Source organism: Mastacembelus armatus, chromosome 5, assembly GCF_900324485.2.
Source record: "Mastacembelus armatus chromosome 5, fMasArm1.2, whole genome shotgun sequence".
In the NCBI taxonomy this organism is placed as follows: domain Eukaryota; kingdom Metazoa; phylum Chordata; class Actinopteri; order Synbranchiformes; family Mastacembelidae; genus Mastacembelus; species Mastacembelus armatus.
The window spans coordinates 2,476,036-2,617,647 of NC_046637.1; the positions used below are offsets into that span (position 1 = coordinate 2,476,036).

The 141,612-nt window shown below is 39.5% G+C and overlaps 2 protein-coding genes across 2 annotated transcripts; one reads left to right on the plus strand and one right to left on the minus strand.

The window, feature by feature from the left end:
• The first annotated feature begins 7,761 nt into the window (after positions 1-7,761).
• raly (RALY heterogeneous nuclear ribonucleoprotein) lies at positions 7,762-102,515 on the plus strand. Its single transcript, XM_026307328.2, has 9 exons — positions 7,762-7,809; positions 68,963-69,288; positions 73,805-73,877; positions 75,394-75,441; positions 83,417-83,580; positions 86,701-86,820; positions 91,721-91,896; positions 94,241-94,288; positions 101,919-102,515. The coding sequence occupies exons 2-8, from the start codon at positions 69,033-69,035 to the stop codon at positions 94,283-94,285; spliced, it is 882 nt and encodes a 293-aa protein (XP_026163113.1). The 5' UTR covers positions 7,762-7,809; positions 68,963-69,032; the 3' UTR covers positions 94,286-94,288; positions 101,919-102,515.
• A 16,973-nt stretch (positions 102,516-119,488) lies between these two features.
• asip1 (agouti signaling protein 1) lies at positions 119,489-129,837 on the minus strand. Its single transcript, XM_026307553.1, has 4 exons — positions 129,645-129,837; positions 120,233-120,401; positions 120,076-120,125; positions 119,489-119,812 (listed from the first exon to the last, which is right to left on the minus strand). The coding sequence occupies exons 2-4, from the start codon at positions 120,396-120,398 to the stop codon at positions 119,648-119,650; spliced, it is 381 nt and encodes a 126-aa protein (XP_026163338.1). The 5' UTR covers positions 120,399-120,401; positions 129,645-129,837; the 3' UTR covers positions 119,489-119,647.
• Between the last annotated feature and the right edge of the window lie 11,775 nt (positions 129,838-141,612).

Sequence of the window (141,612 nt, forward strand, 5' to 3'; positions counted from 1 at the left end):
GCAGGAAAGTCACAGGATTTGACTTGTGTGACAACTGGGAATGTCAGAAAATTTTGTCAGGACTCTTCACATGAAAACAACTGTAAAACACAAGACACAAGAGCATTTCAGATCATGCAGATATTTGAAAGTATTTAGAGAAGAACAAGTTGAGACTCTGTGCAGTGAAAATGTGAATTATAGTGAATCCATCAAGGCAACACGAGCTGAGTTTCCCCTGACGGCAAAGCGGAGTATGCAGAGTAAAAAGGACCAGATCAGAAAACAGAAAGATAGTTTGATAAAATATGAAATAAGTTTTAAATTGGTTTAGTCTGCAGCTGAAGTAAATGAAGGCGACTATCTGAGAGCATGTGATGAATGTCTACTGGTATGTTCCCACCAATATGTTAATACATGGCTGCTTTCCTGCTGACTGGGTGCCTCCCACACCTGTTACTGGCTGTGGGGTATTGAAGTGGACTTAAGCAATAAAGCGAGAAACTATTCCCACACCAAACAAAACCCACTTGCTTACACAACACTTCTTCAGCTCATTAAGCACCGAAGTTGCCATCACAGACATATTTTTAAGAATGGCAACTTGTTAGGAAGCTTTTAGGGGAGAAAGTAAGATGCAGGATTTCCTGCCTGATCCTCACAGTTTGTGTAAAATGTGGTAATTGGGGCTAACTTAGGAAAAAAGGTAATTATTTCTCTACCCAGATCTATTGTGGTTTGACTGTGAGCTCTGCTGTGTAGCTAGTGCAGGAGTCAGATAAGGTTATGGAAAGAATATAGGAAAGTTTTTAACAAAGTTTTTTTAGAGTACTTCACAAGTCTGGCGTTTCAAAATGATTATCCAATCAAAATATTTCAGAAGCCTCATATAACAGCCCTGTCTGACAGTAATAACATTCAGATATATTTTCTATGGAAGAGCTCATATGTTTTGAACTTTTCCCATTGATGTAATGAGGAAACTGCAGCAGGTGAAAGCTTAAACCTGTTGTATAAAATGTTTTGGAAACCTCTATTCGCTGATGTTTCCTGAACATGGACACAGTTCTGTCTTTGGTCGTGTGGTCTCAACGTGAAGTGCAGTTCTGCCTTGTAATGTTTTATTATTATTATTCATTTGAATCTGGTTGTTTTGGTTTTCCTCATATTGTCAAACTGATTCATGTTTCTCTATTTGCTTGTTTTATTCTTAGCGGCGACTTTTAACATTTTATTTGATTGTGGCATATGCTGTTTGCACTTACAGCATGTTTGTGTATTTGGCTGTGTTGTTTCTGAATGTGGTTGCATGGCTGGATTGTGCTATGCTGCACCCACCCAGCAGCAAACAGTTGGCCGCAGCACAGCACAAACCGCAGCTCATGAAATTTACCAGGTTTTCATGTACATTCGCACAAACCACAAACTTTACTGACACCCACAGCTGTTATGCTGGACAGTAAAATGTACAGTAGTCTCCCAGGACTACAGTACACCTGCCCAACCTGCTGCTTCATGCAGCACGGCACCGTTTAAAACAGCTTGAGGTTTGTTTCAGCAAAACTTTGAATTGCATTTATTTTCTCGAGTGCTACCGGAAGGTTGGAACTGAGCATCAGTGATAGATGCAGCTGGACAGGCAGGAGTTAGCAGCTGCTGGCAAAAAACAAACCCACATGTTTTTACTTGAGATTGATGGAACCCACATTTGTGTTTTCCTCCAGTAAACATCATTTTAAAGAGCTGTATTGGCAGCTACTGGCAGAACCTGATTTAACATCTAGAGGATTCAGATCATCTGTAAACCTACAAATCGTGTAAAGTTAAACATATAGCATTTTGGAACACCTTTGGAAAACGTGTTTTAGTTTAGGCGTATTTTTAAAACATATTTATTTGTTACATTTTTCCGTTGTGGAGTGTACCTCAGCATGTTTTACACTAGTTTTCTCAGGTAAAGTCTGGAGTTGTAACCCAGAACAAGCGGTGAAACAAGGATGTTTAAAAAACTGACAGGCACAAAACCTAATGGCATGGCTAATAAGCAGCTGCACTGTAGTAAAACGCTATGAGCTGGAAAACCTGACAGAATGAGTGTGGCTCAGCAAAGGTTGACTGGAATTATTTATAACTAAGTGTTAATTTGAGAGAGAAAAGATACGGAACCTCGAAAAATAAACAGTTGAGACACTTATTTTTAATTATGTGTTCTCTGATGGGCAGCATGGTGGCTGAGTGGTTAGCACTGTTGCCTCACAGCAAGAAGGTCCTGGGTTCGCAACCTGGCCTTTCTGTGTGGAGTTTGCATGTTCTCCCAGTGCTTGCTGTCACAGCTTTATCCTGCATCACACACACATAGACACATACACACTGATGTAGCCTCCTGGGAAATGTACTGTATTACTGTAATGTATTACTTTGTGAGTGTGTTGAGAAGTGTTGTTGGTGCGATAGCAATTAACCCTTCAACCCAGGACACACACACTTTCTTCATGCACACACTTTATTAATGCAAGGTTGTCTTTATATAATTGTGAGGACACTCAGTCCACCCCGTGGACTTGTGTGGGTTTTCTCCAGGTACTCCGGTTTCCTCCCACAGTCCAAAAACATGTATGTCAGGTTGATTGGTGACTCTAAATTGCCCATAGGAGTGAGTGTGAGTGTGTGAGGTTGTTTGTCTCTATGTGGCCCTGTGATAGACTGGGGACCTGTCCAGGGTGGACCCCTGCCTTTCACCCAAAGAGAGCTGGGATAGGCTCCAGCTGATCCCTGGGACCCTGGTTAAGCAATAAGTGGGTATAGATGATGGATGGATGGATGGATGGCTGGATAGATGGATGGATGGATGGATGGATGGATGGATGGCTGGATAGATGGATGGATGGATGGATGGATGGATGGATGGATGGATGGATGGCTGGATAGATGGATGGATGGATGGATGGATGGATGGATATTCTCTGATCAAACCTGTTCATCTTCATGCACAACATTGAGACAGCTCTCTTTGGGTTTTTGTATCTACAGTTTTTATTTAGGGAAACGTACAGATATGGGAAGATGCATGAAATAATGTTTCTACAAGTACAGACACACATAGATGTGTGAAATAATGTTTCTGAAGGAAAACGAGTCATAAATAAATGATTTATTCTATTTACTCCACATGTATGTGAGTTGAAATTATACTGAAATGGTCACTCTCATCTATTGGACTTCAGATCTGTGGATAATATGGACGGCTATAAACACAGCTGAAGGTCCATAGTTTTAGGCTTAAATTTGAGTAGTGTTCCAAATATCACTAAATACCTGTGTAATTAATAAAAATGCAGTGTAGCAGGTGAAGTTGTCCCTTTGTGAGGAGAAAACATACTGAGATTTGTATGAATGTATTGAAAATGAGAGAGTGAAACACCTGTCAGTTAATATTCCTCAGCTTCATGATAGAACAATTACTTTTATAATCAACAAGATTTACACTGAAGTGTTTGGAACAATAATTTGTTTTGGAAACATAATGTATTGATTTTATGTCTACGTTGGGATTTTCCAGCAGGTTTTAGTGGACCCAGAAATTGGCCCTCAAAGAAACTGCCTTTTTACAATAGCTCCAATGTTTGTCTTGTGCTCCAAGTGACCTAACACATTTGAAACAGGTTTAACAGTCAGAAGTCAAACATCAGTCTGCTGGTGAACAGGTCACAATCCATGACAAACACAACAGGTGACAAGTGCTTGTAAACAGGCGCTCAGAGGTCGAGCTGCTTCTCTACTTACAACAACATGACAAACCTGCAGCGTGTCCTGTTAAATCTTTGTCTTCATTGCAGCACCAAAGCTCAGCTGTACTATTGTCACATCTGTAGATTTTACTGTGGAACTTTTCATTCCCAGGTTACAGAAGTAAAGGACTCTTTTTGTGAAGATTATTTTCAGTCAGGGGTCAGAGTTTAAATCCAGAGATGTTTTATTTAAGAGCACCGCTGTTCAGACGACTTCAGTTTCAATCAGTTTTTTAAAGTAAGCTCCTTTTGTTACAACTCTGTGCGTCACTCCTCCAGCCTTCTTTCTTGCCCCAGAACTGTTTGAGACAAGCAGCGCTCTTTCTTTTTCTTTTGTGCTTTAACATCAGACTCCTCACTGAGTAAAATCAAATAACACAAGTCGGCTCAGCATGTCTCTTCCATGATCGCTCTCTTTGTTTCACTGCAGCACCAGGGGAAGGAAAACAATTTAATATGAGCATGAAGGAAGAGAATGTGGTTCCAAATTCTGGGAGACATCACAAGTCGAAACTTCCCTCTGTCTTTGGTGCCTGTGACATCTTTTTGTCTGGAACGAGAAACTGACAGGAGAACAAAAGCAACTTACAATTCACCAAATACATACATGCCTTTTATTTTATTAGCCAGAATACCATAATACCAGCAGCTTTAAAAAACACCTAGAACAGGCTCTTTACTCAACAATAATAAACTGGAGCATCATTAGCATTAGAGGTTATGTTTATATACAAATCATTTGCAACAAGAAACCTTCACTGTAATGTGTTTCTGAAGTAAAGGGCAAATGTAAAATGATGTATTTGGGAGTTTGTGGCCAGGTACGGTGACCCATACTCAGAATTTGTGCTCTGCATTTAACCCACCCAAAGTGCACACCCAGAGCAGTGGGCAGCCAGTGCTGCAGCATGTGGGGAACAGTTGGGGGTTCGGTGCCTTGCTCAAGGGTCTCACCTCAGTCGTGGTATGGAAGGTGGACAGAGCGCTGGCTATTCACCAACCCCACCAACAATTCCTGCCCGTGCTGAGACTCAAACCCACAACTTCTGGGTTACAAGTCTGACTCCCTATCCATTAGGCCACAACACTTAAAATACAAGGACAGTTAACGTGAACCAAATTGTTTTTCTTGCCTAAACATAGCAACAGAAGGAACACCCTCACCATGCACATTCACCAGGCACACCAGTCTCTGCTGTTAATTTAAAAAAAAAAAAAAAAACTTACATTACCCCCAAGATGCACCTGGGAAACATTTGCAGTTGGTTTGTTGGTCACATGATGAGTATAAGTAAATTCCATATGAACTTGTTCTTCAGCTCGATTTTGATCAACATTAACTCCTTAAAAATGATCTGCTAAACTTTCCACGATGTTCACCAGCTAATTACTGTACCTGTCGGGCAGGTGGTTTACACTGGGTGTGTGAAATCATTATTGGCTAAACACATGTCTGCTGTGATGAGAGAGAAACCAAACAGTACAGACGCACCTCAGTGAGCTGAGGGGAACTGCAGTTTCAAGCTGGGTCTCTCTGTGGGTCCATGCTAAGGAGCGGCTACTTTCACATACGAGACATAAGGTCTTTTCACCCTGTTAATGTAAAAACACTCATTAGTGCAGTTTGCATGATAGAGGACGACCTCCTCCGACAGTAAATGCATGAATAGGATAAATCATCCAACTCACGAGGGACGATGTGACTGATGTTCACCACTAAAACGTCTGACAAACATTTCTCTGCTTTTATTGAACATTTTGTAGCATCTTTACTTTGACTCCATCAATCCAATTACAACTGTGTGGTTTTATGCTCTACATGAACCTGGCTGTGTAAACCACTATGGATCTTCATTTTTCCTAAGCATCTGCATCTTTCAGTCCGTCACCCTCTCTCCATTTGTTTGTTCCTCTCTCGCTCTCCTTTTCTCGGCTCCTTCTCTCTGCCCTTGAGGGAGAAAACAAAGAAACAGGCAGCACAACAAAATAAACAACCTTGCTCTTCCTCTCTTCACATGCCTCCAATCTTCTAGCTCTTCTGAACTATTTCATAGATAACTGTGTGTTCTAGTGTGTGTGTGTGTGTGTACAAGATTGCCCTTTTAAAAGAATGTCAACAGTTTAAAACTTCACAGATGTCAAGAAAACAACCATCTCGATGCTTCAGGTTTACTAAGACCTTCCTCTTCTTTATGGCTGCTGTGCAAGTGAAAGTAGGAGCAATGAGGCCACTTCATGTACACGCTCAGAGCTCAGATTTCTGATGGGAGGAAGCAGCAGCATCTTTTTTTGCAGGATTTTCATACTCTAAAAATGTAGAAGCAAATGTAATACCACCAAACTTATTTCATTAGAAGATTCATAATCTGTGTAATGTGCAGCGTTCACTGTGCCATGCTGAAAACCCTGTATGGGGTGAATTATCGCAGCGTGTCATCACTCAGTTCTTCCCCCACAACAGAGAACCAGCAATGTAAAAGAATAAATAAAAATGTATGTAATGTAACAGACGTCACGGTCTTTGTGTGTAACTGCATCGAATGTAAACAACTTAAAATGAGTTTTAGTGTGTTAAAACATGACAGTCAGTCGTTGCTGGTCTGTTGGTTTCATTGGACTGACTGAATAGGCCTGTGTGATTTACATATGCACATGTATATTATACCACACCAGAGCAGCCAAGCAGCCATTCTCACATCTGACCGATCAACAGTTTCTTTTAGAGAAAGTAGTACCTTCCTATTTTCTATACTCCTCTACTTTCCCTGTATCTACTTTCTCTTTTCCTCACAAATACTAAAACACCCTGAGATCCTCTTGGTGTTTTGAAGCATCGTCCCTGTCCAGGACTTTCTGTTCTAGCAGCCACAGAAATCTCAGATGGCATATTGCAATTCTGAGCAAGCACCATAAGTTCTCCTGGAATAACATGAATCCACTGAGGATTCCCCTAAAAAAACTGGAGCCCCTCTCATCAGGCTTTTTGATTGCAAATCAGATTTAATCACATTCCCTCATATATGTGCAACTTATTTCCCCCAAACTAAGTCACGTTTAAATACAAGAAAACTATTGTTTTTCAATTATGTTTTAGTGCTGTAACTTTACTGATCATGTAGTGAAGGAGGACATGAGGATAGTTGGTGTGGGTGAGGAGGATACAGAGGATAGTGTTGAATGGAGGCAGATGATTGGCTGTGGCGACCCCTGAAGGGAGCAGCCCAGAGGAGAAGAAGAAGAAGAAGAAGCTCTAACTTTACTGATCAGTGTACAGTGAAACATAATGGCGAAATAGGAAATGGCAGAAACAGGCTAAATCTATATAAATAAACTAAATTTATATAAATAAACTAAATTTATATTAAAACACGAGGACTCAGGATCGCTCGACTATGACGTCATCTGCATGCGCGCAGCATTTAACAGCTGATTGGACAGGGCCCGTGCTTGAGTGGTGGATCCCGCCAACAGGTGAGTTAAAATGGTGTCTATGGGAAGAGCTAAATGTCCGTGTTTGGCCTCCACTAGGCCCTTTAAGGGCGGGCGGTGACAGTGAGGTTAAGACCTGGGCAAACTAGTTTAGGGCTGGTCTTGGTAACAGGGATGAGACAGGTTTGAACACACAGTAACAGACCAGGTAACCGACTGGAATGAGTTGAGACCGAAGATACGCAGCTAGTTTTCCTGCGCAGAGGTTCACCTATCAGCTTGACTGTGTAGGCAATGTTGAAAACTGCAACGGAATGTCTGTTTGATTTAGTAAATTAGACTTTTTGCGAGGATGTACTCTAAACAGTCTCTATTCTCGGTTAGTGCGCTTTTTAGCCATGTGCCAAATTACGCACGGAGCTGACCGGACATCCCCCTCCCTGGCAGCGCTCAGTGGTTCGCTCCAGTCGGCGCTTTGCTGCTGTACATCTCCGCCCCAGTGGCCGGCGGCGCGCAGTCGGAGCTTCAGCCCGGTTACCGAGCGCACACTGAGCATCGCCTCCTGCACGGTGCCTCGCTTCAGCCTCTTTGAGCGTTTGTACCTCCTGCGTTGGTAGGTCAGTTCTCTCTTCCTCTTTTCTTCTCCTCCTTATTTCTTCTTTGCTGGTTTGGTTTCTCACTTCTTATTTTTACTCTTCGGCTGTTGGATCTCTCTGTCTCTAGTCCTGCGAGTCTTTACCGGAGCTTTTACCCGCCGCTTTACCTGCTCCAGTATTTATGTTCAAAACCCACGAGCTCGTTTTTCTTGGGTTCATTTCTTTTATTGATTTTTGTGATGTTTTGTCGCTTCTTTACGAAAATGTATTTTTATGTGTGATCTTACAAGATTTGTTTTGATTTTCGTGCGTTTTATTCTTCTGTTCACCCTCTTATCTCAATCGTGCAGTGTGATTATTTTTCCCCATCTTTTTATAAAAGCCCAGGGGGATTTAAATGTCTTAAACTTGAATGTTGCGCAAGCAGCAGGCAGACCGCCGCGATCAGGATGCTGCTGCTGGTGATAATGGGCAGGTGTTGCACGGACAGCTGATCTTCATCCACGGAGCTGCTCATGTTTCTTTTGGGACTGTTTTTTTTTTTTTTGTTTTGTTTTGTTTTTTTGTTATTTACTGAACATTTGTGAATCTCGGTCAGTGTCCGTGTGTGAATGTGTGTTTGCAGACACACTAACACTTCAGCAGCCTGTTTCACTGTTGTCCTTGATGAAGCAGACCCAGAGGAGCTGACAGGTCGGGTTTGTTCCTGTCATATTCCACTCTGCACCTCTGATGGTTAATATCAGCAGACTCGTTATTTCTCCGTGTTGTCTGACGTCTGAACCGCCTACACTCTGGACGTATTTTCATAACATCCTCTTATAAACCTTCAGTCTGAACTTGTTGTTTTCCAGAATTGTTTTGGCACCTGCATGTACTGACGATCAGATTGAATTCCTGTGCATTTAAGCTGTTGCTCATTTATTGGTCAAGGTAAACAAAACAAGAGGAATATCCAGGAATAACATTTAAAGGCGTATGTTATTTCTTTTCATGGTTATAGATGGTTAACAATTATGCTACAATGGTGCATTTAATGGTAACCATATGGTATGGGAAATTTACTTCCCTGGATTAGTTCTGGATACAGTGCTGTTTGCAGCTGACTGAAATGTGTGATGTGTTGATTCCCAGCTAAAAGTGCTTCGCCATTAAAAAGATGGAAATGTGTGAAAATTGTGAAAACACATTGAAAAGTGAAGAGAAAACATAAGAAGTAAGTGAATGTATCTACAGTGCTGGGAGGAGAAAGACACCAGCTGGGCTTCATGAGTCAATAAATTACATTTTCACATGGAAATAGTGTTGTCACACATTAGAAAAAAAAAAGTTTGTGAATATTTCTAAAGGTAAAATCAAATCAAAAAAGTTTAAAAAAAAAAAAAAAAAAAAAAAAAAAAAAGCAGAATGCAATGGTCCTTATCCCTGCCCAACACAGCAACATGAAAACATGTTTGTGTGTGTTTGGTGTGCACAGTCGGAGATGCACTGTGGTGTGTGGAGCTGCTGTTGTGCAGAAAGCTGCAGCCAGGCAGGACTGCGAGGCTCAGGGGAAAAGAGTCTGCAGGATAAAGATCAGTGAGGCTGCAGGCTCCTGCTGCTGCTGCTGGATTGTGTGTTAGTCATTTTTATTATTCTCAAACAGCATATATAAGTAGACTTATGATCCTGGTCTGTTAAAGGATGGTCTGTATGGAAAATAATAAGTGTGCACTATATTTAGAAGTAGATGTGATTTTTACTCAATTTGTAGTGCAATGCTTAATTACAAATTGTGCTATTCTTGTTTCCAAAGCCAGTTATTTGGCAAACACATAATTTAGTCTTTCAGTTGTCGACCACCAGCTGTTAAAGCTCCATTAATTCATATTTTTCAATAACTGGCTGATTAGACCTCTGCTCAGGTTGAAGATGGGCGGGGCTTTGCTGAGCATTATGCTGTGACCAAACTGGGGGATTTTACTCCCCATTCATCTCTATTTGGATTGAGCCAGAACGCATTAGCTCTGGTTGTGAAAGTACCAGTGATGCACAAAGCCAAACTATAACTCGTATTATTGATTGTTAGTATTGATAGTTTATAGAATTTTACAGTGAAATAATACAAACAGCAGAGAGGGAGGATGCTGTTTGGGCACCACACTGATGACAGGACTTAGACTTTTTTTTTTCCCCCTCCAAAAACCCATAGCATGAACAAAGATCTCCCTGGTAATTATATAACCACATCTTTTTGTACCAAAACCATGACTTGTTTATTATTATAGCCATGACAATGAAGGTCCAGTACACCTGCTGCTCTCTTTCAAGACACCTTTCTGTGGTTGTATTATTGTACTGGGACAACTCAACCCAATCTTGTATTGAACTAGTGTAGTTTATTTTTCCACCTGTACCTGTTCTATTTCCTTCCCAACTGCTTTTAGCTCCATATTAGTAAATTTCACCTGGTTTAGAGCTGCGCTGACAGCTGCATGGTGCAGTCGTTCCAGTGAAATGAATGAGTGGGCTGCAGTTTTTTCTCTCAGCACCTATAGTCTCTGTACAGCCTTAGCGGTTGAAAAATTCCACCATAAAGGTGCCTATAAAGCTTCAAATCACGGGAAAGCAAAAAATAAAATAAAAAAACTTGGAGATGGAAAGTTCCCACCAGCAATAATTTAACACTTGCTGGTAGCACAGTAAAGCAGATACACAGCTGAGTGACAACAAAAACTGTCAGTGATCGCTACAGTGCAGAGGAAATGGTGCACTCGGCTCGTTCGTCATCGATGTGTGTTCATGCTGCTGTGTTATTAGTAAAGAGAAAAATGAAAACAGGGGTAAATAATTAATGATTTAAATCTTGTTAATTATCACCTCTGTGGTGATGATAAATAGATGTTTCTGCACTTTGACTCCATATGTAGAAACTCATTAGTGGGCTTTGCAGTGTTGCGCTTGATTTATTGACTCTGCACACAAAACAATAAGACAGTGTTGTTAAATGTAGATTCTAAGCAGTGGGAAAAAGGTTTTAGAGTTTTTGCTACATATTCTCAGCTTTCAGTGACTATTTCAGTCAAGCTGGTAGGAAGTTCATTGAAGGCTGATTCTGGTATATTCAGTAATATGAAATTCACTTCTGTGTACATTAATAGATAGAGTTAATCATATGCATTTTTGTAGGGAAGTTCTTTTCCCACTTGAGTTTACAGCCCAGAGTGTCTCAAAGTGCCAGGTGTTGTATATTAGCATCTCATGTCCTGCTCCTGCTTTAAATCGGTTTGCTAGTAGTGGAAATTTAATTTGATAGATGCTCGTGTTTAGAACGTTCAGCTCTGTGGTTCATGTCCATTTTGGAGCTCCCTGGAAATGCACATATAACACATCAGCCTTCAGCAGATGCTTTTAGCTGCGTGTTTGTGATTCTTGGTACAGTGTGTGTTTCTCAGCAAGCAGGATTTTTATTTACTACACTTTCACATCGGGTCCATGATTTAGTTAAATTATAGAGCAAATGTTTGTACAGTTTCATCGTACATACGTGCGTCAATAAAGTTGATTTGCTTTGCACTTGACATGCAGTATGTGTCATTTGTATTAACGCCAGATGTGGCACTTCTGTAAAAACAATGACCTGGATGTTCATTCTCTGCATCTCTGATTATCAGCAGAGCTCTAGGGGTCAATTCAGTTTGGACTCAGCAGCCTTCTTCTCTTTCTAGAGCAGGGTCTGCTGCTGTATATATTATATTCCTCTTGAAAAGGGATCCTGTAATACAAACATAGGTTGTAGAACTCAGGCTTTGTGCTCCTTTGTAAGTGCAAGATTAGTTGTTGTTTTTTTTTTTTGTTTTTTTAAAACTTTATTCTTTGTGGTAGTAATTTCCTTGTGGAGCAACAATGCAGAATGGATAATGAAGAAAATACCAAGAATCTGTTGTGCTGCATTGCATGTGTAGATGCACATATTTGGGGGAAAATACATGGTTTATGATTATGGCCATTTTATTTTGCCACAATCTGCAGAAATTGGATCCAGCTGTTACACTAATGGATGCATACGTGTGCCTCCATTGTTTACAACAACCCACCAGAGGTGCTTAAGGCAGTGTGTAGTGGGATCCAGTGGGATTTTCTGGAGCTGCAACAAAGCACAGTGCTCTAGATTTGAACTCATTTAGGAAAAATCACTCACAAATCTGCTCCTGAATTTCACTTCTCATTCACTCCAATGAGAACTTCTTTCAGCCATGAAAGAAGTATTAGTACTCTTTGCATTTCTGTTGCCTGTGGACATTTTATTATGGACTCAGCTCATTTAACCTCCTAGAACACTTTCAAAACCTGCAGCTATTTCACAACTTCTATGCATATATATTCTGTACTCTGTTATAAACAAGATTTTTTGCACCTAATGATGAGGCACTTCAATTTATCACATACAATGCAAAAGAAAAGGACATCAATTCCAATACAAACAGTGTTACGGCATTTTCCGTAAATCCTCTATATTACTATTTCCTCTTGATTCATTAAACTGTGCCTCTGACAGCTAGAAAATTGCCCCCATAGTTTGAAAAATGTAAAAACAACGGAAGCTGATTATCTGGCCTTGCTGAAAAAATAACTTGTGCAGTAATGGCGCGATTTCCCATATATCATGAGCTAAACATACAAATAGGAGCTATTTTAAACCATTAACATTTTCTGAATTGGTCCCAGAAAGATGATCAGTATGTCAGAAATGGAAATATACAGAAACCTCTGCAGGAAATGCAGAATATCAAGTAGAAATGATTAAAGACTGCGAGAATTATTAGATGTGTTGGTTTGGAGTCAGTTTGAGGTCATCATTTCAAAGATATTACAGCTGCAAATAATTTATAAGTTGTTACAAATACATGACTGACATGCATCTGTTTGCTTTTCCTACAAGCATTTCAGCCACTCACAGCCATTTGAGCAGGGGAGGATACAAAGACTGAACTCAGTTTTTTTCTGATTTGTAAAGGCAGTTAGTGGTTTCATTAAGGCCCAAACAATTTGTATGCAGAAAAGTTGGTGTCCAAAAGGAGAGCTGCAATTGGAACAAAAAGTGTTTCCAGGAAATGCCTAATATCAGAAAGAACTGAAGTGCTGTTAAGAGCAGCAGCCAAATGCCTTCAAATGGCAGGAGATATGTTTTGATAATGTAAACACAGAAAATTGTTTAACATGGCACACGTATAGCAAAAGGGAAAAATAATCTTAACATTGTGTGCAAGGAAGTGTAAACATCTGAAATTGATTTTTATATTAAAGCTGTCGCATCCACAGTGATCATTTTTAAAAACACACCTGTCATAGTAGGCACATTTTCTGTCACACCTGTCACTCATCTTGGCAGACTGTCACCTGGCATTATGGCCAAATCAGTCTGTGAAGGCTTTAGTCTGCAATGCCATGGCAGCAGAAGCATTAAAATGTGTCCTGTGCTGGACTGAAAACGTTGGAGAGTTTAGGGGCATTAAACATCATGGGTCAACAAAATAAGATACAAGCTTTCTTTGGCCAGTTACACATTACACTGAATTTTCCTCCTGTGATTCATCACTTCCTTTGAAGCCACAACCATCAGGTTTCCCAAGTCCAGGTCTGAGATCCAGAGCCAACTTTCTTATGCCATTACTGAAGAGAACAGGACATATTGGAAGAGAGAGGTGGCAAATTCTATGCAGCAAAGGTTCCCTGCTGGATGTAAACCAGGAGCTGTATTACTGCAGATCTGCCTTAACTGTTTGGTGACCGTGGTAAACGTTAGCACCTGATTTAGGAAAAAAGCCATTCCAGGTAAACAGTTTCAGGTCAAAGTTCTCCTCCTAACATGAGGTGTGTAAGCAGGGAAAGTGTATTATACAGGAATCCTCACTTCCCAAAATTGAAACTCTCCAGACTTCAGGATAATTGTTCTTGACTTTGACTTCTCCAGCACATCATGTTAGCTTGTTTAGCCCATATGGTCGCTCTCTGCTTGTAAGCAAACAGCATAATGTCAGCAGGTAGAACTTATTCAATGAGAGGATTAGTATTATGGCAGAGTCTAATGATGTATGCCATTTGAAGATAACATGCTTGTTAGTAGATCCAGGCTGCCCTGGGCCATTTTCCTGCAGTTAGCCCAGCAGCCCAGCATCAGAGAGGCCCACCCGGGGCCACAGGGGTATCCTGGTTGTGGTGCAGCTATAAATGTGCTCTGCTTGTTTTGCTAAAGGATAGAGTGACGTGGCCACCAACAGCAAAAATATCAAAACCTGCTGTGTCCCGCAATTTAAGAAGTGCCAACATTATTTAGTAACATGGCTGCTTGTTACTGATACAGTTTTTGTTCTATTTTTGTGTTTCAGTGAGAATAGCGAATGCGCTATGAATCCGCTTGGCGAGAGAAGACAAGAACATTAGCAGCTGTTGCTAGGTAACAGACATAAATGTTGATTTAGGATCTGCGATAAGTTTGATGACGTAAAATAGGATGTGATTCCTAGTTAGTTTAGGATTTGCTGCTTTAATACCAAACAGGGCATTAGTTTTATTATCTTAGCTCAAGCCTGAGGAAGTTTTTGTCATATGATCCCAGACACCAGGATGTGGCGTCCAGTGCAAAACCAAAACTGCTTCAGGAGGATCACATGATCTTGACTGGAATTATATTGTTTACGTGACAAAATGCAGACAGTGACTTTAGTTTATCTGCCCCCCCCATTCAGGTTCTTCACTTCATTACTTAAAACAACTATTTGTTGCTTCCTGTGTCCGTCTAGAGAACGACACACACTGCAGTAAGTAAAGTCCCACGCCCAGAGCACTAACTACATCCTCACTGCTCTGAGGAATTCAAGCGTGACACACTAACACACACACACATGCGTGAGTGTGTGCAGCAGCCAGCTCAGCATCATTTCAGAGCAGATGGGGGTTAACGGTGGAGGATGTTCCTGCACATGTGCTTTTCCAGGGAGACTCGCACCGAAGTGTAGACATGAAACACATGCACAGCTCATGTTTTTTCATATTTCCCAACCTTGGTTACTGGCTGGTTTGATGACTGGCTAAGCAGATGCCTTTCTGTCTAAATGACCTTTTTAATGCAGCTGGGTTTCATGTGTTTTTGAAGCATTACCAAAAGAATTCTGTTTTGGGTATTTAAGAACTTGCTTTATGTACAAACTCCATTTTTGCTTTTGTTATTTTAACAAAAAGCCAAAGTTCTTAATTGCTTATTGTAACTGAAACATGTATATGCCTGATCTTTCTCTGAATCAAATACAGTTACAAGACATAATAAAACAGGAATACACACATGAATGTCACCACATTTTGGTCAGCACCAAAAAAGTAAAGGGTCAGTAAACATCCCTCACAGTTGAAGAGTGGTAAATGGATCCACTGCTTTTGTATATGTTAATCTCCGAAACTAAAATCTGGAGACAGGCTGCTTCAACATCGACTGCAGGTTGATATTCGCTGGTTTCTGATTTATTGTGTATGTGTATTGTGAAAATCAGCTTGAAAGCTGCATGAGATGTGGATATGTTGTGATGCACATGGTTATGTCATTGTTACCTGATGGTACAGCATGGTACAGCATTTAAAGGTGCTCTGACACTGGATGTTTCACCGTCAGCTGCCTGACAACAAAGCGTAATGACGCCAGAAACAACCATGTTTCTTTTTAACAATGCTGTTTTCTCTCTTGTTCGCTTGAGCTCATGAATATGCTTTTGTGCAGCTGCTTGACTGAACGGTGATGTACTTGGCTGTTTACTGAGTAATCGACTGACTGTCTGTTTTTTGTCTGTTTTCTTTCTTTCATTCGTTGTCTTTGTCAGCATCTCTCCCACTCTCCGATATTCTCAGTTCCTCTCTGGCTTTGCCAAAATCTTAATGTAAACTCTTATTAATGCAAATTGCCTGGGCTGTCTTTCATTTCTCAATTCACAGCCGTGTGTGTGTGTGTGTGTGCTCATAAGGAGTCCTGACATTTAGGGTCAGCCATCTCCCTGATTCAGCAGAAAGAAATGGATGCCTCTCCTTTCTTTTCCCCTTTGTACCTCTCCCCATCTGCACCATCTCATTTGTTGTTTATTTCACTTAATGTTGCTGAGCGTCCACTGATGGCTTTGTTAGGGTGTCAAACATTCAGCTGCAAAACATCTTATTGCCTTTTCAAACCTACAGACAGAGAGTAGCTGCTTTTTTCTCTTTGTTTGGTTTCTTTTCACACAAAGGAAGATTCAAACGACCCAAAATGCATCATGAAAGGACACAGGAAGAAGCTTCTGTTCTGGGAGCACTTTTCTGTTTTGTTGCCTCCTTTTTCCAACTAAAGCACAAACCGTAGCTCGTACTGCTCAAGTCCACTCTTCTTCAGCTGCTGGCTGAGCATTTTGGACATCTCACTCCTTATGTGTGGTTTTCAGTAGAGCTGAAAAAAACAATGAAAAAAAAATGAAATAAATGATGAAATAAAAACACCAATAAATCGTGTCTTCATTATCATCGCGATATGAAAACGCACAGGCCCATCAGAAAACACTGCCCGAAACACGATGAATAAGAAAAATCATCATCAGTCATTCTTGCTGCAGCGACTCTGCAGGAATAGCTGACCTGATCACCTGAACTTTGTGGTTAATAATTTACTGGTCTAAGCAGCTACAGTCTGTTGGTGATACTATATTGCTGAGTGTTCTCAACAGTATCTGTTAAAGCAGAAACACTTATGATTTAACTGATCGCAAGTTAAATCATCATTGCAGTACTGAACACTGTTAATGTAAATTGCCTCATGTTGTGCAGGCCTGGTTTTCATTTGGCCACTATTTCTACTCCATGTCAAACTTCAGTTTATTCTCTGGCTGCCTGGTAGCAACTGTTTGTTTTCCTAACAGACATATGAAACAAGTTAAAAAGGTCCGAATACTTTCAGATGGTACTGCAGAGCACAATATGATGATGTTGACCAGGAAGTGCTTGGATTCCTATTATAGTCAGTTTTTAGTCTCACCTCTGGATCTGTGAAACACCAAGCCAGTGGCCAACATCTGGTTAATGGTGGTCCATCGCCCTGATTTGTCCTGTGCTGTCAGCACTAGTCTGAGTGCCGTCTGCTGCTTTTTGACTGATTCAATGTGTTAAACCCTCTCGCTGACAGAGACAGCTCTGATTGGCTGTTCACCTTAGTGGATCAGTGTGGTATCTATGATTTCACTCATTTAGCAACCAAAAGCCCAAGTGCTGACAACACCAGCGCCAACTTCAGCTTCTTATCAGACATATTGTCTGCAGCTTTAAACCGTCTGTGGTGTGAAAATGGTTGGCAAGTGTAGCTCTGTTTATGGTTTATATATCTGCAGTATAGGTCTTCCACTTAACCTCTTTAAATGACAAATACAGACTACCGCCACCTGCTGGGATGGAGAATTATTCCCTGCAGAACGTACATGCTGGTTGTCCATCAGCTGGGTGAAGGCGGTGTTCAGCAACACAGCAGTCAACCTTTGTCCTTTACTGGTTTGTTGTTGTTGTTGGCTTAAACGATAAGGAAGCAACAAGCTTGAGAATAGAAGCTTTATTGAGGGAAGCAGATAGAAGAAGAGAGAGAACTGGAAAGGAGATTAAAGGAGTGAAGAGAGGAAGAGAATTAAGATGAGAAAGAAGAGGGAGAGGAAACGTTGGAAAGAAGGAGAAAAGGAAGGAAATGCATTGACACTAAAAGGGGGAAAGAAAAGCAAGGAGGAGAGATCAAAGTAAGAAGTAAAAACACTGGAGAATAGTGAGAAGAAATAAGGGCTGACATTGTAGAGCTTGTAGAGATTTGTGTGTGTCTAATGACTTACAAAGTTAGGCCGGTGTTGAATTATCGATGCAGCTGAGGTGAAGTTTTCATGAAAATGTTACTAAGCCATTCAAGGATTAAACATCTCAGGCTTGAAATATGGGGGGTTGGAAGAAGGAAAGAGAAGAGGAAGGAGAGGTAGCATGAGGGAAAAGTATTAGAGGACAGAAGAGTGGGGAGGGATGAGGGCAGGTAGAGATGGGGAGGAGAAATAGAAGGAGAAGCCAGAAAGACTGGACTGAAGGATGGAGGAAGAGGTGATAGGTAATGACATGCAGTAAAGAGGAAACAGGCTGAATGAGGTGAAAAGCAGGGATTGAGGCAGAATTGAGGGTGCAGAAGAATAGAAAGTTGGAGGTGAAAGGGCATCTTCAATCAAGTTTTTCCTGACAGTGGTGCTGTGGTGGCATGGTGGGGCAGTGGTTACCTGGTTATCTGTTTCCCCCCCATGTCTGCGGGGGTTTTCTCCTCCACACTCACATGCAGGTTTATTGCCTGTACTGTAGGTGGAAATGGGAGTGTTGGTCTCTGTGTGTCAGCCCCGTGATAGATCTGTCCAGGGTGTATACTGCCTCTCACCCAATATCAACTGGTTTTGGCTCCAGCCGATGATGAAGATGATGCTTGATAGGAATACAGGGTATAGACACGGATGGATGGTGCTAGAATAAAAGCGAAGTTTGATGCTGTCAACGTGTTAAAGAACATTTGTCAGGAAACAGCCTAAATGTTTTGAACTCATTTCTCATTTCTCTGCAGCAAAGCAGGGGACACACATGTTCAGCTTCATTACCTTCTGCTGTTAAACCGATAGCCAGGTAATTAATGTGACCTCTCCTACACACACACACACACACACACACACACACGCGCACAAATCAAAATTGGCCACTAGTGCAGTGAAATTACACTCCCCAGGCATTAGAAGGTTCTTTGCATTAATAACGCCATCATTGGCTTATTTCCAGCAGTTTACATGCATCATCTGTTTATCGCTGTTGTTGACTGTTGCTGTGTTTTTGTTCTTTCTTTCCAGATAACCACCTAATTACATCTGCTGTTCCACATGATTTAACTCACCAAAAATCATAAGGGAATGGAAAGACAAATGTGTACATTGTAAATTATTAGGGTAAAAATGGCCAATAAATAAAGGAAAGAAACATTCTGGCCTAGTTCTTAATTTAAAAAGATATTGATACATTTGTTTTGAATTAGTTCAAAAAGTTTGCAAAGGAAACAAAACATAAAAAAAATTAATAAGTAAGCCTTAAGCTTTCTCATGTCGTAAACTCCTCTTTTCCATGTCGGGGGTTTAAATGACATTCAGCCAATAGAATACGACTTCATACAAAAGATTATATAAAACACATTTATAGCTTCAGGCTATAAACACACAGCAAGTCTCACATTTATTTACATCTTGTGTTTGCTGTTTATTAAGTGTAATATTAGACTACTTCCCTAAACTTAGTCAAATGCTTTTTGTTAGCTGGATGTTTTTTAGTTTAAGTGGTTTAAGTGATGGTAGGGTAGGGTACAGAAAATGACTGTATCACTGTAAGATTGTTCAGTTTTCCTCGAGTGACACAAACCACCAACATGCCTTCTACCCACACAGTGTGACTGACAGCTGATCTCTGGGAAATGCAGTTCAGATACAACCCTTTGAAAACTGGATTTTTTTTTAGAAATTTCTCTGACCTTTAGCTCACGCTAATTACAACTGAGTCATCAAGGTATGGGCAAGTTGTAGTTATGAATGATGATAAGTATTAACCTACCTCATCATTTGCAGTTATTTCTTATTACTGGCCGCCTCTGTGCTCCATGCACACAGCTGCATCGTATCTTGTAAAACATTGCTTTGTCAGAGCCGCCACCTCAACTTCTGCCAAATGCTTTGGCTCCCTTTCCCTCCATCTATCATCTATTTATTCATCCTAAAACCTATTTCTCTGTGCATCCACCACACAACAATCCCTGGAGCCCCTCCAACCCTGCACCTTTCAATCTGTCAGGTTGGTCACACTGTCAGGACGGTCTTTGTATTATCTATCCACTGGTCTGTGTAAAACATTTAATCCATCTCCAGGAACTAACTATAAGTGATGTGTTTGCTTGCGCTGTATCACATGACTACATCTAGACTATCTGCAAACTCCTTTTACATTTGCAGCCTCATCGATCAATCTCGGGAACGTTGTCAGTGATCGGTGAGTGAAGAGAGTATTCCAAGAAGACACTGCCTACACAAGAAAAACCATATCATTGGTTCAGACACTTACAATGACCTCTGCTCTTTTTTGTTTCATATATACAGTGGTGTGAAAAAGTATTGCCCCCTTCTTGATTTCTTATTTTTTTGCATGTTTGTAACACTTTGTTTCAGATCATCAAACAAATTTAAATATTAGTCAAAGTTAACACAAGTAAACACATCATGCAATTTTTAAAAGAAGGTTTTTATTATTAAGGGAAAACAAAATCCAAAACTACATGGCCCTGTGTGAAAAAGTGTTGGCCCCCCCGTTAAAACATAACTTAACTGTGGTTTATCACACCTGAGTTCAATTCCTCTAGCCACACCCAGGCCTGATTACTGCCACACCTGTTCGCAATCAAGAAATCACTTAAATAGGACCTGGCTGACTAAGTGAAGTAGACCAAAAGATCCTCAAAAGCTAGACGTCATGCCGAGATCCAAAGAAATCCAAAAACAAATGAGGAAGAAAGTAATTGAGATCTGTCCATCTGGAAAAGGTGAAAACATGGAACAGCGGAGAACCTTCCCAGGAGTGGCCGGCCGACCAAAATTAACCCAAGAGCACAGCGACGACTCATCCAAGAGGTCACAAAAGACCCCACAACAACATCCAAAGAACTGCAGACCTCACTTGCCTCAGTTAAGGTCACTGTTCATGACTCCACCATGAGAAAGAGGCTGGGCAAAAATGGTCTGCATGGCAGAGTTCCAAGACGAAATCTGCCGCTGAGCAAAAAGAACATAAAGGCTCGTCTCAGTTTTGCCAGAAAACATCTTGATGGTCCCCAAGACTTTTGGGAAATTACTCTGTGGACTGTCGAGACAAAAGTTGAACTTTTTGGAAGGTGTGTGTCCCATTACGTCTGGTGTAAAAGTAACACTGCATTTCAGAAAAAGAACATCATACCAACAGTAAAATATGGTGGTGGTAGTGTGATGGTCTGGGGCTGTTTTGCTGCTTCAGGACCTGGAAGACTTGCTGTGATAAATGGAACCATGAATTCTGCTGTTTACCAAAAAATCCTAAAGGAGAATGTCTGGCCATCTGTTCGTGACCTCAAGCTGAAGCGAACTTGGGTTCTGCAGCAGGACAATGATCCAAAACACACCAGCAAGTCCACCTCTGAATGGCTGAAGAAAAACAAAATGACTCTGGAGTGGCCTAGTCAAAGTCCTGACCTGAATCTGATTGAGATGCTGTGGCATGACCTTAAAAAGGTGGTTCATGCTCAAAAACCCTCCAGTGTGGCTGAATTACACCAATTCTGCAAAGATGAGTGGCCAAAATTCCTCCACAGCGCTGGAACAGACTCATTGCAAGTTATTGCAAACGCTTGATAGCAGTTGTTGCTGCTAAGGGTGGTCCAGCCAGTTATTAGGTTTAGAGGGCCAACACTTTTTCACACAGGGCCATGTAGTTTTGGATTTTGTTTTCCCTGAATAATAAAAACCTTCATTCAAAAACTGCATGATGTGTTTACTTGTGTTATCTTTGACTAATATTTAATGTTTCAGATCAAACAAATTCAAAGTGTGACAAACAAGAAAAAAAAAGAAATCAGGAAGGGGGCCAACACTTTTTCACACCACTGTATGTACATGTGAATGAATTGTTTTCTCTGAGATGGTCCCATGTTTTCCAAAAGCATAAGGAAAAGTTTAGGTCCTGGTGTGTGATATGAATGATAATTAATAAACTGTGCTAACAAGATAGTTGATGGGCGCATCACTGGATGACTAGAGTCACTGAATTAGCTGATGTTTACTGTCATTTCATGACATTTTAGGAATAACTGCTCGCCTCATCCCATGTGTGACCAGAATATCCCACAAAAATGTTCTGGTAAAGGCTGTGGGCTTTACAGTAAGTAAGTGCACAGAGTTTATGCCAAGTGACATTATAAAGAATGGTCAAAGTCGCTGCAAGAGGCTGAACTGTCCTGACGTTTTAGTTCCTAGCGTGGGTCAAGTGCTTTAAATCACTGCATCCTATACCTATCACGATGCAACGTGATAGCTTCTCTCTTCATGGTATTAGCAAGTTGATGAACTGTGCCTGGTGTTTAGTACCTGGAGTTCTGCCCAAAGAGTTCAATTTTTGCTTCATCACATAATCTTATTCCTCATGCTTGTAGTCCTTGAAATGCCATTTGGCAAACTACAACCACGCTATCGAATGCCTTCTTATCTACAGTGGCTTCTGTGGTGTTACATCAATGTCAAACCTAGAGGATGAAAAAAAAAAAAATAAGGGCTGCATGTTTTAACAGTCCTTGAGTGCAAATTTCTGACATGCCAACAGAAATGTGAAATTTTCACGCACAGAATGAAGAACTCTGTTTATCATATTATACTGTATGTAGACATTAGCTAATGAGGTGACATTTGATTGGCTAAACCTGATAAGCAGTTGTAGATATGATTGTACCAGACAAAATATATGTACATAATGCTGAAAATATTACAATCCTGTAGTGATTAGTGGAATTTTTTTACCCTGTGTTTTTGAGCCCTCTCGTTTTGACATTGATGTAACACCATGGTTTCTGTCTTCTGAAAATAAATTCGCAAGTTTCTGTCCACGTTTTATTTTGTCACTGTAGGTTAGTTAGTATAGACTGAGTGTGACCATTTAAGATTAAATCTACAGCACAATAATGTGTAAAAAATGAAGAGGTGTGACTACTTGAATTCACTTTACTTTTAATGAACTGTTAAACACGGTGAAAGTGCGTTTTGGTTTGATAAATAGTTCTGATCAGTAGTTTTGCCCCAGGAAAGTTGCAGTTGGAATAAAAAGCTACAACTGGCAACTTCTTTCTCTTAACTCGGACGATTACAAATGTCAGTGCCACAATGACTTGTTGTGTTGTGATTGGGACCTCTGGGAATAAATGATTTATCAAGTTTACAAAATGTCATTACCTGACCTACCTGAGGTAACTTCTAATTTTTATTAGCCTATGAAATATGAGCAACCTTAACACCTCAGATGGGTATTTTTGCTTTGAACAAACATACAGACCAGAGCTAAATAAAAATATTTTATTTCTTGCAAAAAGCAACGCTTTATACTCCAGTCCTCGAGGGCCACTGTCCTGCTTGCTTTCCACCTATCCCTGCCCTACCCACTGCTGATTACATGGATCAGATGTGTTCAGCCAGTCAGAAGCTGCACGAGGCGCAGATAGTTGGAAAACAAGCAGGACTGTGACTCTTGAGGACTGGAGTTTGATACCTGTGTGTTATAGTATTTGAGAAAAGGGTTTAACTGCATTACAGTGTAGATTTTGCTATAGGTCTGTTTGACTTGAGTTTTTCCAGCACTTTTGGTTATTTTCTCCTGTTCTGTTTAAGCAACGACCTTTAGAAAGGTCCATCATCTCATCTCAGAAATGCAATGTAGAAATGGCATCCAAAACCCATTTCCAGTAAGTGCTGTTCAAAAGGACAGAATCATTAGTCATTTTACTTTCTCAGTTTAGCTGACTGAAAGAAGACAGGAAAGACAGAAATGAGACTGGATGAACCTTGTCAGCAGATTGTCAATATCCTCACTTATAGTCAGCAAATAAATGAATGAATGCAGGGGAGATGGAAATGGAAGGAGCATATCGATTTAATCAGGTTATTTTTATTATGAGGGTTACGGTTGTTTGTCATTGTAGAAAAGAAGTGAAGGATTAATTAAGGGACGAAGAATGCAAGTAAAATTAAGGGAAAATTTGAGTCAGAGCAGCAAAGGAGCAGTATAAAACAGGTGAATGAAAAAGTAATAAAAAATATATTTGAGAAAATAATCACCACAGGTCCATATAGCTGTTGCTGTGGGTGCTTTTAAACATGTCCCATGATCCTTGTCGGCAGATTGATTTTTTTTTTTTTTTTTTTTTTCTGCTCAGTTGTCATGGGACTGCATTGAAATTAACACCTTAATTACCTGCATCTCATTCATGTTCAGAATAACAGAATAAAATCTGATGATTTTCCCTTCCTCACCCTGGAAACCGCAGTTCAACAGTCAAACAGATCTTTTAAACGAATACTGATGGTAAGTCCTTAAAAAACACTATTAAAAACAGGTTTGATGATCTGATACAGTTTTCATGGCAGCATCCTGAGGCATTGAGATCCGATAAAATACTTTCAGCCATAAGCAGAAGGGCTGCTGCAGCAGCCCACGTCCGCTGACTCAGACTAAAGGCTAATTTATGGCTGCTTGCTTTAACAGGCAGAACAATTGTCTAATCTTAATATATGGTGCGTGTCATGGCATACCTTGGCGACAAAGTAGAAGTGGTGTGATGAGCCTCTTAGTTCCCCCTAGACTGCACTTTTATTCATGACTGAGTCATATAGTGAGGGGGTCGAAAATGATGAGGTTACATACAGTATGTACATGTGCACTATGTGATGTGCGTGTCAGCCCTAATATCGCTGTGCAGAGTGTGCAGTGTGCTTAGGTTTACTTTATCGTCAGGATGTGTAAACTCATGCATGGATCAGCTGCCAAGGAAAGCAGGATGAGCTCAGGCTGCACTTTAGCTCATGGCTAAAAAAATATATGAAAACAGGTAATTTGCACAGAAGTATTAAGATCATGTTCCACCTTAGGATAGCTGTACTTATGCATGACGGTGGTGAAATGCTGATATACAACGAGGATGCTGCTTGGTTTGACTCTGGCATGAGGCTGATGGAAATGTCAGTGGTTTTGGAGGGATTTGGTCCTAAACAAAGCAGTGACTCTAGATAAATTGTAGACTGATCATCAGAGTCATCTTTTCCTGAGAGGAACGTGGACGTGTACAAAACTTTGAAACTATCCTGTGTCAGAATCACTAATGGGAACATTGTGGTGGTGTTGGATGGAAAGTCAAGGGGTCTTTTTTGGAAAGATTTGGTATGAAACGCGAATCCCCAGTAAACTTGCTTTGGTTGAGGAGTTAGGAGCCACAGCACTTTGTGGTGAAGCTAAGCAGCAGCAGCAGCAGCAGCAGCAGCAGCAGCAGCAGCAGTTTCCATCCTGCTGAAGAAACCAAAACTACACTTGGTGGAATTGAGTAATGCACCTAGAAGAAGGAAAGCCTGTTTTTCCTATTCCTCATCTTAATATATTGCAACCCATACTGTATCTCCCACCAGCCCACGGTCCTATAAATCAGCACATACGATGAAGGGATAAAGGGTAATTGAAAATATGATGCTAAATAGTTAGTCTTCCTTGAGTACAAATCTATTCCTTTGTGTATGTGCGTGTGAATGTATCATGTTATTCTGTGACTGATTACACTATAAGACACCAAGTTATTAATTTGGCTCTTTCCTGTGATGTGTTTTGATTTATACATTATATTAGCATGTATTGAAGGGAGGGAGAGGGGAGAGTACAGTGAATAAAAAAGAAAAGGAAGGACCCATGGAAGGCAAGAAGTGAAGTCCCCAGACTAAATTAGCTCAGCTTAGCTGCAGTTTGTCAAACGCAAGTGGAAAACTGATGCAGCCTGTGTGTGTGTGTGTGTGTGTGTGTGTGTGTGTGTGTGTGTGTGTGTGTGTGTGTGTGTGTGTGTGTGTGTGTGTGTGTGTGTGTGTGTGTGTGTGTGTGTGTGTGTGTGTGTGTGTACACTTGTATTTCTAAAATTGTGAGGATCATTGTGAGCATAATTCATTTGGAGTGAGGACATTTATGCTGGTCTTTACTTCTTCAGGTTTTAGGGGTAGGGGCACAATTAGACTAGGGTTAGGGTTGAAGTAAGGCAATTAGTTGTGAAGGTTATGGCTACAGTAAGGTTCTAAGGGATGCATTATGACAATGAGTGTTCTCATAAAGATAGAGGTGTGTGTGGAGGGGGGGTGGGTTCTTGTAGGTGTTTGGTGCCATGGCCCAAAGCACTGAGTTATAGTTTAATCTGGTTCTGCTGCCTCCAGCATTGGGAACAGCCTCACAAATCACAGACGGCATCCAGGTGCCAGCTCATCTCCACATAGTCAGGGGAGGATGGGTCAGGTAGGAGGGTTAATGTGAAAGCATGTGTGATAATCTGGACCTGTGTGTGTGTGTGTTTAATCAGGCTCAATCAACAGACCATCATTTGACCGTTTCAGCAAAGAACACAGGAGCAGCCACTCACAAATTTCCTGAATGCGTTTCAGATGCATAAAATCACTGTGCATTGTAAGTCTGATGTGATATTTTGTAATCTGGAATTTTCTATTGGAGTAGTTATTTCATTTATGTTTTTAACGCACCTGTAATTGCATGGTTGTAATTTCACCTCTTGTCTGTTTTAGAATTGTGTATTTTTGTGGCCGTGCCCTGTCCAACATTTAGTGTGTCAAAATATGCAGGTTTTTCAGTGATTTTTGGTGCAGATGACTCCAGGCAAAACACAGGGCATTCAGCCAAAGAATTTAAAACATTATGTGGCAAATGCAAATCTGCATTCCTGACATGGACCTATTACTGAATTTGCACTTCATGCATGGTCTTTTATATTCTAGTTACCTATAGGATCATATAATTACAATCACCCTTTGGTGCAAAGGTTCGAGACTGTTTTAAAATCCAGTTGCCTTTTTTTTTTTTTTAAATAAATGCATAAATAAAAATGCTAATCTAATCTGTGAACCAGTTACTTTGTATTTTCAGGCAAACTCTATTTGCTGTAGTAAAAAGGTTGAGCACAAGGCAGAAAGTCAAGTGTCATGGGCTATATCCCAGTTTTCTTAGCTGTCTAACTTCAAACCGTTTTAATAATCATCGCTCTTTATTTTTCATTCATGTACTTAATGATATCTCCATTCTTGATTAGTTGACTGTCTCTACAATCAGAGGAATTAGTGAACAATGAGTATGATATCAAACATCTGAATCACTTAACAAATCTGAGATGGTGGAATTAGCAGAGTATTAAAGGCTGAATGGCAGAGCAAATTAAACATTTGTTTCCAATTTGAGATCTATTAAGCATTAGAGATGGTTGGTTTTAGAATTTTAGTTTTGTTTGCTCAGAGACATTTAAATGTTTCATAAATGACATTTGGTTTGATGGTGTGTAGAGCATCAGTTTGCACGTGTTATGAATATAAATTGAGTTAAAAGCGTGTAAAAACATAGACATAGAAAAGATCATGTATTTCTGTGTATAACCCCAAAGAGATGTTGAAAATGTGCAAAATGGGCTTGGGAATGCATATAATTATGTTTACAAAAGCGTGATATTATATTTTAGGCGTGTATAATTTTGTACATTTGTAACTTTTTCAAATAGAAACCCTGCTTTTATGTTTTTCTCTTCTCCTCTTACTGCAAATGAGCTCGTGTTTCATGCTGAGCTGCGTGTTTGTCTAAAGTAGTTAAATCAGACTCAAATCATGTAAGACCATAAACATCAAAAGCCAAGGAAATATGTGCAAATCTGTATTTTTATTTTAGAGGTGTTGATCTCAAAAACAGTAACAGGTAGTTGCACTGCAGAATTTCTTATGAGATCACAGTTTGTGGTTCCTATCTGGTGATATGTTGCATTTGTACGTGTGTAATTATGTGTAAATACTGACAACTCCATGGTCTAAGGTGACATATCCCGTTTCATCTGCTTCCATTTTCTTGGTCTGTCATCTTTTCCTGCTCTGAGCATTGTTCAATATATTTTGCACGTTATTTTGCATGCATACATTTGGCAGTAGACCTCCGGCTCTGCTGCTGCACTCACTGCAACCTGTCCTTTTAAATATTGTTATGCAGAAAAGTGTCATAGCACAAAAGTCCGGTGTGTCAGAGGTGATTTCGACAGCCATTCCTCACACTTTTGCACTGAAAGTAGAATAATATTTTATTTCCCACCTTGTTGGTTGAGGCAGATATCTGCATTCAGTATTCTGTAACTGAGAAAAAATGTCTTTGGTGTTTATCTCTGCTCCTGACAAAAGCAGATTGAATTTCATTCAAAAGCATTCACTATACCTGCAACCTTTTACCTGATAAAACATAAATTACAAAAACATAAATTCTTGCTGTGACATTTCAATTTGTAATGCATGAAAAAACAGTTCAGGATGTCAACCGTTGTACCACACAGCAACAACATTTAGTCTAAAGAAGGTGCTCTTTGATTAGAATAGGGCTGTTGTCAACATGATCCTGTGGAAATTAGTAAAAATGCATCTAAGGTAACTTTGCTTTAAACTTTGACGTGTTTACTGCATGAACAGCTCCTTCATTATGGAAAACAAGGCCAGAACAGCCTGGAGACTGTAGTGATGGTTTTTATCTTTGAATAAAGTCCCATACAATCTTTTGTGTTATTAGTGTGTATGGAAATCAGAAAGCAGATCGAGAATGATTAAATAATCTGAAAGGCAAGTCTGGCAATATTTCACTTTTTTGCCATCAACATATTGCATATAAAACCAAAACCAACAATACCATCTGACTTTCCTACCCTGCCTGTATCAGTACACGCCAAGCCCATTCTGTCCCATGATGACAATAAGGTAATAACTTTATTAACAAGGCAGATTTATGCCAATAGAGTCATAGTTTTTTCTCTGACACCCTCATTTCCACTTTCAGCCTTGATCCATATTCATGAATGTCTGTGGTCTCTCTTCACAGTTTGCGCACTTCACAACACTCTAGGATCCCTTTGCTAGCCTTCACCCCTGCAGCACTTCATAAAGGGATTAAATGCACAAGTGCTTTGCTCTGTTGAAAGGTCAAACTGAGACACTAATGCTCAGTTTGTTGTTGTTTTTTTTATTTATGACGTCGGTATGAAGGCAGGAGGTTTGCTGTCCCTCTGACAAAACCCACTGACTTCTCCAGGTAAATCAGGACACTGTGTGATTCCTTATTGATTTTTATACTGAAGATTCACAAGTCCAGATGAAGGTACAAGAGACGAGGCAGGTTCAAGAAGCAGAGAAAGAAAATTTTGCCATCGCAGCATCAAAAGTAATCAATACAGAAAAGAAAACCTGCACTAGAATAGGATGCAAGCAAAAAAATATCTGCATGCCAGCGAAGTAGTAACAATGGATATACAATCTGTCAACTGCATCCATGTGATGTCTGTGTGGTGCTGTTTTTTTACACAGATATTTTTAGAATGATTAGTTTTATCCATCCATCCATCATCTGTACCTCCTTACTCCTTAACCAGGGTCCCAGGGATCTGCTGGAGCCTATCCCAGCTCTCTTTGGGTGAAAGGCAGGGGTCCACCCTGGACAGGTCCCCAGTCCATCACAGGGCCACATAGAGACAAACAACCTCACACACTCACACTCACTCCTATGGGCAATTTAGAGTCACCAATCAACCTGACATACATGTTTTTGGACTGTGGGAGGAAACCAGAGTACCTGGAGAAAACCCACACAAGCACAGGGAGAACATGCAGACTCCACACAGAAAGGCCCCTGATGGGTTTCAAACCAGGAACTTTCTTGCTGTGAGGCAACAGTGCAAACCACTAATCCACTGTGCTGCCCATGATCAGTGTTAATATTTGTAAATTGTAAACAAGACAAACGCCTTCACATAAGAACACATTTAAAAAGGGAAAGAGGCGATTGCAGTAGCCTGAGGGACTTCAGATACTGAGTTACAAACTCAAAGCAACAGTTTTAGCATCAGAATTTTAATTATGTTTCAGATATACAAAGAAGATCTGAAGGTGGTGGCAATGCTGACACAATCTCAGTTGTTTTAATATGATCTATGTGCTGTTTCTGACCTCTTCTGGCATCATGCCCTGCGGCTCTCACTAACGAGCTTAGATGAGGATGGACTCTGCTGAAAGGTCAAACCAAGCAGCAGTAGCTTCTATTTTATTCAAGTCAAGTCAAGTTTGGTCTTAATGCGCTTTTAAATCCACTGGGTTTGTCACGCTCAGCAAAGATTGACATGAATATGGATTGAATTAAGATGTTGTGACAGAGACGATGAGTTTGTCTTTAGATGAATGAGCAAGAGCTAATTGTGATTAATGGAGCAGAACACCTTTAGGATTGGGATGTTGCTGCCTGCAGACCTGGGTTTAGTTTTTTTAGTACAAATATCAGAGGGCAGTTCGGGGTTATGGACTCAACCTGTGAAACAACACAATTTAACTGAACTTGGTTTCAATTCCTGAAGCCATTTTGACATAACTCATGATGACCACAATGAGTTAAAGTACCCAGAGAAAAACAATCCATCTATTTAGTCAAATCTTAAATAAATTAAAAAAAAAAAAAATAGCAGACTTGCGTTAAATAATTTATAAGGCCACAGCACTTTGTAAAAGTACTGTTAACACAGAGTTGAATGGAAAGTTCTTGAGCTGCTCTTTGATTATAAAGACAGCTGACTTAACTTGGACTTGGCTGGAACGTTTCACTGATTTTTTTATTTTTTTTTAATGTTCCACAATGATTGAGACATCAGGTTGATGGTGATTGTATGTAGATTCATACAGAGAGGATCCTTGTCTTGCTTCTGTAGGTTGTATCATGTATTTCAGTAATTCCCCTCGTTCCTGTGTCATCAAGGATAATTCCACATTCACTAGAGGTCACCGCGAATCTGATTATGTGAATATGCAGAAATCCAAGATGCTGCCAAGCTGTGAATAATGAATACATAAGAAAACAGGGGTCAAAATAATAATGTGAATGGTATTAATATGGATTGATCAATCATATGTGTGTGGAAACGGGGTTATTGAACTTAATTCACTGAGTAATGTGTTTAGACAGTCAAAGAGTCCTCATTGAAATGTGAAAGCCTTGACCTTTCTGGATGCATCTGATTACTGTCTGCTTCACTTTATCAAATGTGTCTGTGTGTGTGTCTGTGTGCATGTGAGATGAGCAAGGGTGTAGGTTTGGTTTTTAAAGTTGGAGGGACACAGAGTCAGGGATTGCCACAAATAAATACTAAGTAGACAAATAAATAAAACTTATGATGGAAGTGATAATCCTGCCTTATGCAGCCTTATAAATAAAGACGATGTTAAAGTCAATATTATTAATACATAAAACCTGCTGATAATCCCGTTTATTTTCACTGATACAGATTTAATGAAGTCTTGCCACAAAAACATTCAAAATTTCACATACTGTGATTTATCACAACTGTATTGATTTGGACACAATGATTAGAATATCACAATAACATGTGTTCGATTGTAGACTTTTAAACCTTTAACGATTAGTTGTGACTATTTCGAGTGCAAGCTGGAGGTGACACTGACATATTGTCTCCTGAAAATTTAAGATTGAGACCGTGTTCGCTACTTTTTATTGTACACACATTATTGCGATACATTTGCGATACTCCATACACTGATTTTAGCTCTGATTTGTTCTCCACCAGCCCCAAAGAAAAGTATCTGCCTGTTCAGCATCTTGATTCTGTCTGATAATCTGTACAGGGAAATGTTTTTACCATAAACACAATCACCTAAAGCCGGCAACAGGGTCTTTGATGTGACCCAGAAGCCCAAAACACAGGCCTATAATGAACCAAAAAACTCCACGGTGAACTGCAGGTCACGTGACGTGACGTGACCCACATGACACATCACTTGATTTTATTCTACAGTAGTAATAAGTACAGCTTTACGTCTGTAAGAGTGGACATTGAAGAAACTGTGTCTGTGTGAGCTACGGCCCCGTGTGCCTACCGTAAACTGAAGGACTGTTTTGACAGTTCCCGTTCTCACGTTCGTCTTTTCGACCACCTCCACACAGACAGCACATTTACATTTGACATGTAGCTTGTGATGCTGCTGACCCTGTCCTCCACAGAAACTTAAATGATTAGTCTGGTAAAAAAAGCATTATGCATTTTAGATTAGGGAGCAATGGCTTTAAACTGCCATCATTAAAAACAGTAAGCAAATATCTTTTAGTAAAACGGTTTTCATCCTTCCAGTAGATTTGGGTGATTTATACAGGGTGCATTGAAGCTGTTCTGGAGTGCAATAACTTACAGTCTTTACCCACACAATCTTTTATTTTTTTCTTTTCCATTTGTCTTCCATATCTAATCATGCTCATCCCCAGTTTTTAGTTAGCAAGAAATAAAAGTTTTACATCTTGGATTTTGCATTTTTACACATTTTTATGAAGACATTTTTCTCCAATAAAGAATAGTGTCAGAGTTGTGTTGGGGTAGATTAGTTATTCAAGTTATTCAACTTTTAGATCTGTTTCATGTTCTGCGTTCACAGTTCCTGCTCATATAATCTAATGCCCGACTAATCAGCTGAACCTCAGCATGTGTTCTTTGGTTGAAATATGTAGTTTAACATGGATTTCATTTTACTGAAGGCTCTTTTAACGAGGTTCCTTAACGAGCTGTTTCTGCCATGGCATTGTCAGGGTCTGTTGACTTCGCAAGCTGTCGCCCTCCTGCTGCAGCTGACAGCTCGTCTCTGCCTGGGTGCTGCTCAGGTGTCAGTACAGGGGTGCTCAGCTCGGAGCACAGAGATTTTCCTGCTGTCACGTCATATTAAACTGCGAAGAAGTCAGTGTCACCTGAGGCAACATTTAGAAAGGATCTGTTTAGATTTATTGCATTAGTAATGGTACATGCATTAGTTTTACTGTTCATAATCCAATTGTTGGATTTCAAACTCCTTGTCTTTGAAATGATTTGACTGTCAATCCCACATGCAATTTGTGTGGCTTTTCATTGCTTTAATTCTTGACCAGTGTTCCCTGGCTCAGGCTTTAAAAAGCTAATGACAATATTCAGGGTTTAATAAAAGAATATTTAGCTTTTTTGCTTTTGGAAGACCAAAGTCATCTCATCAGATATTCATGTGGTGGCAGGGTGGTACAGTGGTTCGCACAGCTGACTCACAACAAGAGGTTTCTAGTTTGAAGGACAGTTGATTGTAGAGTTGTATGGTGTCTTTGTGTCTGTGTGGGTTTTCTCCCATCGGTGTGAATGTCTGTGTTGGACCTGTGACAGGATCCACTCAGTGATGGAAACAGAGCTTCATGATTTGCTGTTGGAGCAGGGCCACCGTCAGTTCTGAAGAGTCTGGTTTCAGTGTGAAACTACTTTAGTATTTTGTGGCATTCATGATATTTAGTGCTGCAGTTTAGAATCAAAAACTGAATAGAAAGCTGAAGGACAAATTAAAGATCCTGGAAGTTAACTTGCAAAAGAAGGAAGTATCAGAGTGTAATAAGGACAGTGGGAACGAAATAAGATTCATTCATATCACATCTGAGAAGAAAAAAAGCACAGCTGGGCAATGAACAGCTGCGTTTTGTAATTGACTTTGTGGTGACTGTCAAACATGTAAAGCTCGTATCAAACTGAAAAGACTCATTGCTTTCATGAGAGGAAGTTTGTTCCTGCTGAGGAAAGTCTGTCAGGAAGATGCAAAGATCATGGCCCTGATGTTAATGTAAGCTTTCTCTCTCCACATCAGTCAAGGGCAGAGGTTAGTAGTTCAAAACTATTTAGGAACAACAGATTCATGAGTTAAAATAGACCTGTGTGTTTTTGTCATGCCAGCTGTCCTGTCCATCTGAAGTGACTGTGGAAGAAACTGCCTGGCCAGTGTTTATGTGTGCAATGGCAGGAAACACTCCTCTGATATCACTGAATGCCAAGTGATTTACACACTCACACACACTGATACACAGTATAGTCAGTAACTGGAAGATGATTACACAGAAGTGTGTGTGTGTGTGTGTGTCTGTGTGCGTGCACCATTTGATTTATGCCAACAACTATTCAACCACCTGACACATGGTCATTGTTCCTTGCTTGTTCCTCTCCCCTCTGCTGTCCTGACTCCTATTATTCAAAGCTCTGGGCTGCAGGCAGGATTCAATTCAAACTTGCCAACAGAGTCGGGAATGTTTGGTTTGCAAACAGGGTTTGCAGTGGCAGTGCATAACACAAACAAGAAAATTCAAATTAAAAACACTAACACAGCAACGCACAGCAGTGATTAGATGTGACAGGAAGCCACCAGCTGGTTGTAATGAAATAAAATGTTTGCATATCTGCTGCACGTCTTCTAAATGAGCTGTAAAAATTTGCATTATTTCAAACTCAGTGTGGTTTCTTTTATACAAGTTATACATCCTGATGGCCTGATGAATCCTTACTGTTTTGATATTTGGTTTTAATAAATGTTTTTGTTTTTATCTGCTTTTTAGTGTCTCGGGATGTAACTGCACATTTCTTATAAACCCTTTCATTATTTTCACACTGTTCAATCGTAGAGTTTTACACCGTGTAGAATTAAATTGCCACTTGCAGCGGATAGACTTCGTCTCATTTCTGTGTTTATATTCTGCCTTTCTTGTAATTTTATTATTGATCGTTGTTGTTGGAAACAAAGTTGTTCTGATAAAATGAAACCATGCCAGGTTTACAACAGTAATGTTACTGGTGGGTTTTAGTCTGTTTTTATTGTTTGTATGCTGGAGCAATCTGCATAGCGTTGCCTAACGTCTTTCTCTTTAGTGAAATACAAAGGTCCAAAATTAAACACATTTTCTTTTAATGACTATCTGGATAAACAAGGCTTAACTGAAAATGCAGAAGTCTTAATTTGATTTTTCTTTGCGCTGTAACCACAAGTACAATGTGCCCACAGTGATCGTAATAGTCCGAAGACTATTGACTAAGACTAAAAGTTTCAGAAGATCGCTCTCAGCATGACCGTCAGATCCTTTAAAGAATAAGGTTTTTCTATATTATCACTATATTCAACACTAAAACCAAGAATGACTCGTCTCTACTCTCAGTTATTATCTGTCGGTGTCTAACCTGGAGTAGCTTGTCATCTCTGTCATAGTCCTTCATTGCTGTTCTGAAACGATTAAAAGGACATTAGTGACACACACCTCTGCATTTGCAGAAGACTCAAATTATTTAACATGTTTGTATGTTGAATAATTTCAAACAGCGATAACTTTTTACAGCATCCGAACACATTAAAATACCAGCAGACTATCAACAACGATGAGTTAGGACAGTACCAGCCACAAAGTGTTCCACATGATCTCATTCCCACCTACTGCACGCTTTTCTCTGCAGTTTGCATGTCATTATGTTTTTTTTTTGTTTTTTTTTTCACTCTCCCCTCCTACAGTAACCGCCCACCCTTAGAATCTACTCATGTCGCCTATGCCAGCAGCCTGCACTCGTTTAGATATAGTCCAGTGCTAATTTTACAAAATGTTGTTTCCATTCCAGTTGCCAAAATCTCATCACTAGTGTGTTGGCACATGTGATGCTGGATTGCTGTAGGTGGATCTTCATTCTCAGCCCTGGTATGACTGCTGCGTGTGCTGACTGCACTCTTCTGTTGTTTTTTACCGCTCTGCACACATTTTATCAACTTAGACCTGCCACTGCTTTCACACATTCTCTCTTTATTAGTGCCTTGTTCAGCTGTGATGTGTCTCTAAAACACACATCAAGACACTCGCATTTAATTCTGTTAATCATTTCCCCTCCCCCACCTTTTTTGTCTCATTGCAATACAAAGAATCCATTGCTTAGAGGTCAAAAAGGTCCCATGCCGCCCATCCATCGCTCACGTTCACCTCCAGGGAATTCTGATGAGGTAATAAAGGTGTCATTTCAGCACTCAGGAGATCGGAGCCGGACTTTGAGAGCATTAAGTGAAGTTAATAGGCAAGTGTAATTCTCCAGATGCCCATGACTTGGTTGGAGAAATTGGTCTAGAAAATTTTAATTTAATTCAAAATTGCTGCAGATGTTCCCTCATCCTGCACACTATTTAACAGAAAGTAGCATAAAACGATCAAACAGGTTATGATGGAGCACAGTCATCTGGAGAAAGAGGGGCCATAATTAACATGTCATCCTTTAGGGCAAAAAAGGAAAGGAGGAAAATGAGAAGGTAGGGAAAGATGAGCAGAAGAGGGGTAGGATGTTGGTTAAATAGATTTTCAGGAATGATAAAGACGTGAGACTACAAATGAGACCAGCAGAAGAATGGAAATGGAGGCAAAATGTGATAGAAGAATGAAAATATGTGTAAATGAGTATAAATTTCTGGAGTGCAATTACAGGGATAGTTAAAATAAAATGAAACAAACAGGAAAGAGACAACAAAAGAAGTAGCAAGGACGGAGAGTCAGAGGAAGAGGGGCCAAAAATGGAGAAAAGGAGGATCACAGGGAGAAGTGGTAGACAAGAAAGATGACAAAATGATGGAAAATACATTGTTAATTGAAAACATTGACCTTTTCATTTAATTTATCTCCAGAACACACTAAATGTTAGTTGTGTTGCACCCATTTTTGTGTACTGAAAAAAAAAACCCAACCTTTTTCAAGAATACATAGGGGGAATTACTGTCAAAGTTTCTTTTCTCATCAGACTGTGGTTACAGAAGATTAAAACTTTTCTTGGTTAGACCTGAATATTTTACAGTCTTTGGCTGCAGTAGAATAGTGGTAGATCATCAGTGATCATAGTCAGCTGATGGTTAAATGGGTGAAGGTGCCTGGCCTGGCTCCTCTCACTACAAGCAGCTTTTGCATGTGCCACAGTCTCTGTGCAGCTCGGCTGCTTAATAGTTGATGTGGTGTTTTTGTGTCTCTGCTGCCTTGGCTTGTAGACACTTAAATTGGGTCTAGGTTAGGGAGCTAGGAGACAAAAGCATGCTTTATTAAAATTTATGTCACACATTCAACTTTGATAAGGCCCCTGAAGCCTGCGGTCCATGGCTGCTAACTAGCGGCATGTTCTGTCCTTTGGTGACGTAAGTCTGCTTGAAGAGCGAGGTGGATCAGAGCTGAAGTGCTCTGTGGTTCTTCTCAAGGGTCCAGAGGTGACAACAGCCTGATCTGACACCAAAAGCTAATAAAACAAAAGATGCATAACAACCAATACAGGATTAAGTATGATCAGTTGTCCAGTATTAATTTTTACATGCAGAAATACTTTTAATGTATGTAATTCTATTTTAATACAGTCTCTTAAAGGAATTGTGTTTCTGTATTACCTTAAACGTAGTTGAAATGTCTTGTTTCTTGGTCAGTTGAGTGAAGTGTTGTTCTCCCATGTGATTATATTTTAATCTGAGATTAGGAGTTTAGGAGAAAAACACAAAGATAAGAGTACAGTACTTATTATGGGTGTATCTACATACATGCATACAGTGCAGCTACAGTACGACATAAAATAGTCCATTATGTATCAACATCCAGTGGAAATATATCACTAACTCACTGTGAAAACCAGTCTGCACTTAAGCCTGATTTTTAGGCTACATGCTCATTTGTGTGGAAGCATACCACTTCATCAGGCTTCACTGAGCCTTTCCCTGTTTTTGTTATTTTTATGGCAGTTTTTTGTTATGCTGTCCACTGGGAACCACCAACCCTGCCAGGCATCCTTGTCTGATGACTTCCAAGGTCTTTTCCAAGGAGTATTTCCTTGCTCTTTCCACTTGTGGCCAAATTGCTAATAACGTTCGTTCTGTAAAATACAGCTGGATTGTAAGCGATTATGAGTAATTAGTGCAACGTGTTGCTTTTTTTTACCAAACAGAAAATTTGTGCTGTTATTTTCATTTCCATACTGAATTACAGCATTTAATAGTTACCTTTGTCCTGTGTGAGCACCAAAGCTGTCCAGCTTAAGACTGATGCTGTATTCACACTTAGCCTCCGTTAACGTCAGTGCAGGGGGGAGCCCGTGAGCAAGGCACTAAACCCCTGAGCAGCTCCAGTGATGGTGCTTACCCACCACACAAACTGCTTATACTGGAAACTGTCAGCTCCAGGCAGACATGTGAAGCAAGGCGGTGCTGGTTGCAGACACCCTGTGCTTAACTAACTTTCCTTGGATAAATACTAGTTAAATAAATAATAAGCATCATGCTGAAAGTTTAATACTGTAGTAATGTGGCTATTGGCAGTGAAAAGAACCATTAGGTCCTAGTTGTTTGAAACATTATATCTCAGTGGAGTCAGTTTACACCAGGCTGACATAAGATGAATTATTAAATACACCTAGAATATCAGAATTTATTCTGACTGCTGCTATATTGTTCAACCTGTACTGCAGAGAGAAACATCCACTCCAATATGCATGGAAGAAACACTGGCTAAAAATGACAATATACAAGGAATGAAAGCAAAATCTGTAAGTGAAGTAGACATGGAAAAAGTTTAAAACAAGATAAATATTGACAGGAGAAGAATTGGAAAGTTTAGTTGATGGTTAGACGACAGGATGAGCGGGTTCATTCAGGCCTTATTAAAAACGACTGCACATCCAGCTAAGGTGCATTTATTGGTTTGGATTGTCAAATACAAGATCCCTGTAGTGTTGAAATGTGGCTCAGCAAGTTTTCTAGTTTGTTCCTTTGACAATTACTGCTTTGATTCACAGCAGTCACAGTGGATGTCAATGGAGATGTTGTTCCACAACGAAGTCATTCATAGATGCTTCACGTACACCTCACATTTATTTGCACTTCACCACCACAGAATATTCTGGTTTTGGCCGAGACCTGAGGAGGTAACAACCTGACATGTACGTTGTGTTTGTGTCTATGTTGGGGAGAAGCTCTAAAGTGGATCTGTGATGCTGCAGGACTGTTGTTTTAGGACTGGTTTGCCCCGGATTTTGGTTTTTTCACCATGACGTTGGGTCTGCACTGAATCCATTTTATTTGCTGTGAATCTGAGACAACTTTTATAGCCGCTGTTCTTCCCCCATCAAGCAAACCACAAACCTTCAGGTGGCCTCCGGACTGGCTGATATCCCTACTTTGGGTCCATCTGTGCACATTTATTGCACATCATCACTCTCTACCCTCCTTTCTGGTCATCGCTCTTTGACAGTGCCTAAACCCAATAAAACCCTAAAGTCAGAGGTGGGTGGTGGCAGATTGGAAAAAAACGTTGTACTTATTTTTTCTAGTCGTGTGAGTTGCGTCTATGTTGGGGAAAGCGTTTTAGAAGACATCTTTAATTAATTTGTATATTTTAGATCTACAGCATGATGACCTATGTTTGATTGAACTCAGATTGTACTGTAGCTCACTTATTTCAAAACCGGAGCAGTTTTGACAGTGGAAAATGATGTTGCTTAATCCTGTGAACAGTGTGTGTGTTTGTGATGTGACCTAACTCTTCCTCTGCGGCAGAACAGAAACAGTTTGTGTTTGTCCCTTGTGCATCTATGGGAGTGAGGGAGTGAGGGAGTGAGGGAGGGGTCTCACTTCAGCGTGCTCTATGGCGACATGCACACACTCTTCTCTGCCCTGTTTCCAGAGCGTTGCTGTGATTCGCTTGAATAAACCTTCTTGTTTGTGTTTTTGTTGTTTTGTTGAAGTAAATGAGGTTGTTGGGATTAATTGTGACTGCAGTAAGGTGAGTGGAAGTGTTAGCAGGTGGCATGAATGAAAAGAGTTTGTGAAGAGGAGCTCTGAATGTGTCAAACGAGAGAACAATAGCAGGATCAGAAACAATGTGAGGCGAACAGAGGCTTGAATGTAGAGGCTTGTTTTGGCAGACATGAAGGAAAAATCGTGCCTCAGAGCCCCTGACTCTACCCTATCTGCCTGTGATGTTCAGTAATTTCCAGAAGTTACTGTGGCATTATATTATATATTATATATGTTTTCATTTATTCACCTGTGGATGTGGTGAACCTTCCCCTTCTGGATAAAAGTGAATGCCACTAATCCATATTTAATATAGTAACAACTATTGAAAACCATGTAGAGACGACTTGTTGCACTTTGCCATCAGAGAATGAATCTTAATGATTTGTTTAATATTTCAGTTACCTTATCAATCACCTTTTATTTCTCTGAGCAACTTTTAAAAATGGAGCTTGTTGTCTGTGGAGCTTCACAGTCAGTCCCAGGACACAGCTTTATTGTTCTGGTTCACTTTCACCTCCCTCATAGTGTAACTGTTTTTGTGGGGAAAAACTCTAAAATCCCTAAACTCTACACAATCTGGTCAGACTAGCTCCTGCGTTGGTAGCAACCACCAGAATTGGAGCTAAAAGAGGATCAATATTGGATTTACCTTCTCCAGGTGGTCAGACCAGTCCAGATGAATAAATATGCTGCTTTGTAATTTTTGGATGTGTAACTGAGCAACTGTTCAGAAACAAATTCACCATATCACAGCTTGCTTCCACTGCCCCTAAAGGTCCGAAATAATAGTTTATGGCAGCAGAGTAATGAATTATGATTAGCTCTTTGAGCCAACCATGGATTCACAGTCCATGCAATCAGTCATCCATGACTTAAGACGCTTTTACCTCCAGTTTAAGTGTCATCACTCAAGCCCCTAATGTGTTTTTACACTTAGTAAGTAAGACCTTAAATAATCTAGAACAAGCTGGTGATTTTTTTTTTTTTTTTTTTTTTACGAATGAATACTTCAGTTAATAGTGCAGTAACGTCTATAATCAGTAAAGTGAGAATTACTGACTTCTGCCAGCCTCCCCTCAGACCTGTCCATCACTCTAACACAGTTAACAGTACATCATGCCATCTGTCACCATGCCAACAAGTTTACCTTGCGTTTACCCATTCAGCCATAGCTGTGCAGCACAAGGCTGAGTCCATGATCATAAAATAAACACCATCTGTACAACAATCACTGCGTGTGTTGCTTAACATGTCTGATAAAGCATCTCAGCTGAACCATAAATTGGGATTTAAACATAAAAACGTTACTTATCAGGGTTATTTGTGTGTGTGATTTAAATAACTTTGAAAAATCCTTATTGATACTGAGGGAACAATTTGCTTGGGATGCTTTTTGCAGCTTGGTGTTGACATGCATTGCTGACATGAACCTTAGTGAGTGGTGACTTCAGCAGACAGTGAATGATGAACTCCAGTTGATGACATGTTTTACACAGATGGATCCTTAGTGTTTAGGGTCAGAGATTGGTGACATTGCCAGAACACTTGTGTTGGCTGAAAGTGTTGCTGCACTGCACTGTGGGATACAGCAGCTCATATCAGAGAGGCTTATGGGATGGTCAATCATCCTGACATCTCTGGTATTGTTCCTGCTGGTAATGTGTGTGTATATGTGTGTGTATGTCTTTGCGAATTCATGTGTGTTTGATAAACTGAGAAGGAAAAACTGTGTTTTCTGTATATGTGGGTGTGTGCTCGCAACTGTGTCAGAGTGATGGAGAGCAGCAGATATGTGTGGTTGTGAGGCTAGGGAGTGTGTTAGTGCAAATTGGTGTGAAGTGTGTGTAGATATCTAATGTCTATGTGCACAGAAGCCCTTATGTAGAGATATAAGTCAGACCCAAAACACACACACACACACACACACACACTCATATTGTATATTAGGTCTGTTGTCTATTCTGTTTTTACTCTGCTGTCCATGTGTGAAACTTGTGTGTGTGTATATACCAAAAGTGTGTTTGCTTTAATGTTTTTATGTCTATACTTACTGTGGATGTTGCTTTAGTTCAGATGTGTTATTACTCCCAGTTTTATTAAAGCACTTTGGTTTCTGTTGTGTCATTTTATGTTGTCAGAACTGAAAGGGATGCAGTACTACGCACAAAAGCTTTCTTTTCATTTTCTTCAAAACGTTACAGTAATTCCTTTTAATATTTAACAAAAGGATTGTATATAGTTTATTATCCCAATATTTTCCCTCAGCTCAGTGGTTGTGCTTGTTCCTACCAGCTGAGTACATTCATGTAGTCGAAGTCATGAAGGCTTTGTGTGATACTTGCAAGCAGCTAAAAACTATTTATGTCAGTCAAACAAATTCAAATTCAAAACTTTCTTGTAAACAAAATAAAGATCGACTTAAAGTTTATAGTGATACTAGGGACAAGTGAGGCTGTAATATTCATAACACAGTTGAAAAACAAATCAAAATAACTTTTGCAGAAAGACACCACACTGGTGCCATATGCTGCAACACGTCAGTACTTCCTCACCAATTATTTCCTATGTAAATCCACACATCGCTGGTCATCTCTCCTCAGGATCTGCCACAGTTCTATTTCTAGTTCTACTCTACACTTCCCTATACTGACATATCCCAGCTACTTAACTACTCCCTCTGTCTCTACAGTTCATCTTGTGTGTGAGTTTGTTTTTTTTTTACTGAATATAATGGAAATGTTTGAGTGTAACTGTAACTGAACATAAAAATCATGTATGCTCACACAGACACATATTAGTGTCTGGCTTTATGAGACCAGTGAAAGGAACATGGTCACACAAACTCAGGCTATTTATTGCTGACAGGTTTATAGAGATGCTGTTGTAGTGTTGTGTAGAAGCCAGGCAGGATGTTGTAGCTGAATGTCTCGCTGTCAGAATCTCCTCCTGCATACTAGGAAAAAAAAAAAAAAAAAATGGCTTCCACACAGTGAAATAACCCTTCACAGAAACCTGGTGAGACTTTGTTTTCATCTGATTTCATTGCTGCTGGGTGTAATGTTTTCATTTCAGTGCCACATAAGGCCACTCGCAGCCAAACACACCACATTCTCTGAAGCCAGGAAATAATCAACAAAAAACAGCAGGGTTGAAATTGAACTTTGGATTTTATAAATGACAAAAAAAGTAAATCTTAAAAGTCCTAACCTCTAGAAGTGTCATCTATTATAAATTTCATTTTACATGTCCCATATTTCTTACTGCCCTGTGATTGACTGGGGACCTGTCCAGGGTGTGTACCCCTGCCTTCCACCCAAAGAGAGCTGGGATAGGCTCCAGCAGATCCCTGTGACCCTGGTTAGGGAATAATCGGGTATAGATAATGAATGGATGTTTCATACAGCGGTAAAAATATGTGAACCCTGAAATTTCCTGGTTCTCTGCATGAATTGGGCCTAAAGTGTGATTTTAATCATAGTCACATGGAATGACAAGCACATCATGCTTAGCCTAATGAGAATTATGATGTTTTGTCAGTGTGCTGAATGAAAAAAGTGAGCCCTTACATTTAAACACTGGACAAACCTCAGCCAAGGCCAGTAGCTGTAGACCTGTACCATGTTCAGGGGGACTATAGGACTATTTAAGGTGCAAACGTTCGGCACACAGTTAATGTTTATTATTATTAATTTATTCCTGCGTGAGCATTCTGCATTGGGATTTTGGAGTCATGTTAGCTGGGTCCCCATTCCTAGTCAGTCAGTGCATCCACCTGTGGACTCGTGAATTTTAAACTCTTTGAGATTACACTGTGACCCTTTCCTGCTTTATGCAAGTCAGAAATTCATCTGAAGTCTTCTGAGTTCGAGCAATTTAGGAACGTACTAAGAAACCAACTACCACATGGCTCGTTTATTTACAATATGTCTAGAATTCACAATCAAAAATGGAAATCTCTGTAATTCTGGTATTATGTGTGTGTTTTTTACTGGTCTGTTGTCCAGTGAGCACTGCAGACTGAATGAATTTCTTCTTCTTCTTCTTTCCCTAAATATTACTTATAGTCATTTCCAATAAAAGTCCTAGTGCTTACACATCCCTTACTTGGAGACTACTGGTGACTAAGTGTTCTGGCACCACCAGTGTCCAGATTGTGAACACAAACCCTTTTTGAGAACTGATACTTCCTCCAGTATTGTTTAACTGGAGTAATATGTAGGTGAAGGTTACAGTAATATAAATGTGTAGGTCAGTACATCTGTCAAAAACGGACTTTTTGGTGTATATAGATGTAAATGACGTTGTTTGAAAATACTATTTATGTGAACAGTTTCAGCAAAAACAATAAACCCACTCACTTCCAATAAACTGTACTTGGGGGTGGCACCAGCTGAGCCAAAGCACAACAAAAGTGTAATCGGAGTAAAATGCCCTTTTAATGTAGCTGTTATTATCCAGCCATCATCTGCCGCTTATCCGGGTATATCCAGGGTTGAGGGATGCTGGAGTCAGTCCCATCTGACCTTGGATGAGAAGCAGAGTCCACCCTGGACAGATCACCAGTCTATCACAGGGCTGACAAACACTTACTGTGTGTGAGGATTTTCTCCAGGTACAGGATAAGTATTTATAGCTGATGGATGTGAATGTGAGTGTCTGTCTCTGTGTCAGACCTGCGATAGACTGGTGATCTGTGCGGGCTGAGCTCCACCTCCCGCAGAGTGTCAGCTGGGATCAGCTCCAGCCCCTCCGGTCCTCTATGGGACGAGCAGTGCAAATGATGGATGGATTGATTATCTGTTCTTCTTCTTTCTTTTTCCACTTCTCTCCATGGTTATCTGGTTGCCTTTAAGGTGTCCACCAAATGCCTGTCGTGTGTGTCAGGTTAACCAAACTAAATGAATGGTCCCTCCTGCCCCACCATAGTCATCTGGTTTTTTTTTCCATTTCTTCTATTCTTTGCTGTGGTTCTCCTCTGGTTTTTGGTTCTGTCCTTCTTTGTCTCTTTTCTTTTTATTACTCTTTTCTTTTTTTTAATCCACTCTTCTTCTGTTATATTTGGTCCTCATCCTTACCCCTGCCCTCTTTCATCCCCTGCTCATGGTTTTCTCCGAACTCTTTTAAACAACACTTCAGTGTGTACTTCTGTGTCTGTAGCTACTGTATGTATTTACTCAAGTTTATATTTTAGCATATAAACAGGATTTATGTTTGTATAAGAATGCATGCATAAGCAGTTTCTGTGTGTGTGTGCATTTGCACAAAGTGTGTCATGACTCTGCATCCAATTTTCTCATTAAAGTTTTTAGTCAGGCTTTCATTTAAGCACAAGGCTGTGGGACTGTATGAAGCTAATCCTGTTAAAACATATCCTGTGTACGTGTGTTTGTGTGTGCATGCATGCGTGTGTGAGTGTTTGTGTGTGTGTGTGTGTGTGTGTGTGTTAAAAGTCTAAAGTGTCAAACAACATCATGTGTTTGAGGCGAAAAGCGAGCGAGGGAGACACATCAGAAAGGAAAGAGAGAATGTAGGGGAGCAAAAACAGTTTGATCTTTTTGGTTTGGCAACTGAGCCAATCAGAGCTTAAGACTAAACATTACTAATCACTGGTATCATTAGGCCTGGACCCATTTCATAACAATTTATAGCAAGTGCTAGTGTGCCAGGATCCATGCATGGTGTTCCCTAAATATACTGTATATCCTCCCAGTACACAAATAAGAGAAGAGGTGAGCATGTAAATGAGGCTAAACAGAAACTTAGCAGGTTATCATTTATTTCTTGCACATAAAAATCCTTGAGAGGAAAGAAAATCGAAAAAAGTTAAAGTTAACTCTCTGGTGGAAAAGTTGGTGGATCAATAAAAACAGTACAGTGGCAACAGACGTGCTGAGTAAATCATGATGTTCACGAAGCTTGTGACTTAAGCATCACTAATGTCACCACTGAAGAGATCAAAATGTCTTCCTCCACAGGACTTACACTGTTTTTGTGAAGATGAAGCTACTTGACATGAAGGGGAGTAGCACTGCAGCGCAGTCAGCAGGTGGAGAGGAGATGCTGTCTTATCTGTTCCGACTACATTCGTCTGTCGTCTGTTCAGGACTGACAGAAACTAAGTGTCTCTCTAAACGTGAGGGAACAGAAAGGTTTTCACACATCTTTGTCGTGTAGTGACTGCGTGTTGCAGTTTGACAGGTGATTCACAAATACCCAGCGGTTTGTAAGCAGGAAATCCATCTACACCTTAGTTTACATAAATATACCCTGTCCCTGAAGCCGTAAAAAATCTGCAGCCACTTTTGGCTGAGTGATGACTGTTTGAATCAGAAAGAACAGGTCAAACTTTTCTTTTCGTCTGTATTTTACTGTTTGTATTTCCATCCAGTATGAATGTACAGAGCCAGCATAAATTACAGCTGCATGCAATCCTGAACCTATAATGTTCTATTGGAAATAACTGTAGGTGTATTTAGGAACTTTTAATTTGTTTTGTCTTCCTATTGAGGATAATTTGAGTTGAGAGAAAGAGACAGAGATGATAGAAAGAAAAATGAAGGAGACACGGTGAACGAAAATGGAAGGTGTTTTTTGTCTTTTTTTTTTTTGGACAAAAGTTGAAGACGGGGGGGAAGTGGCGGAAAGAGGTAGAGATTAAACTCTGTCTCACCCTTGTTTTTTACTTGACTGAGCATTCAGCATCTTTCACCCTAGGGCTGTGTTTGTGTGTGTGTGTATGTGAGAGAGAGACCAAAAAGAGGCAGTGGATGTAGAGGTCAAATGAAAAACAAAAAAACATCAATAGAAGGAGGAAGGATGAAAAACACCAGATAAATTGAGGGGAAAGAGAAGAGAGGACAAATAAAGAGAACCCACTCGTCTATTGTGCCAAAGCTTAGACAGTGTAAAGGTTCACACATTGTTATTATTATACGGTTAATGCCACTACAACTTGTAATACTTTGTCTGAGGCAGGACACAGACTCAGTCCTAGTTTAAAGATAAATGATACAGTCCCAAACTCCACCCCAATCAAAGTACAGCACCGGTGAGTGAGGGTAAACATAAATCATGTTCTAATATGAAGACTGCTCCTGTGGAGATTGGGTACTGAGAAATAAAAATGCTGAAACTGAGTAACAGACATGATTACATGTTTGCCTCATAGTCTACGTTGATGTTGTTTATTAGCAAACTCTTCTTCATTGCTGTGTAGTTTGGTGAATTACTGCCACCTATGGTCAGTGGAAAATTGTGCGAAGCCTTCAGCATGTCACCTGCTTGCATGTGCTCCATGGTCAGGATGTTTCTCTGAACTTATTCTAGTATTTTAATTTGCTAACACTTAACCAACAGATGAGAAATCACTCATTTAGAAAAACACTTTTTTTCTTCCAGCGGCAAGGCGGATGAGTGGTTAGCACTGTTGCCTCACAGCAAGAAGGTTCCTGGTTTGAAACCCATCAGGGGCCTTTCTGTGTGGAGTCTGCATGTTCTCCCTGTGCTTGTGTGGGTTTTCTCCAGGTACCCTGGTTTCCTCCCACAGTCCAAAAACATGTATGTCAGGTTGATTGGTGACTCTAAATTGCCCATAGGAGTGAGTGTGAGTGTGTGAGGTTGTTTGTCTCTATGTGGCCCTGTGATGGACTGGGGACCTGTCCAGGGTGGACCCCTGCCTTTCACCCAAAGAGAGCTGGGATAGGCTCCAGCAGATCCCTGGGACCCTGGTTAGGACTAAGGGGGTATAGATGATGGATGGATGGATGGACTTTTTTCTTCCTACAGTTGGCCTTTTTTTTTGAGCATAATATTTTATTACTATATTATCTGATTTTAATGCTGAGGTCAGTGGAGGTGGATCCAATAATAAGCTCTTAGTGAACACGAGTGATTTCATCTATTGTGATGTAGTTTTGAAGCTGATCTTGAATTTTTTTTATTTATCACTAATATCACCATCAGATACCAAAAATACTGTAGTGGAGTTGAAGTATAAAGTAGTACAAAATAAAAAATACTGAAATTATAAGTAGCTCAATATTGTGCTGAGGTCCTGGACTGAATATATTAAATGTACTTATTTCCACCACTGGACAAACTGTCACAGTTGCCACAAGAGACTGAAGGTGAAGAGAGGACATTCTCTTTAACTTTCTCCTCACAGGATTTGAACCCGAAACCTTGAGGCATAGGGTGGTGTGATAAATGCGTGTGATAAATTGACAGGTAATTGGGCTCAGCAGAAAGTGCAGAGATTGATGCAAGAATTAATCAGACACACACAGGAAAAAAAATGTCAGCAGATGTACAATTATAGCCTGTGGTAGTGCAGATAAAAATGCACAAACACAGACACATTTCAATGATTCTCATATGCCTGCATAGAAAGTTTCTTGCGCACAGCTGTTGAAAAGTGGTCATTAATTGCACATACATACACACACACACACACACACACACACAGTCCGGAATGCAAGTGTATCTCCAGGCAGTTGTTCCCATTAACATCCGGTATGTGATGCAGTGTTAACCGCCTGCAGTGCCAATCAGCTGAAATGCCAGTGTGCAGCCGGTGGGAGGGGCCCAGTTGTTATGTCCCACTATCTTAGTGTTTTCTTCCTGCCGGGGGTAAGACAGAGAGCGACACACAATCAGAAAGGTAGAGAGCGAAAGATAAAGGACTGAGGCAAAAACAAGCAGCCAACCAGCAGGTAAAGACTGACACAATTTTGGTGGATTGTCCCGTTGGTTAGTATATGTGTATCAAAAACACATTTTTAAAGAAAAGAACATTTTCCTACCGCGGCATGACAACAGACTCACAGGGACAGTTTTTGAAAGAAACAGTTATTGGATTTTTCAAATGATCTGCATTACAAGCTAAACTACTTGCTTCCCTTGTATTTGGGACGGGTGGAAATCCCAGCATCTTTTCAAATAAAACTGAAACTATCTGCATTTATACAGAGAGAAAGTGGAAAATGGTTGTAGGGAAAGCAATGCTTTCATCCTGTACATCACTTGCTTTGGGCAAATTGTTTCCCCAGAAGAATCATTAAAACCAGAGCTTTCTTTAGGTTGAGAGATATAATTTACAAAGCTTTTCAAAAACAAGTACCCTGTAAAGTAGTTGGCTTATTGAGAAGCCTGTGGATTCGTATTTCTGTCAGTGGTCGCCACCATTACCTTGATCTACAGGTGGTGGTAACTTGCCAAGCAGCAGGCCGGCAACAATGGACGGAAACAAGGCATTTCAAAAGTTTAACAACAGCTGGATTTGCAAATGTGGGATCGTCTACGGTCCCCATCTGCAACACCAACACACCGTAGATGACCACAAGTCTGATTTGTGTTTCTGTCTCTGTTCCCACAGGCAGCCAAAGCTGGAGCTTGTGGGTAATGTACAGCGTAGCACCCAGATGCCCATAAATCACTGAATTTTAGGGGGATGACTTACTTTAAGGTTAGGATAAGTCTCCAGGAAATGAATGTAAGTCAATGAAAGGCCTTACTAGGGATGGAAATGTGCGTGTGTGTGTGTGTGGGTATATTGTGTGTAAAAACTCCCTTTATCTTCTGCCTCTGTACATAAAACTCATCCCCATGCTAAGAAGTCTATAAAAGGAATTTCTTAAAATATGATCTGTCATCTGTGAGCTCCAATCAACACCCCTGTCAACTCCGTTTGTTGTTATTTATTTGTTTGGCTCTAATTAGCACAGAATCCAGCCTCAATTTGGTGCTGATGGTGGAGGTGGTGAAAGACTGATGACAAAGAAGCTGCAGTATAAGCAATATGCAAACAATGCTGTTTAATGACTGTGTTGTACAGTGTGTGCTGTGCAGCTGTGTGTTTGTTCAAGGAAACAAAATGAAAAAATGGGTAAATACATTTGCAATTTTAAATGAAGCAATAAATCATGATAATTTAAGTTCAATAAGAGGCATATTATATTTTTTATCAGTTTTCACACCACTTTCATATGAACAGTTTTATTTTAAAATGCCCCTTTTCAAAAGTCATTTTTCGTATTGATATTTTTCAGTTCTTAAATAAAAACGTGCTGTAACTTAATACACGTTGAAGTCCAATAAAGTGAAATGAAATTAAATGATGAAATAACATCACGAGCTCAGGTTTGAGTAATAGGAAGCAGCTTCTTGCTGTCTGTGCCCTGCAGTGTGGTCTGCAGTCTGGTCCCTGGGAGTCACTGAGGAGCTCTATTCATCTGAAGATCTATGGACACAGCGTTAACTGTGAGGTGTCAGGATGGTTGATGGTCACAGTAAATGACAGAAAACACTCCCTCTACTGGGAGGGTGTACTTCTCAATTTTTGACAGCACCCATATTTATTTTAATCAACTGCAGCTTTACAGAACATTTTACAATAGGTGCCCTTAGCTCATAGTTTTAGTTTTACAAGCAGTGCACCAAACGGCAGGGAGGCAGCTGGTCCACACAGTGGAGCAGCTAGAGACAAATGTGTTTTTTTGGTGCTGGCAAACCAGAGGTACAGAAACACAGAGAATAGGGATGAAATACAATTCAGTTAAAAAAAAAAAGATTGATTTTATGTTGCAGATGAGCACAAAAAACAAGGATAAGGTTAGTAAATCAGATGACTTAGACCAGTGGTGTCAAACTCCAGTCCTGGAGGACTACTGTCCTGCTTGTTTTCCAACTAGCCCTGCGCTTGAGAACTGGAGTTTGACCCCCCTCACTTAGACTAATGGCTCCTGCCATTGTGCTGTTTCAGCAGGTAAAGAATGCAAATAAATATAATCCACTAAAAACATGGATCATACTTTTTGCCTCTACAATTTGTATGTACTTTTATTTTTTATTTATTTTTCAATGCTCCCACTCCACCACCCCTACCATACTCAACAACACTGTATCAGCAGTGGAGACCTTTTAAGTTTCTGGGGTCCAGCATAGGATGTTCTTCCTGCATCAACTCTGAAAGTTCAACCTGCCTCAGGAGCTGCTGGTACACTTCTCTTCTCTGCCAGTCCATCACTTTGTGGGTTGGTTCAGCAGCCAAACATGTCACCAACAGACAGTTCAGGCTGCTGAAAGAATCACTGGTGCCAACTTGCCCTCTATCGAGGACTGGAACATCTCACGGGTCAAGAGAAAAGAAGATTTTTGTGGACCCCTCACATCCTGGTCACAGACTGTTTGAATTCCTCCCCTCTGGGTGGTACTACAGAACCCTGTGCCTCAAAACATAAGGACAGTTTCTTTCCCTGTGCCATCGTACTGAACAATTAATCCATGTTTGTCAGTAAATACCCAAATAGTGCAATTTTGGCTTTTCTGTCTTGATTACTTGCATCCAAGACTCCATACAAGAGTTGCATTTGAGTGTAATGACGTACAGAGACTTATTTTCCTAGATGTTCTCTCCTGTTTAACATTATGAACAAGGTCAGTCTTGACTACAATAGTTTGTAATTTATTGGTGAGGCCAGCTTATTATTTTCCCACCATGGTGCATGTGCACATATTTTTGGCAACACCCATGATAGGGAATATGTTTGTGCGCCGCTGTGCTTCTACACCCTGCATGTAAGATTGTCTGCCACCAAAGATGTGTCAGTCACTTTCTGACTCGGTTGCTGGTTGGGCAGAAACTGTGCCCTCAACTGAGCCACATAAAAATATTTCTAAGCCCTACTGCACTTTTTTTTTTGCACAGTCTTCTCTAATATCAGGAATTTCCTTCCACCTTTCAAATCCGGCAAATCCAGATATGAGCAGGAAGTCCTGCAGTAAGCTGATATTTTGGACATAGCACAAGTTTCTCCTCACCAACCCCAGTTTACGACTGAAGCCGTCTTCCCTCTCCCCTCACCAGTCAAGATGAAAAACAAGCTAAAATTAGAAGATAATTAGAGTGAAAATTGTGCTGCACTGCGCTGATGTGAATATGAAGCAGCTAATAAGCAAAGTCTTGCACGTCCGTCTCAGTTGCAATTTGATTGGAGTAGACTGCAAATGAATTGGTTAGGAGGGACGAGAGGGGATCTCCTGCCAATGACAATTCACTTAGACTGACACTGATCCGTGTGTGTCTGAGTGAGCGGGAGAATGCACTGGGTAGGTGTAGACAGTCCATCTCAGGGTGAGGAGGACTGAGGGTTCAACCAAAATTACCTTGGGTCTGGAGCATGTGTTTTAAAGTGTGTCTGTTTGTGAGCAGATTAAACCCACATGCCTGCATGCGTTGGTTCTGTGCATGTGTGTTTACGCTAAGCATGTGTAAATGATTGATTGAAGAGGTGTTCCAATCAGAGCCTCTTCAGTCTCATTAGTACTCAAGTGTTGTTGTATGATCATGTAACAGGTCTATACAATACATCACTGCACAATGCTTGGCATCTAAAGATAATAAATGGAAATTGGTGTTATAACAGAGAAACAACAAGGCAACTGGAAAACAATAATCTACAATATACTGTACATCATTTCACCTACACATTGCATTTGTGGCAAAGATGCAAATTATCTTAATCGCAGTCCATGTTATTCATGGATGGAAGAGTGATTGAGGTTTCTTGCACATGTATATGTGCATAAGTTGGCAGATAAGTGAACTGAGTGCTCTGTTGAAGAGCATATGAGTTAGACAGTGAAGTGAAATATTGAGTGGACTGACACACCACAACAAGCTATGTTATACACGCTGGTCCTACTAGATTCAGTAGTTCTCAGTTTCTAACTTGGTTAGCCTCCCATTTTCAAATACAAATAAGACTCCAAGCAGCTGGCTGATGGGAGATGTGTGATGCAGCTGCAAACCATATAGATTCTTGTCTGATTGAACACAGAGACAAAATCAGAACCTTACAGTCAACTGCAGAAAAACAATTTGTGTCCTCTCTCCACCAGCAAAAACACATTTAAATAAGATGAAAAATCTGCAGAAAACATTACAGTGTGCATTTCACTATTGATGCAAGGTGTGTAGGAGTGCTTGTTATTTTAGCAGGCAAGCCTAGGGTGGACAGATTTTAACAGCTCAGGCCTTAATCTGCCTGGGAGGATAAATTAAACACACCCCCAGACTCAAACTACACCCAATGTGTTATTGTGTGTATGTATTTGTGTTTTAGCCCCTGCCCTTCTCTCACTCCTTACTAGTCTCTGCTCTTTTAAGTGCTGATCCAATAATCCACAGCTGCAGAGAGGAGGCAGTTAAGCAGGCGATTAACGTGGAGGAAAAAACAGTAAAACATCAAACTCCTTATCAATTTCTTCTAAATAACATATAAGGGAAATAATTTAAAATTACTCTAATTTAGTAAAACACACTGAAGAAGTAAGACATTTATTTTTCTCTCAGGGTGTTAGTGGGAGTTTTGGAGATGTGTGTAAACCAGTGACATCAAACAGAGTGAACCATATAAACATCTTCCTTCACAATATGAGATTTTCACTTTCCTTTTTAAAGCCCCGTTTTACACATGAAGTTGAGTTTACTCATGTTGAGTATTATTCAGCCTGTGAAAACACTTAATCTAACATGTAATCCCCTCTGTGGCTCTGAGGAAGTAACCCTGATGATGTAATAGTGATGTCATCCAGGTTATCTAGTGCAGTCTCGAGAATAGAGATTTATATGTGACTGCCTGTTTTGGTGGTGTAGCATGTCAAAGATGTCATTGGTTACTAGGGAGGTGCAGTTAGCTGCATTATGGAAAATATAGAATAAATATAGAATATTTTTTTGTCATGTTTAGCACTGTTGCCTCACATCAAGAAGGTTCCTGGTTTGAAACCCATCAGGGGCCTTTCTGTGTGGAGTTTGCATGTTCTCCCTGTCCTTGTGTGGGTTTTCTCCAGGTACTCTGGTTTCCTCCCACAGTCCAAAAACATGTATGTCAGGTTGATTGGTGACTCTAAATTGCCCATAGGAGTGAGTGTGAGTGTGTGAGGTTGTTTGTCTCTATGTGGCCCTGTGATGGACTGGTGACCTGTCCAGGGTGGACCCCTGCCTTTCACCCAGAGAGAGCTGGGATAGGCTCCAGCAGGTCCCCGTGACCCTAAATAGGAATAATCCAGATAATGGATGGATGGATGTTTAGGCACTCACAGCACGTAATAAAGATTAGGCAAATATGTGCAAGTCCAGGCATCAGGATGAAAACCTTGGGCTCTGGATTCTATATACAAGTTATTCAGCACAGCCACGTTACAGCAGCAAAGTCTGTAAATATAAAACTTCATCCAGTCAAACTACTGGATGTAGTAGTAAAAAACTACAACATACTACTACTACTAATTATTATTATTATTATTATAAATGAACAGTTATGTTTTCTATTAATGGCAGCAGAGCAGACAACCTTTTACTTTCAGTATTAAATGAACTGAACTGCACACCTCAACTGATATGGTTGTGTTGTGTCATAGTTCATCAGGATTTGTCAACACTGAATTTACTTCGTGTGTGACACCTTATTGGTTTAATAATAAAGCCCATTTGGAATAGAGATAGAGAGATGGATGAATGGGTTGGAGGAATGAGGATGCGAGAAGGCCTGGATGGAGAGAAAAGGATGGAGGTGGAGAACGAGAGAGAGAGAGAGATGAAGAGAGGTAAGGCTGTGATCAAGGAGATATTGATTTTCTATTGAGGCTCTTTAATCAGAAGTAATCGTGACACACCCTGAGGGGGTGTGTGTGTGTGTGTGTGTGCGTGCGTGCATGTGCGTGTGTTGGTGGGTGGGGGGGGGTGTTAGTGTGCATGTCCGCACACAAGGCCGAGCCCACTCTAATTACACTTCATCTTTTTCTCTGTGGATACTTTGAGTGTGTCTGTGTGGGTTTCATGCTGTTATGTGTGTCAGCGCATGTGTTTGTGTGTTTCTTTGTTATATGAGTTGCATGTGTGTGTGTGTGGGGGCAGACGGTGGATAGATGAGGCTGCCTGGTAGATGGATGAGTGGAACAACCAGTCGTTCATCATCTGGAGAACAAGGAAAGAAGGAAACATTGTGACGGAGAGGTAGAGGGGAGGGAGGAAGAGCAGGGATGATGATGCCGAGGATGAAAAAGGAAGAAGGGGGCAGGGGAAAAATGAAGAGAGTTGAAGCAGTGATGATAGGAATGAAATGAGGAAAACAAGCAGAAAAAAAGAAAGAGAAAGAAAGAAATGGAGAAGAAAGGTGAAGAAGAAAGGGAAGATGGTAGTTGATCCCTGAGAAGAGTAAGTGGAAGGATGGTAGAATGGCAGAGGGAGGAATTTTAGGGGAGGAGAAAAGAGTTTGAATTAAAATGATGAGTTTGAGTTAGAGGTAGAGAAAGGAACAGGCAGGAAATAGAAGACAACGATGAAATGGAGGAAGGAAAAGACTGAAAAATTGAAAAGTGAATTAAGTGGAGATGATGGGGGAAAGAAAATAGGGACAAGGAGAGAAAGAGGATGTAGAGATGAAGAGTGGGTTAGAGAGTAAACAAAGGAAAGGTGGATGGAGGACAAAGGCTGAATTTGAACTAATTTTCAGAACTTACTGAGGAAAGCCCACCAACCCTTTTTGACTTTGCTGTTTTTTTCCCATTTGTTCTTTTCCCTTTCTTCTGTCATAGCATATCATTTTCTCCTTCAATGTTCTAATATTCCCACGAAGACAGTTTCATCTGAATACATCTAACTGGGGTGGAAATATTCAGGGTCTTTGTAAGTAATTTTAATAATTTTCCCAGAGGCTCCAACAAAGTCACCAAGCTCCATTCTCTTTCAAAGTGTGTACAGATCACAACTGATGTGAAAAGAAGGGAACATGGTGATGTCTTCACAGGCAGACTATGAAAGATAATCTATACTGGATGGCATTAAGTTTGCCATAAAGGGAAGAAGTTGGAAATAATGATTAGATTATGCTTAAACGATAATACTGGTGTGGTTGCACACACACGCACACACACACACACACACACACACGCACATGCACACACACACACATGCACACACACACACACAACCTCAGGGTGTGTTTGGTGTGTTATTTATTTTTCCCCACAGTAACAGGTTTCCCATGTGGGTGTTCATTCATTTCCACAGGTTATTCATTTCTGCCGTGGTGAAAAGTGTTAGCTGTCTCAGTAAACATGAAGGTTGCATTCAGTTTTTACGTTGCAATATTGTGTTACATTCGAACTTCATGGTATTGCGTCCTTATGCTTGTGAAGAGTGGCCCATGTATTGCATCATAATAACTGAAACTGTCTTGTTTACCCAAAGAATAGCTTCTGGAGTCGGACTGACTAATTTGCCTGGAGCTGTTGACAGAACACATTGAAGTTTCTTTAACACAGTGGCATTGAAACAGTTAGTGGTGAAAAGGACTCGTGTAATAAAGGAAGTAAAACATTCAAAAACCTTTTAATGGCCTTTAAATGATGATTTTGTCATTTGTTTTGTAATCACCTCTTTATCTACTAGAGAAAGCAGCACTGACAGGTCCTATTAACCTTGGTGGTCTAAAATGTTTTAGAACATAATTTTTGGTTGGTAGTTAAACACTTTTGCAGTATTCTGCAGATGATCAGCAGAATATGTGTTTACTATAGCTGAAAGAAAATTGAAAAATAACCAGAGAGAGGTGCAGACAGTTTGCACCGCTAAAGGAAAGCTTCAGCCAATTCACCACCTGTCAACTCAAAATGGCGGTGGAAACGTTCTTTCTTGAGGATCTATAAAATCGTTATTCAATTACTCATTGATTAAGTGAATTGCCCCCTTATTAATTGCCTATCTGAGTTGATAGTAAAGTGATGTCAGGTCTGCAGTGACTGCAGAGCAGAAAACAATGCAGTATTGATCCCTCCATCGGCTGTCCTGGTTCCAGGAACAACAGTTCATTAATGCAGTCTAAGAGAAACTATCTGTCTCTATTACTGCCTGTTGGCCAGCATGGCAATGATTTATAAGCTACCTGTAGAGGGAATGGATATGGCTAATGCTACACCAAGAATGCAAGAGTCAGCTGGGCTGAAGCCAGCAGTGAGCAGTGTGCTGTCAGGTGTGCAGGTATCACCAATAAAGGCCCTAATGTTGTCAGAATCCCCAATCATGCACTGTAAAACAAGGTCTGTAAGGGACTTTATCTCAGTTAGACTCACCAGAAGTAATACTTCATCTTTCTCTTTGCCAGGTTATTTCATCCATCGCACAACTATCTTCAACTTGGCACAGCAAAATTCATTAGCACTGTCCTTGCAGACGGAGCTGGATGGCTGGTGAGGTAGTGACTCGGTTGCAGTGCATGTTTATGTGAGATGTGATGGTGAGACGGAGATAATATAGTAGCTTTCTTTATGTTGGACTCAGGGGCACTTTAGTTTCTCAAAGGACTGGACCGTGTCTCAGTTGGTCAGTGACACAAACCGAAGAAAAACATGAGACTTACGTGAAAGCACGACTCAAAGGTATGAATGTACTATGCAAGGTTGGAACGAATCTTATGGTGTGACTGACCTTACACTGCTTTCACACTGGCTGTCGGGGTTTAAACCAGGGTTTGATTGTGGTCCTCCCCTCTGACAGGGCTGCTCTGCTTTCAGACATTTTTACTATTGTTCCAGTCTGCTGGCCACAGCATTGAGAATTTGCATCTTTACACCAGAGCAACCACAGTCAGGTCCGTAGGCCTGTGGCCGTGGGGGGAGGTGTGGGCTAACACACCCAAAGGCACTGCAGTGGTGGGAAGTACAACAGGCTGCTGGGTTTTCACCATCATTGAGATTTATCCTGGTAATCTGTTGATCAAACAGGCAACTTTGATAATGTGTTTGCTTGTCTGATGTGCAGGCGGTACTTCCCATCAGTAATATTGGCAAGTTGTCAGACTGAAAGTAGTTTTGCTATTGTCTGTAGTTTAAATTGTTCTTAAAAAGAGTGTCAGATAAATGAGCAAAACAAAGAAATGCAAAGGTTTTACTTTAAGTCCATTCGTGTCCTGGTGCTGGCAGTGTTTGTGTCATGCTGGATAAGGTTGTAACATTAATCAAAGAACTGCCTGTAATAAGAAAATTATTGTAATAAGATTCTTGTTTTAAAGTAAAGCCTCAAGCTACTTTTTTATTGTTAAATGTGCATCATCAGTCTGTGATGTTCAAAGCATTGCAGGAGTTATTTTGTGATGAAAGGATGTAATACACTTTTTGTGTAGTCCACTTTGCCTCAAGGAAAACAAACCACCAAACAACAAAATGGAGCCAGCAATGAAAGGTACATTTCCATCAGTGTTAAAGTGGATTTTTCCTTTAATGTTGTGAAATCTGTTGTAGAAGTGCAAAAACAAGGCAGAGTCGGAGTGTGGAGAATGGACAGTAGGAGTTGTCTGCTCATTGTTTCTTCAAGGAAGGTAAGAATAATACCAACTAAAAATACAGATTTGTCTCAGTTAGAATGTGCACTAGTGACGAGCTTCAGACCTCTGAGAGATAAACTATTTGGTCCATTGCTTGGAGACGAGCCCTGCAGCTCTGCCCTTGAGGTTCTGCTTTTAAACAGCAAGAGACGTGTGAGGAACTTTGCAAACTTCCTCAGGAGATGAACATGGGACTCGTGGGACTGTTGTTTGATAACTGCGTCTGATAACATGCTCATAAAAAAAAACTTTAAACTCAAACATGCTGCAGTCAATATTTCTACCCTTTTTATAATGAGCATGCACGTTTACCCCCTGCGGGACCTTCTGTGTCAGGTAATTGAGTTTTGAGTTCTTCCCACTGCTGGTGGCCCCCAGGAAGTGCTTTAATCCAATCACTGGCAGTGCCAGTAGTGGAAGGGACTCTTTTGTTTCCTCTAGCACTGGGGTTTTTACAGGGACAGGTTGCTAGCAATACCCAACCCTCCTACTTTTTCAGAACAGGACCAGCAATGGTGGAGTCACAGAAAGGCCCTGGCTCAAATGGGATTCGAACCTGGAGCCTCGCTGTTTTCTTAGGTAATACCTGTTCGTCAGGTAACACCGATTTCTGCTTGACAAGATACCAGCTGTAAAGGACAAGCATTGGATTTTTTGTACAAACGTTTTCCTCATCATGGTATCGAAGTTGGAGTTCCACTGGACTTTTTGCTACTGAGTGATGAAAATTGAATGTTATGCAACACCACAAACTTGAAATATAAGAATCTGGTTGAAAATCAGTAAAGCCTGCCTTATCTTATTAGCTTTGATTTACCTAAACTTAACCTTAATTGTAAGGTGGCCATGATCATTGTGGCTGTGGGAGACTTGCATGTGATTTTTTTAATGATTTTTAAGAGTCTGACTATAATAGTAGTACTAGTAAATAATGAATGCCTTTTGTATTTATACATTAGTAGTTTTCCCACACTCAGGCTGCATCCTGGTTCTGGAGACTCATAGCAACTAAAAACTGTTACTATAGTAACAGATGGATGATCTCTCACTTTCTCTCTGTCTCTTGCTCTGGGCTTTAAAGCCACATTTCTCTGCTCAGTTCACCAAATCTCAGTGATTATACATGAATACAACTCATAGGCTGCAGGGCTTAAAGTGGCAACACTCAGTTGGCTCTGCACTGACTTGACAGTCAGAGGGGAGAGAGACTGAGGTGACTATGAGAAGGGAGCAGATGAAATTAGGGAGAAGACAGAGATCAACGCATGCGGAATAAAGAGGGGGAGAAAGAGAGAAAGCGCACCAGATATAGCACACTAGCTGTGATGCAAGACAAAGTTCTTTTTCTCCCAAAAAACCTGAAATAGTCACATCCAAAATATGTGACAGTCACATAACAGCTTTTATTTAAGAATTTATTGTAATATCCAAAGGTGTGGATGTCTTTGCCCTCTTACAACCCTGTCTCTTAGAGGTTATGTTCATACACAAGTAAACCGCAACAGCAGATATGTTTTGCAGGTGTTATTAATGCATTGATACTGTGGACAGTATGAATGAATCTGTGTACATTATTTCATTTCCTGTATAATGTATAGAGTAAGTTGTTTGTTATGATCTAGTTAAACACGGGAAGATTCACAGTGAGTTCGACTTTTATTTACATTTAACCAAAGCCATGATTGTTTCCTCATGTTAACCAAGTCCTTACTTCAACATACTAATACGGCTGTAGATGCAAACCCCCGTCTCTGGTGTGACAATGTGCATTTATATGCTTACCATCCTCCTGGCAACTCAGCTATGAATTTTAAATGCCTAGTGTTATTTTAAAAAGCTTTTCCTCTGAATATAATCCAGCCAACAATTCAATATTACAAGCCAGATCACATTTCCTACAGAGCACATTTGCTGTTGAAGTTTAGTTGCATAAATGTAATTTCTAGGACACATGGTTTCTTCTTATCTGCAGTTCTTTATGTGTGTTATTTTCATGTGTATCTATGTATGAATTTTCACTGAATTCACAAGTGTGTGTGCTGTGAGAATGCTGCCTTGTGTGTCTGGTGTGTATGTGTGGGTGGGTGTGCCAAGCTAGCCTGCAGCCTTGCTTGGGGGCTTCCAGCTTGACTCTTCAGTTATGCGCAGAGCCAAGAACCCGTGTGTGTGTGTGTGTGTCTTTGTGTGTGTGTGTGTGTGTCTGTCTGTCTGTCTGTGTGCATTTCATGGATCTGAGTTTATCCTTTTGCCACAGCTGTTACCTCAAGCAATAATTCTGTGTGTGTGCGCCTGTGTGTTTTAGACAGTCTTGGGCAGTGTGGATGGATCAGAGTGGAAATGAGGATTTAAAAGAATTTCAAGTAGCAATGAAGAGGCACTGTGTGTCACTGTGTGGATATTTGAATTATTTCACATACAAGCATTTGCAAATGTTTTGTTTTTAATATGATGCTCTTGTCCAGAGTGACCTGGATTCACTGGATCTTCAAATATGTGTTAAAGCTTAGACATCACATTGAGGTGGCCTTCAAGAGGCCGTTTGATGGTCAAAGACCACATCACATTCATGCTACGTCACAATACCTCTGTGGACACCCGAGCATCATACACATACAGTAAAACACATCATCGTGCTTCCCACCAGGGATTGCAGGGATTTGCATTAATGAGGTCCAGTACTGATGTTGGCTGCTGAGGTTTTCAGCTTGTCCCAAAGGTGCTGGGTGGCGCTGGCCTGTGCAGGTGCAGGTTCTTCCTTTCTCAGCTGTGACAAAAATGTTTTCGTGACCTGGCTTTGTGCAGAGCACTGTCATGTTTAAAGCTGCAATGGACAAGCTGCGTATTATTTTCTTAAATTTCTGAATGTTGTGGCATTAAGATTTTCCCTGATTGGAATTAAGGGACATGGACTATGAAGAAAAGCCATGGACAAAAGTATGTGGACAGGTATGACCACATACAGTAGGAGAGGAAATAGTAATTGGCAGTCTACAGTGTACTTGAAGGTCATTCCCCATTACACAAAAACCCTAACAACAGTTGAAAACATATTGCCCATGACACTAAATTAGTTTTTCTCTCCCTCTCTCTCTCTCTCTTTTCTTGGAGAGGAAAATAGCTTCTGCATTATACCTTATTTGTCCAGGTCTGTCTTGTTATCTCTGCCAAACACATTGACTCTCTCTTTCTCTCTCTCACAGTCCTACACTGTTGGCTGAACAGGGTGAAGGCCATGTTCTTGGCGGTTCAGTTCAGTCCTTCTCTGTACAGCTGTTCCGAATGGACAAAATGGTTACATGCCTTTCTTTCTCACAGACACAGATCAGATTGCTGTAGGCAAGAGCTGATCCAGCTCTACATGCTGTTGGTAGGGCTCTTCTGCCTTCAGCGTCACATCATTATATCCACAAACTACACTACGCTCCAGCTCCTAGATTCGGAGAAGGAAACACAACCTAACGCAATATAGTGAAACTTCACCATAAACTACTATGCCAGAAATTAGTATAGAGTTGAATCCACAGCTCTCTGAAACAGTGCCAGAAAAATCTTATTATAATTGTCTCAAATGCAGGATTTATTGCAGGGAAGTTGCTTCGGATTGCAATATATTCAAGTGTTTTTACCATTCTGTAGAAAAATGGATAAAGATTGACTAGTGATTAGCACTTCTATTAATAAAATTCAGAACTAACATGCTGGTGCAGTGGTTTCCCGGGCGGTTTTGGGTTTGGCTTTTCTGTTTCCCCCATTATCTGTGTGGGTTTCCTTCAGATTCTGCAGAGTCCAAACACAGGCAGGCTAGGATGACCTGTTACTCTGCTAATAGGTATTATTGTGTGTTTAACTGTCACCTCTCAGCCAGATTAATTGCTGGTCAGACGGGATTCAGCAGCCCTCAAGAGTAAGTGCATTTACAGTAGCTGATGGATTAATATAATAAAAAACTTACTGCCTCAGATTGCAAGGCTATGGGTCTTTGACTCCAGAGCTTTTGAGAATTTGACCATCCAATTAGAATTTATAAAATGACTAAGGCCTGTTGTTTTACCTGTTATTATGGAAACACTGAGAAATATTTCTACATAATTGCTATTGGCATTACTGTATATGCCATAGATGCCTAAAGGTACCGATATCAGCCAGAGATGGACACAGAGAGCAGACGTACATGCAGCACTCCACTGTGTGCTTACAGATTTGTCAGTATGTGTAACCCACACATAACTTTCATGAGTTAGAATTTTGATCAGTGGGTAGATGATAAAATTTCCGTCACTTCGGCGTACCTTGCCAAACCTCACGGCCACCCATGTGAGGGAACCGTCCTTCTGTATGTTGAGCATCTTCAGTGAAACTAATTTACTGTGAATCGTGAAATGGCCGATGACTAAAACAGGTATTAAGGGTCATAAATCGATAGTTTTGTGTAAAGTATTAGACGGGCACTGTAGGTGTCTCTGTTTCAGATTTATTACATTAAATTTAGCATGAAGAATTTGATTTGATGGGAGTGTTGCACAGGTCAGAGGCAAAGAAAGTGGGCTGGTACTTATTTCCTTATTATTTCAGGTCATATGGATGTAACTTGAAACGTCTGGTGCTTGTTTCTCAGAGTTTCACTCATCAGAGCAGGTCAGGTCTGCATAACAGAGACAGAAACCTGTATCCAACTGTATGTTGTAGCTTTAAAGGTCAGCTCTGTGTATGAAATATATTGCAGCCTTGGTGGTATAACGCCGGTGTTCTTGGCTGTGCGAATGTTGACAGTAGCCCCACAATGAATCACTCTATCATAATTTTACCACTCTGTGTTTTAAGCACAAGTTGTGAAAGCGACTTTAATCCCAATGCTGCTGCTGTCTCGTCTGTTCTATTTATTATTATGAAGTGTTGCGCCCCGCTGACTCCCCAGTGGTGGGATGACCTTTCATAGCTGAGGGTGGAGTCACTCCTCATTTTCCAGCCTGAAAACTCCAGCTTTTATAATGTACTTTCACATTATCATGTCCCTGCTGAGCCAAGGCCCCTGACTGCAATCCAAACCCCTGACAGCTATGATCTTCTCCTTATCCAAAACTCAAACACGATCAGTATCTGCCGAGAATTATTTGGAATAGACTTTTTATTATTATTTTACTATTATTGATCATAAATACATCAGGTTCAATTAATGTGCAGCATCATTTGCTGTTCAAAGGCAAAATGACAGCGTGTCTTTACAGATAGTTTTGCTGTGTAAATTTGATTTATTTGTAATTTCTTTATAATCTCCTTGTCTCACATATTTGCCTGCTCTGGGCATTAAGTGATGTCTGTAAAAGTTTGGTAGTTTATCCTCATCCTGATTACAAATATCCTGAACAATGTGGAGCAGAGCACTGGGCTCAGTGCTTTGATTGGTTTCATTTGTTTAATATAATTTTCCAGCAAACTTATTCGAACTGGAGCAGATTGAAACAGACATTAATCCAAATGGACAAGTCTCAGTAGCTTCAAATGCAATGTGCACTTCAACTACTTCAAACTGCAGACCTTAAAATATTAAACCCAGGCTTCAGTGTGCTGTATGTAGCACGCAGTATGTAAAGACTTAAATATTCTGAGTAAAATAAATTAAACATGGGAATACTAAAGCAATCTGAACATAAACAACCATACAACAGGGAGAAACCAAAAACAGGAAAGTTGCATTAACTCCTAATCTCTCCTCTGGTTAAATATGTAAAATCACACCATGTGTGCACAGTGTATGACTGGATCACTGAGCCCTGGGGGAGGGCTTGTCTTATTAACCTGTCAGAAGCTGAAGTCATTTGGCTTTTCAGATTAGCTATATAAAACACACATATGTGTTAGCTTCTCAATTTATGGTTCAATTCCAGCATAACAGAAAATCAAGCTATTTGCATTTACTCTAACATGTTTCTGCTCAGAGTGTTCTTCCTAATCTTTATAATATCGGCCTGGGTTCCTGTTGACATCAACTGATGAAACTCCACTCAAAAGCACCTCAGCTCATGCTGATCACTTTCATGTGATTCATTTGTTTGAACGTTTTACTTCAGGCCTGGAAACTAAAAGTGAATGGGAGGTTTTGTGTTTGGTTGACATGGACTATAATGTTTAATTGTGGGTCTATGAAACGTTTTCTTAAGTCTTTCTCTTACCTTCGTAGAAATGTGTCAAAAATCTATATTTGTAAAAAGTTTCAAATTAAAAGCCTTAATAAGCAGTTGTCAAACTGTTACTTGTAATATCAAACGTTACAGCAGAAACGACTGTTCATGTTTGATTCTGGCCCTCAAACATTTGAATGAAAATCTGTTTCTAATTCTGACTTCTGTGACCTTTGTGTTAACTCTTGTCATATTTCAGATTTTTCCTACAGCGCCTGAAGACAGTATTTGTATAATCTGTAGAATCACAGCCAGCCCCCTACGGTGTTGGCTTTAATTGCTAATCCTGCACTCATGGGATCACAGTGTAAGGCTGCATGTCGTTCTGCAGGGGTTTATGTGTGCAATTCCAGTGTAATTAAATACCCAGGAAATAAAGCTCATTTGAGAGTTAAGCTGCGCTGGTGAAGCTGCTAGTTCTCTTCTCAAAATCTGACTCAGGTGGTGGAAATGTTAATGGCTGTGAATCACTGAACCTGGAGAGCTTATCTGAATGCTAATCCCGCATGCACACACAGCTGGGAATAAGTAGGTACCCCTGCTATCTGTAGTGTGATTTTGGTCAGCTTCATTGATCGGTGCTGGGATCAGGCCGTCAGGTCAGGTCAGCAGTGTGAACAGGTACAAACTCACAGAGACAAAAAGTTATAAAGGATCCCAAAAACTGTTGGAGCCCAGAGTGATTAAAATGACCGTCACTGAATAAACTGATATGTTCACAAACCCAATTATAAATTACATCTGCATTTAAATTTTACACACAGAACAAAAAAGAATTAAATTCAACACTTCAACAAATGTTCTCTGTTTATTAGTAGATAAAAAAAATAAACATGAAATTGGATTTTTTTAGGTTATACTTTAGTTTCACCCAATTCATTTTTATACATTTATTGTCATATTTACAGTTTCTTATTAGAATAATTGCTTTATTTGATGTGTGTGCTACCTAAGAGTCAAATTAAAAAGTTTTGATTGGCCAGCTATTGACCTCTGACCCCCACATGGCTTTCACTGATTGGCCAATTTAATGAGCTCTGTTTATCATTTCCAAAGTAAGGATTTATAAAGGCATCATTTAAATGGATTTTAATTATTTTGTTCTTTTTTATCCACTTTCCTAGACTTAGAGTACAGTTGTAAATCTACGTGGGAGTGGAACTGAACAGTTCATATTTTGTGGTTTTAGAAGCTCTGGCTGTTGTAATAGATTTTTTTGGGAAGATGGGACTATTCATGGCAAATGAGGATAAAGATATGACTTCAACATGAAGCTGATTTGAGTTTAAAAACTCACATTTACATTAACGTTAGTTTGTGTGTGAGTGTTTAAGTGTGGAAGCAGAATGCTAATACGCCAGACTATTGCTTATCATACAGTATGTGCAGCGTTATACATCTCTGTGGGATGTAGATTATACTGCTGTGTGTGTGTGTGTGTGTGAAAGACGGAGTGAGCATCCTACAGTATAGCAGCTCCAACAACTCTTCTGACTGGTGTGTACAATCATTTAATATTGTGTTAGTCTTCTCCTTCTCTTGGTAACAGCAGAAATTTAAAACATTCACTTAAATCTTTACTCATACTCTCCCTCATTCACCTGCATCCAGACATGCACACACAGGACACTGTTCTGTTAAATGTGCACCTCTGACACAAAGGCACATAAAGGTTCCTCTAGACCAGGGGTGCCCAATATGTGGATCGCAATCTACCGTTCGATCGCAAAGGTAGTGTGGGTAGATCGCGTGGCCTTAAAAAAAAAATAGACGTCAGCCCATCATCCATCCTCACTATTACATGTGTCACTTGATTGACATACAGGGCAGCCAGTCTGACATCTGATCTTTTCTGACACGTCACGCACGTTTCCGCGTCAGCTGCTACGAATCTCTAGCAAGCTACCGAGTTGCCTAGTTAGTCTCCAGTTTATTTATTTATGGGTTCATGCAGTTATGCAAGGTACACCAACATATATTGTACATATAAATAATATAAAAGTGTGGTGCTCTAGACCAAGCTCCAGTTCATTGATTCATTTGACCAATGAGCTTTAAGTTGGTTCTGTCTCACGGGGGAGGTCAGGTAGAATTATCAAAACTGATACACACAAAAAAGGTGCTTTAACTCAAAATTAAAATTTTCTTAAGAGGTTTGAAAGCAAAAGTCCCTTCTTTCCTGTAACGCACACACACACACACACTCACACACACACAGAGCCTGGAGTGCTGAATCATTAACATCTCTTGCTTCCTGGAACTGAGACTCGCTGCTGGATATTTCTAATGAGACAGAACTGCAGCAAGAAAGACAGCTATACACTATATGGCCAAAAGTTTTTAAGACACTTGTCAACACACTAGTCAAGGACGGTGTGAACCCCTTATAATAGATCAAATTATGAGATATAATGCTGCAGCTTTAAATATACATTAGACAATGCTTCCAAAGTTGAAGCAGTAGCAGAGGAAAGCCCTTTCCTGTTTCTTCATGATAACACCCTGCTGCATAAAGCAGCTCCATTAAAAAGTGGTTTTCAGTTTGCTGTAGAAGAACCTGCCCGCACAGTCATAACCTCAACCCCATCCAACACCTTTGAGATGAACTGTAGTCCCAGCTGTGAGACGGGTCTTATCGCCCAACGTCAGTGCCGGACCTCAGTAATGCTGTGGTGGCTGAATAGGAGCAAACTGCTGCAGCAGGGCTCTGGCTGATAGCCTTCCCAGGAGAATAGAGGTTGTTACGGAACAGTCACATGTTCAACACTCACACACGCTGCACTTTAGCTTGAAAACAGTGTATTTTTGTGTGTGGATTGTTCTGATCTGATGACTCTAATTTGCAAAAAAAAAAATCTTTTTGCTATTACCCCAAACCCACTATCTGTTTTGATATACTCAAGTCATGCATACAACATTACTTTCATTTTTATTTGTCCTTTGGTTGTAGTTGCTTAGCCTACTAATGTAAGTTTCTATAAGTTAAATTCTAAAGTCTTAAAGGACATTTCAAAGTCATGCCTGTCATTATATTTCTCAAGTGCCTGAGGAAAAATCCAACTAAAATCAGCACTTCTTCATTGCCATCTCTAAATTCAAATCCTTTTAAAGCTGTAAGACAGAGATCATCAGCCGTGGTCCTTAACATCTACTGCCCTGCTTGTTTTCCAGATATCCCTGCTCCACCCGGTGCTGATTGTGTGAATCAGGTGTGTTCAGCAAATAATAAACTGGAAGGGCAGTAGAGTTTGTAAACTGTCCATTTTACTTGCCTTTATATGTCTATGTATAACTTGTTTGAATAAATAGTTATTTAAAAAGTGAAGCTATTCCTGGTCAACAAGTAAAACCTACAATAAGAGCTGTACCATCGGGGCAAGTCTTTATTCTTTATTCTAAGTCACGTCCGTTTTTTTACTGTGTGCCACAGGACAACCCCCTGTAGCTGCGACATAAGAATGGGAAACTGTCAAATACAAAATTATGAGAAAACATGTTGAAAAATACAAACTAAAATGGTGTGTATTGTGTGTTTGAACAGGAGCCTAATTTTTTTAACACTTGCAGCAACTATATTTCTAATACTAGTAAAGATACAATTCTTTTGTTAGAAAAACTAGAATAAAAAAAAAAAACAAATTGTCCCATCTCCTCTCTGCTGACTCATCTGTTCGATTGCTCTCCCACTACTGTACGATCAGTGGTTTAAATGAGTCATTCATTCAGTAACACAAATCTTTTAGCTTTCTGTAAATGCCAAGTACAGAGGATATCTTAATGCCAAGCAGCTGATGACACTTTTTTATTTTCAAGTCGGCCTATGACAGCAGCCTATGTTGGTGTGCCTTAGGTCTTCATCTCGGTCTTTGGGTTTCTTGCATGAGATTTGTTAAAAAATAAAATATGCAGCAGCCTCTTGTGTTAGATAGAGCCTGTTATCAACAACAAAACTCAGCTCCAGCCAAGATTTTCTGGAAGAGGATAAAGTACAAACTACTTGCGATGATTTGCAAACACTGGTGTTGTGGCTCAGGCTAAAGTGTGATTCTGGAGAAAGAAGAACCAGAAATGGTGTGAGAGGAAACCTGGCACTCATAGAGGCATCGTTACTGGCCTAAAGGCTAACTCACTAGACCCGCACTCCTGTCAACCACGTTGAGAAAGATATGCTGATGGACTGTGTGATTCTATCCACAAAAAACAGCACACAAACACTGGTGTCTGCAGGTAGAGTTTCTGAGTGTGAAGCTCCATCTGTTTTCACTATGGAGGGAGTGAGTTCTCTGCAGTTGTTACTGTAGCTGTCAGAGCTGCAGCATCAATGATCAACAAACTGTACACCACCATGGATTTTTCCTCTTTAATAATGTAAGTTCAAAAACTGTTTTACTGAAATTCTACTAGCATGTCGAGGGGAATACACACTGGAAATATGTGTTTCCCTCTTCCCCTCTCTTCTACCTTTTCCTCCTCCCTGTCTTCTCAGCATGTGTTCGTTACTTGTGTGGATAGAAGTGAAGACAGTGAGAAACACCGTTGGTTTTCAAATCAATCGTCTAATGTGACGAAGCAGCGGTGGTCTGCTGCAACTCGCCTGTTCACTTCAAAATTGTTGGCTGTTCTTTTCCCTTTGCCTTAATGCAAATAGGTAATTAAGGTGAACTGCTCGTGTATAAAGGACATTTATAGCCCCTCACTGAGGTATACCTTCAGTAGAGGTTAAGATGGCACTTCAGTTGTGTATCTGCTTGAAACCTTCAATTGTGATGATCATTTATTCATTATAAGAATTCATTGTTTCCTCTTCATTCGTGAATCTTTTCTAAAACTGTGGTGCCAGAGTGTAGAATTATATTTAAAGGAAGAAATCTGCCTCAGTTACTTATTGGTTAGGCTTCTGTTATGGTGCCTTTATGTTCCAGAGGAAGCAGTTTACAGCTTCAGAGCTGTAGCCTTCTGAAAATATGTGCATGTTCAGTGTAGTTCATCTGTGGTCTGAAAGCAAAGCAGGTTAACCACAGGATACAGCCTTCATTAGTCTATTGTGGCTAACAACAGTTTTTCTTTCTTTTTTATTCTGTCCAGATCCCATTAACTGTTAACCTCGCTCCCAGTCATCCATTTGTCAGTCATTTCCTTCGCCCGACTCTCCAGCATGTCGCTGAAGGTCCAGACCAGCAATGTGACCAACAAGACAGACCCAAAATCCATCAACTCTCGGGTGTTTATCGGCAACCTGAACACAGCGGTGGTGAAGAAGTCAGATGTGGAGAGCATCTTCTCCAAGTATGGCCGGGTGCTGGGCTGCTCTGTGCACAAAGGCTACGCCTTCGTCCAGTACGCCAGCGAGAGGCATGCCAGGGGGGCAGTGATTGGGGAGAACGGGAGGGTTTTGGCTGGACAGACACTGGGTAAGTCACTGAGCTGCTGTGTGAGCTGTAAGTGAAATGGTTTGGTTGTGGTTGTAGTCATGAGATTTTCTGGGTAGTGGGTAGTTTTTTTTTAAAACCTTCCAGCCTTCAAATTTCCACATACAAAGATGCGTTGATGTGAAAAGGCCACTGCACTGCAGGTGGAATTAACGGATCAGTCGATTAGGCTGTGTGATAGTGGTTTAAACCATAAGACCCTATGCCCTGAAGATGATGGCCAGTTCAACAAGATCTTGTCCCAAGTCATTTAAAAAAAATAAGAAGCTGAATGTGTGAAGGGAAACAAAAGCCTAGTGGCCCTTCAAGCACATCACAGTATGACCTGTCTTGTTAGTGAGTAATGCTACTGGTGTCTAGTAATAACTACTGATAAATCCCACATTGTGTTGATTGAATGTGAGCTGAGTAGTTAATGCAGTCAAAGTTGTAGGGACGTGTGATCGGCTGCACAAGAAAGTCTTTGTAGGTATTTTTGCTTGTTTGACTGATGTCTTCAGACTGTGTGTCTTACTCACTCGTGTAATAATCAGACTAACATCCAGTGAACTTGCTGTGATGGCACAAGCCTCTGGAACCTCTGATGACCCTAAACACCATTAGATCCTCTTTTTTTGTCTCTACTGTTTATGCGTGGTGTTTGTCTCCCACCTTTCCTCTGTGTTACTGTGCAATAAAATATCAGAAGGGAAATATGAGTTGGGTGGAGTGTGTCTTTAAGCTGCTGGAGTGTTGTTCTCCTTCTGTTGGTTCCCTTGGCAGAGCAGGAAGACAGGAGCTGTCATCGAGCTGGTGTGAAGAACTCATCTGGTTTATGTTCAGTCACTGCAGAGCTGCGAGCACATTTCTTTAATAGCCTCTGTCCATGCTGTGTGCGTGTTTTTGCCCGGTTTTACTCACACTGTGGGGACTGAAACCTGTTTACACACACACTTTGTGGAGACATGGCCCTTGTAAGTCAGTTAGGATTAGGCAAGCAGTTAGGTTAGGGCGAGGGAGGGCAACACATGCTCTTCAGGGGCCACTGCCCTGGTTGTTTCCCAGCGATCTTCCAGATGGTTGACTGAACACTCCTGATCCAGGTAATCAGCAGTGGGGAGGGAAGGGACAGTTGGAAAACAACTGACAATGACCCTTGAGGAGCAGGGGTGTCCACCTCTGAGTTAACATAAGTCCAGAAAATAAATGTAAATCAGTGTAAGTCCTGAAGAGCCTTTATTACATTGTGTGCAATTTTTGTGTTCAGTGCCATTGTTGTGAAAATGTTTTAGCCAGTTCTAATAACGTCAAAAGGCTTTTTGATCGTTAAGGTTTTAGCGGTCAGATTGTAAGGGCCGTAAGGGCAAGGGTTAGGCATATAGCTGTGACTGTTAAGGTTATAGTAGTTAAGGTTCTAAGGAATGTGTTGTGTGTGTCCATCCATCCATCATCTAGACCCCCTTAGTCCTAACCAGGGTCCCAGGGATCTGCTGGAGCCTATCCCAGCTCTCTTTGGGTGAAAGGCAGGGGTCCACCCTGGACAGGTCCCCAGTCCATCACAGGGCCACATAGAGACAAACAACCTCACACACTCACACTCACTCCTATGGGCAATTTAGAGTCACCAATCAACCTGACATACATGTTTTTGGACTGTGGGAGGAAACCAGAGTACCTGGAGAAAACCCACACAAGCACGGGGTGGACTGAGTGTCCTCACAATTATATAAAGACAACCATGCATAAAAGTGTGTGCATGAAGAAAGTGTGTGTGTTCTGGGTTGAAGGGTTAATTGCTATCGCACCAACAACACTTCTCAACACACTCACGAAGTAATACAGGGTACATTTCCCAGGAGGCTACATCAGTGTGTATGTGTCTATGTGTGTGTGATGCAGGATAAAGCTGTGACAGCTGTGGGGTGGCTAAGTGATGCTCTCTGCCCTACTGCAGCTTTTGTGTGTGTGTGTGTGTGTGTGTGTGTGTGTGTGTGTGTGTTGCCTAAGGGATAATATAAAATCTGTCTTCTTTTTCTGTACCACTTAACTACTTAACTCTTTTCTTGTCTCTCTACCATTGATTCTCTTCATTTTTAGCTCTGCGGTTAGTTTCAGCCCACTGTGCGTTTCTGGGTAGACAGCATTTTTATTATGAGACTAATTTATCCCTTTTAACACACAATTGCTATCTTGGAGTCTTGTGTGCTAGAATGCAGGACTCAACCATTAAATGTTGTATGGTATTTAAGATAGTTTTTAGGAGAGAAGCTTGTTACCAACAAACTGCTTCACATTCTGGCAACCAAGAGGAGGAAATAAACATCATCAATGCTTATTGGTAATTATATGATGACCAATCACTGGGATGACTTTTAATTAAGAAGATCAGCTGAGAGACAAACTGAAAAATCCAAATAAAAATTGTGAATGAATGCATTTTTATTTAGAGTAGCATATTTTTCTTGAGGTGAAAAGAAAGATAGCAACCCAGCCAGAGTGCTCTGAGATAATGACAGCAGCAGAGAGGACAATTGATTCACAGGCTGCTTAGCAAACCGAACAAGAGCTAAGGGTTTCCAATTTCTTGATCAGCAGACGAATAGCGTGAGGACACCGGAAGAGTCGAATGCGTATTCAGGGACTTCCCTTTTTAATGACAAGATCCTGTAGGAGACAGAGTACAGTCACTGAGGCATACAGAGCATCGTGTGTAGTGTGTGTGGTGTGTGTGTAGTGTGTACTTTCTATTTTTTCCCCTAGGTCAAAAAGGGGAAGGTCAATAAGAGCTTTGGTTGGATGAATGTGTGTGTGTGTGTGTGTGTGTGTCTGAGGCAGTGAACCAGAACACCAACCACAGCCAGGTGTGGAAATGGCAGGAGTCCAGTGGTTTGCAAGGGGATACAAACACACACACACACACACACACACTTTCTCCTCCTCATGGTGAAGTTGAAGTTGAAAGGCTTGACTCTTCAGCCTCTAACTGCTAAAAGCTCTTTCTATCTGATCTATTTAAAATATGACAAATTTTCCCCTGACCCTGAATTTGATTTCACTTGTTCTTGATGTTTTTATGTAATGTGAAGTGCATCGTTACAGTGCTTTAAAGCTTAACTTATAGTTCAGCATGACTGTGAACATAGATACATTCATATATAGGAGCTGTAGCTGTGCAGTGTGGACTGTGTGGTTCATTCTGTGGTCCTTAAACACAGCGACTCAGTGTTTGCGCCTCCTCCTGTGTTCACATCTGCCAGCACACTTTTTTTTTCTTTCTGTCCAGAGTGTGAACTGTCATAATCCTACGGGGTAGGTGAACTGGAAACTCTATGCTCTATGCTAGACCACAGATCTGTCCAGGGTGCCCTCTGTCTTTCATGCAGTGGATGCTGGGATATGCTCCAGCCCCCTAGGGATCCTGAACAGGATGAGGACTTTAGAGAATGGAAGGATTAATGGTGATGGATGGAAGGATGAATCATAGTTGCATGGTTGTTTCCTTGCAGCCATTAACCACCAACCCCAGCTGGGTGGAAAGAAAACTCAAAGGAACCGCAATCGTGCGTGGAATAAAAGGACCAAAACAGCTATTAGTTCTTAAACAAGTTCAGTTTTTTAACTTCATGATAACTGATGGCTGATTTTTCCAAGCTGCTTTATATGATCATTGAGCATGACAGAAATTAACATCTTTCTAATATGTCTATACCCTTTAATTCTTAAACCTGTGCATTTACACACCTTGGTTCCTTCAGTCTTATATTAACACAGCATAATAAGCACAACATGTGTCATTTTAGTTCCTCTCATTTGATTTGGCCCATGGTGCATTTATTTGTAATTTAATATTCCACCTTTATGGAGCTGCAACTTGTATGTGAGTGACAAACAACATGTTTCAACTCTGCAAATAAGGAAGGCAATCAGATTTCTTAATTTCCTCGTGATTATTTATGTGTGGTGAGTTGATGTGATGCTGTGACTGCCACTGGGAGCTGAACTGACTGAGCAGCTGCCTGCACTGACAGCAGGTGCTGAATGTAGATGTTGTAAAATAGCTCAACAGCTTCCTCTAGTGGAGATCCCAGGCTAACACACCAAGCAGCTTCAGAGCTAGATGACAGCAGTGACAGAGAAATCACAGCTTCCTGCAGCGCTCCATCAGCTGTGCTGAAAAAAGTTCACAAAAAATGATTCAAAAATGGCGACATCTGCTGGCTGAACACTTGACGTTACATTTGTATGTGTACATTGATTCTGAGACCATGATGAAACAATCAGAGTTGCCTGTTTTTAGTAGCGTTTGGGGAGGCCAGGTCTTTTTTTTTTTGCTTGGCTCTGTTGTCTCTTCTCCTACTGTCTTTCCTCTCATACCAACGTTTAAATAAAATCTGTGGGGGTCTGACTGTGTTAAAGAGTAAAGAGAGTATATATCTTTTATTGGGGGAATGCGGTTTTAGTCTGTTTGCTTTATAACAAGTTTAATGAAAGTACAAAATCTAATTCTCTACTTTTTCAGATATTAACATGGCAGGAGAGCCAAAGCCAAACAGACCCAAAGGCCTGAAGCGATCAGCAGCTTCCCTCTACAGGTACACACTGACATTTATTGGATTGATTTGTTTGATTGATCAGTGTGTGATTCAGTCACATATTTCTAAGCTTGTGTGCATTTCAGGAATTTACTAAGCAAGCACAGGTTCTTTTTAAAGGCCAAGATCTTTATTAGAAAGCCAGCAAGAGAATACTATGACCACAAATATGTTGAGCACAAAAACAAATACAGGCGCTCAAGTGGGACAGACATCTAAACCACTTTAATTGAGGAGGGCCAAAGTTTTAAACTACCTGCCTGGATAACAGCACCCTGATGAAGGTGGAAGCGGAGACATGTAGGTGTTTTATGAATAACAGCACCCTGAAGAAGTCTGAGGCTTCTATTTTAGGCATCTCAGTCCTTGTCTTTAAATACTGTCTAACCTTTGCATAAGCATTTAGCCTTGAAGTAGTTTTTTTTATTGTCGAAGGAGAGTAGGCAATTTCAGATTCTTCCTTACAACACAAAACCACACAAGACATGTCACTGTATATAAGATGCATTTTATGTTTACATTTCAGACCTTAATCGTTTGTTCTAAATTATGTGTTTGTATGATAGTAACTAGTTTCCCCTTGTAAATGTGTGGTGAGTCCCAGTGCCTTAAACAGCTGAGAGTTTTGTAAAACTTGTGTCCTAAATGCAGGTTTTCATGCATATGAGAGTGTTTTAAAGGTGTATTATTAATCCATGGGGCACACAAATAAGAAAACAGGATGACAGCCAACACAGTCCCAAATATTCCAGGTTTATGTCAGATAAATATCTGGCTCTTTGGCTGGCTATTAAAGCTCCAGCTATTAACTTTGACTGTCTTCTGGTTGGTGCTAGACCAGTAATGTGCAGTTTATCAGCACTGGGTTGCAGGGTGTGTTTGCTGGGTTGATGACAGCAGTGCAGCTGAGCCAAAACATTCAGTATGTTGTAAAACCAAAACTATGAGCTAAATGTTGGATTAAAACCCATGAAGAGCTGCAGAGTAGTTCCCTGTGTATCACACTACACGTTTCATTAAATTCAATTTGTTTAATATTAAAAATGTGATTAAAGCTGGTGTAGGTGTAGGGCAGTATTGGTTTCTGTGTAGTTCTTCCACATTATGTTTTGATTAAAGAATCTGTCTACAATGTGTTCCCCTATAGTCTGAAACCAATTCCATATTCGTTTGCCTTAAGTTACTGAGTAACTGAGTGAAGGACATGCATCTGTAAGCATTAAATGAGAATAAGAATCCAGTGTCTGTCTCCAGGTTTTATTGTTCAATTGGGATTTTCTTTTTTTATTCTCCTGTCTCATGGGGTGAGATGACAATACAGTATCTTGCGATTATTTTTTTTTTGTAATAGCATGTTTTATGCATTTTCATTTTTTTCATTTGTATATATTTTAATACCCCAACAGCTTTTGTTCCCATGTGTGTTTTAAATTTGGTTTCTTGCTTGTGGTATGGAAAGCATTGTGTTGCATTTGTTTAGTATAGTCATTATGTTCTCGCATGTCTTTTTTCCTAGTGGCTATGAGTTTGACTACGACTACTACAGAGAAGACTTCTATGACAGGTAAGAGGAAGTACTTCACATACTTTCTACATTCTTCTCTCTTTTGCAGCTGTGGACTCTTGGCTCTGCTCTTCATAGAGGAGGAAGATGTTAAAGATGTTAACCTTTCAGACGCCTGGGGCAGAATGTGGTGCTTGAGCCTCAATTAGTTAAACCCATCTCAGCACGTGTTGTTTACAGCACGTCCTTTGCTTGCAGTTGCATTGCACAGAATGTAAACATGGAAACAAAGGAAAAAGCAGTTTTGACCTGGGGGGAAATGTGGAACACGTGTCTAACAAAGGTTAAACATGATTATTGTAAAACTAGCAAGTGTAGAAATGTTCATGATGAACAGATTTTTTTTTGTTGCATAAAATACAAGGAAAATACTGTAAGTGGTGCTCCGTAAAGAACCACTGCAGGTAAATCCTCAAATCAATGTGGCAGCATGAAAGAAAATAAAATAGACATAAGATAGAGCAATTAAAGACGAGTCACCAACAAGCCTGGTATTAATTATCTACATGGAAAAATGTTCAAACTGTTGTCAGGAGTGGAACTTAAACTCTTATAATTATGGTCAGAGTTCATGCAAATTCAGGAGTTCATGGGTGAATGTAATCTACAGCAGTAAAATAAAAACCCAGAAAATAAACTGGGTTTGCTTTTTCCAGAGATGACAGCCACTTCCCCATTGAGTTAGTTTATTCATTATTTATAGCAGAACCCCAACAATTGTTTGGATATACCGTATTAAGTTTAGAAATGCAGTGTTTCTGTAGGTGATATGATGTTAACTGAGCTCAGTGATTTGAAGATTAAGGTCTCTGGATGGTGATAATAAGAGGGCAAGGAGAACAGATTAGTTCTGTTTTTTTTTTTTTTTTTGTTAATTGTTTTTTTTATAAATGACTGGGCCCCTCCAACTGCAAAGAAATAATCAAAACAATAGTTGGATGGTTGTTTTGCCTAAGGCGATGGAGTTGCAAAAGTTTTCCTCGTTCTCTCCGCCTCTCGATAAATTCAATCTGTGGAGCAAATTCAATTCCGGTCAAATTCAATCCAATGACCTCTGCAGTCATGTCACAGTGTGGTAACTATTATTCCTCTGACAAGTCCAGGTGAAAGTTATCATCAGATCCATCACTGCATCTGCAGTCCTGGCATTCCACATACTTCAAGCAAATCCTTGCAAGTCGTACGTCTCAACTGATTTTCATGAGTTCAGGGCTTTGAAATTGAATGCACAGAAAAATAAACAAGCATCAATGGTAAAACCGAGGAGAGCAGAAAGTGGACATGGCCAGCTGAGATAAATCAGTCATAATACATCAGATGATCTCAGATGTCAAACTAGTGTCTGTCTCCGATCAAGCGATGGGATCTTCGCATTCAGCCTGAGAAAAAATAATAAAACAATCCAGGGTTATTCGATGTCATTATTTGCAGACGTTTTGAAACTCTTGAGGTTTCACAAAAGATGGTCATGCTTGTAAGAGAAGAACTCTTCCAAAGCCTCTTCTGACTCCTGTCAAAACACATCAAACTTTGTCTGTTTTCACATGGCGCAGTCTAAAACAGTAAAGAATGGTAATCATGGTTCCGCCTTGTGGGAGAGAGTTATTTGTTAATGCAGTTGTCTGTCTGTACATTCAGTATCAAATTCCATGTCATTGTTCTTTGCCTGTACTTACTCAGAACAGAGAAAGACAGGACAATTCTTGTTTGTGATGTGTGATGCACACTGAGTTGTTGATTGGCGCCAGTGAGACCACCAGCTCCATAAACTCACTATTCCCTTAGAAAGACAGCACAGCGTGGAGAGAGGACAGACACACCAACAGCTACAGTACAGTAGTAAGCTGCAGCGGTGCACGTTAGTGGGTACTCTCAGAGCACAGAAGCCGAAACCTCTGCCTGGTCCAAGGCAGAACATGAATATATAAGCTATTTTATTGGCAAAGACATACACTCCTATAGTTTGGTTGAAAATGTAGGTTTTAGACAAATAATACCAACCGAGTTAGCCAAGACCAATTCAACAGCATTTCTGTGTGAAATGTATCCGAGGCCTGTGTGAAACGAGCAGCTTTAACTGATGCCTGGATGTTGATGCAGCTGACTTGCATGTCACAGTTACTGTACTTTACATTTCTGCTTACTGGTAATTATGAAAAATGAAACGAAACCCATGTAAGTTATAAATACTATATGGCTGCTGACTGGAGTGAAAACGGTAATCTTTATTAATCACAGCTTGAGAGTCAATCAAATAGTTCACAAGAAACAGCAGCTATAAGTTTACCTTCCACCAGCTCACCCAGGATGTGCCCACATACTGGAACAACAGACTGCACTATTTTCAAGTTTGATGTCGGACAACTCGGGAAGAGTGAAGACATTAAAACTTTGAGAGCGGATGTTCCTGTCACTATTTAAACACTCAAGAGGCAGATGGTTCCTCTCAAAGTGGGAACACCTTATCTGTGTAAAACTGCACTTTCATCCTGCTGCTGACAAAGATGATGAGAAAGTTCCCGGAAGGCTCAAATTATAGGTAAAAATAATTCTTCATATGTGAATCCATGTATGATGAAAATAACTGCGGCAACAAGACTTCCAAGGAAATGAAAATGGATACTATGTTAGGAGTTTTAAAACTATTTTCAGGTACCAGGACCTTCAGACCCTCATACCACAGCTCTGGGCTTCACTGACAGGGAGATCAGAGACAACATGTATGGACTTATGGACTTGTCTCATCCTATCTCATCTCACCTCATCTCATATTACAGTGTTTAGCAAAGGCAGTAGCTCTATATACAAAGGTGAGGAGCAGTTTCATCTATTTCCACACTTTTATTCATTAATTCAGTTTCATTGACTTTTTTTAATTTCCTTCACTTTGTCTCACCTATGTCCAGCACATACATTACAATGTTCCCATGTCTATAACAGAATTCCCAGGTGCAGGTGTATCTGTAGTGCAAATGCAGCAGCTGTTGACACTGGTTTTCATGGCATAGTGTAAGAATAAAGTAACTAATAGTAGTGCTAGAGCAGCTGAACAAAATAATTAAAAAATAGGAAAAATAATTTTAAAAAAATAATCATTTATTGATTTCTTTACTCGTGGAATTTTTACATACAGTAGTTTGAAGTTGAACATTTTGTAGGCTGCCTTATGGTGTTTCTGTGGACTGAAGTGGACTAGGCAACATGTTAAGTGCTTTATTTTCTTCATAACAAAGGGGGTCTGGCTTATTTCAGTTGACAGTTCTTACAAGGAGAATGTTGGATGTTTTTCCCATCGTATTAATACGGATGAAGAACCTCCCCCGTAAAAGATGAAGGTGTTGGACCAGATGTTTTGTGACATCATGGAAGGGCACCAGTGAATACCTCTAGGGCCCTTGGAAAAGGAGCAATAAAGAAGTCCAGAGACTAGATCAAGATCAAGAGGTTTTATTGTCATACACACAATATAAACATAATAGTTACACCGTGCGATGAAATTCTTATTTGCGACTCTTTGCGGTGCTTTACATTGTTGGAGAGACCTGGACCATCCCCTCTCGGCTTCACTGGCTATAAACTATGTGTGCCGAACAACTGGTGCCAGTATCTATGTACTCTATAACAGATGTGAATTTCATTTTTCATGGACATTCAGGGAGCCCACAACAAATTAAGTTATTTTGTTAAACCAGGCAAGCCAGACCTGAAAGGTGAGTAACTTGCAGTACTGACAGTTTTTGTGGGTACAAGTACTCATTGGGTGCTGTTTTTGAAAAGTGTAGACATGATGTTTGGGGCATTTGGCTTTTGCTGCTAGAAACAAAAAGGTGCTGTCAGGCAAAGCTCTTTTTAATTGTCAAAACAAATGCACTTTATTTCATGTAAAGTTTTGTTTCATGCCAAACAGCAACCAAATTATAGGAATCACAGAGACCTAAACAAAAGCATTTAAGATTTCAAACAGCAGAAGGATTGTTGCTACATTGGTTCACTGATGTTTGCACCAAGAAGAAAAACACAGAAAAAAAAAGGCGTACAAGTGCATTCATGCTATGAAGCAACAGAGGTAGGACTTGTGTCCCTTTTTACCCAGTGTGTTGTTACAATTTTGGTGTTGTTGACCCAAAGTGCAAAGATGATGATGAAAAGCTTGGCAAGAACCACAGTTACTGACGTACACAAGAACTGAGAGTGGCTATCTAACCTCTGCTCGCTAACTGAAAACTGAAGACCAAAGACTGAAGGCCGAAGACTGAAGACCAAAGACTGAAGGCCGAAGACTGAAGACCAAAGACTGAAGACCAAAGACTGAAGGCCGAAGACTGAAGACCAAAGACTGAAGGCCGAAGACTGAAGACCAAAGACTGAAGGCCGAAGACTGAAGACCGAAGACTGAAGGCCGAAGACTGAAGGCCGAAGACTGAAGACTGATTAGACCCAGATGTGATGAACATGCCGTTTTAACGGCCTTCATTTTAGTGGTCTCAAATTTTGCACAAGATTTTGGAAACAGGCTGCAGGGATGTGACCCTGTTCAGCCAGAAGATGATGGCCAACACTCATGTTGAGTGATGTGATCTGGCTCAGCGTTTATCCCGAATGTATTGGACAGAGATGAGATCAGGGCTTTGTGCAGGCCAGTTACACTGGGAATAACATTCCTTTATCTTCATGTTGAAACAAGGAAGTGCCAAATAGAATTTTTTGCCACAAATCTAGAAGCACTCTGTTACCTAAAATATCACTTTAACATCCCCCCCCCCCACCATAACAAACAGATCTAGACCAAAAGAATGTCCATGTATTTGACAGTGACTATTAAACATGTTATTAGAAAATTTCCAAATGTGACCTTATCTAGGTTTATATTAATTGGTTTGTCTGCATTCCCCAAAATTAGGGGGACATGCTCAAATTAAAGCAGGGAATGAACAGTTTCACCCCACGTTTTATTGAAGGTTTGGTGTTTTGGAGTAAATTGTTGTGCCATTATCTTGACACTTAAGAAGTGCACAGAACTGTACATGTAAAAATATCTGTAGCTTTAGTAAATTACTTTTAATTCAATGCTCGATAAGTTCATTTTTAGATGTTCCCAGTCTTGGTCATGGTGGTATCAAGCTGCAGGAAGCTGCGTCACTCAGCTTCTCCTGGAGGAGCCTAAGAGGATCTGAGGACCGTTGTATTGTTTAAGCACTTCAGTACATTGGAAAACCTCCATCTGGAAGAATTTGTGGGGCATCTCAATTATCTGTCTGACCTACCATAGGCGTGCTGGAGTGGCGCTGCTACTCACCACTCCTTCCAGATGTCTTTTCTTTCCTTCGCTCAGGGTCGAATCTGTCACTGTGTGAAAGACACAAACTATCACAGAATGGGCCTGTGGCCAGCAAGCTATTTCCTTAATCTATTTCTATCCATCCATCTTTCTAAATCAGCACCTATAAGAGGAATCCTGCTTTCTTGTTTTTTTCCTCCTCTTTTTATTTAACTTTTGTCAACCCATCGGCATGTTTCTTTGAGTTTTGTTACATCCTGTTTTTTTACAACGTTGATAAAAACCAGCCTGAAACCATCTGTGCAGAAAGTGATCTTTATTGATCTCCTGCTGATGGAATAAAGTTGTCATATTGCAACCTATGATTTACCATTGTTTCTTTTTTTTATCCCTTCGTGGATGAATGCTAAGGTAGGAGAAGAAAGCACCTTGCCATCTGTACTAATGATCTGTGGTGGCAATCACAATTACTGTTTAATGACCTTCTGGAACAATCAGAGCTGATCAAGCTTCTCATTAAACTCTGGGGATGTAAATCTGGAGATTTTGGACCTTGTTTGGACTAGTTATTGAAAACAGATTTTAAAAAGTTGCTGCCTGTCCCAAAAGGATAAACACAGGTGGATCTTATTTGATAGAGCTTATTTGATAGAGCTTGATGCAGTAAAACAAAGGGGGGTTGAATTAAATCACTGTTTCCACACAGGTTCCCCACAGCCTCATCCACTTTCATGACCTGAGTTAAATTCCCAACTCATGACATGTTTTCTACTACTAGTGACTGAAGTTTAGATTTTAGCAACTATGTGTATGTGGTTCAGAGATTTTTTTTTTTTCATGCCTGGCACTGATGTGCAGCAGTTCCTCAAACCTCCAACAAAACAGTGTGATGCGATTATACTTTGAAATATTCATTGTCGCCAGTGTAAGATCCAACCCAACCACATCCCTATAAAACTTTCCCTCATCCCTGAATGTAAAGTACAAGCAGGTGTGCATGTCAGCTTGCTATTCAGCCGCAGTGCTAAGTATGGTCTAGCAATCACTTTTTTGCTGTTATCATGTGCAGAGTTACAAGGTTCCACCCTGGATAGATGTGTTTTCCCAATTTATGGCACACCTACTGAGCATTAGAGAGTCTCTGCGAGTCTGATTAAAATGTTTGACTTTACTACTCCTAGCACCAAATCAGGATCATTTACCCATCTCCTGTTGATAACATAACCTCGGCATCTAAATGCAGCCTGATCTTAATTCTGGCTTTGAACTTAGTAGGAATTCAATTCAAATTTGTATCCTCTACTTGGATATTTGTGTTGTTTAGTAGTCACCGTACCTACTCTGTTAATCTGACTACAAAACTTTGATTACAGCAAAAACAGTGTATAGTAAATTCAGTTTTCTCTACAGTGCAGTGCTTTAAAGCAAGTCTAGCAGAAATTTGCATCTGTGACTAATATTGTTACTTTAAATGTTAATAAAAAAATGTGCTGCATTTTGGCCACAAAGTGATACGATGTGTACGTGAGACTAAATACAGCATAAATACAGCAGGGGAAACTGAGTGTCTGTTCTCCTGAGTACCTAATCCTGCAGATTCTGTTTGATCCAGATAACATTCATCTTCAAACATTTGAAACTACAGCACCAATCAAGTGCCAGAGCTATTGTTTTAATATCTATCTTCATATGTGAGCAGCAGTGATGTCTAACAAGCCGACATCTTATTTGACATCAAAAAAGTAGAAGAGTTTTTTTGTTTTTTTGTTTCCATTGAGCTGCTTCCTGGTCATTGCTTAGATCCAGATGAAAATATTTTCCCCAACGTGGAGAAACATGCAGGACGATGATGCCTGAGCTGTGCCCTAAACACAAGACAAGTTGACTCTGTGGCACATTCACTCAAATTAAATGGACATAACAAATGACACGACACACTAAAGCCAATGAGCTTCAAGTGGGATGTTGAAAGCCACACAGGATGCGCCAAATGGAAACAGGAGCTACTTGCAGCTGGAAAAAATTAAAGTAAGATGTTGGATGATTGTATACAAAACAAAATAATAAATCATTAGAAAAAAACATTTGAAGTCTCTATTTATGAAGTTCCAAAAATGCCAATGGAAATGTCTCTTTCATTGATGTCTGTGTTGCACACTTTGTACAATTCTGAGCAAAACAACATGATGTACATTGATTTATTTAACAATAGCTTAGTTACCGGAGATAAAATGTTTTTTTGTCATTTCTCTCTAGCCAGTCAGAAAGTTTGATCTGATGTTTCAACTTTGCATGTGTAGTATTTATTATCTTTCGGAGAATGGATATATTTTTTTACCAAATATGTTTTATGGGAAAACTGTTGCCAAGAGTTGTGTTTTATGGCAGAGTATACACAGTATTTGCTCCAAAATGTGGGAAAAATAGTAGTAGCCTATACAATGTGATCTCTATTTTTGACTTGTGACTTGGTGAGTATTTTATAATTTATGTTACTTTTTGCCTGTTTTTTCTCAAACCACCTCTCTCCCCTCGCCTTAATTCTCAACTCCTGCCTTTCTTTTTTTACTGCCTTCTTCTCTTCCTTCCCATCGTCTGACTTTCTCTCCCAACTGTTTCCCTGTTTTTTAAACCTCTCCTCTCTTTCCTGTCTTCCCCTTCAACCTGCCCTCCTCTCATTTTTTTTTTTTTTTTCAGGTTGTTTGAGTACCGTGGCAGAGTGTCTCCAGTCCCTCGGGTGGTGCCTGTCAAACGCCCTCGGGTGGCAGTGCCTCTGGTACGACGGGTCAAGTCCTTGCCAGTCAAACTGCTGGCCCGTAATGCCGCCGTGCTCCCCACCAGCAACGGCAACAAACAGAAATGTGAGTCTCACTTTGTCACTTGTATTCTCTGTACATTTGAGTCACATTTCAATCATCTTTTTTAAAGCTAACCATTTAACAGATTTGGTTGAAGGGCCTTTATTCATGTCCACCAACAGAATTAAACTTCTGTTCTTCTGTTTCTGTCATGTTTCTTCTCTTTTTTTCTCCAACTCTGACTCTAAAAGCCTTTTCATCAGTCTTCAGCTCTCGTGTTTTACATGTCAGTGGAAGGTTCAAGCATCAGGGTGATGTTGTCACTTTATTTTTGCATTCTGCTCATTAAACATTCATTTCACACCTTGTTCAGGTTGTAGATGTGAGGTGAGACGTCGACACACTGTCAGCTCCTGTCACATTTGACTTTAACCTACACTTTACTTTCCAAACAGCAGGTTTTCATATATTTCTGCTATTTAATTCAGGTTCATTCTGTGCAGAGCTCACAAAGCAGTTTATGTGTCACTGATTCAAATGTATTTCTATGTACTCATGGACCTAATGTTTCAAATGAAAAGCAATAGGACTTTTTCTTCACCACTCACTTTTTGTAATAAAGAGCTGACAGTTTGTACTCTCTCCTTAATACTTTAGTGTCCAACCACAAGCCAGAATGAATATTTGCGGTTAGAGAGACGATTCCTAAACCACAGATCCTGCTGTCAAGATTATGACATTTGTCTAAAACCACAGCATCTCTTTTTGGTATAGATGTGTTTTTTCACCTGATTTTAACCAGCACCAGTCTCTGTATTGCTTCCACTCACTGAAGCAGTTTAAGAAAGGCTGAATTTTACAGACAAAAACACGGCTGTGCCATGTGCTCTCCTTTGTCTTCCATCGTTGCCAATTACCCTGATGGCAACCTGGAAATAGAAGTCTACAGGAAATCCACACACAGACCAATACCAGGACCTTTCACCACAGAGGGAGAAACATCTTCACCTCTATGGAGGCCAAGAGAAAGGAGGACCTACATCTTAATGACAGCCCTTAAAAAACTGGATACCCAAGTGTTTAAAACCCCCCTGTGTTATGACTGCTAAAACCATAAATGACTGATGACTGAAATATAGTGTCCATATAAATGAACTGTCTTAGGAGGAAAATGTAATGAAAATGAACAATCAGGTAGCTAACCTGGAGACTATAATTATCACTGTTTGCTCTTTAATAGCAGCAGATGCTGCTGAGTACTGCAAAGCACTGGATTTGTGTATTGAAGATTTGTCTGAATTTGAAACCAGAAAGGGAGACGTTGTAGTCCACCTGAGGCCTCTTTTTAACATAAGACATCAAAGATTTTCACCCACTGTGTACGTTATATACTTTATATCGACTAAAATTTTTCAGATTTTGTTATCTTCTTGAATTTAATTTTACCCTGTTGTAAATATGCCATCCAGTTATCTGGTGTGTGTGTTTTCGTGAGTGCAAATGTCCAACTGCCTAGCAAGAGACAGATGCTGCTCAGCTGGTTTAGTTTGGACTCAGATGGTTTTCTGCATTGAGACATTTCTGTTGACAAATAGAGACATGCAGAAGAAACAAGAGTGAGAGAACAGCACAACAACACAGCATTTCCTGGCCCAGCCCAACCTCCTTCTAGTGTGAACTGTGTCTCATTTCACTGTCACCTAGCCCTAACCTTTGTGCCATAACTGCCACGGTCACTAGAGGTTACCCAGCAATAACACGTCACTACTGGTTGTAATAGTAATAGTAATAAAAGCAAGGAGCATGAATGAGACGAGAAGGGGGTGAGAAAAGGTGACGGAGAAGTAAGGAGATCAGAAGCAGGCAGGTAGAGAAAAAGAACAGACACAGGGAATATGTGAACATAAAGATTCACAGAGTAACGCTGAACTGCAAGATGAAGGGAGAGGGAAAGGAATGAGTGAAAGTGTGGTGAATGTGTACGGAACAACAACCTCATGCAGAAATATATGTGGCAGTAATAGTGAGATCATTATGAGTTAACTGTAGAAAACAAAACCAACAATCAGATGTAATGCACTTGTTTTCTGCTGCCACTAATGTAGTCATCATTCTTTAAAACCTCCCTTGTTTCTCCGACACCCACTGCTGTTTTTAGTTTTTTAAACCAGACATTTGTTCTGTTTGTGTTGTCGGTTTATTGTACAATGAGCAACAACAATGAAATCCAGTGATTTCAATGTAAAAAATGATGAAATAATGTGAAAACCTGGATCGAAAATTCAGTAGATTTCTTCTTCAACATCTTAAACACAAGTTACCGAGACACATACGCTGAATCATATTTATCAAAATTAAGTATAAATTTCAAATAAATTTAGCAACTACATTTAAAAAAAAAGACCAAGTCTAACATTTGCAGTGCAAGACAGGTAATCCATCATCGTGATCCACAGCAGGGTATCTCACTAAGTGCTCTCCAGACTATTGTGAAATCTGGTAAGAAAAAGAAAAAACATACGTTTCCAAACCCTGATTCCTGATGTTCTTGGAAATTCCCTCCGATGTTGCAGTTTTCAGTTTGGATGTAATAAATATCAAAATGTCATCAGCAGATTTCCATGTAGCTAAGCAGAAGCTGTGGAGGTTCTGGGTTCAAACGCCAGTCAACCCAGAGTCTTTCTGAGTTGGAGTCTGTATGTTCCCCCTGTGTCTGCGTGGGTTTTCTCCTCCCACAGTCCAAACACATGCAGGTCAGGATTAGGGTCTGAACCCAGGTGGACCCGGGGCCTTTCTGTGTGGAGTCTGCATGTTGTCCCTGTGTCTGTGTGGGTTTTCTCCTCCCACAGTCCAAACACATGCAGGTTAGGTTGGTTGGTGACTGACTTGCCTGTAGGTGTGAATGTGAGTGTTTCTGTCTCTAGGTGTCAGCCCTGTGATAGACTCATGATCTGTCCAGGGTGGACCCAGCCTCTCGCCTAATTTTGATAGGAATAAACTGTAGCGATGATAAATGGATGACCAGAGTTTGGGAAGAGTCACTCCGTGAACCTTTCCTGTCTGTATTTAAAAGTATAGGCTGCCTCAGTTGTAGTTCAGAACATGTAAATTCTAAAAGTCTGAATTTCTCTCTGCAGCCCGTGCACTCTAACATATTTCTGTCTCTGCCTCTGTCTCCACCAGCGGTGAAAAGCACAGAGCTTCAGGCGATCAAGTCAGAGCTGACTCAGATTAAAGCCAACATCGAAGCTTTGCTGGGCAGACTGGAGGAGATCACAGAAGACACACACATCACATCCACAGGTGACTCTCTCTCTCTCTCTGTCTCTCTCTCTCCCTCTCCTTCTCTCTCTCACTCGCTGTCTCTCACACACACTCACATAATTACATCTTAATGGCAATAATTGGACCAAGCTGGACCCGTTGTAAACAGTGAAAAACACATGCAGATTCAACTGTTTGATGATGCGTGCCAAAAATACTTTACCTCTTTCATGATTTGGTTATTTACTAAAATCAACTAATTTCCCATGAAAACACATAAAACACACACATAAAAGAAAAAAAAAGCCTAAAGAACCATCCACATGTATAGATGGGTCTGAAACAGTGCCATTCAGTAATACTGAAAGAAAAATGTTAAAGCTTTTTCAACAGTGCAAGATCAATAAGTTGCCTATGTTTTTTGTTAGTGTGCAACAAAGATATGTTTATTATGCTATGCTAAACAAAAAGGCATGAAACAGAATGAAGAAGCAACTCTGAACACTAATTTAGGTTCTCTCCTGCTGAGCAGGAGGCTCGTTGTGTTGACTGCAACGCAGCACTTAATAGAGGTATTTTTATTATATTTTGATGATGGTGCAGGTCTTGTTAGGAGATATGAGTTATAAACGGTCAAAATGAAATCCATGAGAAAACTCATCTATTGATGCAGTTGATGGGTTTAGAAACAGTGGGCTTTACGTTTGATATAAAGTATTTAACCTATATTAAAAAAAATATGTATCAATATGTGACATTAAGTCATATTTTATTTAGTGTTTAGTGTGACAAATGACTCATTTTCCCCAGGGAGCTCAGTCTGTACGTCACACATGAACTTCAGACTCCCCAGAACAAAAATGAAGCAAACGCCAGGATTAGCCACACAGAAGGAGTGTTCCTCAAATAAGTTGTGTTGCTGTTAATACTCATACGTTATGCATAATAAGTCAAGACATGGTGTAGACAGTGTTCTGTGGTAATGTATATTGTGATGTAACTATTGGTCATCGATCTCTTTCGGTTGTTAGTCACAGATCACATTAGTATCACATTAGTGACAGCTGATGATTAATATGATGAATATTTTCCAATTAATCTGTTATGTATCTGACCATTGGTTTCCAATACGTTTTAGTGACAGATTTATAAATTTAACATTCTCACAAACAGAGCAGGAGAGTTTGGGGCACTGATCTTCCTGTGATCCTGATCAAAGCTCATAAAGTGCACCTTTTCATCACCAGCTGTCATTCGTCAGACTGAAATGAACAGTTTTCAGCGAGTTGGTTCGAAGTTGGAACATTTATCAGTGATGGGTTTAACATGCAGAAATGTTTCTGGACAAAGCCTAATCAGCCCAACAGTGATATTGCCGTGATCACTGATCACTATACATTTTCTATAGAGTTTATACCACTAGTTGGGCCCTTCTGCTGTGAATGGAAACATCTGTATTTGTTATGCACAAATTCATTCAGCATTTTCCATTTATTTGTCACTCATGCATCACCAATGAAAAGTTTGCCACAAATGTTCAGGCCCTGTGGAATAAATGCTTTTTCAGATCAAAAAGCAAAAACTCATCAGTCCACTCTGGGTCCAGATGCCAGTGAGAAACCTAAGGAAAGGTCATACTTCAGAGGCAGGGAGAGGAAAATAGAAAAATGAGCATCTGTTTCCATTTGCTGCCACTGTAACTTGCTATTAACAATAACTCTTCCTATTAATTAAACAAAACCAAAGAACATCTCATACATACACATTCCAGGATTTTATTTAATTTTTGACCTAAACTGTTATCATTTAATTGGGAATGTATAATTTTACGGAGAAATACAGCTTCGAGGTTTTCAGAGGCGCAGTTGGATGTGAAGATAAACTCTTCTTACTTCCCAATCTGGAAGCCACATGTGCTCTTCAGATTCCTTGAGAAAAAATAGAATTGTCACATCAAGAGAAATGAAATATGTTTTGTCTCAGTGATGTTACTTCCTGTACTGTCGTCGACACATGTGGCTTATTTGATGTCCCAATTCAACAAAAATGTCACAGAGGCCACATCGGATTCAATTCCTGATGAAATATCAACTAAAAAATAGCTGCCATTGGGGAAAAAACTATGGAAAATATATTATTTTGTTCTTTTATTATGTATCTGTACATAATAACACAAGTAAACAGTGAAGTTTGTCAATCTTGCCTGACATTGATCCCAAGTGAAGCTGCTGTTTTTCATTGACAAGAGAAACCAGAAAGAGAAACTCAAATTTTCTGTGAAAAAATATAAATTTCACAAACTAGTTAATGAACTTCAAATGTTTGTATTTTATTTGACATTAATTGTCACCAGCTGAGGAACCAGGACATACAATGAAGTTCTGGCACTGATGCTTAAAACACTTCAAATCTGAAATGAGAAATGTATAAAAGTCTCTGACATATGATATAGACGTCTAACAATACAAACGACTTACAATACAATAATACAAAATTGCATACAAGCAGCAGTACGTAAATCTGCATATAATTTGTCTCTGAGATGTTCAATTATGGTCATGGTCTTTTAAAGCAGGTGATGCTCCTTGAACTGTGATAAAACAGGAGAGTAATAAAAACTAGCCAGGGCTTTGGTACCTGAAACCTCTGCTGCTTTTTAATAGCCAGTAGAGGACTTTTATATGCATGTAAATATGCACGTATCCACATATACTGCAGTTGTTTTGCACATCAACAACTACAGGATGTGTTTATTTGTTTGACTACGTGGTTTTCCAGTCCCATTTCTAGGAATGGATATCTGCAGTCAGGTACAAATACACATATGACATATAAAATCATATTAAAACAGACAATTACATTTACAAAACACACACACAGTCATGTCTCACTATAGTTGCGAGGATGCTCATAGACATAATGCATAATACATCTTCAATCTTCAAAAACCATTTGAAGATTGCAAATACCAGCCAAAATGTCCTCACAAGAATGGTATCAGAGGATAACGTGTCCACACAGCCATAGAAAGACACACACACACACACACACACACACACACATGCAGAAACACTGTTTAAGCAAAACTGAAAATTGAAATCACACAAGTCAAATTTTACTTGACAAGCATGCAGTTGGAGACAATCAGCACTCCTACATCTGTGTCATTTAGTTGTCCTATATTAAGTATGATTATGGTAAAAAAAACGCAGAATAACATCACGCCGAAGGCTCCAGAGGAAGGCCAAGAACTATTTCTCCCATCTGCTTTCAGGCTGTTTTCAAACCGCTGCCATGAACAGAAGGCTTCAAATTTCTGGACTTGTATGGTCTGACAGTGTGATAGTAGACCTAAGGGCTGTGGCTCCGTAGAGCAGGTTATGATTAATTCCTACTGAAGCACCACCAGAGTGTGTTGTCATCGGTGTTGTCTACAGTCTGTGCTGTAGAAACTGGAGAAACAAAAAAACAAAAACTTTACTAAACTTTGCTCTGACCTCAGTGTAGGTCAACATGAGGTCAGGGAAAAATATGAAGAAAACAAAACAGATACATTTACAGATACCAGTGTTGCTCAAACACAATGATCCTGTGCTGACCAGCAACGTCTCTTCCATCTGGACGTTAAATATCCTGATATTAATTTAATTACAGCCTCATAACATGAATTAACTGTAACTGGCAAGAACAGCTGGCTCTGAACTGGTGTGTGCACCGGGACCCCGGGAGCTTCATAAACACAAACCTCAGATTTAAGGACATTTTTTTTCTTTTTCTTTCCTGAACTTTTTAAAACCCCATTGCACAAGTAGTGCTGCTTCCAATATGGAAAAATTGCCAAACCATTGTCATTACACCAAAGAAGGAACTATTTCATGCTGATTTGTTGGCTTTCATTAACAATTATATTCAGGACTGGAAAGCACTAGAGGAGCTAAAGTGGTCTGGTGCCGTGCATCCTGTGCATTAACAAACTCTCCTGATGACTGAATCCATTTTTCTAATTATCTGTGTTTATTGGTTGTGCCTAATGAGGTTGCTTCATAATGAGAAGATGTATTTTTATCTTAGTGTGAGCTCACCCAGGTGATCCCAGTGTATACAAGGTTGTTTGCAATTTTGGACACTTGGACCAGACAGTCCACAGCATCCTAATAAAGGCAATTGTAGAGTGTTACATTTTAAAGGTTCATATTTTTTTACTAGTCTTAATACAATGGTCATGTGGTCTGATGCACATTGAAAGTGTTTTTGCTTGCCGTTGATATTCTCCTCTCCATTCTGGCCTTTAAAGGTCCCCTGCTAACAGGGGGAGGGGTCAAAAATCTGCAGGCCTCAATCTGTGCAAAATTCTCTAATCATCAGCTTCAGCAGTGTCTGTGGATTTAGTGAAAATGCTTTAGAAAAAAAAAAAAATATTGTTAGTATGACCAGGAGGACCAAATAAGAAACTGTTCATACATGGATGGACTAGAAGACCATTGGCCCCTGGGCACAGACCACCTCTCCCACACTGCCTTTTCTTTCCCTTTCTCAACATATAATCGGTCTTTTTGTGTTTTTTGGTCCTTTTGCATATTTCTGTAGTTTCTTTGTGTTTGTGTTGTTGGTTTCTTTTTCTTTGTAGTAATTTTCTATCTATTTACTCATTTTGTGGCTTTTGAAGTCATTTAGGTAGTTATTTGTATGACCGCCCCACACAAAAGTCCCTTCGTGCTTTTTTTGGTTTATGAGTCTCCTGATCCCTTGGGCCCCTGGGCCTGTGTGTGGTGGGCTCATTCAGTAACCCATCCATGTGTTTATATGGACACCTGAAGATTGTTGTATAACAGGCTCATGGTCATCCAGTCCCACTTACCTGTTTCTGCTTCGCGAGTTGTTAACACACATTTCCACATTGCTGTATGTTTGGGGATTTTACCTCTGTGTGTTGGTGCAGAGTTGAGGAAAGCGGAGGAGTGTAAAAGCGAGGAGGCTTGGCAGGAAGGAGAGGAGTCGAGCTCGGAGCTGGACGAGGAGGAGGAGCAAAGACAGAACAGCGACGCCGAAGAGGAGGAGGAAGAAGATGAGGAAGAGGAGGGAGAGCACACGCAGGACAACGCCAATGACCACATGGTGTGTTTTTACACCTGCGTGTGTGTGAGAGTGAGGTTTGGTGAAACTGGGTGTGGGTTTTATAACAAACACATATTGTTTTATTTTTCAAGCTGCGTGGCAACAAAAAATGCGATTCTTGAACAGAACTCAGATACAAAACATTCTCTAAGAACAGCCTCCCAAATGTAAAGATTTGTTCTTTCGTCTTGTTCTTTCGTCTTGACAATGCAAATCTCTAGTAGTTATATAAGAGTTATTGCTACGATCAGGGTTAGACACAAACAAATCTGTCTCCAAATGAAGCTTTTCTCAGACTGGCCTGTTTGCTTTTTAATGTTTTTATTAAAAACTTACATTTTCATTATCCACTATAAAGGTATTATTTTCATTTTATTTCTGTGACATCATTGGACAAGCATTTCTTAATGAGTTCAGCTGTTTGAAATGTAGATGGACTGCTCCACCTGCTGCAGTCACGATCTTTATGACGTGTTTTTCTTGCTTGTAAAACCCTAATTACTAATTATTTATTAGTCTTCCAATGAAGCAAAGTTGGAACACAAAAAGTACCAATTAAGAACCTCCAACCCCCAAAACCAATTTAGTAAAACACAGTCTCCAGATATGACTTGGCAGTGCTGGAACATGCTTCACTAATCCGTACTCATACTGTTTGACACTGATGCAGGAGTGACAGTGAAATAAACCAGTGATTCAGCTGCAGGAAGAGCAGAACCAAAAACATATGGACATTAGCCAATATCTTACTGATCCATCAGACAATAAAGGCAAAGTCTCCAGTTGTTTTCTGTAAGAAAACAAACAAACAAACAAAAAAACCACCTGGAGTCTGCAGGTACCAGCCCAATCCGCACACGACTCACACACTGACTTGCTTTTGCCTTTTGTAATCATAAATTGAATATCTTAAATATGATCATAATAGAGGTCACAGCACACATCAATATCTTTTTAAGATAAGATCAGAAAACCTTTATTTGTCCCACAATGGGGAAATTGCGTACAGCAGATTTGTGTAGAACTGTAAAGAACATATACAAAATATATACAAAAACAAACAAGATAAAGCAGAACAAAAGTTAGAAAGCGTGAAAAGCTGGAGGAGCTGTTGCAACCAGCGCCGGAAGTTTATTTTATTTTATTTTATTTTATTTATTTTTATTTTTTAGTGTATTTTGACTTGTTGGTCAAAACAGTCACCTGAAAAATAACACCTCAGGCTTTACGCCACAGTATTTTGTCCAGCCTTTTTTACTTTGACAGGCACATTATTTGTGCATGCTGGGCTGAGATCAGATTGATTATTTTGACATTATTAATTAAAAGAAAGTAATTAATATTCATAAACCTCTTTTAGCCTAGCTCCTTCTTGTGTGCGTGTGTGTGTGTGTGTGTGTGTGTGTGTGTTTGAGTTGTAAAATTACCACCATGAAGCAGTCTGTCATGGCACTGTGTCGATTGTGTTTGATCCCGTGTTTCACCCCGACAGAGAGGTAGCTGATCTGTGGTGCCGTGAGCCAATAGCAACACTGGATGTCAGTCAGGGGAAACCTGAAACATTCGTGTCACATGTGTTAGTGTTTAAAATGTGATGCAGGTTAGCGAGGTTAGTCAGCGACAGTCACGAGTACTGATGGCCAAACAGATAACTTTTAATATTTATTACTGGTATTGAGTACAGTTCCTCCTCATTAACAGATTATGATAAAATCCTGTTGCAAAGCTTAAGTGATCTTAATAATCAGGTGTTCTTTGGACGTGACTCCTCTTGTTATTGGTGTTTACTAAGTGTTGTGCTGGCAGTATGTGGGGAGCACTGTTTAACCCAGTGCTGATACTAATACGTTATTTTCCTCTACTAGTGATTCACAGGGAGGAAAACAAATAGCGTCCTTTATCTTCTGACTTATTATCGTCAATAGGTGTGAGTATGTTGTTCACAGCAGTTCAGAAAGTCTCAGTCTAATTCTCCCTGTGGAACTTCACTTAATGTAATGCTTTTTTAAACGTTAGTGCTCAAATGGTGACAATATGTTTCCATCAACATCCTCATGTATGTGACGCTCCACTGAATTTGTTGCTTGTTGTACCTGCAGTTTTCTGATGAGCTCAGCCCTCAAGACCCACGGTAGTTTACTTCAGATGGCAGCTAAACTTTGACGGAAATGATACAAAAATTTCAAGGGGTTTCTTGGTATAAATCTGCATGAAACTATTTAAATGTCCAGTTTCATTTTCTGTGCTATAATATTATATCAGCTGAGGCAAATGTCACTGGATTCTTGGATACGTATTTGTGCATGTTCTGACTCTGCTCTGTCTTTCTGTTGTGTTCTTTTAGGAAAACAATCACCTTTCACCAGAGATGGACTCCATTCATCTGTGAGAGGTGAGCGTTTCGTCATGGGCGGGTTGCATCTCAGTACAGGAAGAAGATTTACTGATGCTTGAGTCTCAAAGACACAGTTACAATACCAGCTTGTCTTCCCTCGCTCACTACGTCACAGTTACACATAGCTTTGCCGAGAAGTGTGAAAGAAGACACTTCTCAAAACATGTGCCCCCACAGAAAAGCTTGAGTTGTAAAAGCATTTGCCTCTTGGTAAATTTGTCTAACAGTCTCTCTCAACCACATGCATTAAGGGATTGTGAAGCGCCGCTATCACTCCCTCCAGGAACTAGATAGATAGATAGATAGATAGATAGATCGATAGATCGATCGATCGACAGACAGACAGACAGACAGACAGACAGACAGACAGACAGACAGACAGACAGACAGACAGACAGACAGACAGACAGATAGATAGACAGACAGACAGACAGACAGACAGACAGATAGACAGACAGATAGATAGATAGATAGATAGATAGACAGACAGACAGACAGACAGACAGACAGACAGATAGAGAGATAGACAGACAGACAGACAGATAGATAGATAGAGAGATAGATAGATACTTTATTCATCTCCATTGGAGAAATTCAGATTGTCCTGTAGATCTTAACTAATAACTTTAACAGAGATTCCACTATAAAATATAAAATAAAATATGAAATATAATTAACGATAAAGGCACTAAAATCAATAACATATATATCATAAATAACATATAAATTACTAATAATAAGGGATCAATTACTATCAACAATTACATAACAATTACTACTACTACTAATAATAATAATAATGAATTACTAATAATTACTATTAAACAAATATTACAAAAATACAATACAATATGAACAATACAAAAATACACGACACAGTAGATGTTACTGATGGATTTAATCTTTACTTCTTGCACTTGTTGCACGTCACGGTCAAATCCACCGTCAAACTATGCAAATGAACAAAATACACATAAGCACACATTCTTTTGCCATAAACAGACTGTAAACTGAATGTACACATACACAATGGAAAGAAAGATGAGTAAACATACCTCGCTGGCTGCACATAACCAAGAATAAGTGCACTTGGCAAAGAAACCCAAAAATCTTACAAATAGCTGCTTCTTCACTGGCTGTGACTCAACTTCACTTGAGCACCTTTTTTCCCTTCAGCCTATTCACGCGTTTCACGTGGTTCTTAACAACAGCATAACAAAAAAAGGGTCCGTGTGCAACATAGCGCAGCGGAGAGTAATAATAGTTCCTACTGGTGATAATACAAACAATACACTCAACAGCAGAACAAAATAAAACAAACAATATACTTAAACGAAATTTCTCAAATAATGACATAAATAATGTCTATGGCAGCTAAAGCCGCACTGATGTTTAGTGCAGATTTATATCAAAGAGGTTTGAAATGATCTGGGCCAGCCAGATCATGTTGGCAATGAAAAAATATGCTGCCATTAATGGATTTTCTGTTCTGAGCATTGAACCTGATGGAATGCTCAAACAAAAGTCTTTGTAATGCTTTGAAGGGGCAGTAAGACATAAACGGCCTCAGCTTTTTCTAATTTGAACCCAACCTCAAGGATAAAGATATTACCAAACAAATGTTTCGTATCAGTCATATTCAGTTTTCTGAAGGTTAAATGAAGCAGCAGAGCAGACAGCAATAAGAAATAGGTGGAAGATTTGAGCAATGTGCAACTGTCTTTTCAAAGATGGGAGAAAATTTGCAGGCCGACGGTCAGACACTAGCCCACTCCCTAACCTCACATTTAATCATTTATATTTCTATGAATTTTTGGTCCCTACAGAAGGAATCCACATCCCCACAGTGTGACTGTAAACATATTTATGTCCCTACAGCATGAGCCATGCAGCTACACAGACACATATAACCATATAAACACATACCGTACATTCAGTACAGTGTATGCAATAGTAAATATCTAGTCAGTGATGGGAAAACATCTGCTTTGGTCTGGTTTTGATTGAGCTCAGATCCTCTGCATGTTACTGTTGAAATACTACTTGATTCCTACAGCCCATGTATGAGGTTCTCAATATGATGTCAGGTTTAGTGTCATACAAACATATTGTCATTTGGCGTATGAAAGGAGGAACAAAATGACAGCTTGTTGGACTTAAAGCATTTCAAATGTTACTACTTGGACTTTGAATATACTGGTTTGGGGTCTCTCTAAAACACGACTGAGAACAGTGTTTAAACACATACAATTGATCTAAATCCTCTGCTAATTAAAACACACAGTTTGCATCTTGTGTAATTTGGATAAATCATACTACAACCACAAATACAACTACAATACCAGAGGAAGATTTCACTATGGCTAAACAATAAAACAGTTAAAACAAATATGTATTTTATGTGATCTGTGTATAATTACCTTTCATCTAGGTGGGTGGCCCTTTAAATGTCATCAAAGTCTGCTGTCTAATATGAACTGCTAAGTAAGAAAAATTCTTTGAATCCTTGACTAATGCCATACTTCACTGATATCTGATATCTTATGATATCAAACATAGCTGACTGTTGTTCTTCAGGTGGAGGAAGGCTGTTCTATCTTTTACCATCTCAGAAATCCTTACATCTGGATCTAAGTCCAGACAAAGCAATGGATTCCCTGAAATCGGCAGGAAACCCGTGGTCTGGCATTTATGCAGTGCCTTGAACAGGAGCACAGATGTATATTTTTGTAATTGAATCTCCTGGCTTGTGTTTGATAATGGACACAGACATTGGTGAAAAGGGGGCCCTCAGTGTTTATGAGCCTGGATGTTATCAGAGGTTTTCTTCTATCTGATCATTTGAGGTAAACAAAGAGGCAAATTGCTTTTGCAAGAATTCGGTGTAATGGAAGAAAGTACACAGTACACCAAGTACTTCCAGAAATGTGGCTTTAAGTTACCTTCATAATGCCACTCAAAATTGTTTTGTATTGCAATCTGTAGGGAAAACCTCTATTCATTCGTGTTCTGTCTGAGAAGCCCTGCTGTAAAGGTTAAAACATCAGCTTTAGGCCTTCCCAACGTTTACTTACATATTTTTGTATATTTTATAAGACTTATTTATGAGCAGTATCCAAAAAGAGAAGCTATTGTTTCAGTTGACATGTTAATGTTTAGTCTTACAAACAAACTAGCCTGGGAGAGCATCAGTCTCATTGATGCAGCTGATGCAACTGTCTTTATGAGCTGCTGTCTCCTGACACCTCTGCATCTGAAAGCACCTCTGGCTTTATCCCCTGTACAGCAGCACTTCTCCTGTTTGTGATAAATATCAAGTGATCTCCCAGTTTTGGAGCTGGATTCATCCTGTCAATCTGTGCACTACAGCAGATCAGAGACAAATTTACCTTTGACCAACAAATCCTCCAACCTAACCAACAATGTTCGTCATTTGTCCCCAGACACGACCTACAGGACAGTGCCAGCAGCACAGCTATGATTATTGAACATTATTGTGTCATTAGGTTCAGATGCCAAAACTATTTAATTTGATTTACAAACTATTTCCTGTATTACTGTATATTGCAAATATATATGTCTGTATGTGTTATTTATATGGTAAGGAAAAGGATAGTTTTGGAAAATCTGCACCATGAATAGAGATGCCATTCCTGTTTGCACCATAACCATGATCACTGGACTACTGTTCAAGAAAATGTCTGAATTCTCCTCCGTCTGTGAGAGCTGCAGATTCTTATTTAACTTAGAAATACAGTAAGAGCTTCGCTTTTGAGCAAAACTGCATCAGTTGGGTTCAAATCAGTGATAGGGGATTTAAATGTGTTAATGAAATGAGAGAAACTGGAGCTTTACGTAGGTGAACCAAAAAGAAGGACCAGGGCATGGTGCTAAGGTAAAGCATGTGTCAGTGGTACACTTACATAACACTCTGTACAGGGTTGCCTTTGACCAAAGTGCTGCATAACATCAGTTCCATAGATTTTTAGCAAAAGTGGTTCAACCTGTTACACTGACAGCAAACTTCTCAGGCTGAACGAAATTTGAAAAAGGTGCAAAAATTCAAGACGTTTAGCTGAGGTCTTTATAGAACATGAATGCATATGGATATGAAAAATTGATTTATAGTCCTTGTGCATGAAAAGCAGAAAAAGCTGAGACGATTCATACTACCCTTGTTCAGTCTGTTTTAAATGGGACCTGAATGTCTCAGCTGTAGGTTTTACATCAGTGTGGAAACACTGAAGACGACTTTTATGCACTTTTCCCACAGTGTCTATAGTCCCCAGCATCTTCACTTTCCACAGACTCACACATCAAAGCGTTTATATGTGCAGGATTCCTGTCACACCAAGATCATCATGCTGTTCATGTGTCTGCAACAATGGCAGGGCTTCAGCCTGAAACAAGACATTTTCATAGTAACTACAACAAAAAAAGTGAAGCATTCTGATAAACCATGTTCAGGTGTGCGTTGACAGGCAGCTCCAAACATTTAAATTTAACATAACCCAGATTCTTGGGTACAGACAAGCTTCAACATCTTTAAACCATATACATTTTTTGGCCACGTGGAGGAAGTGAGGCAGAGTCAAAACAGAACATCTGTCCCATTTTCATAATAAAGATGATATTGCAGATAAGTTGGTAAACCTATTGTTACCATATATATTCCCTCCTGCCAATCAGGTCAGACAGCAAGGTCACAATGATATGAGTGAGTAAGCACTGAAAAGTGAAAAGCTACTTGGGACTGTCCAAGACCCCCTAAATATATACAGTGGTGTGAAAAGGTGTTGGCATCCTTCCTGATTTCTTATTTTTTTGCATGTTTGTCACACGTTTCAGATCATCAAACAAATTTAAATATTAGTCAAAGATAACACAAGTAAACACATCATGCAATTTTTAAAAGAAGGTTTTTATTATTAAGGGAAAACAAAATCCAAAACTACATGGCCCTGTGTGAAAAAGTGTTGGCCCCCCCCGTTAAAACATAACTTAACTGTGGTTTATCACACAAGTTCAATTCCTCTAGCCACACCCAGGCCTGATTACTGCCACACCTGTTCACAATCAAGAAATCACTTAAATAGGACCTGGCTGACAAAGTGAAGTAGACCAAAAGATCCTCAAAAGCTAGACATCATGCCGAGATCCAAAGAAATCCAAAAACAAATGAGGAAGAAAGTAATTGAGATCTATCAGTCTGGAAAAGGTTATAAAGCCATTTCTAAAGCTTTGGGACTGCAGTGAACCACAGTGAGAGCCATTATCTACAAATGGTGAAAACATGGAACAGTGGAGAACCTTCCCAGGAGTGACCGGCCGACCAAAATTACCCCAAGAGCACAGCGACGACTCATCCAAGAGGTCACAAAAGACCCCACAACAACATCCCAAGAACTGCAGGCCTCACTTGCCTCAGTTAAGGTCACTGTTCATTACTCCACCATGAGAAAGAGGCTGGGCAAAAATGGTCTGCATGGCAGAGTTCCAAGACGAAATCTGCCGCTGAGCAAAAAGAACATAAAGGCTCGTCTCAGTTTTGCCAGAAAACATCTTGATGATCCCCAAGACTTTTGGGAAATTACTCTGTGGACTGTCGAGACAAAAGTTGAACTTTTTGGAAGGTGTGTGTCCCATTACGTCTGGTGTAAAAGTAACACTGCATTTCAGAAAAAGAACATCATACCAACAGTAAAATATGGTGGTGGTAGTGTGATGGTCTGGGGCTGTTTTGCTGCTTCAGGACCTGGAAGACTTGCTGTGATAAATGGAACCATGAATTCTGCTGTTTACCAAAAAATCCTAAAGGAGAATGTCTGGCCATCTGTTTGTGACCTCAAGCTGAAGCGAACTTGGGTTCTGCAGCAGGACAATGATCCAAAACACACCAGCAAGTCCACCTCTGAATGGCTGAAGAAAAACAAAATGAAGACTCTGGAGTGGCCTAGTCAAAGTCCTGACCTGAATCTGTTTGAGATGCTGTGGCATGACCTTAAAAAGGCGATTCATGCTCAAAAACCCTCCATTGTGGCTGAATTACAACAATTCTGCAAAGGTGAGTGGCCAAAATTCCTCCACAGCGCTGCAACAGACTCATTGCAAGTTATCGCAAAATGCTTGATTGCAGTTGTTGCTGCTAAGGGTGGTCCAGCCAGTTATTAGGTTTAGAGGGCCAACACTTTTTCACACAGGGCCATGTAGTTTTGGATTTTGTTTTCCCTGAATAATAAAAACCTTCATTCAAAAACTGCATGATGTGTTTACTTGTTATCTTTGACTAATATTTAAATTTGTTTGATGATCTGAAACAAAGTGTGACAAACATGCAAAAAAAAGAAATCAGGAAGGGGGCCACTTTTTCACACCACTGTAGACACAGGTCTAGCTACAGTTCACTCACTCTATTTTACTCTATTTTTCCCACTGGATTAGTGCTCAGCAATTGCTTTCAGAAGCCTAACCTCACAGGCAGCATCACTATGATCCACAGACATCGATTCAAACATGCAATCCAGCAAAACACTGGATTTCACAGGTAGGATAAACAGCAGCGCATAAACACAGGTGGCTGTGATTAAGTCCAGCCGCAGTAATACAGAGTAAAAACACACACACTGACACTACAGAACCGGCAAATCAAGATTGTAATTTTCCTATTTAAAAAAATCTCCTTTCATGCTTTAGAAGTGCTGTAGTTTGAGCTGAAGCTGTTGCCAGTTTGAACATTCTGCTAATGGCTGGAAAATGCATTTGGGATTTAAAGCCTTTCTCTGAAAAGACTGGAGGAAAAAAACAAAAGGAAGTGAATAAATCTGTCAGAAATTGAAATATTTCAAACCCCAAACCATTTTGATTTATGTTCATCATGCCAAAGGGAACAAAAGTAAGCCTACATAGTTGAAAATGTTTCAGCTCCGTTTTGTTGAGCCTCTTAAAACTATTGGATTTGGAAAATGATATTTTGGGGCCCCAAAAATTTTATTAAAGCATGACACATTGCAAAGGCTTCACCCTGTCAGCTGATGAAATGTGTATTAAGTGCATTTTCACATATATACATATATGTGTGTGTATGTATGTATGTATATATATATATATATATATAAAATACTATAAATAACTACAAACCATTTGACCCAGTAAGCCTGAACCTTTCTGAGGCTGTAGAGCGAATAGGAAATTCTGCCCCGTGCTGCTGTTTTCATTATTTTATTATTTTTATTATTATTCGGTTAGGTGTGTGTAATACAGCAGGTACTTGTTGTTTTGAATTAAATTTTTGTTGCATCAGCAAAGTAAATCAAATTTAGCACATCATACTTTTATTGTTTCCTATTTCGGCAATGTTAGAAATCCTGCTGTGGTCTCAGTATATGAGTGATTAAAAGGAACTAACACTGACAGCATCACTACATTCTTCAGAAACCCAGGGCACTTTATGTGCCCATCAAACTTTAGTGTTTCACTGCCCTTGCAGAGCCATCAAACAGATGCCTGCTTTATTGCTGAATTGAAGCCGTATTTTTAGACGATGTCTTAAATTTGTGGCTGTAGCCGAGATTTGTGAATGATTATTGCCCTTCTATAATCCTGTCAATGATCTGCTTCTGTGTTTCAGTCTGTGGAGGAAGAGCCAGACAGAGAGAGAGAGAGATGTTGACAGAGAAGGAACCTGAAAACAGCACAGGAAGGCCATCAAACAGCAGGGAACCCCACAAACACATAAACACACACACACACACACACAGGACTGTAATACACACTGTAGAGACACAGACTTGACACTTTGTCAGAGCCACAGGAAGATAATAAAACAGCGGGGTACTGCCAGAACGCATCATAAACTGATGAGTTACACACAATAACACATGCAGAGAGAAGAAACAAAACCTGAGACAGACTCATTGCTGTGCCAGAGCCACAGGAAGGTTGTTAAACAGCAGGATGCTGTCAAAATGCATCTTAAACCAATGGATTTCACACAACGCCATCCCAACAGTCATGCTTCTGTCACTTCACTGAGCATTTCATTGCCTGTCTGTGTTGACCTGCCCTGACCCTGCTCCCAACCTTAGACCAAGTCTACGCCCTGAAATGAAATGATTTATGTTTCAGAGATTTGTTTTTAGTCTCCAAGAGGAAGTTGATTCCCGACAGTGGGGCTTTGTAAAGATATTTCTGTCCTTGCAACATCATTAGCACATGCACATACACACACACTCACAGAAGAGCTCTGCAGATGACGGCAGCCATTTTTGAGTAAGCTGGAGATCTTCGGTGCATCAGCTGCTGCTTCCCATTACTTACAACAAGTCAACAGAACAGCACAGCGGGTTGATAACTGACTGTAAGTCAATGTGCACGTTTTTTAATTAGAAACAAACACAGTCCACTATAGGTGTGGGCCAAAATGATGGGAACATTTTGCTGTCATTATATTTTTACAATTTCTTCAAAATTATCAGTTGTTGTAAGAAGGAAATTTCAGAACGATTTAAATTCAAAAGCTCTTTGAAGAAAGATCCTATTTAAGTTAGACATTACAAAAATGTAGTAAATGCACTGAAACTACAGGAAACTATGTTGAGTCTCCACGTTTCTCTCTCCTGCATCAGCTACTGTGAAACATGGTGAAGATCACCAAGCAAAAGGTTGTTAGGACTTAAGCTGACAGCTTTGATAATTGGCTGAGATCACTATGGACGGGAAATCACAGAAATACTCAGAAGTTAAGTTTAGTTAAAGTGTTAAAAATCTATTAAATGCAGTGAAAAATGTTCCACGTTAAAACATTTCATGTAAAAACACAACAAACAAATCAAACGTGTCAAAGTTTACAACCAACACAAAACCTCTCTACTAAAAGCTCATACATCTTTAATAGTGTGGAAGTATTGCCCATCTCTAATGCATCATTGTTCAGGATTATGTGATAACTCACCCAAACAGAATGTCTTTCAAAATAAATTGAAATTAATAATAAAACCTGTTTTTATCCCAGTGTTTAAACGATGAAAATCCAAGTTGCTAATACTGTAACAGCACGAGAACAAAACCTTGGATGTGTGGTCGTTATTTCTATTATCTTTCACTTACCATGAGGTCGTGTGAAATTTTTAAACTTTGATATTAGTTTGACCTGTGGGAATTGAACATATTAGAGCTGATCAATTGTGTATTAATGTGTCATTGCTTATGCCGAATATGTTAGTATGGATGAATGCTTAATTGCAATGCTGTTGTGTCCTTCTTACTATCTGCATGAATTAAAAGAGATTTTATTCATCACATCAAATCTGTAATTCTTTACAGAACTACCAACTCGCAGACATATAAGAATTTATCTGATACATGTCAAACTATTATCTTAGTTTAGGGAAAAAGATGAGAAACTAATATAAACAGGTTTTATTATTAATAACAAATAGACTTTCACTGGTTCTTTATTTTAAAAAGCCTCTGATGCATCTTCAGAAAAGTCAATGGGAACGTTAATGTCCCTTCGACACAAAAATGTGCTTGGGTGCATCAGAGGGTCAAGGCTGCATTATCAGTTCTCTAGTTTTTTGTTGTTTTTTTTGTACAATGTTTATTTGCGATTATGTGAGTTTACTTGAAGTTATGACACTTTCATGCAAACATAAAACTTTAGATTTAAATGATGGATAGAAGTGAAGAGAAACATGTGGCAGACAAAAGGAAGTGACGCAGGCCTTAAGAAACTTTGTTTATCCTTTGATTCTTCTGTTTTCTGGCCTTTTCTGTAGGGGCCCTGAAAGGCCAATATGCTCCATCTTAGGAAAAACACATTTGAGCAGACAAAACCCAACAAATTTAAAAAAAAAAGTCTTCAGCAGTTTGACAGAGCAGGTGCAGTTGCAACAGTAAGAATATCCAGAAACACACTGTGAATACACAACTAAAAGGAACAAATGTGCAGTTTAAGACATTTGATCACATGATGTTAAATTATGGCAAAGCCTTTTTGAGTCTTTTCAGATGGTTGCATTTGCCGTGTTTGCAGTGTGTTTTTGTGTTTGATCATGTTTTCTTTATTTACTTGTGTTTTACCCATATCCTTGTGTTTTCTTAAGCTGCAGTGCATTGTGCTCTCAGGGCCGCTGTACATAAAACTATTCTGCCCCCTCTACCCTTTCCTTTGTGACAGAATGGGAAGCCCACTGACATAAGTTTGAACTGACGCTGGCATGTTGTAGCTAAGTCAAACTGACAAAATCAAGAACATAAACAATCATGTTTCCCAAATTAAGAAGAAACTCCAGAAGACGTTAGCAGCACCCAGCTTCTGATTTGGGAGTGAAAACTAATTTATTAAAAATTGCATCTCATCTAAAATCTGTCAGTCATTCACCTTTGTTGTTCACTTTTATTTTGACAAGCTTACCATGTTTACAATAAGTTTGGAAGTTTTAAAGTTCATTTTTACATTGGATATATCGTTGTACATAAACAAATCACAAATTACAGCAGGTTATTTATTTAAAGTTCAGTCTCATCCCACAATAAAAGCTGCAGAACTATTTACTCATCTGTGATATTCAATTTAAACCAAAACATGGAAAATGATTTGATATGTCATATATTTATCTCTTTCTTCACGTTTCACTCCCAGATAACCCTCTCATGAATATAATTGGACATTTTTCAATGTGAGGCTCTGTGTTAACCACTTTCACGGCCAGAGAAAAGTTTCTCTCTCTCTCGCTCTCTCTCTCTCCCCTCACCTCTTTTTCTCCCACCTTCTTCTCTCCCCTTTTTCTTCACTCCCCCCACCCCCAACCCCCCTTTCTACATGATGATGTTAAATAGGCTGTGCTGTTATTTTTAAATGTTTTGTGCATACTGTTCGATGAAGGTGATGATACTGACTCCTCTGTCTGCACTGAGACAACATATGTAAATACAACAAATGTAAATAAAACAGATAAAAATGTTGGAACCTTTGCCCACTCTCAGGACCTTTATGATCACAGGGCTTGACCTGAAAAACACTATTCAATATCTGATGAATGAATTATTCATTTTAAAGAATAAGAAAAACAAACTAATGATTTAGTTTTCAGGAAGTAATAAATACATGAATATGCTTTCTGTATTGGTGAAACTTTATGCTGCACCTCTGTTCACATTATGAGCAGCAACAGGTATGAAATGATACTGCATGTTCCCATAATCTTTCCTCTGCTTTGTCAGTGTTTTTATCAGTCAGTGACCTTCACACAGGCCCCTGTCAGTTACCATCAGGCTGCACTAAAAATGTGAGTAAATATGTTAAGTAAAAAAAATGTCTTGGCTGTCATCAGGATTATCTCACCTGTTCCTAGAGGTTACACATTTTCAACAAAAAGCTTTGGAAGTGGAGTTGGAAAGATGTGGATCTGCACCAACAAGAAGAATCCAATCTGGGAGGTATAGGAGACAAGGTCTGTATATTTCTTACATTGTTGATAATAGTTTATTTGCTGTGTAAATCCCCTTATGTATGATGTATTATTGTAAACATGAGGTTGGAGCTTTTCTAACCTTAAGGAAATACCTACTTTAAATCCTGATGTTTTCTCTAAATCTAGCCAAGTACTTTTGTGTCTAACCCTAACCAAAATGTGAGTTTTCAGTAACCTTGTGTTCAATATCATTTCCATTTCAGAAAATAATACTGAGCAGCTTATGTTATACTTCTTAAACATGTCTGACCATAAATCACCTCACCAGCTAAAACTATCGGACACTTGGTGCATCTCTCTCCGTTATTAAGAAACTCAAGAATTTATCATTAAAACTTACAAAATCAATTAAAACCAGGCGAGTCAGAATCAACATTTCTCTCACTGAGACACAGAGGGAACCAATTTGAAATAAGCTTATTGGAGGGTTCTGACTGGACCAGGAGATAAACTAATAACACTTTTATCTTCCAACTGTCAAAACCAATTGAACCACACTGACATAATCCTGGTTCAACATTGTGAGATCAGCCTTGACAGAAATCTTAACTTTAATACAACTGTATCTGGTCAGTGCTTTCACAGAGCACGAACATCTTTCTTCATAGCAGTAGCAGACCAGTTAAATATCAGATTTATGCCAATGGGAATATGGCTGGATAGCATCTATTTTAGAATCATTCCATCATTCTCAGAATTTCTGAACCATGAGAATAATTAAAAAACCTGTCTTAGAAAAGCCATTTTACAACTGAGAGCTTTTAAATCACACTGCATTTCTAAATCAGCTTGTACTCATGACTCCTACACCTGTAAACACTTAGAGCTAAAACCAAATGTTTCTCCTCCAGCTTTTCAGGTGACCTGCTCATTGTGGATACTGAAAATGGCTAGTTCTTGAAATTAAAGCTTGATGCAGTGATCTTAATGCCCTCAGAGGGAGGTCAAGTGCTTGAGAGCTTTATTTGCCTTTCCATACTTATTGGCTTTCAGAAAGTACTTCAAGACAGAGGCTCTAAACCTGCAGCTTCAACACCAAAGTGGATATGAAACAGGTGGGCTAAATTCACCCTGACAAACATCAACTCTGCAAGTATATGATTGGAAACATTCTGCAAAAATGCAGAGTAAATAAAACATTGACATAAAACTAAAAGTGTTTTTTTAAAAAGTGTTTTTTAAAAGTTCTGCTAAAACTCATCATTTGAAGCGAACCTGTACTTTTAACACAAGCTGTAAGTGATACTAGATTTACCCCAGTATTTTTTAGCCACGGTAATACTTTTGAACTTGAGAACATCTGTTGCCCACTGAGCCTCTTTAAATGTTTGCACCCGCTCCTCTTCACACTGAACATGTGACTCGGTCCTCCTTCCAGCACGGCTCACAGTCAGATCACGGTCTGACTACTGCAGGCTGTGTTGTGCACTTATTTCACAAAGTGGTAGTACTATTCACGCTTTCATGCAGCACACACAAAAAGGCAAGGGGCATCAAAAAAGTACATCTGATCCTATAAGTCCTCGAAACGTACTGACATCTGGAACTAAAAATCAGCTTCTCATGTATATCTGTTTCTGAACATGTAGCTTTTACAGATGTCTGTTCCTTTAATCAAAGAAAGTCCTGCATGTATTGTTGAATCAGGCAGAATGTGTTTGGAAATTAGCCGCGCTAAACTGTCAGTGTCGAATTGAAAGGGAGGATGACAAGTTTTAAGCTTCTTGGTGATCAGTTCATTCTGAAAATGTGTCCTGGTGAAATGTAGTCATTTGTCATCAGACTTTTGTTCGTTTTTGATGAGTTTGAGTAAAAAAAAAAAAAATTGAAGATGTTTTAGTTTAGTTTTTGTTTGACATTTTATTCTGATTTTCCCTGCATTTTTGAATGAAGGGAGGTCTCAGTCAAAGGGATGCCACCGTTCTCATGTCCGATTTGGTCACGGATGTGAACTGTGCAATTGACTGTCTTAATTTTAAGTGACAGTTTTAAAGCATTTCATTACCTTGAGTAGAATATTTCATCTGAGAAATTATTTAGGCAAGGGAGCACAGTTTCGTTAGCAAAGCTCAATGCAGAAAACATTCAGGTGGAGAAATTCCAAATATCATACTGGCTATCTAACGGCTAACTTGCAGATATTCAAGAAGTTGATAATACGTCAAAATGAAACTCCCTGTTGTTGACCTTATGACATGGGCTGTGTGCATCCAAAGATCATTTATGATTGTTACACCTCCAAACAATCAGAGTAGGCTGAGTGTTTCTGTAGAGATGCCCCCTTTCCACCAACATGAATTAAGTGAACTAACTGAAATAGTGGCACAGCTATTTTCTTAGAATATTTGTAAATAGCAGTCAGGTTCTCCAGCCTCATACCTGCAACTGTGTGACACACAGGCTGACTGAGAGAGGAGCACTGAGTGCTATAGTCTAAAAACATACTTTAAAAAAATTCACTTCATATTTATAACTTTTTAAAGTTGTAACTTTATGAATCATATTTTCAGAATAAATACACCCTACATATTTTATATATTATTAAACTTAAGAGTTCACAGTACACACGTCTTCTTTAATATTTACCTCACATCATACTTCTATATACAGCTGTAATAAAAAGTAATGGCACTGTTTGCAAATTCAGTTTTCTGCATCAATTGGTTATAAAATGCGATCTGATCTTAGACTAACACCTGACACCGTCTGACGTTTATTGAATCAGTGGCCTAATGTTGCCATTAGATTTTCCACCACTCCGTATGTTAAGTGGCTGTGCTGAATAAAGACCATGACTGTTTGGTTGGATGTATTGATGTTTATGACTTGGTGAAGATCACATTTTATGAACAATGTATGCAGAAAGCCGGGAAATTGCAGTGGTACGACTTTTTATTGCAGTTGTATCTAGAAGGGAGGTCTTAACATGCAGTCATGAATCCATACTTTGAGTAACTGAGCACCTTCATGTTCTGCTAAGACAGCCTGGAAGTGCTTGAAAATTTCAGATTCCTTTGCTTGGTACATGCACCACTAAGACTCAACCCCAGGGCCAGATGGGACAAGATGTAATGTGAGTCCACCTACATTCCAAACATAACGACACTTTGATATTCCTAAAAACATACCCCAGGAAAGCATGGAAACACTATGCAGTATAACATGGAAATAGCAGTATTATAGCATCCTCTCCATTGCCACATTCCAGACTTTGTCTGCATCACCTTCACAGGGTCCTACAGTGTTTCCTCTAGTTTAATTGGTCAGGTAGGGAGGGCGCATTTCTGCTTTGTTTGCTGTGTGTGTGTGTGTGTGTGTGTGTGTGTGTGTGTGAGTGAGTGAGTGCTCTTGTTTTTCTATTCTGGTGGGGACCACCACCTGACATATCACTCACTGTGGGGACCGGTTTTTCCCATGGGGACCAGGTCTTGGGCCCCAGGGGCATAAGCATTGCAATCAATAGAAAACAGCCTCCTAATATGCCTAGAGCAGTTTTTTTTAAAAGAAAATTGGACCCCACAGGGTAGATTTTCCAGACATTTGTGTTTCGCACAGTGCCCTTAGTGGTCGTGGATGGTATTGCAATTCTGTGAATTTGCACTGGTAGGGCCCATTTTCCTGACGAAGTGTTAAAGTGTTCATATAAGAAAACTTAATATTTATTGAAAATGATTATAGTTTGCACACTTTATATGAAAAATCTTTTCATGATATGAAATGACTTGTTAAATCGACCGAAATCAACAACTAACATTCAAAATAACATGATAAATATATATAAATAATATTTTTATTAAAATTGTTCCACCACCCAGCCAAGTTACTCCCATGCCTACGGCTGTGGGACTGGGGTGCCTGGAGGCTTAAGTGGAACAGCTGCGGCTTCTGTGTCCTGCTGACTGTGCCAACAGGTTAGGACTGACTTATGTATGGACTACATTCAAAATGATCAATTATTTTGGCATTGTTATAGCTGACACTTTCTGATACAACTTTTAATATACAGCACAAACATAAACCCATATCTTGTATAATTTTCCATTATACTTGAGACTTATGTCCTATGTCCCCTCCACTCCCCCCAGTGTCAAAAGACCAGACCAGCTGCTGTTGCCTGACACAGTATTTTTTGTCTATTTTGAAAATCAAAGCCTGGAGCAGAGTGAGACAGAGGAGCTGGTGGAAAATTCTGAGGAGCAGAGGAGATACAACCAGCAAAGGTATAACAGTGACAGCGTTTTGAAAGCCACATAGCATGTCTGGTACGATTTACACATGAAAAATTCAACTGGGCAGGAGAAAAATTTGTCAAAAAAATTTTCCTTTTCAGTCTTATGATTTCCTATCCAGTGTAGCATATTAAAGTACACAGCAGTTAGAAGAAAATGAATGCATTTCAATAAGCTATGGGTGTGTTGCGTAGGTGAAATATGATGAGCTGCTGCGGTGATGCAACCTAGCAACAGATGAACTCAGCCAGAAAGCTGTTTAGACATTCAGCAGTCCCTTTGTGAGTATCCAGACCTGTCCACATCTCTCCAGCTCTAAATTTACTAGTATTGTCCATTTAAAACCGTATTCAGTATTTTATACGTGACCACCTTCTTGGGAAAGAAATGGAATGGAATGAATGTTGTTTGTATGCTGACTTAGACTCCCCTCTAAAAATATTGGAAAAATGGGTCCAATTCCTTTATTTTTGCTGTAGACTGTAAACATTTGATATCAAAAGCTGGATCTGAGACGAGGTCAACATTTCAGCTTATATTTCCAGGTACGTACATCTGGATCTGATACACAACTTAGAAGATTGTATCTTTTGTTTGAACCAACCCATTTTTCATGTGAGCAAAAGTCTTGGAACATGTGACTGACAGGTGTGTTTTGTTTTGTGTCAAGTGTGTCATTGACTGTTCAAACAATAAATAGTGTTGAATGTCTATGCTCAGTTTCAGATTTGTGTTTTGCCTGTGCAGACTGCATTTATAGTTATAGGTGTATATCGTTATAGGTATATAGGTAACATGAAAACCACAGAACTGTTTATATATAATAATTTTCATGTTACTGTTACAGCTTAGGCTCTATCTCAGTATGGAATCCATGACACCTATGTGTTTTTTAAGGATAAATCAGAGCTTCTGCTTGTATATTTTTCAGAGGTTTAGGGAGGATTTAATGTTATTGCTTCTTTGTTGCTAAATATTAGGCAAAGATAAGTCACAGTAAGTTACTGTAATTAAATTATATGTTATGTTTTCTGTGGTTGTAAATATTCTAGTCCCAGTCATGGGGCCCCAGCATGTATTAAAAGCAGGTATGTGTGTGTGTGTGTGTGTGTGTGTGTGTGTGTGTGTGTGTGTGTGTGTGTGTGTGTGTGTGTGTGTGAAGCATGAAAAAGCCAGATTCAGCACAGCAGAGCAGAGTCATTGTGCAAAGCAGTGAAATGTATAAGAAAAAGCTCATGAATCACTGAAATATAAAGTATATGATAATGCATCTGCTTTGACTCTTTCTTTTTGGGGGTGGCAGCTTGTAATGGCACTTTGGCCAAATGAGTGATAGGGGAAACACTGTCAGATACTTTCATCCCCTTACGCAGCTGCTGAAGCATGGTCTTGTGTTCTGCCATCACATGCAGACAAAGTGTAGGCTAAAGAATATAATCCTATATGAAGCTTTGCTGCTGGATATGTGCAACATTATTTCCTTTTATTTCTACAGTACATTGACATGCCATTTTATTGGACGTACCTTAGCCTGGAGATCATTTCTCTTTATTCAAAGGTTTCACATTAAAATGACAACACACTGAATTTGTGGACAGAATTTCTTAAAATTCAACTTACCACTGTTATTAATGGTGATGAAGTGGAGTCATTGACACCATCATACAAAAGGTTCCCAGAGATGTGGTAGTCATAGCACCAATTGTCTATGAAGCTTTGTTTATGTCAGAGATTTCACCAGCAGCCCTACAAACAGCAACCAAGAGGAGAAACAGAACAAAACAAATCCATTACAATCAAGTCTAAATAATCTGTTTTTTAAAAAGCAATGGGTATTTTAGGTACTAAAGCTTTTAGATTAATGCTTTTCTTATTCATTTCTCTTACTGCCAGAATACCTAATGAATATCCACTACTCACTGGACAGAAACACCATTGTTCTGACCACTGTAGCGATGTATCACCTCTCTATCCTGGTTCTCCCAGGAATGTGATCCTCAAGGAATTCACTGCCACTTTTTAGATGCTTTCATAACTTCAGACCTCTTTCTTGATACACAGATCTCAAAGGTATCCAGCTACAGTGTGATCCTTTCAATCAGATAATATCTGCTGCACTGTAAGTATCAAATCTGGACATAAGCCTCACACACCTAAAACTATTTTTAATTTATAATACATTCCATATCAGTATGAAGTGTGTTTCTTTGAAGGGTTCTATCCTCAACCCTAACATCAAATCCCCCACACAAATCCTGAATATCCCTCCTGTCAGAATGGGAGTCTGGCCCACATATTTACATCTAGCCAACCAAGTCTCCAACCAAATTAAATACAATACATCTAGATGGCACATACCAAGTGATAATGCTTTCTACAAAGTAGAAGAAAAATGTTAAACCAACACCTGAAGATAGCTAAAGATAGTAAAAATTTGATAACCTCTTTACTTGCTGAGGGCAGAGTTGTTCACTAGATGATGTGGCAGTTCCAGCAGATCTTTAAGATCTGACAACTAAGATATACAGGTTTAGATATGAGTTCCTCCACGAATACCATCCTCATCCTAGATGTAAAACAAAGCAGGTGTAGTTAAATGGATTTTGTTGTAATCATATGAATATTAAGTCTGTTCAAAAGTTTCTACAGCAGTTTTACTACAGTGTTACTGCTATTTAGTCCTGAGGATCAATCAGTTAGTTAGCTATCACAAAGCAAGAGCTAAATTAAAAATCATGCTTCATATCTAGCATTTTCATATTGGTTAAATTACAGTACAATATAATACGTGCTAACTTCCATTTCCTATAATCCAAAACAGGAAGATATTTCAATTCTGTTACTGGGCTGCATTGTGCTGCTTTCAGCCTCTGGCACTGAGACCAACTCTGCTGCATTTCCACCTGATAAACCAAGAAAATTTAGGGAATGACCACTTATCATGGAGTATTCCTGTTTTCTGTTGTCGTAACAGATACAATAAACATATGGCTGCGTTGAAAACACTGCCATCTGTTTTGGAGCTATATCATCTTGGGAAATCTTTTCTGCAGTGCAGTGGAATTTAGACATTTTCAGCATCTGAAAGGCATTGCACAAATCTCATATTCTTGACAACACACAAGGCAATGTGCTTGTAGCCAATCCTAGGGCGAGAGGTGGGGGCCAAAACTCCCTATTCCTTTTGCAATTCCATTTTCCTTTACATTTTAGCTTAATCATAACATTGTTCTGATGCTGGCAGGACAGTGGATGAGTGGTCAGCAGTGTTGCCTCCCAGCAAGAAGGTTCCTGGTTTGAAACCTGGCAAAGAGCTGGGATAGGCTCCAGCAGATCCATCCATGACTGAATGAATGAATGTTCTGATGCTGCCTTGATGTACTGATGATGTATTGATTATCCATCCATCCATCATCTATACTTGCTTCTTCCTAGCCAGGGTCCCAGGGATCTGCTGGAGCCTATCCCAGCTCTCTTTGGGTGAAAGGCAGTGGTCCACCCTGGACAGGTCCCCAGTCCATCACAGGGCCACGTAGAGACAAACAACCTCACACACTCACACTCACTCCTATGGGTTGCCTAGTCCTGGTGTAATTACTTGTTAAATAATACAACATTACTACATAATCATTTCTTTTCTGAGGTCTGTGATGTCACCATCATCTGAACAGTGATACTGCAGACCCTGTAATGAGTAAATTAGATATTAATTGTGTGGTCTAAAAAAAAGGTAAATTGAATTTGGAGAAATCTGCTGTAATATAAATAAATACAAATCCGTGTAATCTTTCACAGAGCAGCTGAGGTTTAGTCTTGCATAAATATTTGTTCAAATGGTTTAAGTGTACAATACCAAAAAGACAGCAACTGGAAGTCTTCTTGTTTATCCAGACAGCCAGATTAACCTCAGGTCAGTCAAATGTTATCTAAACAGAGATTTTCAAATGATTGTTCAATAAGATTATTGGAAATGCTACCATCAGAATCCACAGTCCATCTGCAGCCGCAGAGAGGCTTTTCTGGGTACTGGCTCTTTGTGGTTTGCTAAAGCCAGTGAACCAGAAACATGTTGTTATTGTGTTGTTATTCTACTGTAAGTAGCAATAGTATGTAAGGTAAAAGTAATGATTAGTGGAAAAATAAAGGTTAATGATGTTGCTGTTCTTTAGAAAAACAAAACTATGCATTTATCATCAGTTTACAATCTGTAACCTCGTCTCTTTTGATTGAACAGATGAGAAAAAAAAATTCATCTGGAAAAGTTTCTCCAAGCGTTTTCATTAAAACCTGATGAAGACAAACGTCACGTCAGAAGGTTAAAGTAATAGCAGATATGCAGATGTTAATGGATACAATTGCAACATTTAGATGACTTCAAGATTAGTTTATCCTTCATTAAGGAGGAGAGTTACTTTGTGGTAATCTCAGTCTCTGCATGAAGGTTTTCCTCCACAGGTCAGCTCCAACTTCAAAGGGCCATTAGCCTAGAGCGCAGAACGTCCTTCAAATACACAAAATATTCCACATAACCACAATTACATGTAACTGATAAAATTACAGCATGGTGCCAAAAGTGCCTGAGCTTTGGATGAGGCATGTTTTGCCAATCTGGAACCGAGAAAGATTTACTACTTAAAGATTTTTGAAACACGAAACTCCCAGTGCTGAACTTACTATTACACATTGCATATGAGATTCTAGGTGGTGCTGCTCTCCTCCATCAAGGCCTCATCACTAATAACTTTTATTTTTCTCACTGCAGCCAATGACAGAGGGGTCCAGAATTAAAAGCAACTTAGTTATGTCACCATATTTTCTTAAATATCAAGTCATTACATGCTATTAGTTTGGAAAGTAAATCATTAAAATCCCATATAAGATGCAGAACTTTCCCTCTCACAAAATCATTTTTATTATGGTTCAAAAGAAGCAGGTCAGACATGACAGGGCACTAGTTAACCACAGCTTTAACTTTAATGTAACCATGATGATTAGATTATTTCATGCTAAACATTTTTTTCCCCTGAACTTAACCACATACATTTTTTGGCCTAAATCTAATAAAACCATTCATAAACTATGTGTTTATGATTATTTCCATGATCCTGTGCTCTTGCACTTTCATATGGAGCATATGATTCTTACCTTGATGGCAAAGGTCTGAGAAAGGTGCTGCTTAAAGAGTCCTGTGGGTCGTATTGTGAGGTAGGCAGTGATGTTTGTTGCCATTTAGGTTGGAGGAAATGGTCTGACAGTGCTTGAACTCGTCATCAGCTCTGACATTCTCCTTGTTGGAAAACGATGTCAGGATTAGACCTCAGCTTTGACTGTTTCGCTCACCAGGGCGTCATCCTATCTAAACAGGCTGCTTTTATTACTGCTTTGGGGAAACAGATGTTCAGTGTACAGTCTGTCCTGTCCACTTCTGATGGCTGCTGCATCCTTGATGGATGTGTTCAGACTCTAGACAAGTAGAATCTTCTCCGTTTCTCTTCCCCTGTGATGCAGGATAAAACAGAACATCACATTCAAACTTTTCTCATCAAACTAGAAAAGTGTCTTAGCTCAAATGCAAAACAAACTGGCTGAATAATGTCACGTCTTTTGATAGCCACAGAATCGATGCGCAGCAAGACAAAACAAGTGGCCGAGTCATGCAAACTGGGGTATGCCAAGAAAGGGAGTGAATGTAGAAAACAAGCACACAAGCATGCGTCTTCACACCCAGCACGATAGCAGCAAAGGGCTTTCACACATGTGGTGTAACAGCGGCATTTTGTGCTTTAGTCTGTCTGTGCAGTATTTTCTGACAAAGCTGCAGTTAAGTGGCACATAGTGCATTATGAGCCATATGTCTCATCTACTGTGTGGAAAAAAGGTGGCCCCTGAGAATAGCTCTGCAGTGGCTGTGATCTGTTCTTTATTAAAGGTGGGTAAATAAACCAGATGTGCACATGCCAGTTACACTTCCTCTCGGATACTTTTTGTATAGTACAATGCAGTTTTAAAACAGCTGAGAGAAAAAATAAATTCAACCTTCTGTCTCATGTCCAGTTACAGTTTCTGGTGTGCCATCTTCTTCATGTTGCAGTGGTGCAGCAACATGTATTAGCCACTGGGATACAACAATGAGGCCTCATACACAGGCCAAAATTGATTTGTATCTTAAATTCAATATCAGATTGATTTTAATATGATATATTCTGTATGTATCTGTTAAAGGTTTTGAAAGAAGCATTTTAAAACTGGCATCCCCTGAGGTAATATAGTGTAATCTGCTTTCTTTCAGTGTCTTCCTCTTCAGAACTCTGCCTTCCAGCTGTCTACAGTAATCCTTCTTCATCTGTTCCACTTCTTTCCAAGCCAGACGTCTTAAATCCCACTTCAGGATGGACTGGAGGAATGTTGCAAAACTCCCTCAACTAAATAAAGTCAATCTGACTCAGGTAGCATTGGGGCAAATCATCTTTTTTAAACTGGCAACCAGAAAAGAAAAATATATATTTAAGTAAACTGCATGTGTGTTTTTTTTTTTTACTGCAACCTGAAGAACACCAGGGGGACTTTTTGTTTGGGAACCTTTCAGTTTCTGCATTTACAAAATAATCTTGAAGGAAATGTAATTCATATTTGTGCAAATTGGAATCACTGGTAATGAATTAATATATTGCTGTAATGTATCTAAATATAAATACAAGAATAAACTAGTTCTGCAAAACAAAAAATTAGAATCAGATCAGAAACTTCAGGACATGCCTGTACCAAACAGCCAGAAAACAATATTGAGAAGACTTTTTTTTTTTTTGCAAATTATTAAACTGGTGCAGAAGACAGAAGAGAAAGAATAAACAAGACACAAACTATTAGAATTGTTTGATTTCCAAGCTTTATCTGGGAAATCTGCTCATTTGAGTTTTATTATCATAATTTATGGCAAACATTAACACTTGTTTTCATGTGATGTGCCAGATGTTGGACAAATATGTCTGACCCATTATTTGGGTCCACCCCCGCATAATTTTAAATGGTTTTAAAATGTCTCAAATGAGTTAAAGCTGCAGGATGGTCCTTTTGGGCCACTACTTCGAAACTAAAAGCAGCCCTGATGCGCCATCGACTCGTGATCTCCTGTTGCCTCTTTACCTTTCAAGAAAACCCACAGAAACATTATTATATCATTGGTGTTCGTTGGTGGCTGCTGAAGTCCAATATTCAGCTGCAAGGAAGAGCTAGAAGGGATTTAATGTTAACCACCATTAAAGTCATCAACAGCATCTACAAAATCCTTTGCCATAACAAAAAATAATGAGTGTTTGATTCCACATGGATCTGTGGAATCAAACATTGACCACAAAAATCTCAAGTGGCTTTTCAAAACACTTCTCTAAACCTTATTTCTCCAAGCAGCATGTAAACTCATTACTGCATTACATTACAAGCCCATTCATCCTCTCATTGCTCCTCTTAGTAACCACTCATCAATGTTATTAGTCATTTAGCAAGTTCACAATCAGCCTCCCGGCTCCAGGTTGCTCCCCTGGTAGTTGTTGCTCAGCGAGGAGACACTTTTTTCTTCCTTTCAAATATTTCAGGCCAGATTTTCCTTCCTTTTTAAACTGTTATTGTCCAGACTACAGGTAGGTCAATGTAAGCAGTCATTAAAAGGCCACAGTTCTCACCAACAGCAAATTGTTGGAGTGTTCAGGAGGGGGGCAGTTGTGGCCTAATGGATAGGGAGTCGGACTTGTAACCTGAAAATAGCAGGTTCGAAATTGTCGGTGGTACGGAGCGAACAGCCAGCACACTGTCCACCACAACTGAGGTGAGACCCTTGAGCAAGGCACCGGACCCCCAACGGCTCCCCGGGTGCTGCAGCTAACTGGCAGCCCACTGCCACAGGTGTGTGTGTACACTTGCTGTGTGTGTTCACTTGGGAATGGGTTAAATGCAGAGCACAAATTCTGAGTATGGGTCACCATACTTGGCCAGTTAAGTCACTTTCACGTTTATCATATTGTAGGAACATCCATCCATCCATTTTCTATACCCGCTTTTCCTGGCTCAGGGTCCCAGGGATCAGCTGGAGCCTATCCCAGCTCTCTTTGGGTGAAAGGCAGGGGTCCACCCTGGACAGGTCCCCAGTCCATCACAGGGCCACATAGAGACAAACAACCTCACACACTCACACTCACTCCTATGGGCAATTTAGAGTCACCAATCAACCTGACATACATGTTTTTGGACTGTGGGAGGAAACCAGAGTACCTGGAGAAAACCCACACAAGCACAGGGAGAACATGCAGACTCCACAGAAAGGCCTGGATGCGAACCCACGACCTTCTTTCTGTGAGGCAACAGTGCTAACCACTCAGCCACCATGCTGCCCTATTGTAGGAATAACTTAAAACCACAACCCGAAACCACAACCTGAAACTCCTGGGAAATATGTTTTCTATCTGTTCAACAGTCAGACAGTGATTTAAAAGTAGAAGCCCTGACTCCTGAGCTACATTTACCTTCTTCACTAACACAACACAGACAATAAGAAAGTTAAATCACAGATTAAATAGATAATAAATTATAGAGGGGTGAAAACTTGAGAAAGACTGAATCACCTGCTTTGAAGTTTTTACTGGCCCAAAATGTATTTTCTCAGCATTACTATCTAGTTCATCTTTCCTTTTTCCTCTGTGGGATGGAGCAGAGGGAGAGTTAGCGGGGTACTAAAGCCAGATTGTTGCTTTTTCAGCTAAGACACTATTTCTTGTGTATTTAGTGCAGCTAATGCCTCATTCCTATATATCACTATTTCTATCCAAAAGCTATTTATAAAAAAATAGCACTAGCTGAAATGTTCCTTCATTACCATGAACACACACCAGTCACATATATACACCTGGAAGTACTGATTCAAACAGTAGTTGTGTATTAATCCGCTACTAAATATAGTCCCCAAACTTAACAGATTCTTCCAGTTAGGATATTTGAGGAAATTCTATATTTTTAAACTTTAGATATTTTGCTTTAAATATCTGTGAAGACAATTTCACCTAACGGGTAAGATTAAATTAAATGGTTTATAGTTCTGTACTGTGATGGACTGGTGACCTGTCCAGGGTGTACCCCTGCCTTTCACCCAAAGAGAGCTGGGATAGGCTCCAACAGATCCCTGGGACCCTAAATAGGAATAAGCAGGTATAGATGATGGATGGACGGTTTATTGTTCTTGTGGTCTAGCTACTAAATAAAACAACAGTGTTAAAAAATACACAGTCTACAGACTTTATACTAATAAGGGTTAATAGAATATTTGATAGTCATTGCATTGAAAATATGGTATTGCACATGTGCATATTTTGTGTAAAAATAAAGCAACATATAAAGTTGTTTTAGTAAAAAATATTCAATTTATGCATGCTAAAAGCTCCAAGTAAAAAATATTTTCATAGCAATACTACAAGCATTAAACCCTGTATGTTTTTAGATTAGTTCACTATGTGCAGTCCTTTGTGATAAAGTGCTTTCATGCAGTGAATTTTAGGTAAAGTTAAAAAACAAGAACCAAACCAAGAAACGATTTGTGTCTCACGGTGAACATGTTGAGTGGTTTGCCTTTACATAAAGTTTCGTTCTGTCCAGCTGCAGCTAGCTGTTTAGCACTGAGGGTTGCCCATTCGGCATAAACAGACAGTTCTGAAGAGCCGACACTGGCAGAAGGCACAGAAATCACAGCACACGCTGCCTGAAAATTTACAGTTTCCCCCCAAGGGAATGCAGTTAGCAGGAGGAGGTGGCCGCTTCTTCACACTCAGTTTGTTCTGCAAGAAAGAGAGAAGGTTTGCTGAGCTAAGACAAAGATGCTGAATATAGGAGAAGGAACTATATGTGTGTTCTGAGTGAAAATGCTGGTATAAGGATTGTGAGAGAGTAGGATTTGAGCATGAAAGTTCATACTATATGAGTTTTCAGTTGCATCGTTCAGTCACACAAATATATAACATGTCTTATGCACAATCTGTGTAAATATAGCTAGATCAAGTTCTGAGTAAATCATCAACACACCATTACATTTTGGGCCCACCTTTTTTGTTTTCTTTGCTTTCCTGTTCTTTTTAACTGATTTGGGCAACTCTGAAAGAAAACACAGAAGAAAGGTACCATGAAAAGTTAAACTGATGGCAGAATTTTTACCTTTACAAGTAAAAGAACAGCATTAAAGTATAAAGTTGCAAACTTACCTACAATAACAACAGGTGGTGAACCTGCATCTAGGATTTGAGACAGTGCAGTGGATACAACAACCGTGTTGGTAGAGAGTTTCTCATCAGGTATCATGTGGGCAGAGCCAAGGAAGTACTCTGTTGTGGTGAGGACAAAGCAGCTCAGCAGCAGGAAGGCATGCATTTTCTGTAGAACAGAAGTAACAACAATACATGCATGTTACTCTTCATTTTGGAAAGTTAGAGGTTGGTTAAAGTGTAAAAGTGACTTGCACAGGCAGTGCACACTTATTTTACCAAAACATATTTCCCTTTATTGAATAGCTGAGTGTGAGTTATACAGGAATCATATCATTTTGGAGTTAAGTATTAATGTCTGGATGATTAATAACAGTCTCACAATAACAAAGATACAGCAGGTACATGTTCACCATTTAAAGTGTGCTAGCATGCTAACATTAGCTACATGCTACATGTATGTCATTGTTCTGAAGGTATGTGGTCATAAAACTGTCGTGGCATTGGCCATTAGACGTGTGATGGCTACTGTGTAGATGAAAAGTGATGATTCCTGACTAAAGATCAATAGCAGGCATCATCCATGTATTGAGTAGTGGTTGAGATTATTTCACTCTGATCAATTAGTGGATTGGATACTGGATGTTTTTCATCAGCCTTGTTATGACTTCACAAGTAAAAGAAAGTAGTTTGCATCTAGTTTGAAGATGTTTCAAGTCAGATATTTCATCTTTGTGTCCCTGAATGGAATCACTTGTGAAACTAATGACAGCAGGCTTGAGTGTCTTGGTCAGGACCGTGTGACGTCACCTGCATGTCTTTGCTCAGCATCACATCACCCATTTGTTTGCTTAGAATTTTGGATGTGGGTTCACAGTGACACCCTGACTTCTGCTGCTTTTTCAAATGTTCCAGTGTGTGTTCTCATCTGCATGATGCACTTAATAAATGCCAGGTGGGATGTTGAAAAAATAACCAGCCCCTGGTGCTTCTTTGCAACTCTGACACAATACTTCTCAGTTCTTGTAGGAGATAACTCTCTATTCATCTTTGCTATTAAGTTCTCATTTTTGTCAACATTTCTTGACTGTGGATGTTCCTGCAACAGCCAATGATGCCACTGGCTTCAGCAGAGTTATACCTGCAGGCCGATCCACAAAGCTGCTTAGTGGCACTGACCTTGATCTTTGCTGCAACTGCTGAACTCTGGCAGCTGAAGGCAGAGGAATAATTACTGAATAGTTTCCTGTAACCACTCGTTGTGTTAATGGTTCATTTTATTTTGACTCTTATATCCGATCCGAGTTTTCAGCGACTTATTTTAGAACTGAAGTTGGAGGTTGGGAGGCTGTAAACCCATAGTAATATGTAGAGTTAAAAAAAAACAACTTACGTGGCTTCACATGTGAATTATTTTACTTAATCCAATCTACTTTTTTTTATTTTAAGGGGAACCTTGTCTTACCCCTGCCTCTGCTCATCTTTTCTTTCTCTACACTTTAAAAATAAAACAGAGTGAGAAAATAAGATAGAAAACACAAAGAAGGAAAGAGATATACCCATGAGGTAATTAAGAATAGTCTGATGTTCTCACAGTAATCAAAGCAAAAAAGTATAAAGGTCTAAAATAAGATGAGTAAGTGAAAGAGTTATGACAATAAGAGTCAAGAAAAGGTCAGGTGAGAAAAGTCAGTTTTAAGTAGAAATTTCAAGGAGGAGGAATTTGCCTGCCTGATAACCTCAGACATCACGGCCAGAGTCAGCTTCAGTGAGAAGATGAGAGTGTGGAACCATTAGTGAAGCCCTGCCAGAGGATCTCAGGATTTATTAGGCTCACAGGTAGTCAGCATATCACAGATATCAGCAGAACCCTAAACATTCATAGCCATTCAAACAGCAGTAAAGTCAATCCTCAGTCCTAAAACTTACAGGTAACCAGTGAAGGACAGCAGGGATTTCTCTTTTAGCATGTTAGAAGCCAGGCAGGAGTGTTTGACAGTTTGTCAAAGAAAAATGTATTAGATAAAACATCCAGACTAGATGAGAGATGGTACTAGTCCATCCATCATCTATACCTGCTTATTCCCATTTAGGGTCATGGGGATCTGCTCTTTATGAAAATTTGATGTCATTAGTGATATTTTGGTGCTTTGTAAAACTTTATGATGAACTGATTGTACAGGGGACAAGAAAAAAAACAGAAAATGATTTGGACAGCCAACATTAGAAAATACAGCTGATCACTTGAAATGGTTCTCACAAGAACCTTGTTAAATTAGTAACACAGTAAAACCGACAATTCAGAGAGATATAACTTCAGGTTCAGGTTCAGGTGCTAGTACTTTGTTTGTCCTCTTTGAGCCTTTGTTTGGTCACATACTAAGTGCATGATGTAATTTGCACAATTGTTAGTTAAGACACACTCAGCTGCAAACTGACAAGAACATGCATGTTCCTCTGGGGAATAAAAAAAAGATCTTTTCTTTTTATCTTACTTTTATTATATTAAAGTCAAAAAAGGGAAAGAGCATCTAGGCAGAAGAAGAACTACATAGGTGGTATCTGTATATTCTAAAGCAATTATAGAAATACAATTATAATAAGGGTCAGAGCCTGATTAAAGCAATATAATCATTGTTATTATTGTTATTATTATTATTATTATTATTATTATTATTATGTTACTACAATCATTTTGTATTTAACCAGACAATCTAACTAAGACCAGTTCTTACATTAAAGATGAACTTTCGCAGTTCTTCTGGCCTCACCAACATCTGACCTGCACTGGGAAAAAAATAATCCCACTCCAGCGCACACACACGCGCACGCACACACACACACATGCACACTCACATACGCACGCACACACTCACACACACACTCATATTTTCTGAAGAAACATGTCTAGAAAACTGTGGTAGAATTGGAGAAAGAATAACATCAGAGCGGCCTGGTGGCCTGGTTCTCATTTTGAAATAATTTTGAGTAATTTCCATCGCCATGGAAGTCGGCAATAAACGTACAGGGTTCCTTTTTAAATTGATCTGCTGTGTGGCAGAGGATGTTGGCTCCACTTTCAGACACAGGCGGGCATTATTTCCTTTGCTTTTTTAAAAATCTGGTTTAAAAATTGAATCAGACACAGCAGGAAAACACATGCTGACCTGCAATATTTCACCTTTGGTTTTCTGTTCATAACAAAGGAAATTAGCGTCTTGAAAAACTGCGTGAAACAGAGCAAGATAAGAATAAATGTATTTATTTGACAAATAACAGAAGATACTTGATACATGATTTTTTTTAAAACAAACAATTTCAAAATCTGAAGCAGAAAACAAACAAAACCTCTTTCAGCCTCTTTCAGGAAATTATAATATCCTTTAAATAACACTATTATTAATTTTGCTCTTCTTTTCAATGACAAAGCTCAAAACAGACTATTTAATTTAGTCTGCATTAAATTAAAAAACTTTACACATTTTCATTTGTCTTCTCTAGTGCTGGAGCAACAGTCAGACCTCAGGGTATATTATTTTGAAATAAAATACCAAGCTCAAACTATAAACTACATAAGAATGCTCCATTTAAATCAAAATCAATTTTAAAGACAGTTCACACTGATTAAAACCTGTGATATTTTTTTTTTTCAGAAATATCTTCTCATTCCCTTTCATTGCTCTCTTACTCCTAAAAAAGTTTTTTTTTTCCTAGCCCACTTTTACAGCTTTAATTTGATTTGCTCAATTAACAGTGACTTTAATTGATCAATTTCTTTCTCCCCGGGTTTTGACTCTCAGGTATGAGAAGAGACTACAATGATGTCTGTTTCAAATACAGTCATTAATATATTCCTATGTATTTAGTATTCAGTATTTACTTATTAATTATTAGACACTAGAATTAATCAGTCATTTCTCATTATTGTAGCTGCAACCACAGTTCGGTCTATTATAAAGTGTCATGTTCAGTTAATGAACAAATAAAAAATACATTTTTCAATCAATAAACTACATTTTAGTAATTTGGGAAAAAAAATAACCATTATATATATATATTTTTAAATAATAATACTAATGTTACAAAAGAGTCTTTGGTGGTGGTCGCCTTTGTGATCTCGCTTACCTGCAGAACCACACTGTTGACATTCTTGGCCACAGCAGTCCAGCATCTGTGGACATACACACTGAAGAAGTCAGGAGGACGTCAACATCGTATTGTACATTTAAAAATATATTCCACAGTAAATCTATGATTTGAGCATCAAGCACTCACCTCCTGTCATCTTGAAAAGAGTCTTATTCATGGGAGATGCACTGCAGTCTGCTTTGATTAACAGTGGATTCCAGGGACGCATAATGCACATTTTCCAGTGCTGAGCCACATGTACAGCATGTTCTAAACACTCTCTGGAAAATGGCTAAATACAAAGCCTCCATTCTTCTCCTCTACAAGGGGCTTATCAGGGCTTGTTTGTTGACAACAGCTGCCTGCCGCAGCTGAGAGACTTCTGATGTTTGGGCAGGCGTGAAACCAAAACGGTGAGCTAAAGGACGCTAAATAAGCTCATTAGTGCCACAGAGCTGGTTTCTGGATTCTGTGCTTTGTTTTTTTTATATGTAATCCTTTTCATACCCAAAAAGTCATTTGATTTCATGCCTAAATGCTAAATATTAGTGCCAAAATAAGCATGTCATGAAAAAAATAGTACAGCTTCTGTGAATCGTCTCTGGCTCCTTACTTGGCCTTATAATGTCCGCTAGCCTTAAATGAAAAAGAAAAATTGTGAAGTTGCCTCACCAGTCGCTGTGCTATATTTGCTAAATCTGTGATCCGGTTTCACACAAGTTGTGTAATGTTTTCCAACTTTCTGTCATGGTTTGGCTCAGAAGAATGAGCCCCACTAAAACTAGTGTGTTTAAAATTACTGGCCAATCACTGTCATGTCTGCAGGTTTTACTAAAAAAAGATTCTGGGTCCCTCTTTGAGGAAACGGTGCATGGAAGCAGGCAGAGGTAGCGTCAGTTTAAACAGACTCAACAGAAATTTAATAAGACTGTTTGACTCTTCAAGGAACATTTTGTTTTTGATTGTTTGTTTTTTTTTGGAATTATATATTGTTGTTCCCAGGTTAGCTGTATTTACGTCCTGTTTACACGAGATGTGAAGCTCTATAATTTTTATGTTTTATTGTTGTAATCTGTAGTTTTAATTTTATTTTTTTTTATCACCTATTTAGAAACTTGTATTGCCAAAATTACTTTGTTTAAATTGCTTTTAGACTTAGTAATTATTCTAGGGCTCTGTAGCAGTCTCCTGCTTTACAATCCAAGAGGCCACTGCCGCAGAGGTCAAACGGCGACGCCTGGCTCCTGGGTGGGTCGACCTTTGTTCTTTCGACCCTGGAATCTGGAAACTGAGATGTTTTCTCCATTTCTTATGTCTGTTGTTCAGTGGGGCAGCTTTAAAGGAAGACTTATGGCAGATTTAGGGATGACTCCTGGACGATAAATCAACCTGACAGTGGGTTTAAAGTCTGTGTTACGTCATTTGACATCTGGGGCTGCTCCATACACTGCACACCTTTTATCCTGTTAGTTGTTCACAGTTGGATAGAAGTTATTACTATTAAAGTATTTGGGAAAGAGGGGTTTCCTTACATAAGTCCTCAAGCTTTTCATATTGGAACATTTTCTGATGTGTAATTTAAACATGTTTAAAATGCCGCCCTTCTTAAGCAAACATGCTGAAACTATAATTTGAAGTGTTTCAGTAACAACATGCCAGAGTTTCTCTTTCCTGGCATCCGGCACATTAAAGCAGCCATCCCTCTTTACCAACTGTTATTTCCTTTCTCACGTCAGGATTTAGATACACTCCACAGGGTGTGTCTGGGTTGCACAACATTTTAGAACTAGAACAACTAAAGAGGTTTGATCTCACCAAATGATATAGACTATATTCCTGTCACACCATAACGCCCAATCAGACTCTACCCAACAATACTGTCAGTACCTACAGAGAAACAATATTTCATTTCCTATTCTGTCGCCGCAGGTCTTCAGTCCCCACTGTGAGGAAAAGGTGATAATATTTACAATGGTGATGTGGGGAACTATAGATGAAATATAGATGAAAAAAAGTTATATGAGTAAAATGAATATAGAGATTTAAATTAATTTCATAGCCATCATAATCCTTTTTGACATGCCATGAAACATCTATTATTTCTACTGCATTTGTCATCCACAGTGCTGGCCTGTGTGTGAAAAAGAAGCACACACCTCACCTATATGACCACATCTCATTACTGTAGGAAGTCAGATTTTTGTTTCAGTGATTGTCAGAAACAGATTTTGCTGGATAAATTCTTCTCTCTGCTGCAGAGTCACTAAGACTCAACAACTAAGCCAATAGTGGACATGCTGAGGATATTAGCCCGTTTACAATAGGTGAACTGCTCCACCACGCTCGAGGACGAGGCTTAAGATATTTAGAAGTGCCAGCGCTATACCACAAATACACAAAGAAGAGGTTTTAAAGTTAACTTGTAAACTCCTGTCTCACCCTTTTAATCAATAAATCTCACAAGAAGACTAAAACCAGCAACGGGTCTGTCTCACTCACAGCATTTTCTGACTTCCCTACCCCAGGCCTACTGATTCCTACTGTCACGTGAAATACAATAAATAGTGCAGCAACAGTTTTTTGGAGCAAGGAATCAATACACATTTTGAGATGTTTTCTGGCAGCAGGACGATGCATGTGCAGCTGAGTCTAACTAAATTAGTGTGTGTTCATGGTGATTAAGGAACATGTCACAGAGTGCAACAGTGCAGCTTAGTGATGAGTCTAAAATAGAAATGTTGATACAAAAGAGAAAGACGATGTAACAGGCTTTGCAGACTCAGACAGTACTATGAGCTCATCATTGGTTTTGGTCCTTTAATGGGATTTGACTTTTCCTTTCAACATCATGCAGACAAGAGACCTGATTTCTGTAACTGGAGCAGGGGATTAGAGAAACCTGGTACCAGGAACCAAGGGATACCAGGAAAAATTAAATTTCTTGGGCATGTTTCTAAAATAATTGGCTCTCAGCTCAGTGTAGTGAAAGGACTTTTGACAGTGAAAGCATCTTGACATAGAGTTTAAGTCTGACAATAACTGAATAGCCTCTAAAAGTTTAGATAAGTCAGTTCAATTCAGAAAATAGAGGCAGTTTCAATAATGAGTACACACACACACACACACACACACACACACACACACAAACAAGCCACTGTACACATGTTATACAACCGCTTGTTGTATATATTTAATATATAAAAATTTAAATTTAAATCTAAATTTAAATTTAGTTCTGTTTCAATCACATCATAAAGTTTTTGTATTTTTTCTTTTCCTGTAATCAGTTGAATCAAAGGTGTCGGATCACAATCACTTTTTTTTTCAGATGCTAAGAAGAAAAATAATTTGCAGTGTTAAACAAATGCTTCACATCAGGACATACGATAATTTGTATCATTTGAATTGAACTGAAATACACGTGAACTGAAGATCACATGTATTTTCAGGACGTTTTGATCCTTTGGACTCCTCCTCATTTATATCCTGATCGTGAAGCTTGGTCAGAATCACATCTGTATTTTTTGATCATTTCTTTCTGCTGTGACTGCAGGTTAGTGTCTGGATGATTCTGGTTTTTTTTCCACCACAAAGCCTAAAGAGATCAGATTTCTGAGCCACAACTTCAATCAACCATCAACTTGCTGATTGAAATTACTACTATTAACTGTTTACCCAGAATTCCTTATGGCAACAGACATTACATAGTACAGCTTCCCAGCAGGCACCAACAATAAAAGTAAATACAGTTTATAATACTGTTAATACATTAATACATTAATTAATCTCTGCATACAAAATAGCACCGTTATTGTTCACTATTATTACAGGTGAAGTCTGAATTATAACTTTTCATGCAGATAAATCTTTAATCTACCTCATTATTTATGTGATGTAACTATTTTTTTGTAATCCAACAATTTTAATCCAACTGCTTCGTCTTGGACTGATTTCTTGCTGAAAAGTTTACGAGCAGATAAGTAACTCCTGCATTTTGAGGCGAGTTTAAGAATTTTACATCGGCGGTTTCTACAAACTGAAAATTGTTTAATCCCTTATGTAAGAGCCAAGTCAGCGTGCGGAGATGAAGCAATAAACCTGGGTGTTTATGCATTTTCAGTCACATTTTTGTTTCATGAGGAAGTTGGCAGAAGATGTTTGGTGTGTGGTAATCTCATTAAGGAAAAGGCTCTTTTTCTTTGATGGATATTTAAGAGCAGTTTAAAACATTTTTAGAAATCCTATCATTAGTATCACGGCACATGAATAAAACCTTTATTGAGTCAGAAGGATTCAAGAAGGTTTATTGACTTTTATACTGACTTTCTGTAAAACATTTGGCTGTAGTCATTAAAAAACCTATTTGATTATTAATTTTAAACATTATAAAGAAAAGGTGTGACATTTAAAACACAATTTTAATACAATATTAAAGACCAAATATTATAGATACATTCAATATGTATAAATGATATAAAAATACATAAACTATTTAAATTATTAAAGTTTTTCATGTAGCAGCTTCAGCATTTTATCTCAAATCCAAAATCTACTGTTCATAGTAAAATATGAAAATGCTGCTAAAGCTTTGCTGATTGATGCAAACTGTCTTACAGTACAACCACCAATCGTTTCTCTCTTTATTTATTCATTTTGACAAGATTGTTGATGACAGACAGAGATCGTGTAGTCGATAGATGGAGCCCTGACAGCGCCGGTGCTTTGCTTCAAACAGAATCATAAAAAATACAACCCTGTTTTCTGACATTATTACTGTGCATGTTGCTGTAAAACAATGTAAATAAGTGAGGAAATGAATTTATCTCCACTGACATTTACAGCAGACTTTTATGATCGTAATTTAATGAGCAAACTGTCTGACTTTGTCCGGCTTTTTTCTGTGACCAGGTAGAAAAACATTAAAAACTCTGACGTAATCAGGACATGAACTACATTGTTATAGTTATAGTGAATAATAATAATCAGTGAATAATTTGTTTTTCATCACTGGGCCCAGATTTCAATTTCAATTCTGCAATGTGCATGGCACCCACTGCACTTTCCAGGCCAGAGCTTTAGGTTTTTTACAAGCTCACCGCGTGATTTCCACTAAATTCTGCTCTTGCTTGAGGATGAGGACCATAAACCTAGCACATTTTGAATTTTCTGATACATGCTGCATGTGCTCAGGCGTCGCTGTGTTGTACATGATGTACCACCCTCATTGCTTTTTCATTGTTCAATTTCCCAGTGAAGATAAGATCAAAATATTAATTTGCCTTACCTGTGTTTCCTGAAGCAGCTGTTTGCCAGTCTGTGAAACTTCTAGATTCTCGCTTTCTCTCGGTTCTATGGTGTGCTGTTCTCTGCTGTCCTTCCGATCTTTTACACTACACGTCTTTAATTCTCTGCCTCTGTGGTAAACCACTCTCCCTTTCTTGCCCCCCTCCCTTTTTCCACACTTTACCTCTGATTTGGTTGTTTGTTCCTCAAATTATCTTCTTTTTTTTGCCTTTTTTCACTGCCTTCCTCTCACAATCTCGCTACTCTGCCTCTGTTTCTTTCTCCCTGTAAAAGTTTTTGTCTTTCTCCAAACCCCCTTTTATTTCCCTCTCCTCTATTTCTTCTTTTATCTCTCCTTAAGTAGTAGTACCTTGCCCTGCTGTGGGTAATGAAGACATACTGGGGTGTTTGTACTGGAGGCGGGACCAGTTCTGCCATGGGTTGGGGGGATGGGAAAGGTCAAATTATGGAGAGGATGAACAGATAAATGTGAACCAGACTCTACTGTGAGGAGCGGTATCACCTCTGTAGCTGTGTAGCACATGAAGATCCTCACTCGTTGAACCGTTTCACCTGTTCAGTCTGTCTGTGATAATTAGGTATTTAGTGACTGTGTACTGTCATGTTCTTTTCCCTGAGTCTGTCGCATGTACTTCTGTTTGTGTCTCTCTACGTTTCCCGGAATGAATATTGTCGAATATTGTCTTAGCATGCTAACTTTTTTTTTTAATTAGCACACACAAAGCACAGCTGAGGCTGATGACAGTCTGATCAGTTCTGTAAGAATTTTGGCCCTAAACCAAAGCACAAGACCAAATTTATGCAGTGCAACATGAAGAGCTGAACCATAGCAATGCAACAACGTAAGATATTTCGCTAATGGCTAAAAATGTGTTACATTGGTGGTACACATGAGGAGAAGTCTGGTGATGGACAATCAGATCGACTGGCCAACAAAGCTGTTCCACAAACAAAGTGAAAATGTGAAATGTGGAGGAAAGTGTCAGGTGTGATGTGTGACAAAAGAGTGTCAGCAAGAATGAAAGGAAAGGTGGACAAGACAGTGGTGAGACCAGCAATGTTGTCTGGTTTAGAGACAGTGGCACTGAGACAAAGACAGGAGGCAGAGCTGGAGGTAGCAGAGCTGAAGATGTTGAGGTTCTCTCTGGGAGTGACGAGGATGGACAGGATCAGGAATGAGGACATCAGAGGGACAGCTCATGTTAGATGGTTTGGAGAAAAAGCCAGGGAAGCCAGATTGAGATGGTTTGGACATGTTCAGAGGAGGGACAGTGAATACATTGGTAAAAGGATGCTGAGGTTAGAGCTGCCAGGAAGGAGGCCTAGAGGAAGACCAAAGAGGAGGTTCTTGGATGTAGTGAAGGAGGACATGAGGATAGTTGGTGTGGGTGAGGAGGATACAGAGGATAGGGTTAAATGGAGGCAGATGATTGGCTGTGGTGACACCTGAAGGGAGCAGCCAGAAAGGAGAAGAAGAAGAGAAGAAGATGTTAAAGTTACAGACCTGCTGCCAGAAGAGCAGCATATATATAAATATATAAATATAGTATGTTTATATATATTGTATGTTTAAAACATGCGCCCCATGAGGCTGACCTCTTTCCCAAACACAGAAATTAAAGGTTCAAAGGTTAATTACAACATGACTGGATCGCTGATTCAAATCAGCCAGAGAAGACCTGCTCCCCTGTTAGTGTTCCAGATCTGTAAGGAATGTAAGCATACAGAGGGAACAAATCACTAACCAAAAGCATCTTAGAACTGGAAAATAAATTATATTACCTGTGTGAATTGTCAGTGTTGCATGTAGCTGCTTGAAGTTCAGTTTGCGTTTCTGGTCAGGTCTGCCAGTGGCTGCAACTAAAAAAAACACATACATTAGACTAAAGTAGGTCAAATCTTAATGTATAACATGGTCTAAAGATTCAGAACAACCAAAATTGCATATTGGAAATATGCAATTAAAGAGCCTTTGTAGAAACGTGTTTAACTTCCAGGACTAATAGAAGGCTACTGGGGAACTGGGCACAGGCCTGCAGCAGTACTGGTTCTGGTTCCTACTGTGACTGTATCTTCACAGTTTTACTTTTCTAACTATAGTTTTTTGATAACACTCCTCTTCACATTTCCAAACCTCTTTAACCAATGATACATGTGGCTGTTGGTTATGAAACTACCAATATAGCTGATTGATTTTGTATGTTGTGTGTGTGTGTGTGTGTGTGTGTGTGTGTGTGTGTGTAGTGAGGTGTTACTCATGTTGAGGGGAAATAAACGTGTTTATACTGTCACATCAACACCTTTCCAAAAACCATGACATTTTCAAGTGATGACTTTGTTTGAGGTTAAGGTGAGGTTAGTTTCAGGTTAAGATTCTGGTAAGTCTCCAGGAAATGATTATAAGTCAATGTAAAGTCCCCTGAAGTGATGAAAACAACTGGGTCTCATGGATTTTGCTTAGATTGGCTTTACTTCCTCACAGTTTGAAGTAGAGACTGCTGCATGTGTAAATATAAAGATAATATTTGCAAAATCAATCAATCTTTCACTAAAATAGCATTTGCCTTTTATTATGACCTTGTATGTATGTATGACCTGATGTAGATGTTCCTTACTGCCTGTTTAAACCTCCTTGTGAAAGAAAAATAAAACTAAACAAAGATATGGAAAGATCATAAAGTACCAAGCTGATAAGACAATGTTAAGTACTTTCTTTCTTTTTTTTTTTTTTTTTGAGCAGGTTAAAGAGAATCAAGGGTCTCCAGGGTCAAAGATTAGTTGGCGTAATGGAACATGTGCAGGAACAAAGTCAAAATCTGCCCTTGGTTTTTGGAGAAAATTGGAAATTGTTCTCGAATCCATATCCACCCTGTGTTTTCCTGCTGAGTCGCTTGAGCTCTTCTTTTTTTTTTCTTCTTTTTTGGTCAGGGATCAAAGGTAACCAGTCCAACCCTATGCATACATGTTGGTCTCATTTTATCTCCAATTTAACCACGTGGCTGAGCTCGTTTCATTTTTTCATATATTTTGTTTTATAATGAAGCAATGGGCCTTAAAATACTTTGGCAGGTCTTCATTCCCGCTCTCATGAATAATCCCATTTTGGAAAGGCCTTCAGTTGTTCTTTTAGTTTTAAGGTTTTTTGCTCAGCTAAGAACCACCCTGTGGAGTTTGACTGAAACCCTGCCATGTAAGAAATTAAATAACAGCTTCTTAGTTTGTTTCTGTGGCACGCAAAAAGCAAAACTGAATTTGTTATTTAAGATATTATCTACACAAGGTTATTTGGAGTCCAGGTGGGTTCCCTAATTAAAGAGGAACATTTCTGGGGTTATTATTTATTTTCTAATTATTACAAAATGTAATTTTTCCAGATTAAATATTGAAATAAAGTCCTTGGTCCCAGAGCGCTGCCGATTAGACTAATTTATGTCAACTTGTGGTGCAGCTGCAGGTGTCATGTGATAAACATGACACACTCTACTGTCGGGCAAGTTCATCCTTCTGCCATCATCACGCAAATCCGTTAGAGGTCTCTCATTTTTTAAAGTTATTGACGGGGAGATTACTAACAGAGGAGATCTTCTAAGGTGTCAGATGCCTGGCCACACAGCAGTATTAGGCCCAGGCCTGACCTCTGACTTCTTCACTAGTTGTTTCAAAAATTGTGGGAGATCAGGGAGGTGACCTTTGTGCTATATTTGTGCTGAGTGTGGAGAGCTGTATAGGGTAGCTGAGTGATGACCTGGACATGGGCTGCTTGGTGAGCACCATGTGCAATTCTGAAGCTGTGTTGATGATGGTTTACTGAGTGTGGCATTCATGTAATCTATCAGGAATGTATGTACACGATTGGCCAATACAGCATTTGATGTCACATGATCTCACATTGGACCAGTTTCTTGTTTTTCTTTTTCACACAGCGCTGCATCCCTTACAGGGACCCACATCCTGTATTTACTGTATTTACTATTTAAAGAGAAGCCACAGGGTAGATGTGCAGTAGGGCAGATTAGCACAAATTTGACACACATGTGTGCATGTGAGTGGCTTGATCAACAACACAGTGGAAACCTGCTCAGGTCACAGAGACACAGTGTAGTGTCTTCTTAAAGACCCAGTTTTCAGTTGACTGATTGAAAGTCAACATCCTCCTGACTATTACAGTGACAAACCCCAGCTGTAACACAGGTTCGTCTACAATATGAAGCTGTGCTACTCCTGAGTGATCAGCTGCTCACAGTGCAAAGACGACACAGAACAACCAAAAAGTTTGGAATCACAAATGTGCACAGCCATTGTTTCCACTGTGGCTGGTTGATATTAAAATCAACAGGAAGCAGGGTTATATTTTGGGGAGAGTTTAACAATGAACACAGAATTTTTTTAGCTTTTGGAGGCATGTGATGTGTTGTGGTGACAAATGTTGGGGTGGGGGGCAACTGTACTGTACCTTTCTGAAGGGCAACAGTCCTGTGGACTCTTTGTGTAACCAATCAAAGTCATTCATTTAAATTCAGTGTTTCTCAAGAAAACACACTGTTTGTTTCCTGACAAATGTGTTGAAAGCATCTCCCTGCTTTTAAAACAGAAGCAGAGCCAGTTTTGTACAATAATTATAATTCTGCATTGATTACATCCAGATTTACTAGTTTGCAATCTGGTCTTTATGGCATATTGCTTCATCTCTGTCTGATACACATTCATTCCATTGCTCCCTTGGCTACTAGAGGTCACAGTTTCACAGGGGAGAGATGCACGTGTTAGGACACAAACATATCCTGGCTCTAAAAAGTTGAAATATGTGTTATTTAAATGAATGGGGGGACTGTGCAAAGTGTCAAATCTCATGAAAACACCAGGCACACAAGTAGGTTGTTCTTCTGGAGTATATTATCACTGAAACCATTCACTTTTTCTGCCAACTTTCACACTGGGCTGGGGAGTGTTTGAGCGTTTCCTTGTAGTTATATCATGTAAAGTCTGTCAAGTGGGAGATTATAAAGTCATCAAACCTCCTAACCTACATGTTTTTGCTGCTTCCAGTTTCACCTTGGGACCATATAAAACTATTTTGCCTTTTACTGAGAAATTCAGATAGGCTTTTTATTAACATTAAATCAGCATGTATAATATTATGTGTCCTGGATGAGTCTATATTTCAAACACACCCTAAAACAACAGATCCCTGCAGTGCCTTTCTGCGCTGGGCCCAATTTCCTAGCAGCACATATAGATGACCCAGTCAAGAACTTTCTTTAATGTCTGTCAGATTGATGGAGCTCATTGGAAAACTATTAGCATGCGCAAAGTCCAAAGTGTCACACTTGCAGACAGACAGATTACTTCAAAGAAAAGTAGTTTATCTGTGCTTAGAGCCACAAACAGTACATTTGGTTTATTTGCTGCATTGAAGCTGGTGCACTCCAAAGTGAAACCAACATCTTCAAATGTTGATGAGCAAAGAAGCAGCAAATGCTGGTTGATAATCAGAAGACACAGAGTAAGGGTTGGAGCAGGCAACATCTAAAGACCGTTTCCCAAGCGCTATGCAACTGAGCTGACATTTGGATTGCTGTTTATGACTTAATTTTGGAAAAGTGCAGCACAAGAGAGAAATTAAACAACAGATGGTTTCACTTTATCTGTCTGATCGGTCAGACAAGATGTTCCTGCACAACCAACAAATTTCTTCTTGTAGAGCTGTCTGCACAACGGGAAAGCATCTCTTAACAATAGAATTGTTTAACCCTTAGCGGTCTAGGCCAATTTTCTATCTATCTACTGATCATGCCGGCGTGACATTAGACTGCTATGGGTTAAGTGAAGCCAGTGTCTCATGAATATCGAAATTCTTAATATAAATGCAATAAGAACACGGTAACATTTTTATAGACATTTACAGTTGCAAGAAAAGTAATGGCACCGTGTGCAATAAAGTCACAAATATCAACAAACAGAATATTTCTACGCTGCTGAAACACACCCATGAGCTTGTAGGTCAAGTCATTGTCTGTCATTTCTAATGTAAGTTCATAAATTTGAATGGAAAACTAGACTCTTTCGGCTCTGTACTGGTGAGGTGTTTGTTCTCAAATGATGTCAAATCACTCTCACCTTCACTCTGCAAATGAAGGAAGCTTGAGAGAAGGTTAAGAGACAGATTTTTGGCTTTGCTGTGAATAGTCAAGAACTACATGAGTGAAAGGTCTGACTTTAGTGGAGTGTCAAAGCCCAGCCTTACAACTGCTGTCTTATGAAGAATGTAGTCCAGGCACTTAGTCAATGATGGACTTCACAGGGAATATGGCATGGTGGAAGCTATTCTCAGCTTTCAGTAATGGACAGTTGCCACAACGAGGAGCAGCATCTGAAACTGTTTATCAAAGCAGATGTCGGCTTGTGAATCTGAGGAAGGTCAGCACCTACATCTCCTGCATCCCATGTAGCAATGCAAATACAGCAGATGTTTTTTCATTGATGACTTCAGCATGGAGGAATGAGAGAAATCTTCTGGATGTAGAAAGTGTCAAGGCAGAGCACATGTACCACAAACTCCTTGAAAACAAAACAAAAACTCGTGGAAAAAGTTCATCCTATCTTCAACTATGTCATGAGTTCACCAGAATTTTATTATGTCTTACAGGTTTTGGGATTATTATGGGACTTTTTCTCCTGGTTTTCATGCATCCGGCAGTGTCTTCCTTTTTGGTGTTGTGGAAATGGCCACTCTGAATACAGATAAAATTGTGATCAGGTCTCAGAATCTGATACACAGCATGTTGTAGCATCTATTCAACCTTGTGAGGCCTGTAGAAGAGGAAGAGTATAATCCAGGACTGCAAACTAGTAAAATATAAAACAGGCAACAGTGTTCTGTTTCAGTCGCTCAGTTTGACTAGCTACAGGCCACAACAGTGCAGCTCACAGGGGTAAAAATCTGTATTTAACTCCTAGTATGAACTAAAGCAGTATGCATTACATTAAGCTTTTATGCAAACATAAACACATCGACCTCAGGTCCTCTACCAGAGACCTGAGAGTCTAAGTGTTCTTGGGCCTTTTGTATATTTTCTCGTGGCTAGACCTACTTGCAGACATTTGAGGTTCAGATGTGCTGCAGACCACAAGGCAAAACACTGGCTGTCACTCACACTCATTTTAACACATTTGCTTCATAGCTTCACCTCCCAGTGTACAGCCCCTATAGCCTGGATTGACTGGATCATTTCACAGCCTTGTTTTCAACATAATTCTGAGTGCACTACCATAAATACCTTCAGAGAGAGACTGTCCATAAGTGTGTTATCCCCATTTCAGCAAAAGAGTTTTTGGACAGAGATCAGAGGGAAGCTGTGGCAGCAGCCTGACCAACCTACTTATGACAGTAGTAAGGCCATTTAGAGGAAGTATAGGCACTTAGACATGGTTAGACCACGTGTTGTATCAGCAGGTTTTTTAGAGGTATACTGAGGCCACAAGGACAAGAGTCAGTGGTACAACTTCATCTGCAAAATGTGTTAACTTTTTTCCTCTTTTAGTTTAATTTTAATTTTAGGATGCATGAATGTGCCTGTATCACTTTTCATCCTCTTTAGTTTCTTCTTCTAACTAAATCTGGCTTGTGAGGACGAGGCGCTAGGACAGATAAAGTTTAAAAGCTTTAACTTCAGTGGAAATGGTGATAAAAATGTATAATTAAAAAAATATAAACGTTAATGTTTACTGGCTTAGTCATTCTTTGTGTATTTCCTCCTACAGATGGGTCTGTGTTTACTATCTGCACTAATTATGCCTCATAAGACACACATTTTCTAAACATGGGCTTCTAATTTGTGATTCTCATTTATTAGGTCCAATGGTTGACATATTTCCACCACCAAGTACCGACAGTTGTTGGCAGAAAAGTGTAAATGAAAACCACATTGGTGTGTGTGGAAGAAAACCTTTTATTGGCTTAGTTGATCAACCAAAACTATAACCACATGGAAATTTGTGAAAATGTAACCACCTCAGACACAATGAGGCTACAGGGTAATTTTGGTTCAAGAAAAATATGTTAATCCTGACAACTGAAAAAACATAGAACTTTGTACTTAAAAATCCTGTAATTAAATAACCTCAGTAACCGTGAAAAACGTTTCTCTGTTTATGCTTACTGAAGTTTGCGTTTTTTGTAGGTTTTTATATAATAAATATGACTTCATAAAATAATACTGAGCCAATAATTATTTTTGTTATTCTCTACACGCATTGCTTGATGTTGAGGATCGGACTGACGGACAAGCAAAAGGACACGTTCTACTCGTGACACAACAATGTGTCTGTCTTTGAATTAAAAAGTAATGACTTCTACTGTTTTAAGTCAAAATACCACAAATGGGTCTGGAAAGCTTAAAAACAAAAGATGTACTGTGTAATTTGTGACATTTTACATTTTTAAGATCATAATGCTGCAGCCATTATTGGGTGTCAAAATAAAGTTGTGTTTGTAGCAGGAATTTGAAGTTGGAATTTCAACTGCTACTCTCTGTTCTCCAATATAGTACAGTATATTAATGGTAACACTGGTATAGGGGGGTCTGTATTGTTTTTTTTAAAATTAGTTTTCTTCAGGACTGTCTCTCAGTAAGTCTGCCACTTTTGCTATTCTCTATTTTTTCTATATCTATGATTCTATTAACTCACATCTCCTTCTGCTCTGATCAAGGATTCATGCTTCTTTCACTCACTTAGCTTTTTGCTGTCTTCTACATTAATTTCCACACACCTATTCCCCTCAGCGATGTATCCATGAGTCACTGTTGCAGTATGTTTTCATCACTCAGCCTCAGTTTCGCTATGATGACAATTTGCTCTGAGAGCAGGAAAGAATTTCTTACTGCCAAAGAAAGAGCAGCTCATCGCAGGATAAAAGTGACTCATTTTGGCTCAGCACAGGCCAATTAAGGCGATGAGACCGTTGAGTATCACTGGTTATTAATGTGACCAGTATTTCACTGGATTTACAAGGGTTAGGTTATAAACACACATCTGAATACTCTATGTTTCACACAAGCAACGTTTCAGCATCAAAACTACAGTAACAAAAGTAAAAATGCTCAGATTGCAGAGTGAACCTGTTTCAGAAGATATTATACAGAGTGGTGCCTAATTCTAACTGAGTTAATGCACAGATTGTAAGTTCATTTACTGGGATGCATTGTCATTTATTTGTTAGTTATATTTTGTAACTAGTAACTAAAGCCATAAAATAAATGCAGTAAAAGGTTCAATGTTTTCTGTCAGAAACATGTTGTAAATGTCAAAATATTTGCATTGACACACACTAATTCTACAACTTGACCAAAATGCAAAATGAAATGTTGTCATTGTTCAGTTCAAGTCGTAATAAAGTGGTGTCTTTAGGTGGAAAGTGATGATGGGGTGACAAACAATGTGATATTTGACACAAACTGGCTCAGTTCTCCTCAGTTAGTTGGTTGTACTGCTCAGTACTGCATCTGCATGTCACTTTGGGTTCCTGTGTTTGTGGTCTGATTATAAAATCCCTCAGTGTTGTTCTGGAGAACTCAGATGATTCATTTTGTGAACTTACTTGACAAATACAGTTCATAACAAATCATTTCAGACCATAAATCTTAAACATTTAAACTTCCTTGCCAACAGTTTGTGGCTACTATTGTGACTATTAGTATTTTCGTTAAATCCAGGCAATGTTGAATAGTAGCGGTGATAATGTTCAGTCCACCATCACTATTTCATTTCATTGATTAAGGCCATTAGTCTTTAAAAATGCTTTGGCACCCTCTGGTTGTACAAAGCTGGACTGCATGATGTGAAGTAAAATCACTATTAACTAATAAAGCACAACTAACCACAATACAATGTTGTATTAATGCCAACTGGTGCCACTACAGAGAACATGCATTTTAATGAGCCATATTTAAAATTAAAGGGTTTTGACGTTAGTAAAGGTGCAGAAGCAGAACCATTTCTAAAAATAGTGTAAAACAATTATCAAGACACTTGTTTTGTTTTGCTGCAAAGTCTGAAACATTTGGTTGGTTACAGGCATTTGGTGAGAAACCACAGGCAGGTAACTGGTCTGACTAAATCTAGATCTGGCTTAAAATTACTGCTGTGCTTTTCTGTTTTCAGCATTGGAAAACTTTGGATTTCTTTTGTTTACAGGGTGTTTGAACATAGAGAATTAAGTCATTAAGTCACTGTTACATTGTATGCTCATTGCAACTTCCACATCTGGATTCTGGTTAGATCATGTCAAACCTTCTTTCTCAAAGCAGTGGAAAAATAGAGCAGTTTGTAAGAAAGTGTCCCTCCCTGTGTCTGTTTCTTTGCAGTGAAAGTGACTTTTATGGCCAATGGTGACCCATACTTGGAATTTGTGCATCCCAAAGTGCACACACACCTGGAGCAGTGGGCAGCCATTACTGCAGCACCCGGGGGTTCAGTGCCTTGCTCAAGGGTCTCGTCTCAGTCATGGTATTGAAGGTGGACAGGGCACTGGTTATTTGCTCCGGGCCACCACCAATTCCTGCCAGACCTGAGACTCAAACCCTTGAGTCTTTCAGGTTATAAGTCTGACTCCCTATCCATTAGACCACGACAGCCCCCAACCTACTACTGGCAACCAGACATACTTTACTGGTTCCTTTCACTGGCACCTTATTAGTCTGAGCAGGATCAGGTCATAACTTGACTTCTGCATAAAAATGAAACAGAGAAGTAAACTTCCAAAATACGAAGCTGTAAACATGGTTTTAGAGAGATCCATTCTGTTTACAAGAGGACGGTCTGTTTGGGCATTATTGGTTACTTCCCAATTTGTGCACCACCTCTGGGACTCATCAAGGGTGTGATCATCAGGATTTTGTAAAAGTTTGAGTAGCACTTAATATCATCTTCAAAAACAGCCTCTACCAGAGAAGAGAGTCTGCTGTTTTTACAGGCTCATGCTTTGCAGACGTCCTCTGGCTTCGTTTAAGAACATGAGTTCAAGTTCTTATGGAGTTAGATCATGTCTATGGATTAACCTTTACTGTTAATGGCTCCTTTTTTCCTTTGTTATACTGCATTCCTCTCTATTCTGAGGTTTGCCTTTATTAATGCCCACTGGTACCATTAAGGACAACATACATTTTAATGGGCCATATTTCAAATTAAAGGTTTTTGATGTCGGTAAAGGTCCAGAACCACAGAATAAACGATATATTAAAGTAGATATTAACATTTCCACATGTGAGTGTACATATATTATAGAGAAATCTATTTCAATAAATATAGATTCTTACATATACTCATATGTATACTGAATGTACGTCAATAAAAATATTTTCATATTTGCACTCACAATGTCTTTCTACTAAATGATTTTGTTGGGGTGGGGGCAAAGATGTCTCAGACAAAAATAGTTTCAGCTTTGATAAAACTTTGTTACTGTTAGATCTTCTCAGCAGAAAGAAACAGACTAGTTAGTACGAGTAAACTCTCTAGCCAGTTGTAAGGTTGAACGTTAAGACGCTTTGGATACGATGGAGAAAGACATTTGAAACCTGTTTCGCAACCATACTGGCCAAATTATATCCCTATTGTTTTGTCTAATTTTTTGAAGGAAATGAGGACAATCCAGCTCATGTTATTCCTGCTCTCATCTGAAATGAAATATATGTTATAACATCAGGTGGATTAATGGGCAGGCAGGTTTAGCTTAGCATAAAAGCTAACACAAATATCAATGACAAGCTTTACTTTTTTACCTGACGGCTGCTAAATTGGTGGTTATTCTATGGGGAGCTGTGGTTTCATTACAGGATTTTTAGAACGGCGAACATATTTTTTTTTAAAAAATGTCCTCTTTTGTTTGACTCGGTTACTGTCACCGGATTAACAGTCATGACAGCACCGCACCAGATATTCTTCATTTG

What these genes read in the sequence shown, in the direction of transcription:
- raly (XM_026307328.2), top strand. Translation starts at nt 69,033, where the DNA reads ATGTCGCTGAAGGTCCAGACCAGCAATGTGACCAACAAGACAGACCCA. An exon ending in CAACGGCAACAAACAGAAAT is followed by an intron (nt 83,581 to 86,700) that starts GTGAGTCTCACT and finishes TGTCTCCACCAG; the next exon opens with CGGTGAAAAGCACAGAGCTT. An exon ending in CACACACATCACATCCACAG is followed by an intron (nt 86,821 to 91,720) that starts GTGACTCTCTCT and finishes GTGTTGGTGCAG; the next exon opens with AGTTGAGGAAAGCGGAGGAG.
- asip1 (XM_026307553.1), bottom strand. Translation starts at nt 120,398, where the DNA reads ATGCATGCCTTCCTGCTGCTGAGCTGCTTTGTCCTCACCACAACAGAG. An exon ending in ACCACCTGTTGTTATTGTAG is followed by an intron (nt 120,126 to 120,232) that starts GTAAGTTTGCAA and finishes GTTTTCTTTCAG; the next exon opens with AGTTGCCCAAATCAGTTAAA. An exon ending in AAGCAAAGAAAACAAAAAAG is followed by an intron (nt 119,813 to 120,075) that starts GTGGGCCCAAAA and finishes TCTTTCTTGCAG; the next exon opens with AACAAACTGAGTGTGAAGAA.